The sequence below is a fragment of the Lontra canadensis genome, unplaced genomic scaffold (assembly GCF_010015895.1).
Source record: "Lontra canadensis isolate GAN:19392208 unplaced genomic scaffold, GSC_riverotter_1.0 scaffold96, whole genome shotgun sequence".
Lineage (NCBI taxonomy): Eukaryota > Metazoa > Chordata > Mammalia > Carnivora > Mustelidae > Lontra > Lontra canadensis.
Window position 1 is genome coordinate 7,723,141 of NW_022631090.1, and position 144,179 is coordinate 7,867,319.

A 144,179-nucleotide genomic window follows, 5' to 3' on the forward strand; every position below is an offset into this window, starting at 1 on the left:
AAGAAAGCAATAGATAATATGTTTACTGGACAATCCCAAAATAATAGTCTCTGGTCTTGAAAAGCAGTCTGTTATAGATGTCCAAACACATGCCTTCTAGTACAACCACTCATTCACCCTCTCCTGAACTCAGGTGGATGGGTCACTGCTGGGGCTGGGGAAGGTGAGGATGAGCAGACAAGCAGTTGAGTTAAATAGACTTCTCATAGGGAAAACCCAGAGTTATCTGTTATATCTCATTCCTGGGCGAACCTGCCAATAAGTGTAAAAAGGCCTGGAGCGGAGGCGCCTGGGTGGCTCAGTGGGTTAAATCCTCTGCCTTCGGCTCAGGTCATGATCCCAGGGTCCTGGGATCGAGCCCCACATCCGGCTCTCCGCTTGGTGGGGAGTCTGCTTCCCCTTCTCTCTCTCTGCCTGCCTCTCTGCCTACTTGTGATCTCTCTCTCTGTCAAATAAATAATAAAATCTTAAAAAAAAAAAAAAAGGCCTGGAGGGTTAGAGATGGAATAATTAGCCGCAATTCCCTCTGGGGACCAGAATAAGATCAGAATGAGAGTAAAGGGAGACACATTTCACACAAGATCATTCAGTGTGTGAACTTTCACAATGAGAATGTATTCCTGCATTACTTGTGTAATACACAAAACAATCAAAATGACCTTCATTTATTTATTTTACTATTTTATTTTTTTTAAGATTTTATTTATTTATTTGAGAGAGACAGAGAGAGCATGAGAGGAGAAAGGGAGAAGCAGACTCCCCACTGAGCAGAGAGCCTGAGAATCTGACATGGGGCTCGATCCCAGGACATGGGGATCATGACCTGAGCTGAAGGCAGACGCTTCATCATCAGAGCCACCCAGGCACCCCATCAAAATGATCTTCATTTAAAACAGGACAATTGTTGGGGTGCCTGGGTGGCTCAGTGGGTTAAAGCCTCTGCCAATGGCTCAGGTCATGATCTCAGGGTCCTGGGATCGAGCCCTGCATTGGGCTTTCTGCTCAGTGGGGAGCCTGCTTCACCCTTCCTCTCTCTCTGCCTGCCTCTCTGCCTGCTTGTGATCTCTGTCTGTCAAATCAATAAATAAAATCTTAAAAAACAAAGAACAGGACAATTGTTTATTAAATCTGAGAAGCTGAAAAGCTTTGAGTAGCATTTTGGCATCACCGTGATAAATGATGTCATGTCTTAAGGGGCTTGAGTTTTTTGCCTGGTGGACAACGTCCTCATCTCTCTTCAGGAGATCACCGGCCTCCCTGGGCTCATAGCCACAGAATCCAGAAAAGGGGTGTTTAAAAAGAAAGCAAAGAAGAAATAGGATGTTTCAGGGCGCCTGGGTGGCTCAGTCGGTTAAGTGTCTGTCTTTGGCTCAGGTCGTGATCTCGGGGTCCTGGAATCGAGCCCCACATCAGGCTCTCTGCTCAGTGGGGAGTCTGCTTCTCCCTTTCTCCTCTCAGCAGAAAGCCTGCTTCTCCCTCTCCCCTTTGCCTGCCGTTCAGCCTGCTTGTGTGCTCTCTCTCTCTCTGTCAAATAAGTAAGTAAAATCTTTAAGAAGAAGAAGAGGAAATGCAGTGTTTCAAGTGGATCATCCGGAAGGATAGCTGGTGGGCCCCAGACCCCAAAGGTTAGCCAAGCAGTGTGTCAGGCAGAAAACCAGAAGGGCCCCTTTTACCTCCTCCTACCAACTGACAAGCAAACAAGAGAAAATGGGGCTGGTGTGGGTCCACTGCAGAGGTGGGGAGTTCTTTCTCGCAGGAGTGACAATGCCCTGCTTCCCGGGATCTGGCACATTTCAGAAGAGCTGACGTGTTGATGCCTGCTGAAACATGATGTGGGATGAAGAATGAATGTGGGCAAGCTCGGCTAGCCACTCAGAGGGAAATGATCTCATTTCCCCTGCTGGGCAACCCCCAGTTGATGGTAAATGGAATAAGACAGGGTAGCATTTAAATTCCATCATTATGGCTTTTTTTTTTTCTTGAAAGCCACAACTTTACAGATGATGGCCTCTATTGTCTCTTGAGCTCTTTATCATAGCTGCAGCCAGAAAAGGAGAGAAATTCAGAAACACTGTGTTGGCCAGAATTTTATTCTCCTGCTTCTCTTTCAGGGATATTTCCACTCTCCCCACCCCAAGTGTACAGGGGCAGACTTTGGCACTTGTTATGGTCTTATGTCCTGGCTGGTTGGAAGTCGTGAATATTGGAGCCTTTAATCCATAATCTCTCCCAGTACAATTTGTCTATGAGATTCCTTTCCTGTCCTGCCAGAGGGTAGTAGAGTTATAATTCATGATCCTGTGATCTTCAACATGGCTTCTGGCATAGTGAGTAAGTTCTTTGTTCTTTGAGGACAGAACTGTCACTCATCACTAAACAGCCCTTCATTTTTTTCCTGAACACTGACTCATAGAATCATAGATTCTCAGGGATGGAAGGAAGCCGAGAGGTCGTCCAATCCAACCCCTTATTAGTTGACTCCAGGCGGTGCCTTGGCATGGTGAATTACTTCATGCCCCAAATAAGTAAGAGTTAGTGAAATAAAAAGGGTGATTTGTGAGGGTCAGAGACGGAACACCTCCAAAAGGTCTTTAAAGAGATGTGTGCTAAAAGGTAGGATGCAGGAAAAAGGCATATTTAATAACATCTTTGTTTCTGTGAGAATCAGATAGCAACCAAATTCAAAACTGAGCACCTCCTAATTACATAATAATAGTGATCACGAGGAGGAGGAGGATAATTAGAGTGATTAGGATCAGTCAAGATTTTTCTGAACACTTGCTCTGTGTCTTGCAAGGAGCTAACTTATTCATGTGAGTTACAGAATCACCCAATCACTCCAGTGGGCCTGATATTATCCTCCATTTCACAGATGAGGATGCCAGGGGTTTAGGAAGGTTGGAGTGGTTTACCCAAGGTCAAATACCTATCAAGTGGCAGATCTAATGCTGGAACCCCTATTACACTCCAAAGAAGACAGCAACTATAGAAAAGTAGTTCTTTCCTGCATGAGTCCCCAGCTACCTGGCTAGTGAGGGGATATGTTTCATAGTCATTTCCCCTAGACCCCTTGAGATCCTTCTCAATTTATAAGCCCTCATTTGAGCTGAAGCAGAAATAGTTTTTGCTTCTATCCTTTCACACAAAGGATGTTTTGGTTTCAGCCAAGAGCAAGAGAAAGGGATAATCATAGCCTATGGTCCTGGACAGCTGGTTTGAAGGGAATTAAAACCCTACTCTCATCCAAAGAATAAAGACCTTTCATACAAACTCTCCACGCAGCCAGTCAGAAACCATCAATCCGTCAAAGAGAGTGAAGTTTTTGTCTTAAAATGTCTCAAGGATAAATTTTTCTACTAAGGGCATCTTCCTTTGAATATTGCGTTTAAAAAAAACTGGGTTGCTGTGCTGTGAGCAAAAGAGGATGCCACAGAAATGACCAGAATCATGGGTGACAAAGAACCCAAGCCTTGGTCTCACATTCATACTTTACCAAATGCTCTCCCATGCTTTATTTTATTTGATCATCGCAATACCCTATGAAGTAGGCAAGACATATTTTAATTTCCTAATTTGGTGAGAAAGAAAGAACAGAGTTTATAAGGATCAAAGTGGTGAAATGATCCCCCCACCCCGAAAGACAGAACTAGGACCTGGGAATCTCTTTATCTTGTTCTAGCCACATAGTTCTATACTGATGGACACCATGTTTACAATTTCTTAATCATTATGAAATATCCTGAACAATTTTATTATTCCCCTTTGGCCTTAGAGGTCTTGGTATGAACAATGTCCTTGTTCTTTGATCTGCATAGGGAAATTAGTATATGTCAAAGCATTAGTATATTAAGTCTGTGCTGGAATTTCTTGAATCTAATATTTGAAAATCCAATATGTGGTCTTTGTCTTCACTGAAGGTTAGCACGCCATCATTTTTGTTGAGTTTGTAAATGGGATTGCTTGTACATTTGGAAAGAAGAGGGGAAAAGAACTAATTGAATATTGATTACATGCTGGTTATTTTACATTCATTATCTTGTTTAATGTTCTCAATACCAAAGCAGGAAAATGATACTATTGTCCCACTTCATACTTAAGAAAATTGACTTTTGGAGATGTTAAATAACAGGACCAAGAGCCCAAAGATATCGAATGATGAAACCAGGACACAAACCGCTAGAGTCGGACCCCAAAGTCCGAGTTTTTAACAACTGTGCAGACTTTCCAGTAGCTGAAGCTAAATTGATACCACTAGCTCATATTGAGAGTTTATTATCTGCCAACCAATGTGCTAATTACTTTGCTTTTCTTATCCCTTTAATTTTTAAAACCTATGAAGTGGGTACCAATATTAGCTCCAATTTCTAGATGAGGAAACTGAGACTAATAATGTCAAGTGATGGGGTCCCTGGGTGGCTCAGTCGGTTAAGCATCTGCCTTCGGCTCAGGTCATGATCCTGGAGTCCTGGGATCAAGCCCCGCATCAGACTCCCTGCTCAGCGGGGAGTTTGCTTCTCCCTCTGCCCATCCCCTTGCTCATGCTCTCTGTCTCAAATAAATAAATAAAATCTTTCAAAAAAACATAAAAAATAATGTTAAGGGACTTAAGTCACACAGCTAGCAAGGGAAGGAACCAAAATGATCACTATACATCTCTGATTTTCCGTGTGCTGTTTACACAATACAGCCTGTGAGTATGGAAAAGGGGTAAAGAATCATTTGAGCGCTGGATGTAATATGGAACAGATGAAGCACTAAATTCTACCCCAGGAACTAATACTACAGTTATGTGTTACCTAAACTGAATTTAAATAACAAATTTTAAAATAAGACTCCCTTTGCGGCAATAACTTGAGTTGGCATGTATATGCACAAAATCACATATCAAAAACTCAAGGCCCACGAGAAACATTACTCTTTTGTTCTCAATGTTGCTGACCAGTTGTGTGTGTGTGGGGGGGCATTTTTGATATGCTAAGAAGCCTCTAGTGAAGACGGAAGCCATTAAATAAATCAGTAAGGTTAAGAACCGAAGTGTCAGCTGGGGCACAGTTTATCAGTTTGTCGGCTGTGGTGATATTAGCCAGTGCATGAACTTGAGCCCTGACATATATAATCTCTTGCCTTGCTTTGGATTTGGAAATTCTATAGATGAAAAGATTAAAATGATGATGTGATAAATTGCTATGTAATGACACATGAGCTATGTTGTCAAAACACCCAAGAGATACGCCTGGGTGTCTCAGTCAGTTGGGTGTCTGCCTTCAGCTCAGGTCATGATCCCAGAGTCCTAGGATGGAGCCCCGCCTTAGGCTCCCTGCTCAGTGAGGGGCCTGCTTCTCCCTCTCCCTCTGCTTGCTGCTCCCCCTACTTGTGTTCTCTCTCTTTCTCTCTTCTCAAATAAATAAACAAAATGTCTAAAAAAAAATCCAAGAGATAGACGTATATACAGATGGACAGATATCAACTGGGATCCCAACTTCGCAACTTCGTAGCTGTGTAATCCTGGTCAAGGTTCTTGATTCTCTGAGCCTTTGTCTATTTGCCTTTAAAATGAGGCAACCAGGGGCGGTTGGCTGGCTTAGTCAGAGGAGCACGTGACTTTGATCTCAGGGTTGTGAGTTTGAGCCCCAGGTTAGGTGTAGAGATTACCAAAAATATATAAACAAAAAACAAACAAACAGACTTAAAAATAAATAGATAAATCAAGTGAGGCAATCCTACCTACACCCATAGCGTTGCTGTGGGTCTCCACTGGCTTTCAAATACACAAGAAACCGACTCCTATATTTGGCACATAGCAAGAACTCAGTATTTTATCAGTGTCCTTTGCCTTTCCCTTGAGAAGAATTATTTAAAATTCATCTCTGCACAGCCAGGACTTTTTCAAATCTGAAAAATCAACATGTTTACATGCATTTATTAGCAGTCGTAGGTTCCTATTATTTCACCATTTTTGCTTCATTAGGCAGCTGTGGCTACGCCAGATCCCAGGCAAATTTTTTTGCAAAAATTGACTCACACAAAATGGATTCGTTTGTGGCTGACTTAATAAGATTTGCACAGAATTATTGCTGCATTTTAATTTGTTGATTCTTTTTTTTTTTTTTCTTTTCATCCTGCTTGGCAGAACTGCCCAAATAGCACTTAGACAACCAGAAATACATGGGAAAGTAAGTTCTCCAAGCAGACGCTCAACAACTGGCAAACGAACTTTCACACACTCTGATAATACTGCCGAGTTAAAGAAGGGACTGTATGAGCCTCCACGCAGCTGACTCGGTTGCTACTGCCTGTTCCTAAAATAAAAATTACAAAAAAAAAAAAAAAACCCACACACTAATTGTCTTTTTCCTTCCAACAATCCAACTACTCAGCCCTTCTTCTGGAAGCCCATTTTCGTAAACACTATGTTGACCAAGAAGTGTCTGGAGATGGGAGGTTGGAGAAAGCTTGTATTGTTTATTGAATATCAGAGGACGTTTCCTTCAAGCGACCTCAGGCATGTGTGACTGCTATCATAAGAGCCACATTTTAAAGGGGTGAAGTCATCGCAAACGCAGTCTTAGAGGAGTGTGTTGGTGCCAAAGGCTATCCTCAACAGCATTTCCAGATTTGCCTTTTTAAAAATCCAGAGATTTTTTTTTTAACACATAAATCAAGACTGAACACAGCAAAGGTTCAGCAGTTCACTTTCATGCATTGCTACCCTTCATCTTGGAACTCAATTTCTTAGCCAGGTTGCCTTTTGGGGCTAAAAGAAGGGAAAACAGAGATGGCGGGGTGGGGGGAGAGGAGACAGACGGGGCCAAGAGTCCAATAAAGGGACAAGCTGCACAAAGGTATAATAACCAGTAATCCTAAGCAAGAGAAAGCAGAGGAGAAGGAAAGTTACTTAAAATCAGAGAAAGTGGAGGGGAAAAAAGTTACTTAAAATTGGTATACAGCAAAAAAGGGAAAAAAAAATCATAATTTCCATTTTACTGATGAATGCCTTGTCGTCGCGAATTAGAATTCTATAAAGTCAAACAAAGAGCCACAGTTAATTCCCTAGAAGACTCTAATTTCAACTTATGTCGGTTTTAACAATAAAAAGATATTGTGCAAATTTGGAAAGCAGCACACACAGAAATAAAAGAATGTAAAGGTCTCCCTAGGTGAGCAAGGTAGCCTTGCAGAAAGGGGAAATGAAAATCTTTTCATGCAAATGCTTTTCCCTTCGAATTCTATTAATCCTGACCTTTTATGTTTTGTAAAGCATCAAATGCAGATTAAATAAAAATCAAATAACCAGGCTTTGGGTTTTAGAGAAAAGAAAGGCGAGCCAGGAATACTTGTTATTCGCAAGAATTGTTCAGATGAATATGGTGCTTGGTAATTGTTCAAGCAAGAAAGTGGGCACAAGCTTTCTCTCCTACCATGAGGCCATGTGCGCACTTTGTTCTCTAGGGACAAAAAAATCTGTACATTATAAGAGAGCCATTTACCTTGGACTTTAATGGGAGTCTGGCCAATAGAGCTCTGGCCCTTTCTGGAAATATGAGCAATTCCCAGTGTAGAGAGTACATAAACAACCCACAGGCATCACCATCCCCTTGCTCTCTTTTTGTCTCCAAACCTAAGGGACTGGCCACACACCATTTTCCTTTCATAGCCCCCCGTTGGACACTCTGGCATTTCAGGTTTATCCTGGAAAAGCCCATATTTAATATTCTAGATGAAAATCAGAGGAAGTTAGAGCCTCTATGTATGAAATAGTTTTGCAGTATTTCAGGGCCTCAGAGAAGGAGGATGGCCTCCACAGATACACATGAAGAGCTCAGACAAGAATAAGTGTGGGTTTCTAAGAAAAGAAAAGGAAGTTTGTATAAATCCCCAGGCATGTGGGGGCTTGGGTTCTGAGGTTCACCAGGAATGGCTTTCTATTCTCAGCAATTCATTCATTACCTTGCGGGGTCAAGTGGGGGGAAAGTTGACTGCCTGGCATCACCCTTCATGAATAAGACACAATTATTACTGTCATTTCTGATCACCCCAAACCAATCTCTGGTTTCAATTGCAGGTAAGCTAAATTTGTCACAAGAGTATTACCAGCAGCTCCAGAATGCAGTGGAAGGTTCTAGGACCATGAACTGTCTATTTATATCCTTGAAAGAGGTAGTTCTCAGGCTATAGATGGTACTTTTTTAGAATTCAAGAATAGTTTATTTTTATTATAAAAATAATGTATGTTCCTATAGATGATCTGGAAACATATTTTAAAATGTGAGAAAGAAAACAAAAGTCCTACCTCCCAGAGATAATCACTATTTCTTTTTTTTTTTTTTAGAGACGGGGAGGGAGAGAGAGAGAGAATGAGAGGGAGAGCGAGAGCAAGAGCTGTGGAGGGGAGGGACAGAGGGAGAGAGAGAATCTTCTTTTTTTTTTTTTTTAAAGATTTTATTTATTTGGCAGACAGAGATCACAAGTAGACAGAGAGGCAGGCAGAGAGAGAGAGAGGAGGAAGCAGGCTCCCTGCTAAGCAGAGAGCCCGATGCGGGGCTCGATCCCAGGACCCTGGGATCATGACCTGAGCTGAAGGCAGAGGCTTTAACACACTGAGTCACCCAGGTGCCCCATGGAGAGAGAGAATCTTAAGCAGGTTCCACCTAGCATGGAGCCCAAAGTAGGACTCAATCTCATGAACCTGAGAAGGGACCTGAGCCAAAATCAAGAATCAGATGCTTAACCAACTGAGCCACCCAGATGCCCCAAGTATGAACATCTCAGTACACATCCTTCCATTTTTCCTATGGAGAGAGCCTGTAATACAGCAGGGTCAGTACAGTGTCAAAACCAAGATCTGAGCAACTGTCCTCTTGCCAAGGCTCTCATAAACAGTTCCTATAATTTCCCTGACTTGACATCCTTTCAGATCCCTGAGAAAGATTTCAAATGAAAGAGCTGAGCTTGGAACGATCAATCTGGGAGCCGTCAGTCCAAAATGGTAGCAGAGGCATTTGGAAGCAATACTGCCTGCCATTTATTGACAACTTACTATGTGTCAGGTGCTGTGTTAAAATAACATTAAATACCTTCTCTCTAATCCTCAGAAAAATCTTTTGAATCTGTATCATTTCCATTTGCGAATGAGGAAACTGAAATTCAGAAAAAAAAATGGTGATGTGTTAACCCTCTAATGCCACTAGTAAAAATCCCTATGCATTTAGTGGTCAAAAACATCACACGTGTATTGGCTCACAGTTCTATAGGTTGGAAGTCTGGGCACAGCATGGCTTACCTGGTTCTCTGCCCAAGAGTCCCACAGGACTGAAATCAAGGAGTTGGCTGGGTTGCATTCTCTGGAGGCCGCGGGCAGGAATCTGCTTCCAAGCTCATTGAGAATGTTGGCAGAATTCCCTTCCTTCCAATTGTAAGACCGAGGTTCCATTTTCTTTGCTGGCTGTCTGCTGAGGGCTGTTCACAATTTCTAGAGGCTGCCCTTCTTCCATCTTCAAAGGCAGCAGTAATGGGTGGGGTCTTTCTCACACTTCAGATCTCTCGGACCTCCCCTCTGCCTCCTCTTCTCTGCTTTTTTCTTCCTTCCAACCACTCAACAGAGGTATGATCGACATATAAAAGAAGGTACGTATCGAATGTATACAACTTGATGAGTTTGAGGATAAGGACACACCTGTGAAACCATCACCACCAGCAAGGCTGTAAACATACCCATCACCTCCCAAAGTTTCCTCCAGATTTCCCTATAGTAAGGTCCGCCGATTAGCAAATTTAGTTACAGTTGAAAAGTCCCTACACAGCTGTACTGAGACTAGCATTTTGTTCAATAACGAGGGGATGGGAATCTTGGGGAAGCATCTTTTTTTTTTTTAATTTTTATTTATTTTTTTATTTGACAGAGAGAGCACAAGCAGGTGGAGTAGCAGGCAGAGGGAGAGGGAAAGGCAAGCTCCCTGCTGAGTAAGGAGCCCGATGTGGGGCTCAATCCCAGGACTCTGGGATCATGACCTGAGCCGAAGGCAGTGGCTTAACCAACTGAGCTACCCAGGTTCCCCATTGGGGAAGCATCTTTAGAATTTTGCCAACCATAGGTGATTTTTGCCAAGGTCACATAGCTAATTAAGCGGTAGACCTGGGATTAGAATGTAGGTTTTCTGTATCCCAAAGAGTTTGTTCTGTGAGTCCTAATTCTTTTTTCAAAATTAATTAATAAAAAGGAAGCTGGATGACATTTCAAGAAAGACTATATAAAGAGCAAGGGCCAGGGCCAAGAAGTTGGCAGCAGCTGGCAGAAGACTGTGGAAAGTAAGTTCAAAAATATTTTATTCAGCTACACTGCACATACTGGGGCCACTCCCGTAGGTGATCATCCTTAAGTGTTTTGTTAAAACCAGGGTAGGTTTTGGAGTTAAAAAAAAAAAACCCAAAAAACTGAACTCATAGAGAATAGAATGATGGTTATGAGGGGTTGAGAGATGGAGCAATGGGAAACTGCTGGTCAAAGGATACAAACTTCTAAGTCAGAAGATGAATACATTCTGGGAATCCAATATACAGCATGGTGATTATAGTTAATAATACAAAAAGTTTCTAAGAGAGTAGGTATTCAGTGTTCTCACCGCAAAAAAGAAATGGTAATTATGTGACGTGATGAAGGTATTAGATAACGTCATGGTGGTAATTATTTTACGGGTATAAGAATAGCAAATCCACACATCGTACACCTTAAGTTTATGCAGTGTGATATGTCAACAAACCTCAGGGGAAAAAGAAAGAAAATCTGAATATTCTTGGGTATTTACACTTCCCAATAAAATTTAGAGTCTGTTTACCAGTTTAAAGAGAAAAACAGGATCGTTTTATTTATTTTTTATTTATTTTTAAGATTTATTTATTTGTCAGAGAGTGCGCGCATGAAACCAGAAGCAGGGGGGAGGGGCAGAGGCAGAAGGAGAAGCAGGCTCCCCTCTGAGCAGAGAGCCCGATGCGGGGCTCGATCCCGGGACCCTGAGACCATGACCTGAGGTGAAGGTAGATGTTTAACTCACTGAGCCACCCGGGTGCCCCCTAAAACCTGGATAGTTTAAAATCATGATTTAAATATGATAAGCATGATTTAAATATGTCATCGTCATGAACACTAGCTTTTTTTAAATTTAATTTTATTTTTTCAGTGTTCCAAGATTCATTGTTTATGCACCCCACCCAGTGCTCCATGCAATCCGTGCCCTCCTTAATACCCACCACCAGGCTCACCCACCCCCCAACCCCTTCCCCTCCAAAACCCTCAGTTTGCACTCCCCTATTCTTGCCAGATTATAACTGCACTTTGCTTTCTCACAAGACATAGGGCTATTCACCCCAACACATGTTCTCAGATAGAATCCACATTTGTTGTGTTTTATGGGCACTAAGGCATTTTAGCTGAAGCTCTTTTGTTTGATGCTCTTAATACCGTCCTATGAGCTTTGTGTAATATAAATAATATGAAGGAATAGTATCTATAGTGATCAATTTCCTACAGCCCTAATATTGATGGAATTATAAAGCCTTTCTTATTATGCATCATAAATAACTCAACATACAATGTCATGGGTGTTTACCATTTGTTTTTTTTTAAATATGATCTAAATATGATAAGCATGATTTAAATATGTCATCGGCATGAACACTAGCTTTTATAAGAAAATAATTCTGAATTATCTTTAATGCTTACAGCTCTGGTCGGCATGTTCCTGTCCTTGCAGTCTCCCAAGCAATAGCAAACGATTCTGTCAGCACCCGGGACAAGCACGGTGTCACTGCTGCCTCTTTGTCTGCCTTCTTCAGTGATGAGGGGCCCGCTCTGCCTCCATCTGGCTTTGGGGCAAAGCTAGTCACATTTGATCAAATTAAGATTTCATCAAGTGCCCAGGTATTTCTGGGAAATGCTTTAGGTTAGCCTCTTGACCTCTGATTTGGGATACATTGGAATCCGTAAATAGGTGAGCCAAGGGCAAGGTGGTCACAAGAAATACCACAGGAAAAAAGTGTCAGGAACTGGAGGTGGAAAATTAGTATAGGCTCATTGAAATTGCACGATTTTTCTCTTTGGAATAAAAATCAGTGACAACTCCTTGACTCAATTCGATCCTTTTCTTTGCCTCCTCTATCCCACCACCTTCCCAAACCGCCCCCCCCCACATTCACATGTATGCATATACAGACTTCATGCACACATACGTGCACAAAAGAATGCAGGAATAAGCTTGTTGAGAGTAAGAAAAAGGAGGAGTTCAGAATTTAAAGGTTGTCGAATACCCTTTGAAAGATCCCGAGATAAACCCTAAAAGCAGTCTGGTAGGCAATGGGATACTGACCAGTCCCTGTCATCTGGTAGAAATAACTGAGCACCACAGGTTACTATTTTAAAGCCAAAGACTTTGCATGCCCTTAACCTTGCTGTGCAATATTACCATTTACTCAGACCTATAAATCCTTTATTTCCCTTAGAAATTCCATCAGTTAAAAAGCCAAATACTTGGCCCTTATTAGATCCAGAGCTTCATTATTTTCTGGGACCTGTCTGCACTTTTGGGTTTAGTTTGCTAAGACCTGGTCTGACTTAAAATGGAAATGAATGGGATATAAATATAAGAAACAGTTCATTTATTCATTTTCTGCCTCTGTTTAGGGGGTAGATGGGGATAGCTACATAGCATAATTTTTCAAAGATTTTATTTATTTATTTATTTATTTATTTATTTATTTGAGAGAGAGAGAGAGAGAGCTCATGAGTAGGGTTGGGGCAGAAGGAGAGGGAGAAACAGGTTCCCTGCTGAGCAGGGAGCCCTATGCGGTACTCGATCCCAGGACCCTAACATCATGACCTCAGCTGAAGGCAACTGCTTGACTGACTGAGCCACCCAGGCGCCCCTACATAGCACAGTTTTTTAAAGCTGATGATTCTCTGAGGCAAGTGAATCAGAATTATGGCTCCCTTCCTTATGTCCAGAGAACTCATAGTACAAGACAATCCAGCTAGTGTTTATTGAGCACCTCATAGCGTCTCAAAAGGAGATGCTCAATTGTCATTTAAATCAACCTGCTATTAGCTAATTTTATCAGTTAAGAAGGCAGATGATCAGAAAATGTCTTCATCGGGGTGCCTGGGTGGCTCAGTCAGTTAAGCATCCAACTCTTGATTTTGGCTCAGGTCATGATCTCACGGTCACGAGATAGAGCCCTGGGTCAGGTTCCGTGTTGAGTGTGGAGCCTGCTTAAGAAGCCCTCTCTCCATCTCCTTCTGCCGTCCCCCAACTCCCCTTGCACTCTCTTCTCTCTCCGAAAGAAAGAAAGAAAGAAAGAAAGAAAGAAAGAAAGAAAGAAAGAAAGAAAGAAAAGAAAGAACGAACGAATTTCATCTCTCTGGCTGGCATCTGAAAGTTTTGGAAAGAATCAGGATTCATTCCTAGAAATGGTTACGTCTGCCAATCAGGATTCTGGACTGGGAAAAAAAAAAAGTTGCAGCTCAGACCAGATACATAGGTGAAGCTTATTTGACCTCCCTTGATTATTTAGTGTTAGTCTTAAGCTGCCCCCTCCCTTTAGTGCATAAGGAACAACATTAATACACTTACCTCTGCCAAAGCAATAGAAATAAAAATAAACTTTGAGAATTGAAACTTGGTAGAATTGATTCTTAATAGGTGAACCCGGTCTCCTTAGAAGGGATTTTCTTAGGGAGAAGTCCTAGAAATGTGTCATAGACAGAAAAGTGGTCACTAGAATCCTGTGAGGAAAGACTTGAGTCTTCTTCAAGGTCAGCAAAGAAACAAGAGTGACTGGAATGGGAGAGCGGTCAAAAAACCGTGATTTCTTCACCTACCTTGGAACTTGCCTGGCATGACATGAGGTCATGATGAAAAATATAAAAGGGGAATGGGAATTAAAAAAATGGAATGGACAAAGTGGGGGGAAATGGAAATTAAAATGTAGGAGGTTCTTGGCTGGCTCAGTGGGTGGAGCATGTGACTTTTGATCTTGGGGTTGTGAGTTCAAGCCCCATGCTGGGAATAGAGCTTACTTTAAAAAAAAAAAAGGAAATCCTAGGGGAAGGGAGGGGTAAAAATAAGATGAAATCAGAGAGGGAGACAAACCATAAGAGACTCTTAACTCTAGGAAACAAACAGGTGCTGGAAGGGAGGGGAGTGGGAGATGGGGTAACTGGGTGATAGACACTAAGAAGGGCACGTGATATGATAAGCACTGGGTGTTACATGCAACTGACGAACTACTGAACTCTACCTCTGAAACTGATAATACAGTATATGTCAATTGAATTTTAATTTTTAAAAAGGGAAGTCTGAGGAACAGACATTAGATAAAACTAAGGAAATCGGAACAATGCATGGACTTTAATAATGACATACCCATATTGATTCATGAATTATAACAAATGCATGACACTAACGTGAGATGTTAACAGGGACAATTAAGGGTAGGGTATATGGGAACTCTACACCATCTTCATAACTCTTCTATGAATCTAAAACGGTTCTAAAAAATAAAGTTTATCTAAAAAAGAAAAAAGGTGGAAATTAGAATATGGGAGTAATTTGCCAGTTTTCAGAGCAGAGTGGGCTCTGGCCCTCGCTATGAGTTACTGAGAGGAGTAGAGAAGTAGGTAGAGAAGTATAGTAGAGAAGTAGGTAGAGAAGTATAGTAGAGAAGGAGGTCCATCTAGCTATGTTTATTTGATGAAAATAAAACTATAGAACTCAAAACAACCTCCCCCGCTCCCTGCCCCATTCAAGTTCTGTGCTTTCCAAGCAATCTTCTCATCTATAATAGGTTCTCAGAGTGACATGCCAGAGGGGATGCCTGAGAGGACAAATGTGTCTTATCCTACTAGATCCAGCTGTAAATAAATAAATGACTCCTTCATCTAGATGTCCATCTTTTTCAAGCATAGTTAGTATAAAGCAGCCCCCCAGGACCTCACTGCCTTGGGTGCACCAAATCAACTGAGTTTCTCAATCGGCAAAGTTGAAGTCTGACCTTGAACCCATGAGGAACTTGCAGTCAGCCTGTCTGTTAAGCTTGGATAAAAGTGGCATAGCAAGGATTCTCATTGGTTTGGTTTGGTTGTTAAAGGTTGTATACATTTACTTGACAGAGCGAGAGAGCACAAGCAGTGGGACCAGCAGAGGGAGAGGGAGAGGGAGAAGCAGGGAGCCTGAGTGGGGCTCGATCCCAGGACCCTGGGATCATGACCTGAGCTGAAAGCAGACTCTTAGCCTACCAAGCCACCCAGATGCCCCAAACATTCTCATTGATATTCTGTAGCTCTTGCATGGCCTACAGGTCACACTTACTTCTGCTGGAAATAAATATGCAAAAAACCAAGAAAGTTTTTGGGGGTGGGGTGGTGGAGGTGGTGGGAAGGGGAGTGATATGGGGGTGGTGGGAGGGGAGTTGATGTAACAGAAAGAGAAAGGGCTTTAATGTCATAAGATCTGAATGTGGACAAGATACCCGTGCTCCTTCTGTTTTCTCATTTGAAAATGGGGTTAATAATCCCCATTTATTGTGAGATTAAATGAGAAAATATATAGATATATATATGGCAAATGGAGGGTGTTCCATAAGTTACAAGTTTTGTTACTCCCATCCCAGGCTGACTTTATATTTTAAACATACATTATCTTGAGGAGTCTTGGGGAGTCCTTTTGGACCCCAGCCAGGAAGTAAAGTGGAAAACAATTTGGGAGACCCAGTCCCCTCAGGATTTTTGGAAATCACATTCCAGTGGTGCCCCAAACTAGGTCTTCTCATCGTACACTAAACCCATTCAAGGAGGCTGAAGGAATTAGGGGACTACTGGTGGCATAGATTTTGGTAACAGTGTGCTTCGTAGAGATAGGGTACTCCCATCAAAGTGTCACAAGATACCTTCTACTTTCATCCAGGGAAAGTTTGCTGGAAGTAACGAAGATACTAACAGCTAACATTTGCTCAGTGCTACCTTCTGTTAACAGAGTTGCAAGCACAATCTCTTTCTAGAACTACTTTCTTATGTATTTGTTTATCTCCCTAAGAACATCCTGTGGATGATGATTTTAAGCTAATATGAACGGATGGGTTCCCACGAGCCAGGCAATAAACTGAAGTGCATGTACATGCTTTAGCTCATTCAATTCTGCTGACCTGATAAATTCATCCGATAAACTGATGAATGAGGTACTAGTGCTATACCTCTGTTACAGATGGAGGCCTCGGGGCTGAAAGGTTAGGTCACTTGCCTTAGGTCACACAGCTATAAACAGCGGACTATGGATTCAGTCCAAGTTGGTGATTCCAGAAACCACTCTAGTCCAAGCTTCTACCTCCAATTTGGCATTACCATTTATCCCAGGCAAGCTATTTAATGTTTTTTTTTTTTTAAGATTTATTTATTTGAGAGAGAGAAAGAGCATGTGAGCTGGAAGGGCGGGGCGGTGGGGAGTGAGAGACTGTCAAGCAGACTCCCTGCTGAGCATGGGGCTCAGTCCCAGGACCCTGAGATCATGACCGGAGCCTAAGTCAAGTGTCGGAGGATTAACTGGCTGAGCCACCCAGAAGCCCCTGAGCTATTTAATGTTTTTAAGGTCCATCTATAAAACTGAAATAACAGCTCCCACTCTTGCCCATTCAGAACATTGTGAATTTGTCATTTGACCCTGAGAATGATGAAGCCCAAAATAAAGACTTCTCCTTAGAGTACTCCTGGACTATCTAATTTTATAATTTCTCCTGGATTAAATAACAAATAAATGAAAATTTTCCTGCTTTATCCAATTCATAACTATTACTGATAAAAAATGATCACAAAATAAGCCTGGGAAAAAAAGATAATTGTATTTGATTAAAAATTATTATAGAGGAAAAACTAAGAACTGCATCTTTCCACTGAGAAAACTGCAAAAATTGACCTGATTAATTAGACTTGGTAGAAGCTATCAAGGCGAAGGAAACAAAATGGAAAAATGGATGAAAACACACTAGGAAAAATCTGTCATTAACTGAAAACTGAATAGGGAATCTTGCAAAATATAAAATATGAGCCAGGCAAATTGGACTGTGTAGATGGTCACAAAAGTAAAACTATATATACACACATGAATTTCACTATAACCTTTATAAAGATTAATTGGTTTTGACAAAAATAAGCAAATTAAAATGGAAACATTTTGCCTATTTCAACTTCAGTGCATAGAAAAATTGATAAAAGTAATAGAAGGGCTTTAATGGTGTTCTTTCCAGAAAATACTTGAATAAAGAAAATTCATTGATGTGGTTATAATTAAGAATCATGACAGCAAAATGTTTTAAGAAGTATGGGCTCTGGAACCAGACTACCTGGGTTCCAATTCCGGGTCTACTGCCTGACTGTAATCGTTAGCTGGTGGTTGAACCTCTCTATACCCCAATGACCTCATCTGTAACATGGGAATAAAAACAGTAAGCACCTCATTAGGCTCTTGTGAGGAGTAAATAAAATAGTATACAGAGGCACACCTGGGTGGCACAGTTGGTTAAGCATCTGACTCTTGGTTTTGGCTCAGGTCGTGATCTCTGGGTCATGAGATCAAGCCCCGGGTCAGGCTCTGCACTCAGCGCTGAGTCTGCTTGAGATTCCCTCTCCCTCTCGCTCTGCTCCTACCTGCACTCATTCTCTCTCTCTCAAATAAATAAATTCTTTAAAAAAATAGTATATAAAGCACTTAAAAGAGTGCCTAGCACATTGTAAGGGCTAGATAAGCATTAGCTACATATATAAATACACAATATTTATAATCATTGTACAACCATTGCATGATGAGGTGCTATAGGGTCACTATGATATGCCCATAGTTGAAAGAACTCGCATGTTATCAATGACCAAGTTGCTTCAATTGCCAGAACTTAAGATTGCAATGATTATAGGAAGGTAAATCAGGGGTTTCTCAAGAGTTTCCTTCATTGCTTAAAGGTACTATTTTGGTTTGTTTTCTCTTGTTGGAGAGGTGTGTGGATGGCGTCTGTGGATAGAAACTGGTCTTTGTAAAAACAGACAGTGTGATTTAGACACATATATTCAGGTTGTAAATTTGCCCTTTGATTCAAAGATGCTAAGTCTGGACACATTTCTACTAGGTATTTCTTCTGTATTCTGCTCATCTTGATCCTTTTGTTAAGTGTGTGTCTCCCTCAATAATGCATTCTGGTGTTTAATTATGTAACAATGTTTAAGGCCTGGGTGTGGCAACGGGGAAAATCCAAGGGGAAAATGGGCCAGAGAACATCTTCCCTTCGCCACCAGTTTTTTTCTATTCCCATAATGCAGATTTTCAGATTTTTCCATTTGCCCTTATCCTGGTAATTTTTTGACTCTTCACATGCCTGTCACCCTCTCCTAGGCCCTTCCCCTCCTTGCTGCCCACTTTTCAGGCTCAATTCATTTTCCATCTCTTCCTTCCTTTACTCATAGACACCCTCTCTTGTCTGAATTCCCATCCTGTTCCATTCCTGATCATGACCATGGAACTTCAGATCTCATTATTTGGTCTGTGTCCTATATTCTTTTATTTTTTATTTATTTTTTATTTATTTTTTAAAAAGATTTTATTTATTTATTTGACAGATCGCAAGCAAGCAGAGAGGCAGGCAGAGAGAGGAGGAAGCAGGCTCTCCGTGGAGCAGAGATCCCGATGCGGGGCTTGATCCCAGGACCCTGGGATCATGACCCGAGCCAAAGGCAGAGGCTTAACCCACTGAGCCACCCAGGCGCCCCTCCTATATTCTTTTAGTCTGGAATTCTCAACTGCAGCTGCTGACCTGGGGAGTGACCTGGGGAGCTTTGAAAATATGAACACCCCAGCAACACCCTAGATATTCACATTAAGTTGGGTTTAGATTGGGATTTTTAAAAGCTCCCCAGGAGATCTTAACATGCAGCCGGGGTTGAGAACCACAATTTTTGTCCCTTGTGAAGGTGAGCTCCTTTATAATAGAGAATGTTTTCCATTAGCAGCCCTTGAACTTGTTCTGATGCTGGTGTACCTGCAAGTTCTGGTGCTCTTTGAAGAACGCTGTAAAATATTGATGTATTTGATTGATTCATATAAATGAGGAACAATTTTAGCGGCAAAGAATCTACTGTGGTTTGGGTATAAAATACAAAGGCATAACCCTGAGTGCATTTAACCAAAACAGGCTTTTGAACTAATCATGATTGGCTGATTCCCAGTTTCCCCCCTAATATTCTTTGGCTGTTTCTTTCGTCATCAGTTAGCATTCGTTAACACTCTAGCAGGAACAGGTATTGAAGTATTAAACAAAAATTAGGAACCCCCCCCAAAAGTGATTGAATTCCATCATTTTCGCTTTCTTTTTCCTACAAAGTGAGGCAAGCTGACTGTGACTACACTTCTGGTCTTAGAATACTTCCGTTCAGGCTGCAGAACATCCAGTACATGAATACTTGCTGACGTTTATTAAACTCTTAGTTCATGGCAGATGCTCTGCTTTAAATCCATGCTTTATAACTTACATAGTTTATAGATTATAAAGGTATAGATTATTCTGTAAGGATAGTTTTTGTCAAAAGGGATGAAGGCTATGCAAAAAGTATTTTATTTAGAAATAACTTGTCCAAAGGAGGCCCCTTAGACCTCATTTGGAAAGCATTTTCTATTTATTAATAACAATGGCATGGACATGAATTTGTAAGTGGTACTAGTTTACAGGTAACTTAGTATGTATTTACATACAACCTTTGAAGCCCTGGAACTGACTCCACACTTGGTTAGTAATCGGAGGCCAACGGGTTGTAAACTAAATGTGGACCAGCAAATTTGGAGTCTGTGGTAGGCTGAATAATTGCCCCCCTGAATTATCCAGGTCCTAATCTCTGGAACCTGTGAATGTTACCTCACAGGGCATAAGAGACTGTGCAGGTGTGATTAAATTAAGGCCCTTGAGATGGGAAGATTAATGGGGATTATTCAAGTGGGCCCTCGATGAAATTACATATATCCTTATAGAAGGAAGCAAAAAGAGATTTGACACAGAAAAAAAAGGCAGTGTGATGGGGCGCCTGGGTGGTTCAGTCGGTTAAGTGTCTGCCTTGGTTCTGGTCATGATCTCGGGGTTCTGGGATCAAGCCCAGCGTTGGGCTCCCTGCTCGGTGGGGAGTCTGCTTCTCCCTTTCCCTCTGCTCCTCCCCGCTGCTCGTTCTCTCTCTCTCTCTCTCTAATAAATAAATAAAATCTTTAAAAAAAAAAAAAGAAAAGAAAAGGCAGTGTGACCATCTCAGCAGAGAATGGGGGGAGGGGGAGAGGAAAGAAAGAGAGAGAGGGAGGGTGGAAGGGAGACAGGGAGATGAAAATGCTATGCTACGGTCATTGTAGATGGAGGAAAGAAAGGGACACAAACCAGGGAATGCAGCTCTAGAAGCTGGAAAAAGCAAGAAAACATTCTTCCCCCCATCCCTGCCTTGAGTTTCCAGGGAACATGGCCCCACTGATGCCTTGATTTCAGCCCAGTGAAACTGATTTTGGATTTCTGGCTTTCGAAACTGTAGAAGAATAAATGTGCATTGTTTTAAGCCACCAAGTTTGTGATAATTTGTTACAGCTGCCATAGGAAATTAATACAGAGTTGTTCCCCGCTTAGATATTGTCAGCAAAACTGAAGGTCATGATTTTAGATATAGGCCATTACTGCACATATTAAAAAAAAAAAAGGAGGGATACTTCAAAACCAAGGAAATACTGACTGACCCTATTGCCTTTTTTTTTCCCCTAAGTTGATGTGGTATGCAATGGAAAACTGGGCTTATTGCTAATGTAGAAACTCCTTTAATTGAACAGTCTTTGAAGAAATTTCGCTCTATTTTTGGATTGTGTCCACTCAGCCTGCGATGTGCCAAACCAACCCCATCTGTGTGGTTTACATCAGGAAGTGTGTTTTTTAAAAGGATGTTTGGGGAAAAATTACTAAAATCCTTACATGGCAGTTAAATTTCAACTGGAAATTCTTTATAAAAGATTAGAAAGCAATACGTGAGATATGGATGATCAATTAAACAATGACGAGGCCATTAGACCAAGGTGGTTCTAATCCCTTCCAGGCTGATATAAGCACACCAGAACCTAAGCATGTGAATGACTCAAGATAAAGAAATCAAAACCTAAAGACAACCCGTTACAATCAGGCCCCTAGAGGTCTCCAACCAAGGCCCATGCTTAAGCTATCGCCAATCAAATCATTTCCTTCTTTGCTCCCACCTTTACTCTGTGGAAGTCTGGCTTCTGTCTCGGGGGCACTCCAAACCACTTTCAGCTTCACATTGCCTAATTTGAATCCATTTTTGCTTACATAAAACTCCTAAAGTTCTTTTTTTAAATGATTTTATTTATTTATTTGTCAGAGAGAGAGAGCGAATAGAAGCAGGGGAAGTGGCAAGCAGAGGGAGAAGCAGGCTCCCCGCTGAACAGGGAGCCTGATGGACTCAGTCCCAGGCCCCTGGGATCATGACCTGAGCCGAAGGCAGATGCTTACCCAACTGAGCCACCCAGGCATCCCCAAACTCCTAAAATTTTTAATATGTCTCAGTTTATCTTTGACTAGTTCTTTGCTTCTAAATGTCTTTATGGATCAGATAGTCTACTGATACTCAGTGACTCAGAAGGTCATCAGATTTACTGTTGCCTGAGGAATTTGTTGTTGTTTTTTCCCCCCACTAAAGGCGCTCTATAATCAAGCTACAAGAGCACACTCACATCTTGGTAGCAACAGGTTGACACGCTCCTCACATATTTGGCTCACTTAAATTTTCTGGAAAATAAACTCACTTTATCCAGAAGTCAACATGGATGTTGGAGGGTCATTAGTAATTAAAACAGGGGGAGTCCAAATGAAGAAGACAAAAATAAAACATCTCTTAATGAAACAGGTGTTCTCTTGGGAAGCGTTGTGGGGGTTGGGCTGGGGAGTGAAACGACTTTTCAAAAAGCTTGGATAATTTGAAAATGACTGACCCCACTAAGGGTCAGTTTAATGACCACTATAGAAGGCTAATAAAAATAAACAACTATCCCTACGAGTACCAAGCCATAAATTCTCAACCAGTGAGGCTATGTTTTGCAAAAAGAAGAAAAAGATATCTGTGGATTTTTGTTTGGGAAGTTTTTTGTTTTGGTTTTCTTCAACAACAATAATATGTGCCCTGGAGACTAATTCTTGGCCTTCCATTTCCTGGTCACATCTTGTAGCCTAGCTTCCTATCTTTTCACCATGAATACAGATACTAGAATAAGGACATGTAGCTCTTCCATAAGCAGGAAGGACGTAAAGCAATTTGTACATACATACCCGATGGTTCCGTCACGACAAGCGTCTTATGCTTATAAAAGCAAATTATTTGCCCTTTCTGCATCCGCTGAAACTCACTTTCACCAAAGTGGTCTTAGAGTAGCATAGTTACTGAATTAGATACTGCTGAATTAGTAAGTTTATACTCCCCCAAAGAGTATTTAGTAACTCAGCACATCTGCAATTTCTAAATTACTGCTCTCATAAACAAAGGCAGAGATAACTGGAGGCTACAGTCTAATAGCTCTCTAGGCCCTTGTCTATTCCCAGTTCATCCCTGGGTGGGTGATATTTTGTGTGGGGATTCTTTATATCATGAAACGTGATATAGGAACGAAAAGGTGACGGTGGAAGAAGGTAGTATAGTAACAAGGTCTCGGTTTCCCAAGAGAGGACCCCTGAACCACAGACGTAGCCTCAGAAAATCTGGATCGGTGTTGATAACCAGGAACCCTAGTCAAAGTAGTACCTGTCGGGCCTCTTAGGAGTGAGACCGAAGAGGACTTTTTGGCGGACAGTAGGTTCCTGGGCCACAGATAGTAAGACCCACAAAGAAAGGAATGGGGCATGCGTTGCTTCCACCTGAGGGAATGTAGTGAGTAGTGCTAAGAATGACCTGGGAACCCCAAAGGAGAATAGGGTTAAGGAGCCTTGTCACAGACATTGGTTTCGATTGGACTCTTTCCCAGTAAAACCCAGGTGGCTATCACTCAGATGCCTACGGAAGGGTCTGCGAGCTTTTTCCATAAATGGGCAGCTAGTAAATGCTGAACACTTTGGGTACCAAGAGGTCAAATTGAGGATATTGCGTAGGTGTTTATATAACAAAAGAGAACAAATTTCCACACATTTAATGTTCAGTAATAGCGATTAAGGGCAGATCTCCTCATTCAGAACAAAATCCAGTCCTGGATTTTGGGGAGCGCCAAAAAAATCTCTATAAAACTTTAGCACTGCTAAGCCAACAAACTTTAGCTGCATCCGGCAAATCAGGATATTCGATTTCTATTCTTTTTTTTTTTTTTTTAAGATTTTATTTATTTATTTGTCAGAAAGAGAGAGAGAGAGAGAACACGAGCAGGGTGAGCGGCAGGCAGAGAAGCAGGCTCCCCACTGAGCAGGGAGCCCGAAGTGGGCCTCGATCCCAGGACCCCCGGATCATGACCTGAGCTGAAGGCAAATGCTTAACCGACTGAGCCACCCACGTACCCCTCAGTTTCTATTCTTGAACTACAACTCATAGAGCCGTCAGTGGCTAAGTCCAGGAGAGCATACTAGTGGTTCAATAACACACGATGGACCCAATTATATTCTGCAAAGTACCTACTGATGAATAATGCGATGAATAAACCATAGACTGTAGACAGCTTACATTTTCACACGTTTTGTAAATTTGTTCCCCTAGTCCTTTTTCGGTTCCACACAGATTTTCACCATCAGTTGTAACACATCTTCCCATATTTCTACTTCAAGTGGTACTGAATGAGTGTTTTCTCAACGTTGAAAACACTCTTTCCCGTAACTATTCCACACAGACCATTCCTAAGGGCTAGGTCTTCGATCACTTCAAACTTAGCACTCCCTCCTCAAATAAACAATTAAGCAGCATTGATAACATCTGTCAACTCATTGGGACCCAAGGAAAAGCACTCACAATCATTCGCTTGTTTTTAATTGACCATTGATGTTGCTTTCACGAGCCTCAACTCTTCGAACAACTGTTCTCACCAAAAGGCTAATAGCTTGAAACAAATTTATTTTCTCTGGACACTTTTCTTTAACTGTTGCAATCAAACATGGTTTAATTAACCCACCATCAGTAAATGGCTTTCTTTCCTTGGCTAAGAAACGAGCCACTTGGAAACTTCCTTTGGTGACAGGCTTATTTTTATTGTTTAGTTTTCTGAAGAAATTCTGCTGTGATGAGATATTCCATTTTAAATGTTCCAATTTCTCTGACCATTGCTTTCGTGTGGGTTGGGATTACTGTGATGAGTGTTTAGTCTGGTAATGCTGACATATGTGGTATTCTTTTAACACAGCTATCGTGTCAGTGCATAATAGACACAGTATTTTGCTATCTGCTCTGGACTCTATCATGCTTCCCCCAAATTCATATGTTGTAGTTCTAAACCCTCATGTGATTGTATTTGGAGATAGGGCTTTTAGGAGGCACTGAAAGTTAAATAAGGTCATAAATGTGAGGTCCTAATTCTATAGGATTCTAAGATGGCCTTGTAAGGAGAGTGAGAGTTCTCTCTCTCCCCAACATGTACACACAGAGGAAAGGTCATCTACAACTCAAGGAGAGAACTCACACCAGAGATTGGCCCTGCCTGTGCCTTGATCTTGGACTTTCCAGCCCTCAGAACTGTGAAATTAATTTCTTTTGTTTAGGCCACGCAGCCTTTGGTTTTTTGTTACGGCAGCTCTAGCTAATACGCCATCTAGTTGGATAACTAAGTAATCCCCTCACTGGTGTGCCTTAAAAGTACAATCAAAATCCACTTCACTTTTCTTGTTTTAACATAATGGGTATGCCCTGGTAATTTAAAAAAAAAAAAAGAGGTGCAGTGTGGAGTTACACATGACACTTTAAATGCTGTGGAGTTATAAATATGTTGCTGTGATTTATAGTACACTAAGCAGTAGTACAAAGAGATGAGCAAGCCACATTTGGTCTCTGTTGCAAGTCCTCAGCTCTGCGGTTACCGCTCAAAAGCAACCACAGATGATGTATAAATGAATGTATTTGACTCTGTTCTAATAAAACTTTATTTATGGGCATTGTAATTTAAATCCATATGATTTTCACATGTCAGGAAATATTTTTCTTGCCTTGATTTTTTTCCCCGAATCATTTTAAAATATTAAAAATCTTACTCAGAGGAAACATAGGAGGAAATCTTCATGGTGTTAGAATTGACAATGATTTCTTGGATATGGCCCCAAAAGCATAGGCAACAAAAGAAAATATGGTACATGGGACTATATCAAACTAAACAATTTCTGTACATCAAAGGGCACAACCAACAAAGTGAAAAAGCAGTCTATGAAATGGGAAAAAAATTTCTAAATCACTATCTCTGTTAACGGGCCAATATCCAGAATAGGTAAAGAACTCCAATGAGGAAACGACGACAAAAACAAAATAACCTGATTTCAAAATTGGTAAAAGTCCTTGAGCAGACATTTCTCCCAAGTTGATGTACAAATGGCCACTAAGCATATAAAAAGATGCATAACCTTACTAACCATTAGATAAATGCAAATCAAAGTCACAGTGAGATGTCATCTCATACTTCTCAGGATGGGTACTATCAAAAAAGAAAAACTAGAAAATGACAAAAGTTGACAAGGATATGGAGAAACCAGAACCCTTGTGCACGGTTGATGAGACTATAAGATGGTACAACCACTCTGGAAAACAGTACGTGGTTCTGCCAAAATTTCAAAATATGATAGCTGTATACCCACATTCATAGCATTATTCATAACAGCCAAGACGTGGGAGCAGCCCAAACATCCATGGATGGATGAATGGATAATTAACACGTGGTGTATGCCTACAATGGAATATTTTTTACCGTATTATTTTTAATGACCAGCATTTATAATATGAGGGCCAGTGCTTTCTCCCCAACTCAAGTTTATACATTTTTGATTGGCTTATGAGGCCAATAGAGATACTTCTCTCGTCTGATTTGGTTTCTGGAAAGTCTTCATTCAAGTGCTCAATGGTCATCTGATCAAATGGAATTATGTTCTTCACCTTCTCCAGCTCTATTTCACATTCCTCAATCCTGGCCTTTGAGAGAGACAAAAACTCAGCACAGCTTTTCACATCTTCTTTTTCTTTGGCATCCACCTGAACAGTATATTTATCCTCTGGCACAGAAAATTTAAGGGCATTAAACTTCTTCTCAAAGTCCTCTACCAAGTCAGCCTTCGCTACATTGGCTTTGTAGTAAGCCCAGTTGGTAGGAGGTGGATTCTCAGGGAGAGTAGCCAACATGGAGGTAAGGGGTTCATTCTAGGATTTCGGGGAGTTAGCAATGGCTTTCTGGTTTGGGGCCTTATGATCGCCACAAAAGCTACCCAGTCAGTGACTTTTAGAGCAAGTTCTTAGGACATCTTGAGAGTTTCACTGACCCTGGTGGCCCACAGTCCCCGCAATGGAATATTATTGAACCTTTGAAAGGAAGAGAATCCTGTCACACACTACAACATGGGTAAACCTTGAAGGCGTTATGGCGGTTGAAAACAAATGAGTCACAAAAAGACAGTGTATGAGTCCATCTCAGGTACGTAAAGTAGTCAGATTCATCCAAATAGAAAGTAGAATGGTGGTTACCAGGAGATGAGGGAAAGGGGAAATGGAGAGTTGTTTTTAACGGGTATAGAGTTTAATTTTTCAAGATGAAAATGTTCTGGAGATCTGTAGCACAACAGCGTAAATATACTTACTACTACTGAACTGTACACTTAAAAATGGTTAGGATGGTAAGTTTTGTGTCACGTGTTTTTAACCACAAAAAAGAAAACATTTTTAGATCACATGCCATACAAAAACAGACAACAGGCCAGACTTGGTACACAAGTTATAGTTTGTCAACCCTTCCTCTGTGGCCCAGCCTCAGGAAAGTTCTCCCAGTTTCCATGCCCAAGGGAGCTCTAAACTGAAAGAACCACAGAGCTTTGGAGAACGTAGTGGAACATCTATAACACCAGTGGGCAAAAGACCCCTTTCTTCTTTGAGCACCTGACAGTGGATACAGTGGCGGGAAGACTAGCAGAGTTGGAATGGGAGCCATGAAGTGGAGACCAGATAGTGGCGGGAGGAGGGTGCATGAATGCTGAGGAATTTGAGGGCCTGCCTGGAGGAAGAAGACAGTGTGTGGCCATTGACAGTCCATTGCTCACCTTACCCCAGGATGGTGTAGTTCACTTGAGCAGGAGTTCAGCCATTCACTCCCTGTGTCAACCTAGGCAAGTCAGTGCTCCTTGCCTTCCCTTTGAAAGGGGGAGGGTTGGACAACATCTCTGGCACCCCTCCCAGCCTTAAAAACCATAAGACACTATCTGACCAAGCTGATACCATGCCAATGTCTTTATCCCTTCATTTGAACAGCTTTCAAGACCAGAGACCCTCCGTGTCTCCTACGGAGTTGACATTTTTTTGTTTACTCTAGTTAAGTAGGGGTAAAAAACTAATTAGAGTCTATGGAGTCCCAACTAACTCCATTTCCACAGCTGGGCCTTCTCTTGATACCTCAAGTTCCCTTTCCCTTGGGGACCTGAGGAAATCGCACAGACAAGGAAGGGAATTGGGGGCCATTGTTAATGTGTCTGTCAGTCCCACAGCAGCAACCTCCTCCCACTAAAAATCTCTGATGTTTCTTCCAGTTCTTTAACAAGAATGGTTGGGGACTGGGTTTTGTTTATAGGAAGAATTTAAGTCTTGGTGTTCACTTTGAAAAATTACCCTTTGGTGTGACAGCCTTGTCCAAAATGAGAGCCACATTGCTTTAGCTTTTTAAAGACTTCCTCTCCTCCCTCATCCGTGGCTGTGTAGGGAAAAGCAGGCGTTCAAAGGGACCCACAGAGCTTCCTCCTGCCAGTTGTTCACCAGGCACTGTGTTCCAGAAAGGAAGAGGCTGCCTTGCTCTTGGCCTCTAGGGCGTTCTGGGAGAGGGCTTTGGTGAACTGTAGTTCGGTAGCTGTCTCATTTGCTTTGCCGTTTGCAGCGGTCCCGTGGTGTGTTTATTTGAATCTTTCACTCAGAACTGGCTTGCCTTCGTTTCTGGCCTGAGGAAGCTCCAGTCAGAATGGAAAAGTTCAGCCACACTGCTCAAGTTCAACGCCCTGAAGTGGGAAATCACGAGCGATCGAGCGAGCGCGGAGACTGAGACTAGGTTAGGCTTTTCAAAGGAAATGCCTTTCCCTGTGGCGTGCTTTTATTTACTGCTGGGGCTGGCTGTCCTGTGAACCTCAGGTTTGCTCAGAAATGTTCCTGGGGTGATTTCATTGCCATGATGTTTTGTCCCAGAGAAAGGAAGCTAAAAACTCATTGACTCGCTTTGTGCGTTCATTAACATGTTACACTGGAGCCTTAATAATAAAAATAAAAATCTTAACAAGTCAGGAAATGCCAAATGTTGGAGAGGATAAGGAAAGAGGGGAACCCTCTCACACTGTTGGTGGGAAGGCAAGCTGGTGCAGCCACTCTGGAAAACAGTATGGAGGTTCCTCAAAAAGCTGAAAAGAGAGCTATCCTATGACTCAGCAATTGTGCTACTGGGTATTTACCACAAAGATACAAACGTAGTGATCCGAAGGGGCACCTGCCTCCCAACGTTTATAGCAGCAATGGCCACAATAGCCAAACTATGGAAAGAGCCCAGATGCCCATTGACAGATGAATTGATAAAGAAGATGTGGTGTACACACACACACACACACACACACACACACACACACACACTCCCAGGAATACTAGGCAGCCATCAAAAATGAAATCTTGCCATTTACAACAACATGGCTAGAACTAGAGGGCATTATGCTAAATGAATTAAATCAATTGAAGAAAAACAATTTCATGCATATGTGGATTCTAAGAAACAAAACAGAGGATTGTAGGGGAAGGGAAAGAAAAATAAGATGAAATCAGAGAGGGAGACAAACCATAAGAGACTCTTAACTCTAGGAAACAAACAGGGTTACTGGAGGGAAGTGGGGGATGGGGTAAATTTGTGATGAGCATTAAGGAGTGTGCTTGATGGAATGGGCATTGGGTGTGATATGCAATCAATGAATCACTGAACTCTACTTCTGAAACTAATAATACACCATATGTTAGTTAATTGAATTTTTAAAAAGATTTTATTTTTATTTATTTGACAGAGAGAGAGAGAGAGATCACAAGTAGGCAGAGAGGCAGGCAGAGAGAGAGGGAAGCAGGCTCCCCGCTAAGCAGAGAGCTCGATGCGGGCCTCGATCCCAGGACCTGAGATCATGACCTGAGCCGAAGGCAGAGGCTTAATCCACTGAGCCACCCAGGTGCCCCTGTTAATTAATTAAATTCAAATAAAATTTAAAAAAAAATAGAAATTATTAAGAATGACATATTAAGACTGCCGTGCAGGCCCAAGGTGTGATTGGTTCTACACTACTTGCACCTACGCGTTTCTGTTTCACCCAACAAGCAGAGTAAGAGTTTTCTCCCCACTTTACCAGTAGTGAAAATAAGGCCGAAAGAAGTTAAATAACTTGCCCAGGGTGGCGGTTAAGCTAAGACTTAAGACATGTCGCAGAATGTGGCGCTGCCTACCTTTTCTCAGAAAAGTAGAGACGTTGCCTACCACAGGGCTTACGGTTCAGCCTGGAAGCAGGAGTAGTCATTCAAAGGGCAAAATACTTATGCACTGGTTGTTACAGTGTGGCTGCCTTGAGCCCTTCCAGTGGTTGTCCAGATGGTCCCAGCAAGGGGGAGTCCCGCTGGGGTGTGGCTGCCCTGGTGCCAGCCAGCTCCCTCGTGCAGGCTCCCATCCGTATGCATCCAAGTGACCAGAGGAGACAAACATCGGATACAGGAGAACCGCCCCCCCCCCAGCAGGAATGCTGGCTCACTAGGGTGCACAATGGGTTAGGGTTAGAGAGGAAGTTCTCCATTATCTGCCAGCATGCCCCTTGAGTGCCCCCACTAAGCCACTGATGAGAAAGTCAGCCTCCCCAATACAGCATACCACTTCTGAAATATTATTTATCTATTTATTTGATATAGCGCGTGCAAGCAGGGTGAGAGACAGAGAGAGAAGCAGACTCTACGCTGAGCTCAGAGCCCAATAATGCGCCTCCATCCCAGGACCCTGGGATCATGACCTGAGCCGAAATCAAGAGTCAGACACTTAACCAACTGAGCCACCCTGGCGCCCCCTGAAATAGTTTTGATATCATTCAGATTTCTGATCCAGAGCCAACAGCAAAAATCTGAAGTAGATCCCTGTGTCTGAGAGCAGAGCACTCCCAAAGAGGTGTCCGGTTCCTCCCCTTTCCCTGCCCCTCCCCCATAGTCGGCTTCAGGTCACTACACTTCAGGGTCAACTGCGGGCTAGAGCTTCTCGGGCGTTTCCTCTCTTGCTTGTTCTTGCTTATGTCCTAACTCCCTACCTAAGCTGTCAGAGTCTGACTTTTGAAAGTGACTGGCGAGGGTTACCTATGATACTTAAAGACACCAGGTGTGGGAGGTGGGAGAAAAGTTAGTTTTCAAGAGTTGTTTTTTTCTGTCCTCAAGCCATGTCATGTAATAAACAAAGGGGCTTTTTGATTGTTCGGTGTTTCCAATGAACACTGAAACGTTCCTAAGATCCACTTTTAATGTGTGATTACCTCCTATTCCCCAGGAAAATAGAGAGTCATATTTAATACAAGAAATATGTTGGGGAGGAGGGCATTCCCTCCCCAGGCATAATTTTTAAAATGGAAATAAGATGCCGTATCATGTGGTTAAGAACACAGGCTTTCAATTTCTTTTTACAAGTGGCAAGGAAAAAAAAGAGAGAAAAGAACGCTACAGATGAAAAGAGACTTCAGAGACCTATTAACCAAATGCTATTATATGAGCTGGACCTTGTTTGAATCATGAAACTTGCTGTGAAAAAAAAAAAAAAGGAAAAAAATACAAGACAGTTGGGGAAATATGAACATGGACTGGATATTTGATGAGACTAAGAAATGATTATTATAGATGTTATGTGTTTTAAGAGAGTCTAAGTCTTTTGAAGACATATACTGAAATATTTACAAATGAAAATATGAAATTCTGTGTGTGTGTGTGTGTGTGTGTCTGTGTGTGTGTGTTGGGTGGTAGCTGGATGGGGTATGGATGAAACAAGACTGTCCATGATTTGTTAGTTGTTGAGGCAGGGTGATAGACACATGGGATTAATGCTACCTTATCTACTTTTGTTTATGTCTCAACACTGTAATAATAACAAAGACTTTTTAGATGAGAGCACGAGGAGGTTGACGTCAGGCCTCCATGAATGCAAACCTTGGCTCCACTTCCTAGCCATGTGATGTCCTTAGAGAAGTCCCCTCTCTGATCCTAACTGTCCTCATCGGGAAGGCAATGCGAACGTGAAGACTGGATGAAATAATATACGTCAAGAATTGAGCAGGAGCCTAGCACATAGTAAACAATCAATAAATAGTAGATCCTCTCATAGTTATTTTGTCTAGTTTTCTGAACCTATAATTGCAGGTCCTGAGAGAATTTACACCCTAAGAAGCTCTTGCCACTGAAGTAGAAGAATTTTGCAATACACGAGATGTCTACTGCTGTTTTCCAGATGGGGAGCGTGTCTGGGAAAGACAGGCTCTGGTAGCAGCCCAGAGGGAAATAATGGCAAAGAATCAGGCAATTGGTTCTAAGAAATAAGAATGTCTTGCATGGAAGCACTCAGCCCTTAAAAGCCTCTCTGAGAACACACAGCATTTGACATTTATTTCTACCTGTTTCCCCCTCTCCCTCCAGCCCATACTGCCCAGAGTTATGCCGAGTACAGATGAGAGAAAGCCTGGTTTGTCCCTGCAGCCGGCTAGGAGTCCATCCTGGGCACAGTCTTCATGTTTCATGTGGGACTGGGATACTCTGTAATAGTACGTTAATTCTTCTAACAAAAATGTACCAGATGCTTACTGTGTGTTGGGACACTGTGAGACACGTAACATGTAAGATCTCAATATCTGGCCCAACCCTATTTTATTTTATCTTATTTTATTTTATTTATTTCTTTTTTAAAGATTTTATTTATTTATTTGAGAGAGAGAGAGAGAGAGCATGAGATGGGGGAGGGTCAGAGGGAGAAGCAGACTCCCCGCTGAGCAGGGAGCCCAATGCAGGACTTGATCCTGGGACTCCAGGATCGTGACTTGAGCCGAAGGCAGCTGCTTAATCAACAGAGCCATTCAGGTGTCCCCGACCCCATCTTAGACATGAGGAGACAGAGGAATTGGAGAGAAGAAGTGGCTTGCCCAGAGTTCCACAGCTAGTAGGTGACAAAGCTGTTATTCTGTGTTTTTTTTTCAAGATTTTATTTATTTATTTGACAGGGACAGCACAAGCAGGGGGAGTAGCAAGCAGAGGGAGAGGGAGAAGAAGACTCCCTGCAGAGCAGGGAGTCTGATACAGGACTCGATTCCAGAACCCCGAGATCATGACCTGAGCCGAAGGCAGATGCTTAACAAACCGAGCCACCCAGGTGCCCCCAAAGCTGTTACTCAGATCACAGAGTTATTAGATGTGGAAACCATGTTCCCTTAATTAGCTTGACCTTAGTAATGCTTTCACTATTTATGTGTATCAACACATCATGTCACATACATGAAGTACATACAACTTGTATTAAAATAATAATACAGAAACTATGTCCTTGACTTCTAAGTCTTTAACTTCATATCCGTTATCTGAATAAGGAGTAGGCACAGAAGGTTCTAGGTGATATTTTTGTTTCTCTCTCTGAGCTTCATTAATATCTCAAAGATTCCTTCCCAACATGGTTTATTTATGTTGGGAAAGCCGCGATGCACAGAGGGAAAGGCACTTTCAGATGGGCAGGGTGCTGCGTTGATTTCCATTGGGTTTCCATGAACCTGAAAGAAGCACAGAACCAAAGCCTTCTTTTGCTGTCGGGTCATCCCTGCTTCCCAAGGCCACGTGGCCTACTTAAAGGAGAAAGTTGCAGAACAAAGAGGCCCTTCATGTGCAGGCTCCGCCCACAGCCCGAGCTGCACACGAGGGGGTCCAGGGTGAGGGAGCAACATGGAATCCATTGAGCTCAGCTGTGAGGGAGAGGTGGGCTGCCAGACAGGCCCCTTGCCAGCTCTGAGTCATCGCAGGCTTCTGAGCCCAGCCAATTTACCTGCTTTTCAATAAGATCTTTATTTGTCCTTCTATTCTCGTCAAAAGCTGTTGTCATTTCCTTTTCTGTCTGGAGACACTGGGAGCTGCCTTCGGGCGGTATGACCACGCTGGGGCCCCTTGTGCAACCCCCAACTCACCCAGATGAAACATCTCTTAGAATTTCCCGTTTGGCTTGTTCTTCCTTAGTGGGCAGAAAGCGTCCTATTTCTCGCATTTCCAGAGCTTTGGCTATGCAAGTTCTTTATCGGGTCAGCGAGCAGCTTGGGTGTTGGGGTCCATGCTGTCTTGTGGAGACCTATGGAGTCATAGAAAACTCTCATCTTGAGGGAGGGGATAGACGAACAAGTAAACAGAGGATCATAATACAGGATGGCCCATTCTGCGAAGGAGAGGCAATGTTAGTGGTTGAGAACGTACATTTTAAAATCAACAGTCCTGGTTGAAACCCCAGCCTTGCCACTTACTTCTTATGTTAAGTTACAAAATTGCGATGTTTCTTCTAGAGCATAAGGACAATGGATGTACATAAGTACAAGGCACCAGACCCGCATGGATGGTCAGCAGAACATCTGTATCTGACTACTGGGGTTCCAGCAAGCCAGGATGTTGGGATTAGCTAATAAGATAAAATTTTATCCTTCAAAGTATCCTATGGTGAAGGCAGGTAGCCAGCAGGTGGATGGTGAGGGTTGCCCCTTGTGACTAGAGGAGCTGGCCATGAGGGCTCTGGTTCAGGGTTCAAATTCCTAATCCATAAAGGGACCTGGAGAACAAAGGAGACCTCGGTCCCAGAGGATATCTGTGGCTGAGTTTGTGGAGGAAGGGTATTAAGGAGGACTTGAAGACAGGGATGGAGGTAAAAACAATATTCTAGATAGTAACTAGAATATGGGGGAAGACACAAAGCAGGATGGGAGCCCTGCTCACAGTAGTGGGGCTGGCAGGCATGGCAGCCATAAGAATGTACTTCTCAGATATCTCGCTGCTGGGAGAGTGACCAAGCTGCTGCTGTGTTCTGAGATCTTCACTGCCTTTGCACTGAGGCCACACTTCCTACAGGCTGCGCCTGGGCAGGGAATGGGCACAGCAGGGATATTAGACAGGTCTGTTCTTGGGAGACACTGGGCTCCTTTGACTGTTGACTTTGTCTCAAAGACACCATGATGAGACGCTATGTCTCAAAGACACTTACCTCTGACCTATCTCCCCCCCTCCCTCCCTTCTTTCCTTCCTTTATTCCTTCCTTCCTTCTTTCCTTCCCTCTCTCCTTCACTCAAGGTCAGACCTGCTTTGCATTGCAGTACATACTGGTAGTGCTCCCAGACTCTCCCCTGCTTCCATTTTCTTTCTTTCTTCCATTTTCTATCACGGAAGTTGCCCCTAATAAATTTCTTATGCTTATTTAAAAGATTTTATTTACTTATTTATTTAGAGAGAGAGAGAAATGGTACAAGTGAGGGGAGGGGCAGGAGGAGAGGGAGAGAGAGAATCCCAAGAAACTCTGTACTGAGCCTGGAGATCATGTCCTAAGCCGAAATCAAGAGTCAGTCGCTCAACCAACTGAGCTACCCAGGCACCCCAGATTTTTTAGGCTTTTAATCCTATCTTTTTGCCTGCTTCTTGAAGCTCCTGGACCAACATAGGTGTGGTTTACGGGACCTCAACTGAAAAGGAGAGTTTCAGTGACAAAGAGTTCATCGGACAGTTGGCCTAATGTTTTCACATTCCATTTCAGGAAGAACGTAGATTTATTGGGTAAGTCTCAGGGCTCAGGCACAGTGCTAGGCTCTAGGAAGACAGTAATGAACAAGATTAACAAACAAGATGCCCTTATGAAATTTATCTGGAAAGACAGCAGAGATTCAGTAAGTAATCAAGAGGATATTTTTGTTGCTTTTTAAAAAATAAATCTAGGGACGTAGCCCAAACCCTTTACCATGGCCTACAAGTTTTCATGATCTGGCTCCTACCCATCTCTCCACCCTCCTTTCTCACCAGGTCCATATTGCACTCTGCACCAGCTAGCATGAAATAATTGCATTTCCCAGAGCTCTCCATCTTCTTCCTATCTCTAGGCTTTTGCCCAAGATAACCCTCACCCACCAGCCTTCGACCACATCCATCCACCAAGCTTGGCACAGTCCTCCCTGAGTAACTGAAGGTATTCCTCCTCTGTACTCCTGTAGCACCCTGCACTCTTGTCATCGATTTCGTTCCAGGCAAGTAAGTAGAAGACGGCAGAAAAGGAAGATGCCAGGGACAAGAAATATGCATTCCTCCTTTCCAAATCAGTTGGCTCACATTTAAGAAATGGTATCTCCACTCTTTATGTTCAAGCCAAACTTGATTTCTGTTTTGTTGCCGAGACTGCTAACTGACTCCCCACTACCTGTTCTTCACTGCCTCTTTGCTATAATAATGAGCCTGGCTAAAAATATCTCTACTTTGTAGTCTCTTGCAGATAGAGGTGGACAGTGACACATGAGCAGAAGTCTCGGGGTGGGGTTTCTGGGAAGTCCTTTTTGCCTTTGATCCTCCTTTCTACCCACTGCCTGGTATTTGAATGTGATGCTTAAAGTTCCAGCAGACATCTTGGGACCATGAGGGAAAGGTCAAGAGAATTACAAACAGCCCTGACATTCTTGAGCTGCTAAACCAACACCAGCAACCGCCTACCTTTGGACTTCTCATTACATGAGACAAATAAACCCTCGTGTGCTTCAGCCACGGTGATCAAATTTTCTTTTTTCTTTCTTTCTTTCTTTCTTTCTTTCTTTCTTTCTTTTTTTTTAAACTCACGGATTAATGCAATTCTGAACCAATCTACCTCAACAAGTTCTGTTCCCTTCTCCCTAGCTGTACTCATGCCTGGAATGTCTCCCTTCCTACTATCCTTTCCCCTCAATCTCTGCCTACCAAATTTTTCTTTTTTTTTTTTTTTGAAGGTTGTATTTATTTACTTGAGAGAGAGATAGAGCACGAGCTGGGGGAGGGGTAGAGGGAGAGGCAGACTTCCTGTCAAGCAGGGAGCCCGGTGTAGGGCTCAAGCCCAGGACCTGAGCTGAAGGCAGATGCTTACCTGACTGAGTTACCTAGGCGTCCCTCTGCCTACCAAAGGTTCTCCATCACTGAAGACTCAGTTTAAACAACAGCTGCTTTATAGGATTTAATTTTATCCCCTCCCAACCTAGGTGTGCTATTTCCCTCTTTTTGACTCATTTTTATCTGGACCTCTTTTGTGAAATGAATATATGTATGTCTATATATATTCATTTAAAATTAGGGAAGTTTATGATATACTCATATCACATTCATATATATGAATGAATGAATGAATAATATATATATTCACATTCATATACATACATAATTCAGTCTGTGTAATAAGTATTAATGATCTTATTTGTGTTGTATATTTCTTTGCATTTTTCTGCAACAAATAGCACAGACACATAGTAGACATTTAGTAAATCTTTGTTGAATTAAATATAAACTTGCAATAAAAACATAACTTTTGGGGGCACCTGGGTGACTCAGGCGTTTAAGCATCTGCCTTCAGTTCAGGTCATGATTCCAGGGTCATGAGATGAAGTCCCACATTGGGCTCTTGCTCAGCGGCAAATCCACTTCTCCCTGTCCTCTCCCTCTGCAGTCTGTTTGCTCTCTTTCAGATAAATAAATAAAATCTTAAAAAAAGAAAACATAACTTCTCTGCGGCACCTGGGTGGCTCAGTCGGTTAAGTGTCCGACACTTGATTTCAGCTCAGGTCATGATTTTGGGGATGTGAGATCGAGACCCATGTCAAACTCTGCACTCAGCATAGAGTCTACTTGGGATTCTCTCTGCCCCTCCCCCTGGTTGTGTCTTCTCTCTCTAAATAAATAAATCTTTTAAAAAAAACCACTTCTTTTTAAATACACACATTTAACTGTTGACAACAGTATTTTTTGGAAGCAACTGCATAGATAAAATATGCCTTCAAATGATATATTCTTTCATTTATTTGGAATATGGAATTATTCACATGACAATGGAGGATATACTTCTATTTAATTATATATCAACATTCTTTCATTTCAACTCTTATTTATCGAATGTCTCCACTATAAAGCCACGGTGAGTGAGGGTTTGAGGGGGGAATATCATGATCAGAGCTGAAACCTGGAGATTATTAAAAGCCCAGGTGAATGTGGTGAGACCCCCCAACTAAGCGGGGTCAGGGAGAACAGAAAGAAGAAACAAGCCTGTACTCTTTGACCCAATCTCTCAGGCACAAAAGGGTTATTTGAAGGTCTGCCATTCATGCTCATACCAGATATTGGAATGTTCTTGAATATTGCATGCCGCAAAATGATGTAGATAAATCAGAAGAAAGAGCTGACCATATGTGTTTAAGGGGATATTCTGATGAAAGTTAAATATTTATTCCAAATTTTTCAAAAGTGACCATGAGACAAATAGCTGAGGAGAGCTCATTAGAGAAATCATCATCACACAAAAGAAACCTCCTTCCCTCTGTTCATGGCCCATTTGGCTCATGTTTATTACAGCCTTAGTCACATTGGATTGCAACCTTTTATTTACATTTCTTCCCTAATTTTAAGTCCAAGGGTTATGCATTAAACATCTTTGGATCCACCCAGCACCGTTGTCTGACGTATAGCAGATACTCAGTGATTACTGATCGTCACCTTACTTGATGTGTCTGCAACATTTAGAGTTATTGACCATGGCCTTCCTGAAACATACTCCCTCTTCGCTTTCCAGACACTGAATCCTCTTTGTTCTTCCTCCGTCCTCATAAGTCATTTTCAGTTTTCTTGGCTGATTCCTCTTCCTTTCAACAGCCCTTCCAGTTCTTCAAGACACTGAGATTTTTTTCCCATCTCGTTTCATTTTTATTAAATCTCAGAAAGTTATCACCACCTTATCTCCTTGAATAGATCATTCCTTTAACATTCTTTCTACGCTTGCCTTTTTAAACTTAGTTAAGATGTATTTCAGACATTTTGCCATCTTAAGCTCATTCAGGCTTTTTTTTTTTTCCCATATCTTTGCCTCCTCATGCTTTTGACTACGTAATATCATCTGACCTGTTTTCCAGTCCACAGATTCTCTTTGGCTCTGTTTAATCTGTCAAGGGAGGTTCTAGTTTTCTACTTAAATTATCATATTTTTTATTTCTCAAAGTTCTCTTTAGTTCATTTTTTTCAAACCTGTTACTCAGTTTTCATAGTTGATTTGTTTCTTTAAAAAACTTTTAATTTTAATTCCACTTAGTTAACATATAGCATCCTATTAGTTTCAGGTGTCAATAGTGCCATACATCACCTAGTACTCATCACAACCAGCACACGCTTAAATCCCCATCACCTATTTCCCCCCTCCCCCACCTCCTACCCCTCTGGGGACCATCAGTTTGTGCTCTATAGTTAAGAGTCTGTTTCTTGATTTGTCTCTCTCTCTCTGTTTTTTCCCCTTTGCTCATTTGTTCTGTTTCTTAAATTCCACGAGTTAAATCATATGGTATTTGTCTTTCTCTGATTGACTTGTTTTGCTTAGCATTAAGTTCTGTCTATGTCCTTGCAACCAGCAAGATCTCATTATTTTTTTATGGCTGAATAATATTCTAATATATATTAGAATAATATTAGAATATATAGAATATATTAGAATATTAGAATATTATATATATGCCACACACACACACACACACACACACACACACACGTATGCCACCTCTTCTTTATCCATTCATCAATTTCATCAATCAATGAATGCTTGGACTGCTTCCATATCTTGGCTATTGAAAATAATGCTGCTATAAACATAGAGATACACATATTCCTTTGAATTAGCGTTCCTGTATTCTTTGGGTAAGTACCTAGTACTGCAATTTCTGGGTCATAGGGTAGCTCTATTTTTAACTTCTTGAGGAACCTCCATACTGTTTTTACAGAGTGGCTGTACCAGTTTGCCTTCCCACCAACAGGACGTGAGGCTCCCCCTTTCTGCACATCCTTGCCAACACCTGTTGTTTCTTGTGTTGTTGATTTTAGCCATTCTGATAGGTGTGAGGTCATATCTCATTGTAGTATTGACTTGCATTTCCCTGAAGGTAAGTGAGGACGAACATCTTTTCATGTGTCTGTTGACCATTTCTATGTCTTCTTTGGAGAAATATCTATTTAAGTGTTCTGCCCACTTTTAAAAAGATTTGTTTATTTATTTTAGAGAGAAAGGGAGACTGTGAGTGTGAGGAGGGGCACAGGGAGAGAAGCAGACTCCCCACTGAGCACAGAGCCTGACATAGGGCTCAATCCCAGGACACTGAGACCATGACCTGAGCCAAAATCAAGAGTCAGACACTCAACTGACTGAGCCACCCAGGTGCCCCGTGTCCATTTTTTAATTGGGTTATTCATGTTGTGGGTATTGAGTTTTTAAGTTCTTTATATATTTTAGGTACTAACCCTTTATCAGATATGTCATTTGAAAATATCTTTTTCTAGCCTGTAGGTTGCCTTTTAAAAATTAACATATAATGTACTGTTTTCTTCAGGGGTACAGGTCTGTGAATCATCAGTCTTACACAATTCACAGCACTCATCATAGCACATACGCTCCCCAATGTCCATAATCCAGCCCCATAGGTCGCCTTTTAGTTTTGTTGATTGTTTCCTTTGCTGTGCAGAAGGTTTTCATTTTGATGAAGTCCCAGTAGCCCACTTTTTTTTTTTCTTTCCCTTGCTTCAGGAGACATACCTAGAAAAAAGTTGCTATGGCCAATGTCAAAGCAGTTAGTTACTGCCTGTGTTCTCTTCTAGGAATTTTTATGACCTCGGGCTCACATTTAGGTCTTCAATCCATTACTCTGAATTTATTTTGTATATAGTGAAAGAAAGTGGTCTAGTTTCTTTCTTTTGCGTCTTGCTGCCCAGTTTTCCCAACTCAACCATTTATTGAAGAAACTGTCTTTTTCCCATTGGATGTTCTTTCCTGATTTGTCAAAGATTAATTGACCATAGAGCTGTGGGTTCATTTCTGGGTTTGCTATTCTGTTGCATGGATTTCTGTGTCTATTTTTGTGCCAGCACCATGCTGTTTTGATCACTACAGCTTTGTAATCTAACTTGAAGTACAGAATTGTGATGCCTCCAGCTTTGCTTTTCTTTTTCAAGATTGATTTTGCTATTTGGGGTCTTTTGTAGTCCCATATGAATTTTAGAATTGTTTGTTACAGTTCTGTGAAAAATACTGTTGGTATTTTTTTTAAATTTCTTTTCAGCATAACAGTATTCATTGTTTTTGCACCACACCCAGTGCTACATGCAATACGTAACCTCCATAATACCCACCACCTGGTTCCCCCAACCTCCCACCCCCCGCCCCTTCAAAACCTTCAGGTTGTTTTTCAGAGTCCATAATCTCTCATGGTTCACCTCCCCTTCCAATTTCCCTCAACTCCGTTCTCCTCTCCATCTCCCCATGTCCTCCGTGTTATTTGTTATGCTCCACAAATAAGTGAAACCATATGATAATTGACTCTCTCTGCTTGACTTATTTCACTCAGCATAATCTCTTCCAGTCCCGTCCATGTTGCTACAAAAGTTGGGTATTCATCCTTTCTGATGGAGGCATAATACTCCATAGTGTATATGGACCACATCTTCCTTATCCATTCTTCCGTTGAAGGGCATCTTGGTTCTTTCCACAGTTTGGCGACCGTGGCCATTGCTGCTATAAACATTGGGGTACAGATGGCCCTTCTTTTCACTACATCTGTATCTTTGGGGTAAATACCCAGTAGTGCAATTGTAGGGTCATAGGGAAGCTCTATTTTTAATTTCTTGAGGAATCTCCACACTGTTCTCCAAAGTGGCTGCACCAACTTGCATTCCCACCAACAGTGTAAGGGGGTTCCCCTTTCTCCACATCCTCTCCAACACATGTTGTTTCCTGTCTTGCTAATTTTGGCCATTCTAACTGGTGTAAGGTGGTATCTCAATGTGGTTTTAATTTGAATCTCCCTGATAGCTAGTGATGATGAACATTTTTTTCATGTGTCTGATAGCCATTTGTATGTCTTCATTGGAGAAGTGTCTGTTCACATCTTCTGCCCATTTTTTGATATGATTGTCTGTTTTGTGTGTGTTGAGTTTGAGGAGTTCTTTATAGATCCTGGATATCAACCTTTTGTCTGTACTGTCATTTGCAAATATCTTCTCCCATTCTGTGGGTTGCCTCTTTGTTTTGTTGACTGTTTCCTTTGCTGTGCAGAAGCTTTTGAGTATTTTGATAAGGATTACATTAAATGTGTATATTGCTTTGGGTAATAGAAACACTTTAACAATATTTGTTTTTCCAGTCCATGAGCATGGAATGTCTTTCCATTTCTTTTTTTTTTTTTTAAAGATTTTATTCATTTATCTGACAGAGAGAGACAGAGAGAGCACAAGCAGTGGGGGTGGGAGAGGGAGAAGCAGGCTTCCCGCTGAGCAGGGAGCCCAATATGGGGCTCGATCCCATGACCTCGGGATCATGACCTGAGCCGAAGGCAGACGCTCAATGACTGAGCCACCCAGGTGCCCTATGTCTTTCCATTTCTTTGTGTCATCTTTGATCTCCTTCATCAGCGTTTTACAGTTTTCAGAGTACAGATATTTCACCTCTTTGGTTAGGTTTATTTCTAGGCATCCTACTATTTGGGGTGCAATTGTAAATGGAATTGTTTTCTTAATTTCACTTTCTGCTGCTTCATTATTCATTGGTGTATAGAAATGTTACAGATTTCTGTATGTTGATTTTGTATTCTGTGACTTCAGCAAATTTTTTTGATCAGTTCTAGCAGTTTTTAGGTAGCGTGTTTATGGTTTTCTATATAGTCATCACCTCACCTGCAAATAGTGAAAGGTTTACATCTTCCTTGATGATTCAGATGTCTTTTATATCTTTTCATTGTCTGATTGCTGAGGCTAGGACTTCCAGTACTATGTTCAATAACAGTGTTGAAAATGGACATCCTTGTCTTGTTCCTGACCTTCAGGGGAAAGCTCTCAGTTTTTCCCCATTGAGGCTGATGTTCTCTGTGGGTTTTTCATAGATGGCTTTCATTATGTTGAGGTATATTCCCTCTAAACCTATTTTGTTGAGGGTGTTTATCATGAGTGGATGTTGTACTTTCTCAGTTTCTGAATTCTTTCACTTAGCATATCAAATGTACTTATTTTGTATCCAATAGCTGATCATTTTTGGATCTGCAGTTTTTACAAGTCTGTTTCAGCAGACTCACACTCATCATGCCTTGCCTCTTTGTAGGTTTAATGACTTCTTTTCGTTGTGAGCTCATGCTCTTTGGAATTTTATCTGTGGGAATTCTTTGAGGCCATGTAAAACTCTTCCAGAGAAAATTTTCATTTACTATTGCAATGTGCCCAGAGGCATTATCAACCAAGGACCACTCTGAACTAATGTTTCTGTTTGGTGGTTTTGAAGACACAGACATAGTATTCTGCTCCCAAAAGTGCTTGAGTGCGAGCACGTGGTTAGGAATTCTCAGAGAAGAAAACTTTTCTCCAAACCCTGTGTCTGATCCCTAGGTAGGTAAATATCTTTATGTGGAGAGTGGGTATTTTCCAGGTCACTCACTGAAGGAGTCACCCCTATAGGATCTTAGCTTTATGGCAGGGTCTCCAGTCAGCCCAACCACCTTGCTTGGGTCTCACACTTTATCCCCTGTCTCTGGTCCTACCACATGGTCCCTTAGTATCAACTGTGGCCACCAAAGAGAAGCAGATTTGGCCCAGGGCAAATTTTAGCTTGATTACCTCTAGAAAATCAGGCCCTGTTGTTTTCTCAGTTTCCCGTGCTTCACTTCAGCTCAGCTTCACTTTAAAAACAACATGGAGGGGCCACCTGGGTGGCTCAGTCGGTGAAGCATCTGCCTTCAGCTCAGGTCCTGATCCTAGGGTCCTGGGGTGGAGCCCAGTGTTAGGCTCCCTGCTCAGTGAGGAGTCTGCTTCTCCCTCTTCCTCACCCCTGCTTGTGTTCTCACTCACTCTATGGCTCTCTCTCAAATGATAAAAATTTTTAAAAGTCTTAAATAAACATATAAATAAAAACAACATGGAACGTATATTTTTTAAGATTTTATTTATTTATTTGAGAGAGAGAGAGAGAGAGTGCGCGCACATGAGTGGGGGGAGCAGCAGAGGGAGAGGGAGAAGCAGACTCCCTGCTGAGCAAGGAGTCTAACACGGGGCTCCATCCCGGGACCCCGGGATCATGACCTGAGCTGAAGGCAGATGCTTAACGGACTGAGCCACCCAGGTGCCCCAACGTGGAAAGTATTTTATCTAGACTTTTAGGCACTCTTGTTTTCCCCCACATGGCGCTTGCCGTGTCAGGGTCTGTTATAAGTAGGCATTCTTTATTGAGAGAATGTTCTCCATACACTCATCCTATTGCCAGAAACAGAGATCATTTTCTTATTTAACAATATTTCCCCTGAGAAATCTCACTTCTGTTTAGACCATATCCTCTCCTGGGGTGACTCTTAAATCTACCTTCTTGCCTTTTCCCTGAGCTTCAGGTATGACCAACAACTGCCTGCTGTATGGCTTCCCACGAATCACCTAATTCATGGTCACCTCCCGCCTCCAAACTTACTCTGTTTTGTGTCCCCTGTCTCAGGGGCACAATAAGCTGCCTAGTCAGTCAGGCTAGAAATGTCGGCATTCCCTTCAAATCATCCTTTTCCCTCATAGTCAGTTACCAACTGCCTTGATTACTAGCTATTTCGGGTTAGCTGCTTCTACTCCATTGGCCATGAAAACACCCTGGTTCAGGTTTCGACCCAGCCCTCGTCTAGACAATATCTCTAGTCACACAATGGGTCTTTGGCCTCTAATCCATCTGATGCTCCTTCCATGACTGAAGGTGCCACTGAAACTCTCTTTCTAAATCACATATCTGGTCATCTCACTTATCCGTGCCCAAACCATTATGGACTTCAGAAAGAATAAAATCCTGACTTCTTGACTTGGCGCTCAAGCTACGTGACAATGGATGCCAATCTTTTTTTTAAAATATTTTATTTATTTTATTTAGAGAGAGGGGAGGGGGCAGATGGAGAGGGAGAGAGAAAAATACCAAGCAGACTCCCTGCTAAGCACGAACCAGCCCCCCTAACCCCGCCACCACATGGGACTCAATCTCACAACCCTAAGATCATGACCTGAGCCAAAATCAAGAGTCAGACACTTAACTGACTGAGCGACCCAGGCGTCCTGGAGTGCCAATCTTTATAGCCTTTTCACTGTGACCCTATATTCTGTGATACACACAATGTTCCCGTTCAATTGTACTTGTCATTCTGTGACTTAACTCCTTTACCTGAAATACTCTTTTCCTCACTTCCATCTAGCCAAATCCTACTTTTCACTTAAGGTCCAGCTCAATGACTGCTCCATCCAAAGAGTCTTCCCAGAAATTAATTGCTCCTGAGTCTGCAGTCCCACAGCAGTTGGCTTCATCTTTTGTAACTCTTCCCATATCGTGGCTTTTATGGCAGGTCACTGCGTGTATTTCTAACCAGACACCGCGTCTCTGAGGGCACTAGCTCACAGTGGTTATATACTCCGGCTTTGGAGTCAAAGAGACCAAGCTCAAACCTTGAGCCTATCACTTGCTGTGTGACTTGGGGCTTAACTCTCTGAGTCTCAACTCACCTATAAAAGAGAGTATAGTAGTTTTGTAAAGTGTAAAGTATCAAATCTGTGTAAAGCCATTAGCACAGCATCTGGCACAAATTAACTACTGACTCAATATTAGCTCTTACTATTAAAGGCAGAAGCTACTGCCCGTTCATCTCTGTATCTCTCCGGCATTTCCTGTAGTGTCTCCTCCTCCCCTCTCCCCCCTTCCTGCTCCAGGGCTTGGTACCTTGCACAGACTAAATATCCAGTAAATTCTTCTTGAGGGAATGCCGCAAACATCACACAGTTTTCAGAGAGATCATTTCATTCAGTCTGGGCAGAAACAGTTGACGTTTGTGTGAGACATCAACAGACTAATGCTTATGGGCTGTCCCAGCAAGACTGATCAATGGAACATCCTGTCTGGGCACAAAGAGCAGCCCCTTTCAATATTGTGTGAACAAGCCGGCCTTGCTAGGAATGGTGAAAGAGAAAGAGGAGGTTTCATATCTTAGGGAAGTGTTTGGAACTTAATGAAAAATGTGGGCTGAGAAAAGGACCCTGTTCTTTGAAAAGCAAATGCAGCTACTGAATCTGAGGCCTAGGCCATGTGTGAGCAACAAGGGGCCAGAGATTTGCACAATCTTTTTCCTGGCCTGTGGTGAATTTGGAATCAAACCCACTCAGCATTTTACTCTCTTTAGACACAGCACATTTTTTTTTCTCTAAATCTTCGCTCTCAGCATGCTCCCTGACCAACATTCCTGATAAAACCAATGAAACCAAACGGGGCTAGATACGAAGTTGGTCTGCTCCCCCTTCCTTGTTCCAGCACCAAAACCATTAGTGCAATGACTTTCCCTTTCTTAAAGCTGCCAGTATTCCAGAAGGTTCCCTATTCACTCAGATTCTGTACTTTTTTTTTTCCTGTTCTATGTCAAAGATGAACGTGCCATATTTTATGACATTACCTGTGGTAATGTTATCAGTAAGATTCCCATGAGGGTGAAACCTTTTGAAATCCAACTTTTGTTATTTAACTTCCTGAATTATGTCTTGCCCAGCTGCAAATCTATCCAAATGCCTAACTGACACAGTATGTGTTTCCAATTTTATTTGTCTTCTAAATTTGAGAAAGATTCAGCCTTTTGCTGCTTTAAGCTAACTATTTTAGGAATGTGGAGCTTTATCATTCAGAGATGATAAAAGTGGAATTTCTCTTTAATAGCCCAGAAAACTCCACGGTATTCCTGAGATCTGATTATTGCCCCTCGGGTAAAGAGGTATGGAACAGCTCAATGACATCATCCATTTAAGGAGACCCATTCCCCCTGCACACACACATGCAACTCAATGAAAAGACTTGGTTCTTGAAACCAAAGGTTGTACATGGCTGTCTGGTTGATCTTTATTTGTATATATAACCCTTCATTCCTAACCTGACGCTTCTGTTGGAAAACTCAATGGCCCAGGATTCAGTGAACATTTTTCAGTTTCATCCCCTAAATAGTTTTGCTTTCCTAGTATCTGCCCCCTTCCTCCCTAAGACCCATCTTGCTCTCAGCTAGCTGTCAAATCATCACAGGCAGGGTCTTGGCTGATAAGGTTTAAACAGGGCAGGGGGTGGGGGTGGTTTCCAACAGTTTTGTGCATGTATGTGTGTAAGTGAGTGTGAGAGAGAGACAGAAAGAGGCAGAGAGGGAATGGGGAAGGAGAGCAGGGGAAGGGAAGTGAGAACCTAGAAAGTGGAAAATGGTGGGGCTTGGCTGGGGCAAACATTTTAGAGACCTAGAAAATGAGGCTAGGATGTTGTTTTCTTGCTAGCAGTTTCTACTGTTAGATATTAGCTTTTTTGCTTAGGAAGAGCTTCTTTAATACTAACCAGTTTTCAATACTTGAAGGAATGTGTTTCTCAGGGCAGGATTTCGGGCACCTTGACAGCCTTTTAGGGAAGGTAGTATGGGGACAGCCTTATAAGGTAGAGTGACCGGGATGCCTGGATGGCTCAGTTGGGTAAGCAACTGCCTTCAGCTCAGGTCGTGATCCTGGAGTCCTGGGATTGAGTTCGGCATCATCGGGCTCCCTGCTCAGCAGGGAGTCTGCTTCTCCCTCTGACCCTCCCCGCTGCTTGGGCTCTCACTTAATCTCATAGTCTCTCTCTCTCTCAAATGAATACTAATAAGAAAAATCTTCAAGGCAGAGTGACCATCCCAGTGCTGTTATCGGCAAGGTGCTACACAGAATCCCTGGCGCCAGTCACTCCTCGGACCTTAGTGAATCAGAGAGGCTGAGAATGGGAAACTTTCTTGTGATATCTTATGATCCACACAAGTCCCTATGAACTCAGTTTGCTTCGAAGGTTGAATTTTTTGGAGCGGTCCTCCTTTCTCTTGTAGTACCAATGTACCCTAATGTTATTGAACAAGGAGAACTTGAGGGGAGAACAGACCTAGTTCTATATTCTTAAAGTTATTCCTAGGCCACCAAGGAATAATTGGCCATACAAATTCCTCTGGGAAAGCAGTTGGGTCTTTCAGATTACGTCTGTGGCCTGACCTCATGTCCAGGTCTCACCTTTTAATCATGCCTGTGACTTGGATGACGTTTTGGGTTTCTCCCCTCTTGTCTGCTCAACCCCCAGTGGCTAACTCTCTCGGGGCCTTGTTCTGACCCAACCCACTGTAAAAGCACCTTTACTTTTATTTTTTATTGACGTATAATTAACATAGCATGTTATATCCACTTCAGGCATCTGCCATATTGTTCTGAACATTCTGTACGTTATTCAGTGCTCCCCCTAAGTGTAGTTGCCATCTGTCGCCATACAGCAATGTTATTACAGTATTATTGACTGTAATCTCTATGCTGTACTTTTCACCTCTGTGACTTACTACAAGTCACATTACAAGTCACAAGTATAATTACAAGTTTATATCTCTTAACCCTCTTTATTGGTTTCATCCCTCTTCCCACCCCACTCTCCTCTGGCAACCAACAGTTTTTCTGTATTTAAGACTCTGCTGCTTGTTTTGTTTTTTAGATTTCATGTAGAAAAGAGATCAGATGATATTTACCTTTCTCTGATTTATTTCAACTTAGGATAATATCCCCTGAGTCCATCGTGTTGTCACAAATGGCACACAATTGCCTTCTTTTCCATGGCCCAGTAATATTTCAGAGTGTGTGTGTGCGTGTGTGTGTGACAATTTCTTTATCCATTCATTACTGGATGGACACTGGGGTGGCTTCCCCATCTCAGCTGTTGTAAATAACACTGCAATACACACAGGGGTTAACATTACCTCTGCTTTGATATCAGACCTGTTCACGGTAACATTTTATGGTTGACAATGTTTTCCCTTGTGTAGTCTTTCATCTTCTGGGTCAGACCCAAATAAAAAGGTTGGGTGAGCCTTTCCAAACAGTTGAAGTGGGGCCTCCTGAAGGCAGAAAATCCTTCTAAAACTTAATAGTTACTGTTTTCTGCTCCTGCCTGCCTTTGCTAATGTATCTCCAGAGGAAGATTGTCGATCCTCCATAGTTCCATTTTAAGGTTGTCTGCGTGGCTTAGTTGGTTGAGGGTCTGCCTTTGGCTCAGGTCGTGATTCTGGGGTCCTAGGATCGAGCCCCGAGTTGGGCTCCCTGCTCAGCGGGGAGTCTGCTTCTCCCTCTGTTCCCCCTCCCATCCCCCGCTTGTACACTCTTGCTCTCTCTCTCTCGTAAATAGAAAATCTTTAAAAAATAGTACTGTTTGGATAATGCAACATTTGTTGGGGATGGAGGAGCAGCAGAGACCTTCTTAGGATCCTTCAGTCATACAACATAAGTAGCTAACAACATCATCTCCTCACAAGCCATGCGCATAGTGGAGAAGAAGGAAGCTTCATCGCCGCCACAATGATTCTCACCCTGCCTGTATATCTTGACAGTTGGAGGTACTTTAAAAGCACTGCTGCCCGAGTTCCACCTCAAGAGATTCTAATTGAATTGGTCTTGTGTGCAGCCTGGGCAGCCAGACTTTTTGGAAGTCCTCCCTCCCAGGTGATTTTATACGCAGTTAGAATTGACACCTACCCGGTTACAGCGCAAAATCCTTTGCTTGCTGCCAGATGGCATCCTGTGAGAGATCCCACCAACAACCTATTTTTGTAATATCAGGGTTTGACTAGATTTTCCTCTTTCAAAAGTCATCTTTGCCGAAAACAGGTGAGGGCCAAAAATGACGATCAATGTTCCTCGAGCTGAATTCTGATACAAAACCTTCTTCTGATTGAACCTCAAGAAATAGCAGTAATGTCAGCTTTTGATCTCTAGTGTTAGTTATTAATCTCTGGATATATCTAGGGCAACCAATACTGCTATTACCTGGGACTAAAGGGATTCCCAGGAAGTGTGATTTCAGTTTGAAATCAGAACAGTTGTAGAAAAACTGGGATAAGCAGGTCACCTGAAATACATATGAGAAGAAGGTATGAACCATAAAATTATTTGCACTCATACCCTGGGGGAAACAAATTGGGAGAATGTTCAACATGGAGGCCAGGCATTTTGCAAAAATTGACTCCTTTCTAGGAAGAATTGAAGTTATTCTACTTCCCCCCACACCGTGGTACAGTCACCCAAAGGAGAAGTTCACTGTTACCATTTGTACAAAAGTAGCAAAAACTCAAAAGTCACAAAAACAAAACAAAACAAAACAAGAAAACCCACCAAAGCTCCATAGTCACTGAGGACTTTTTAACCTATATTTGTGTACTTCGGTTGGAGTTTGGGTCCTGCCTCATGATTGTCGAGAGGCACTTGGGTAGTTTGCATGATGGATGGTGTTGGTGTAGAAGTCCAATTGTAATTCAAAGCCCAGAAAGAATCCATCTCATCATGGCGACATTGGATAGAATTTGAGAATGGATCTGCCATTGACCATCCCATGGAAATGTTTCAATTGGAAGACCTCCTTGAGTGGTAAATCATGTCATATTGGCATGTCGCATCTGATGTGCCTGACTCAAGTCTGTTTTCTATAGGAAAACGCTGCTGTGATATTCTCAGATGGAAAAGGTTTAGAGTTGAGGGATGGGTCCTAGGTAAGCTTAGGAGAAATGCAGATTTCAGTGTAGTAACCAACATATTTTTAGGAAAGATTATTCACAAGGGATATTTGGGTTTTATGGTAGTCTGTATGTCTTGAATACGACATGGCAATGCATTTAGCAGTTTAAAATTTGACTTTGGAATCAGGCAGCTAGGATTCAAAATCTGGTTCTTCTTTAGACCTTGGGTTGTGACCTTGAGCAAGTTATTTAAGCTCCCCAATTTTCCATTGAATTATAGTAGAGAGATTTATACTTACCATTTTGTGTCATCCTTGCAACAGTACAGCAAGGAAGGTATAGTTCTTTCTAATGTCAGTGGGTTTCTCCACCTTGGGACTGTTGACATTTTGGGTGGCATATTGCTTTTTTGTGGGAGACTGTCTTGTGCATTGTAGGATTATGTAACAGCCTCCAGGACCTCTACCCATGACTACCCCTTCAAATTGTGACCATCCGAAATATCCTCTGACAATACCAGAAGTCCCCAGGGTTGGCGGGGGGGGGGGTTGGTCATGGTCATAGTGGGAATAGATGCCCTGGTTGAGAATCACGGAGTGTAAAGTGACGAGTGTCAGACCTAGAATATAGTAGGTACTCATGAAGTGGGAACTATTATAACTGTTGGTACTATATCAAATAAAAGTTCTTTTTTTATTAAAAGTTTTAAAAGATTTACTTATTTATTTTGAAAGTGAGTGAGAGTGAGGGAAGGGGCAGAGGGAGAGAAGCTTCAAACAGACTCCCTGCTGAGTGCAGAAACCAACGTGGGGTTTAATTCCAGGACCCTAAGATCATGACCTGAGCCAAAACCAAGAGCCGAACGCTTAAAAAAAAACCCGACTGAGCCACCCAGGCACCCCAGACATATTCTTTTAGACTGTGTTAACCAGGCTTATTCTACTAAGAAGAATATCAGAAAATATTACTTTCTGCCTCGTATCTCCTGCACCTTCTGGTCCTGAAAATCTAAGATGTTTTAGATTTCCTGACGTTTTAGGCAACCACTAAAATATCCATAAATATTACTTAAAAGTAGCTAACTTATAAGTGAATATTTGTCAGGAATGGTGAAATTTGCAACTTTAAGCCACTTAAGGCACAACCTTTTCTTCCATCTGATTTATTTTCCATCTCCTGACACGTGTGCATTGTGGAAACTTCGAATCTTACTTCACTAGTAAGTCTTGGCCATCCAGTGTGAGATTCCTTTGCTACCAACAGCCCAGCTCCTTTCTCCATACTCATTCTCCTATCATTCTTCTCCTTACTAAAGGAAGAAGAGTCTCCTCGGTGAGTCTTTGTTCCTCAGCTACCCTATTTCTGGAAAGACCTTGCTGTAGTATTTATCCCTTCCTTAGCCACATCTGCACTGTTTTCCCCTGCATTGGCTTTCCCCCCGCTCTGTCATCCAGGGAGATAGGCTTCCTCCATTAGAAAAGCCCTATGGTACTGACTTCTGAAATTGCCACCTTATTTCTTTGCTGAGCCACACACACACTTCCTTCCCAGGTTTTTTGTTGACTCCTCATTTTTTGCCCAACCCTTACATGTTTGTATGGCTCAGTGTTCTGTCCTCAGACATCTCATCTTCTCATTCAACACCAACCTACTCTACCCCCACCCAGGGATATCATTTTCTCTCAAGCATTCAAATACCAACCATTTGCCATTGTCTCCCAAATCCCAACTCTGAATTAAATCTCTCTCCTGAACTTGAGATGCGGTTAGCCAACTGCCTACCATATAACCAGCCCTAGGATGGCCAGTGGGTATCTTCAAGTCAACATGTTCAAAACTGAACTCATCCTATTGTATTCTCAAAACTGCTCAGCCAGTGGCTCCTGTATCAGCATCCATTCTGTCAAAAATATTGGCATCATTCTAGGCTCCTCTGTCTCCCCAAATCTCCCACACTAATGTGTTACCAAGCACTGTCAGTGCTCCCTTCTACATATTTATTGAGTCCACCCACTCCTCTCCATTTCTACTAACTCCATCATCTCTCCCCACAACTGCTGAAATTCTCTCATCATTGGTCAACCTGACTTGGATCAAGTGCTCAAGCAGTCAGAGGGATCTTTCTGAAGCAAATTCGATTAAATCGTTCTCCTGTTTCAACCCTTCCACAGTTTCCGAATACCAATCTGGATTAAATTCAAAGTCTTTGATATGGCTTGATATTCTTCATCAGCGGCCCCCTGATGACCTCTTTAACAATCTCTCTACAAAATCACTCGCACAGATGACTCTTTCTTGCAGTTGTTTGAGTGGTCATATTTCCTTTTCTCTCTGGATCACCACATCGGGTATTTCCTGCTTTTGTCACCCCTTGCCTTTCCTTTAGCTAATTTCAACTCATCCCATAGGTCCTGGTTTAAACATGACTTCCTCTGAAAGACTTCCAGATTCTTGCAGTCTGGGATAGAAGGCCCTTCTTAGGTGCTACATTAGGACCCTATGTCTCCCCGTGTTAAACTTAACAGATTATCTTGTAATTGACAGTTTACTTATCTTTTTTTCTGGACTGTATTCTCCATGAGGGTGTTTTTAGGCTTCTGATGCTAAGTATACAGGAGATGTGCAAGAAGTATTTGTGAGATGGAATTGAATTCAGTGTCACCAAGGATCCTTACCAAAAGCAAAGCCTTTATGCTTAGTTTTAATCTTTCTGAACACTCAAATTATTTGATCCTTCCCTGTATTCTTTATTCTTTGTTTTCAGAGACAGCATCGTATGTAAATTCCCTTTCTAATTTTTCACAAAGATTTTTAATTTATTTATTTGAGAGAGAGACAGAGAGAGCAAGCATGAACGGGGAAGGGACTGAGGGAGAGGGTGAAGCAGACTCCCTGCTGAGCAGGGACCGCCCCCCATGTGGGGTGCAATCCAAAGACCCTGGGATCATGACCTGAGCTATAGTCAGATGCCCAACCGACTGAGCCACTCAGGCGCCCCCTCCTTTCTACATTTTTGACAATTTCTAGTCCTTCTTGTTTGTTGACCCCTTTCCTGTCCCTTAACTTTGGACTTTTGCCCAATACTCCACTCTTCACCCTTCTACCTTTCTTCTTCACATTCGTTGTCTGGAACATAAAAGACATTCAAAAAAATTTGTTTCCTTCCTTCCCTCATTCCTCAGAAACTCATTTACTCTCATGGCTTCAAATATCTCCCAGATCCATGTTTTAGTCAGAGGAATCCAAAGGAGTACTGGTCGCCTGACACTTTAAATAAACTATAAATGAACACCATAGCACCCAACCACCCCAACTCAGTGAGTTCCTGCAATATAATTTCTGTGTTTGTCAGTTGAAACTGAGAGTCTCCTAATCACTGGGGTTCTATACATCAGGCATCTCCCACTCCCTCATCTACTTCATAGCATGCATGCAATTAGCCAGCAAGTCTTAACACAATTCCCTTTGAAATGTGGCTCATGTATTGATTCCTTTCTCTCCTTTTCCCTCCCACTCTTCTGCTCTTATCTCTTTACCCTTAGATTACTATAATAGACATCTTCCTGGTTGACCTTCCTGACCTCAGTATCATCCTCTTTCAGATCTGTTCTCTATACTGTTGCCAGGCTAATTACTCATACACAATCCTTCATGGCCGGGGGCTTTTCATAGAGGAGATTCAATAAATATAAGAATGCCAATTCACTCCCCCTCAAGAACTTACAGTGACTACGAATCATCTGCTAAGTCCAAATTCCTCTTTCTGACTTTTTTCTTTTTTTCAACTTTTTCAGCTTTCACCCAACTCTCTACTGTTCCTCTGTGCATCCTACTTGCTAAGCTTCTTGCCTTTCCCCAAACACATCCTACTTCGTTCCATCATACTTGTTGGTTCCCCTACCTTGGCTAAAATCTGATATTGTTAGTATTGAAAGAAAAGGTCACTTTTTCCTCTTACCGTGATAGACTTAATGCTTAATTCTGTCCCCTCATCTGTTCCTTGTTTGTACTTAAAACATTCATGACTTTCTTCCAGGTGTCAGTAATATGCATGTCTGCCCTGTAAACTCCATGAGATCGGGGATTCTCGTTCATCTTTATCACCCCTGAAAGCACCTGAACCAATGTCAAGAATGCACTTGTTAATTATTCTTTGAATGGGATCAGCCCCATCTGCAAGTTCTTCATCCACCCTCTTCCCTACATCCCCACGCTTGGGTTCTGACTTCTTTAACAGTCAGGCGGCTGTCTTTGAGTAAAATTCAGATGGACACACCCGGCTCTGATGAGACTCTCCCAGTTTGAGTAGGAGCAGCTTCTGGATGTCTGCCTAATTTCCAAGGCTCATCATAATCTGGCTCTCCAATTTCTAGAGCCTTGCTTCTCTTTTGTTCCTGAGACTGTCCTTCATTCCACATTATGCTCAGTCTTTCAGCTCTGTTGTCCGTTCATACCATTGCCCATTCCAGAAATACTCTTCCCTTACTCTGATCAAATCCTCCCTGAACTTCAGACCCAGCTTAAATCTTATTTTATCCACAATGTCATCTTTAACTGTTTGAGCCCACGTTTATCTCTCCTGTGTCTGAATTCCTTTGGCAGAGATAATATATTATGGTGTTCTCAAACTTTGTGATGCATGTGTTGTGCTATTTTCAGCAAGAGTATTGGCTCTCCTGGGCAACAATCATATCTTAATCTCCTTTTGTAATAGTGCTGCTGATTATTAAATTGATAAGTCAACAGAGCTATATTCATCCTTATTACTAATTTCTTCTAATTTGAAAAAAAAAAAAAACGAGATCCCCATAGCCTACTTTGACCTCCAGAAGAACCATAGAACCAGGTTTGTGAGAAGGCCTAAAGATCAGTCAATATTACTCAAAGTGATAGATTTTTTAAAAGATTTTATTTATTTACTTGACAGAGAGAGAAAGTACAGTCAGGGGGAGGGGCAGAGGGAGAGGGAGAAGCAGACTCCCTGCTGAGCAGGGATCCTGATGTGGGACTCAATCCCAGGAACCTGGGATCATGACCTGAGACAAAGCAGACGCTTAACCAACTGAGCCACTCAGGCACCCAAAGTGATAAATTTTTGAGAATCAATTTTTTTGGGCAACTAAATCTGAGTTTGTTCAGAGTCTAGCTGGCTGTCTTGCGAGAGGTTAAGGCAGCTACGAAAAGAGTGAATTGTAAATGGTTGATTTTTGGGGTGCCTGGGTGGCTCAGTCAGTTAAGCATCTGCTTTGTCTCAGGTCGTGATGCCAGGGTCCTGGGATCGAGCCCTACATCAGGCTCCCTGCTCAGCTGGGAGTCTGCTTCTCCCTCTCCCATTGACCCTCCACCCTGCCCCTCCTCCTCCTCTCTCTCTCTCTCAAATGAATAAATACAACTTTAAAAAATGGTTCATTTTTGTGGCTACTAGAGAAACATGGTTGAATAAGATCTCAATAAATTAAACTCATGATCATATTTTTAGTTATAGGAGAGATAACAAAGCCTAAGTTTTTAATGATTAGGCTATTCTAGGCCTAAACTCTTCATGGATAATATTGGGACACCCACCGTAGATTTAGAAACAAAAGATACAGTACAGCTTAGGCGTTATGTGAGTTGCTCTCTCCTTGCGTGATGTGCCGGCAGGGTGGGGGAATAACACCGTTTCCCCCCTTCTTTCTGTATTTTGAGTTTCATTTCTTATTCTAATGAATCTGTTTCCTCTCGGGCATTTTGATATTTTTCTAACACAATGAACTGGTTAGGTTAACTGCACCTGAATTTTCCTCTTCTTTCCTTAAAATTAGTATAATAAAAAAAAAAAAACTAGTGTAATAAACTATCCTCTTGACCATGTCAGAAGGCAGATGAGATGGATGTCTGGTTTGCTTCTTCCAGTCCTTCAGTTTTATATGTTTTCTATTAATAAGGATAAAAAGTCGCATTCTTTTTTTGGTCTCTGTTTGGTCTTTCCTAGCTGCCACAGAATGTGGAACTAGTCTATCATCATAGTTCCTCTGAAAGCCTTTAACCCTTACCAGTCGCTGGCCACCACTCTGTCATCATTTTGTGTGGACCGCCAATGAATACCTACAAAAAGTATTCAATTAGAAATGTTCCCTCGGGGTGCCTGGCTGGTTCAGTCATTAAGTGTTCTGCCTTCGGCTCAGGTCATGATCCCAGGGCCCTGGGATTGATCCCCACGTCCGGCTTCTGGCTCAGTGGGAGACCTGCTTTCTTTTTTTTTTCCTCTCCCACTCCCCCTGCTTGTGTCACCTCTCATGCTGTCTCTCTGTCAAAAAAATTTTAAAAATCCTTAAAAAAATAGAAATGTTCCCTCAATTTAATAAAGCTTTATAGTTTTTTTAAAAGCACTTAGCAAGCATGTCCATGCAGAAACTTGAATATGAATATTTATAGCAGCACGATGCCTAATAGTCAAGAAACGGAGACAACCCAAGTGTCCATCAACTGAAGAATGGATAAACAAAATGTGTTATAGCCACCCAACCAACATTACTTGGCCCTGAGAAGAATGAAGTACTGAGGGGCGCCTGGGTGTCTCAGTGGGTTAAGCCTCTGCCTTTGGCTCAGGTCATGATCTCAGGGTCCTGGGATCGAGCCCCAAATTGGGCTCTCTGCTCAGCGGGGAGCCTGCTTTTCTCCCTACCTCTGCCTGCCTCTCTGCCTACTTGTGATCTCTGTCTGTCAAATAAATAAATAAAATCTTTATTTAAAAAAAATGAAATACTGATAGATGTTTCTAGTCAGATGAACCTTGAAAACACTAAGTGAAAGAAGCCTGACAGAAAGAACACATTATTATATGATCCCATTTATACGAAATGTCTGGAATAGGCAAATCTCTGGAGGCAGAAAGTAGAGGAGTGTTTGCCAGGACCTGGGGGGAAGGGGTGAATAAACAGTGATACTAATAGGTATGGGTATTCTTTTGGGGTGATGAAGGTATTCAAATTAGATTGTGATGATGGTTGCCCAACTCTGTAAATATACTAAAAAACTTGGAATCGTACATTTTAAATGGGTGAATTTGAACAGTATGTAAATTAGATCTCAATCTAAGAAAAATTTAAAAACCCCACTTGAGGACAGGACAAGATCCCAATTTCAAATATGGGTTTTGCATCACAATCTCCTGCGTAGAAAATCTGAAATCTATATTCTCTTTCTTTCTTTCTGAGAGGGAGAGAGAGGAGGAGGTAGGGACGAAGGGAGAGAGAATTATAAGCAGGCTCTACCCTTGGCATGGAGACCAACACAGGGCTCAGTCTCACGACTCAGATCATGACCTGAATCAAAACCAAGAGTCAGATGTTTAACCAACAGAGCCATCCAGGTGCCCATGAAATCTACATTATGACAAATTTCTGGGTGATTATTATGTACACTAAATTAGGATCACTAAATTAGAAGATACAAACCTTCACTGTCTTCATGGGCTACAACTGCAAGTGTCTGCACTCAGGGACAGGTTAGAGCCACCTCAAGTGAATAATACTCACCTTCTTTGTTTTTTCTGTTGTTGTTACTGCCTTAGTTTAAGTATACGTTTTGGTGGATCTTTCTTGGTGTATTTTTTTTTTTCAATTTTCAAATCGTTTCTCTTATTCTTGTGAAAGAAATGGTAAAAACACAGAAACCACTAATACTCTGTTCCCTACTAAAGTCAAACTTTTCCTTCTGAAGGCATTAGTAGAAAAATAATTCAAGTTTTTTCCTCCTTCCACAGTTAAGGAGAGAGAACCAAGATTCACATTGTACAGCAAGTTAGAACTCAATGAAGTTAGAACTTAGGATTCTCTGTCTCGAGTGGCTTTTGCTCAGCTGTCATCAAGGTTTTTTTAAATTGTCCATCTGTCTGTGGTAATGATTTCCTAAAAGATATGTAATGATAACCATATACCACATTCTAGCTCTATAAAGTCTCTTCTTCCTATGCCATTTTAGAAATTGACGTTCTCCCTCATAGTACGCTTATTCAAAAAATGAATTCTGTATAATATTCTAAGCAGTGGATCAATAAATATTATTGGAATGTAAGGACTGAATGAATCCTCCGAATATCATTATGGAAAAAATCCTTTTCCTGTCAGCAATTCCGGCTGATCTTGGTGATCTTATTATCAGAAGTAATTCAACAAACTGAAATGACATTTAATGGGTGGCTGACAGTGTATTAATTTTAATGATCAGACAGGAACCAGCTTAGGGAAGGGAAACCAAGGGTAAATCTAGCACGAGTCTACAAATCCTATATATGTTTCACATTGATGGAGTTCCTGTGCCCTTAACTACATAATAATTCACGTGGTAAAAATGTTAGGACACTTCTTGATCCTAATTGTTTTTCAAGTAAAAAATGATATCCGCAGAGTATAGTTTAGGAAGTTTTAGTCATATGTGAGAAAACCATTTCTTATTTCCTGAAAATCTAAACTAAACCTATGAAACTTAAACGAACACAGGATAGGGTTTAATGACGTATAATTACTTGAAATCCGATTTTCACCTGTGAATGATTAGTAGTTAATGTTCATAAAGTCAATAAAATTCAATACACATTCATTGATCTCCCTGGTGATGCCAGAAAGTGCACAGTGTAGACATTGTGCTATGAGATGAATAAGAGATGGTCCTTGACCTTGAGGAATCCAACAGAGGAAGGAGCTGGTCTTTCTGATTCATAAATTATATCCATAATAACAGACTATGGTTCTAGGTACTGAAAAGAAAATTCCTGGGAATGAAATATTTGGCTAGGTATTTGGACTTGGCAAAAACTAAAAATCTTCCCTTTCATAAAAGTCACAATGATATGTGGGCCATGATAATAGCATGAAATTCCAAATGCTAGGCAGTAAATAATGTTGTTTTTTGGATAAACTATTTCTTATCATTTTAATAGTTGGACATACAGATTGTATATGTCCTGTCACTCTCAGAGTTCTGCACATTCCCTGCCCTTTCATGAGTTTCAGTTTATAGTCTTCGCACTTTGTTATTACAGTGCTTGACATTTGATTTCTGAAGCTTGAAAAAAGAAAAAAATAAGAAGAACACCAGCAAATGTTAAAAGTCCTCAATAATGTTTAGATTTCAGTAATTTGAGGAGTATCTGCTTTAAAAAAAAAAAGGATCAGCTGGGAGATTTTTTTAATATAGCCTTGAATCTATTTTTGGTCTATTGGAAATAACTTGGATCTACAAGATCATACTGCTTTTTGCTTTGTGAATGGGATTTTGGATATAGCAGATAGTCATAACTACCCTTGCCAGGAAGTCTAGCAGATTGAAGACTGAAGTTTCTCTCACTAGTACTCTTTTCTTTCCTTCCTGTGTCACGGAATTTTCTAGATCTTGATATTGGATTTAAGTGAATTTATGATTGCTCTCATGTACATGGCAAAACCAGTTCACTAGAAGCTTTCTTTCAGCTCTCCACTGCTGGTAATAAGGGAGGAAAATTCCAAGTAAGTTTTCCTGAATATCCTTGGAACCTCAGTTTCAGAAACCTATCATGGAACCAGGCTCCAAGCTGGAGAAAACATACATTTGAGAGTGCCACAACTGCAGTTGGAAATTGCTCTTAATTAAGGTGGCTGATGGAAATGATGTCTTTTTTAACAAAAACTACACGGAAAGAAAAAGTCAATTTAGGAAAATATGTCTCATGACAAATTTGTCAGTTTGAAGCATAAGGTAATCCTTACATTATGAATCCGGTTTCCTCCAAAATATCAGAATAAAGACAACCTGACCATTCTTTGAAAGCCAAAATTTTATCTCCAGCTACTCATCTACCTTTTAAAAGACAGACCATTGTGAAGAGTATCTTGGGGTTCACAGCAAAATGAAATAGAAAGTACAGAGAGTTCCCATATACCCCTTGCCCGCATGCACGCATGGCCTCCCCCACTACCAACATCCTGTGCCATTTGTTGTAGTTGATGAACTTACACAAACTTACCTTAATCACCCAAAGTCCATAGATTCACTGTTGAGGGCGCCTGGGTGTCTCAATCGGTTAAGCAGCTGACTCTTGATTTCAACTCAGATCATGATCTCAGGGGTCATAAGATCGAGCCCTGCAAAGGGTTCTGTGTCCAGCAGAAAGCCTGCTTGAGGATTCTTTCTCTCCTTCTCCCCCTGCCCCTCCCCCCCTTTGCAGGTGCACTCTTTCTCTCAAAAAATAAATCTTAAAAAAAAAATTCAGTGTTGATACTGCACATTCTATGGGCTTCAACAAATGTATCATGGTGTGTAGCCACCATTAGTGTGTCCTGCAAAACAGTTTCACTCCCCTAAAAGTCCTCTGTGCCTTACTTATTTGTTCTTCCTTATCCACTTTTAAAGAGCCATTGTTCCATATCTCTTATCAGTCTAATCTGGGGTTTCTCAACCTTGGACTTTTCACATTTTGGACCAGATACTTCATTTTTCAAGGGGACATATTACAAATTGTAGGATGTTTGGTGACATTCCTGTGGCATCTATTGGGTGAAGGCCACTCTCTGCTGTGACCGCCCAAAATGTCTCCAGACATTGCCAAATGCCCCCTGGGACTGGATAGCAAAGTCATCCCCTGTTAAGGACCACTGGGATAATCTAAGGCATCCTCCACTTTCGAGACTCTTGCAACTTGTACAGTCAGTCATTAAACGCCAGTCAACAAATACTTATTCTGTCTACTATGTGCTTGGCCATAACCAAGAGTTATCAAATTTTTTATACATTGGAAGTGTTAGGGCAGGGGACGAGCGGTTACAATAAATGTGAGCATTGCCTAGCTATGCATGGGAGCTATGTTGAACCTTGAGGCATGACAATCAAATCGGTTTGGCCATCTTCAGCATCTTCTGACTGTTTACAGCAGCATGAACCCAGAGGGAAAATGCATTGCTAGATCTTGAAGATTGCTTAACTGATTGGACCTGCTCTGCTGTGGTCCGGCTCAGCAATCACACACAAGATACGGACGATGCCCCTACAGGGAAATAGTTCTGAATAATTAGCCAGGGGAGCTCGGTTCTACACAAATCTCCACTCCCACTCCACCACCACGTTCCTGTGATAGCACAGGATTTTTGCCCGATTTCTATAGACTGTTGCCAGCAAGCACCACAGTTCTCCTCTTCTTTAGCCTCTGAGCGTAGAGACAGAAGTGGCGATAAGCAATCCTTTCTCATTTGCTCAGTACCTATAACATTCTGGTTGCCAAATTGGAATGTAAATGAACAAGTACCATGGGAGATTTGACTTGGAGATTCTTCTTGTAAAGATTTAGGCATTAAAGGAGTTAGTTTGCGAGATGACTGATAAGAAATGAAAAAGGGCACCGAAGTGATAGGCTATGGCATACCTTAGCAAAACTTCTCCTACTTGCATATGACTTCAAATTATGGTTTTCCTCCATTTCCTCCTCCTTTGTGGGGAGGGATTTATTTAGTCATTTTGATTTCTCCTTACTTTTATTTATTTGGCTTTTAGGAAAGAAATGGTGGATTGAGGCGTCAGGGTGGCTCTGTTGGTTAAGCATCTGCCTTGGGTTCAGGTCATGATCTCAGGGTCCTGGGATCGAGCCCTGCATCAGGCTCCCTGCTCAGTGGGAAGCCTGCTTCTCCCTCTCCCTCTGCCCTTCCCCACCCTACTCGTGGGCGCTCACTCTCACTCTCTCACAAATAAGAAATAAAATCTTTTTTAAAAAATTTAATTTATTGGGGTGCCTGGGTGGCTCAGTGGTTTAAAGTCTCTGCTTTCGGCTCAGGTCATGATCCCAGGGTCCTGGGATCGAGCCCCGCATCAGGCTCTCTGCTCAGTGGGGATCCTGCTTCCTCCTCTCTCTCTGCCTGCTTCTCTGCCTACTTGTGATCTCTGTCTGTCAAATAAATAAATAAAATATTTTAAAAATTTTAATTTATTTATTTGACAGAGAAATATCATGAGTAGGCAGGGTGGAGGGGGGGGAAGCAGGCTGTCTGCTGAGCAGAGAGCCCAATGTGGGGCTCGACCCCAGGACCCTGAGATCATGACCTGAGCTGAAGGCAGAGGCTTAACCCACTGAACCACCCAGGTCCCCCAAATAAAATCTTTTTTAAAAATGATGGATCAAAAATAAATTCAGAATTGACTCACTAAAGACAATTTACCATATTAATTTAGCTTTTATTTCCAAGGCATTCCCTGGAAGATGTGGGGCAACTTCTTCCTTAGTTCTTAGACTGAATTGATATGTATATTCCCCTTTCATGTCTGAGAATGGGTCTTCTCATCTGTAAGTAAATTGTAAGATTCCTTCCAGGTCTGACTGTCTATGATCTGTTGGCTATTATAATTAATACAGACTGTACCATGATGCATGCTGGGACCTTAGCAAAAGGAAGAAGGGGGAAGGTATAGGAAAGAATCTTGGAAAGGGCCTGATTGAAATTCTGTGGGCTAACTCAGTTGTAGGACTATACTTTTAAGACTGTGGGTAGCACATGAAATCAGAGTTTGAAGGATGCGGCAAATCTGAGCCATATTCAAAGGACGATCAGGTCCTGGTGTTGGGGCAAGGGACAGCAGCAGGACTAAACATTTGAGGAAAAGACCTGGTATCAGATGGTCTCCTGGGATTAGAGCGAGATGCTAGCTAGAAGAGGAAGCCATATAGAGCAGAATCCGGCTCCTGGGGACCAGGACAGTAGAAAGGATTTCTTGGAGAATCAGAGCACCCGCCCATCAGGCTGGAACTCAGAGGAAGATCCTGCCTCAAGGTGAGAATTATAGCCCTAATCAGAAAACCAAGGTGAAAAGCCAATCAGAGAAGTTAGCCCAACACTGTCATGTCAGAGAAGAGGACACAGTTCCGCGAACACACACCAGACATAGAGGAACGTGGACAGTCATGTCTATTCTGTGTCTCATTCTAGCGAGATGGAATGCCTAATATCCTGCTTTTGCAGGCAGTGTTTGGCTCACTAGATGCAGGAGGTAGAATCCTCCTAGCCTCTGTCAGAGCAGGGCAAGGAAAGGCAGAGACTAGTAGAAGGCTATCTTGTGTACTTTGTTTCATCCAACTGCATTTGACAATGATTCAGTAGTCACAAACACATCATTTTTGTTGATTGCTAACCTCTCTCTCCGCTACTTCCATCAGAATTGAATGCAACCTCTTAGGGAATTAAAGATGATTGGGTCCTAATGATTGAGCTATGAGATTTCTGTGTATCAGTGGAGTTCAGACACTAAACCAGAGTTGGCAACTTTTTCTGCAAAGGTCCAGATAATAAATATTTGAAGCTTTGCAGGCCATGTAGAATCTGTCATAAGTACTCAGCTCTGTCCTTGTAACATGAAAGCAGCCATAGAGAATATATAAACAGATGGGTGTGGCTCTGTTCCAATAAATCTTTATTTATGGACCTTGGAATTTGAATTTCATAAATGTTCATGTGTCATGAAAATATTATTCTTCTTTTGGTTTGTTTCGGCTTAAAAACGTCAAAATTTTTCCTAGCTTGTGAATCATGCAAAAACAGGCAGTGGGCCATAGTTTGCAACTCTTGATTTAGTGAGCAGTGATTCAACTAATTTTGGTCTCCAATACCATGAGTAGGGCCACGGGTATCCTACTGATAGGATTAACCTTGCTCCAGGCTCCTGTGAAAATCAGGCCATAGACGGAACACTGTAATATACTCTACCTATGATCCACTCATAAAATCAGTCTGTTTGATGGATCTGGTAATAGGGCTCTGATACAGTTGTAATTGATAAAACCACTTGAGTTGCACACCAGTTCCGATAAATACACTTTCTTGTATGTCTGAGTTTGGCTTGGCACCCAGTTCCTATAGAACTAGAGTCTCACCATGACTCCCAACCCAAAATGCTCCTGGAGATGGGAGAGTTGTGGTTTTGTTCATTCGTTTGTTTGTTCATTTGTTTGTTTGTTTTAAAGATTTTATTTATTTATTTGACAGAGAGACACAGAAAGAGAGGGAACACAGCAGGGGGAGTGAGAGAGGGAGAAGCAGGCTTCCCACTGAGCAGGAAGCCAGATGTGGGGCTTGATCCCAGGATCCTGGGATCATGACCTGAGCCAAAGGGAGACACTTAACAACTGAGCCAACCAGGCACCCTGAGAGTTGTGTTTTCTTTTAAACGTTTGACATTAAAAAATTGATATATAGCTGATATGTAACATTATATTAGTCTCAGATGTACAGCGTGATTCGCTATTTGTATATGTTGTGAAATGATCACGGCAGTGAGTCTAGTTTACATCCATCACCACACATAGTTGCAAAATTTTTTCTTGCGATGAAAGCTTTTAAGACCTACTCTCTTAGCCACTTTCAAATACGCAATACAGGATTATTAATCATAGTCACCTCACTGTATATTACAACCCCTGACTTATTTATTTTATTATTGGAAGTTTATGTCTTTTGACCCCCTTCACTCATTTTGCCCACCTTCCAACCTCTGACTCTGGTGACCTCCAGTCTACTCTCTGTATCTATGAGGTTTTTTTAAGATTCCACATGTAAGTGAGAACATACATTATCTGTCTTTGTCTGAGTTATTTCATTGAGCATAATGCCCTCAAGGTCCAGCCATTTTGTTGCAGTTGGTGGGATTTCCTACTTTTTAATGACTAATAGTATTCCAGGTTGTATCTGTGTGTGTGTTTGTGTCACACATTTTCTTTATCCATTCATCCATCCATAAGCACTTAAGTCAATGCGAGTGTTGTATATTGACTTCAGTGCCTGTGGCCAATGGCCAGGTTCCTGGGATATCCCTGATGTCAAATCTCTAGCGGCCTGAATCATCCACTTGTGGTTGGTCCAGTTCTAGGTCTAGCTGACCTGACCAATCTCACCAAGCTCAAATGAGGCATTTAGCATCATATGAGCAGAGAGACATGTAAGAAAAGAAATTATATAATAATAATAATATACATACAAAGGCTGTCTTTCAATAACTTTTGTTATAACCAAAAACCAAATGGAACAATCTCTTTGTCTTACTCTATCCTTTAAAAAACACAAGTACTGGGGTGCCTGGGTGGTTCAGTTGGTTGAGCATCTGACTCTTGGTTTCAGCACACGTCATGATCTCATGATCTCTGGGCCATGAGATGGAGCCCTGAATCAGGCTCTGTGCTCAGCGCACAGTCTGCCTGTCCCTCTCTCTGCCCCTCTACTTGCGCTCGCTCTCTCTCTCTCTCTCTCTCTCTCTCCCCTTCCAATAAATACATAAAATCCTTTAAAAAGAAGAAGAAGAAGAAGAAGAAGAAGAAGAAGCAGCAGCACAAGCATTGAGAACCAAATTCTTTTTCCTGCCACAATGGCTGCTCAACAATGAGGTAAAAATTATATATACTCAGTAAAACTCTCAGTAACTACATCAAGGCACAATAAAAAGTATTTACTTTTGGTCTTTGTAGTCCTGTCAAGTCTCTGAGTTCATTTTTCATGGTTTCAGCTCATTATTGATTAAGTCTGTTCCAAAATTTTATGGAATATGGAAAGTGATTCAGTCATGTAATTTACTATTTTTAATAATTCTTTCTCGTATGTCTTGAATTCTATGCTATCATAGATCAATTTCTCCAGCTGCCAATGTATAAACTACTTCTTCAAGATGAAACTCTATGTTATAACATAGGGGATGCATTTCAACTTTTTGTTAACATATTGTTCATCCTTGGCAAAGGCAATAGGAAAAAACTGGTTTGACAACTCCCATTTTGAGGTCTTGTATTTTCTGGGATGAAGTCTGGGAGTGTGTATTTCCAACCTAAGTATTATACCTGGGCATTCATCAACAGGAAAATAAGTCATCTGCTCTGTGCCAGGATTTTCAAATGTGGTCAGTTACAAAAAATATGCATTGCCTGGAATTCAGTGATACTTGAGGATGGAGATAGCATGACCTAAAGATTTAGAGTGTCTCTTATTAAGGATCTAATTTGGATATAATCCCAAAAACCAAATATCTAAACACAGCCCATACTTTTGATTTCCAAGTAGAAGTACAGATTTACAGATAACTGTTAGTCTTCACAACCAGGACAGGCCTATATGCTGCCATCAAATTGACTCTCTTTGACTACTTTGGTTATGTTTATTCCACTCTCTTACTTGGCACAGACTAACAGATTGATACTTTGGGAACGATTCTAGATTTTTGTTGTTCAAATATGTCTTCTGAGCAAAATGCAAAAATGTCTTTGTGAATATTTTTGTCACATGGGAAAATGGGTCTAATTATTTTACAGTACTATGACCCATGCGATTATTTTTAAAATTTAATTTAATTGTAAATTCCAGTAGAATTAACATAGAGTGTTATATTAGTTTTCAGGCATACAATATAGTGATGCAACAATTCCATACATCACCCTGTACTCATCACAAGTGCCCTCCTTAATCTCCAACACCTATTTCACCCAACCCCCATTCCCCCTCCCCTCTGGTAATCATCAGTTTGTTCTCTACAGTTAAGAGTCTGTTTCTTGATTTCTCTCTCCTTCTCTCTCTTTCTTTGGGTCGTTTTTGTTGTTGTTGTTGTTGTTTTGGGGTTTCTAAAAATGATTTTATTTATTTATTTGACACAGAGAGAGAGAAATCACAAGTAGGCAGAGAGGCAGGCAGAAAGAGAGGGGGAAGCAGGCTCCCCACTGAGCAGAGAGCCTGATGTAGGGCTTGATCCCAGGACCCTGAGATCATGACCTGAGCCGAAGGCAGAGGCTTAACCCACTGAGCCACGCAGGCACCCCTCATTTTTTGTTTCTTAAATTCCACATATGAATGAAATCAGATGGTATTTGTCTTTCTCTGTCTGGCTTATATTGCTTAGTATTATACTCTCTAGCTGCATCCATGTCATTGCAAATGGCAAGATTTCATTCCCTCTTATGGTTGAATAATATTCTATTGTGTATATATACCGCATCTTTATCCATTCAGCAGTCGATGGATACTTGGTCTATTTCCATAGCTTAGCTATTGTAGATAATGCTTCAGTAAACATGGGGGTGCATCTATCCCTTTGAACTAGAAGTTTTGTATTCTTTGGGTAAATAGTAGTGTGTGTTTCCTAGTAGTGTGATTGCTAGATCATAGGATAGCTCTATTTTTAACTTGTTGAGGAAAGTCCATACTGTTTTCCATAGTGGTTGCACTAATTTGCATTCCCATCAACAGTGGAAGAGGGTTTCTTTTTCTCCACATCCTCACCAACACTTGTTGTTTCTTGTGCTGCTGATTGTAGCCATTCTGACAGGTGTGAGATGATATCTCATTATAGTTTTGATTTGCATTCCCCTGATGATGAGTTTTGTTGAGTGTCTTTTCATGTGTCTGCTGGCCATCTGTATATCTTTTTCTTTTCTTTTAAGATTTTACTCATTTATTAGAGAGAGTGAGAGAGAGAGCATGAACAGGGGGGAGCTGCAGAGGGAGAAGGAGAAGCAGACTCCTGGCTGAGCAGGGAGCCCGATGTGGAACTCGATTCCAGTACCTTGGGATCCTGACTTGAGCTGAAGGCAGACATTCAACCCACTGAGCCACCCAGGCACCCCATCTGTATGTCTTCTTTGGCAAAATGTCTGTTCATGTCTTCTGCCCATTTTTAAATTGGGTTATTTATTTTTTAAGTATTGAGTTGTATCAGTTCTTTACATATTTTAGCTACTAACCTGTTATGGGATATGTAGTTTGCAAATATCTTCTCCCATTCAGTGAGGCGCCTTTTAATTTTGTTGATTGTTTCCTTCACTGTGAAGATGCTTTTTTATTTTTATAAAATCCCAATAGTTCATTTTTGCTTTTGTTTCCTTTGCCTCAGGAGACATACCTAGAAAAATGTTGCCTTGGCTAATGTCAGAGAAATTACTGCCTTCTAGGATTTTTATGGTTTCAGGTCGCACATTGAGGTCTTTAATCCATTTTGAATTTATTTTTTTAAAAGATTTTATTTATTTATTTATTTGACAGAGAGAGATCTCTCACCTCTTCAGTTAAGTTTATTCCTAGATATGTTATTATTTTTGATGCAACTGTAAATGGAATTGTTTTCTTAATTTCTCTTTCTCCAGTTTCATTATTAGTGCATAGAAATGCAACACTTATGTATACTGATTTTGTGTCCTGTGACTTTACTGAATTCATTTATCAGTTCTAGTACTTTGCTGGTGGAGTCTTTGGGGTTTTCTACATAGAGTATCATGTCATCTGCAAATAGTGAAAGTTTTACTTTTTCCTTACCCACTTTGATGCCTTTTATTTCCTTTTGTGTGATTGCTGAGGCTAGGACTTCCAGTACTATGTTGAATAAAAGTGGTGACAGTAGACATCCTTGTCTTGTTCCTGACCTTTGGGGGAAATCTCTCAGGTTTTCCCCATTGAGGATGATGTTTGCTGTGAATCACACAATTCTTAATCACAGGCAAGAGAAAGATACCTTGGGCAGCAAAAGAAACATGGGAAAAATACAGAAGAAATGAAGGATGGTGCTAATCTGAGCAGTTTCACCTTACACCTTTGACACTGCTTTGATTGGTTTCAAACCATACTCATGATTCTCTGTTCACTGGAGCTTGGAACTATAACAAAGCAATGGGAAGTCTTTGTTTTATTTGGTTCTTCAGTTGGAATAATAAGAATTCTTAGTCTAATATTCAAACTCTGGACTACAAGGTTTTTGCTTATCTTCATCTATCTTTGATTTATCTTTTTTTAAAAAAGATTTTATTTATTTATTTGACAGAGAGAGAGAGATCACAAGTAGGCAGAGAGGCGGGCAGAGAAAGCGGGGAAAGCAGGCTCCCCTCTGAGCAAAGAGCCTGATGCGGGGCTCGATTCCAGGACCCTGAGATCATGACCTGAGCCGAAGGCAGAGCTTTTAACCCACTGAGCCACCCAGGCGCCCCTATGTTTGATTTATCTTACATCTGTAACTTCTTTCTCCCGTAAGGAACAATACAGTGGTATGGAGGGTCCCAGCAGTGTTTATTAAAGATATGAGAAACTGGACTTGAAGTGATGATGGGAATGAATCAGAAGATCACAGGAAATTGAGAAGAGAAGAGAAAAAGGGATAATAGTAGAAGATTTCTTTTTTTAAAAGATTTTATTTATTTATTTATTTGACAGAGATCACAAGTAGGCAGAGAGGCAGGCAGAGAGAGAGGAAGCAGGCTCCCTACTGAGCAGACAGCCGGATGCAGTGCTTGATCCCAGGACCCTGAGATCATGACCTGAGCCGAAGGCACTGAGCCACCCAGGCGCCCCAGAAGATTTCTGATAAAGTGGGAATAGGGTCACTTCACCTGTGATCTCACGAGGCAACAAGCAGGATATGGGGAGAGGAATCATGCAATGGCTTTATCGTGTAGATAGCTCCCTTCCCTGAATTCTGTGGGAACGTAAGTTTTTCCATATTTTGGTCTTGTCACGGCCATTTAGGCTTAGGAGGGAATGTCATATGTTGATTGTCTGCTGTGCATGGCATAGGCAGATTGAGGAATAGAACTGGCACCAATCCTAGGCCAATGTTCTTCCCACACACCATATTGTTGTGGTTGAATCCAATGTCATTTCAAAAAATTACTCTCATTATTTTTTGATTGCTGCTTAAGAATTTTCTCTGCATTTCAGTACATTCTGTCTAACCGTTTGATTTGGAGCCGGTTCTGCATATGAAATTAATCTGAGGGACAGGATCGTCCCTGCTTAGGTGTCTAGAGGAGCCCCCTTTCTCCCACTGCCTCCTCATGTCTCTTTCAGCACCAATAACTCATAGGAAAATAGGGATGAAACTGGTAATGTTAATATAACCAGCTTCAACTCACAATGTTTTTTTAAAAAAGATTTTGTTTATTTACTTGAGAGAGAGATAGAGCACAAGCAGGGGGAGGGGCATGGGGAGAAAGAGAAGCAGGCTCCCCGCTGAGCAGGGAGCCTGATGCCGATGCTGGGGCTCGATCCCAGGACTCTGGGATCATAACCTGAGCCCAAATCAAAGAGTTGGATGCTTAACTGACTCAGTCACGGAGGTGCCCCTTCACCTCCCAACTTGGGGCCCATTGGGGTCCCATTTTGATGGGACCATTGGCTTAAAATAATTTCTGCAGTTTTTTGTTCGCTACTTAGAACTATGACTAAAGAACAGGCAGCTTTTCCTTTATCATACACATTTCTATTTATAAATTTCCCATCAGCAAAGTCAATTACAAGCCCATAGGGACGATTTATAAATTCCTTATGAAGTCAGTACTCTCCAGTATTCACTTTCATCCTTCGTTTTATTTACCACTTTCCAAGAATGTGAGTTACCCATTCAGGTGCTCAATTCTTTCATCCCTCAAATTGTGATTTTTTTTTTTTTTTTTTTGGTTCTTGACCCTCATAACTTCATTCTGTTTTAATAGGACCCCGTAAATTCTTTATGGCCATTAACTTGCTCTGCATTTTTTTCTCCCATAATATTGGCTGAAGGGCTCTTGTGTGACATTTTCTGAGCCTGTGATGCTACATGGACTGGTGGGTTGGAAGCTAGCCTCTAGTCATTATCCTCTACTTAAAATTAAAGTGCTAAAACTCAAAAGTCTCAAATAATTCTGTATTGATGATGCCCAACTTTTTTTCTGTGGCAGTCTGCCTTCTGACTGTAATTTCTGAGGGTCACACCAAAGGTCACCACTGACAGGCCTGACACTGTAAAAGGGAGCCATGCAGTGAACAGAGAACTGATACCAGAACTTTCTTGATCTGTCTTATAAGTTCTTTTTTTTTAAAAGATTTTATTTTTATTTATTTGTCAGAGAAAGAGAGAGAGAGAGAGCGCGCACAGGCAGGCAGAGTAGCAGACAGAAGCAGAGGAAGAAGCAGGCTCCCTGCCGAGCAAGATGCCTAATGTGGGACTCAATGCCAGGACACTGGGATCATGACCTGAGCCAAAGGCAGCCACTTAACAAACTGAGCCACCCAGGTGTCCCAGTCTTATAAGTTCTTAATGAAAAACTCTCCAGGGAGTGCCTGGGTGGCTCAGTATTTTTTGAAAACAACGAAATAGGTAAAGTATGCCTTCAAATGATTTATTCTTTCATTGATTTGGAAAATGGAATTATTCACATGACAGTGGAGGATATACTTCTGTTTAATTTTATATCAAACATTCTTTCTTTTCAACTCTTATTTGTCAAACCTCTCCACTCAACTCAAAAGCCACAGTGAGTGAGGGTTTGAGGGGGAAATATCATGATCAAAGCTGAAATCTGGAGATTATTAAAAGCTCAGGTGAGGGGCGCCTGGGTGGCTCAGTGAGTTAAAGCCTCTGCCTTTGGCTTAGGTCATGATCCCAGGGTCCTGGGTTCGAGCACCACGTCAGGCTCCCTGCTCAGCGGGGAGCCTGCTTCCTCCTCTCTCTGCCTGCCTCTCTGCCTACCTGTGATCTCTGTCTGTCAAATAAATAGATAAAATCTTAAAAAAAAAAAAACTCAGGTGAATGTGGTGAGACCCCCCCCAACTAAGCGGGGTCAGGGAGAACAGAAAGAAGAAACAAGCCTGTACTCTTTGACCCAATCTCTCAGGCACGGAAAGGTTATTCAAAGGTCTGCCATTCATGCTCATACCAGATATTGGAATGTTCTTGAATATTGCATGCCGCAAAATGATGTAGATAAATTGGAAGAAAGAGCTGACCATATGTGTTTAAGGGGATATTCTGATGAAAGTGAAATATTTATTCCAAATTCTTAAAAAGTGACTGCGAGATAAACAGCTAAGGAGACTTCGTTAGAAAGATTATCACACAGGGGTGCCTGGGTGGCTCAGTCGGTTCAATGTCTGCCTTCAGCTCAGGTCATGATCCCAGGGTCCTGAGATCGAGTCCCATATCAGGATCTATGCTTAGCGGGGGCATCTGCTTGTCCTTCTCCCTGCTCGTGCACTCTCTCTCTCTCTCTCTCTCTCGTGCATGCACACATGTGTACACTCTCTTTCAAATAAATAAATAAAATCTTAAAAAAAGAAAAAACTCTCCAAACTCCAGATGGTCCTCTAATTTTCTGATGTCCTTGTTCTCACAAACCACTTTTTAACATCATTTTTGGCATCATCTCCCCCCAGAAACAACAGTCAAGAACTCTGACTCGCTCTTTTTCCACTTTCTCATCTTGCACGGGGAGACTTCTTATTCGACCACCATGTTTACAGCCTTATGCTGTTTCACCAATGTTGGCTCCCTCCTGTTAATCCTATTCTTTATATGCTTTGAGCCCACGTTGCCTTTCTTTTGTTGCTCTTGCCAATCCTCTATCACGTAACAGCTGTGCCTGGTGTGACTGGCCATGGCTGGACATGATCCAAGGAGACCCCAGTGAGGATCAAAATGAAAACTGCCAGACCCTGGAGTACAGGCACAGCAATTTAGAGACTGCTCCAGCATTGGCCCAGCAAGAAGTCCAAGGCTTCAGCAGAGAAATTGGTCGTGGGTTACAGGACTACCTGAATAGGGGAATTATCGCTGGCTCTCACAGTATGAGCTGCCTCTGGGTGCTGAATATGGGGGCAGAAAGGATATAAAATATAGCAAGCCCAAAGTTCACACCTCCCCAGACCTGATGGGTATTTCCTTCTGTGTGGGATGACGAGTCTGCACAACTTATAGCATGTCTCTGAGAGATGAATGGGAGGCTGTGGGCAGCCAAGTTGACCCTGGTGTCTTTATCTCATTTGGATCCTTTGGGCTGCTGATCTCCTTTGAGAGTAAGCCAAGGGAAAATGACCCCTAGTGTGGGCCAGATTCCTTGATTTGGCCTCATGTAACTGGAAATCCATTTTGTATTTTGGAAATTCCTTTTTGTATTTCCACCATTCTGTAGACCTTAACAGCAGGTCTGTAGGATAACCCAGGAAGGAAGGAACTCTGTGGGTCTGAGACTTTGCCTCACTCCTCCCTTCACGTTTAGTTCCTTTCCCTACCCTCTTGATTCTAATTTCTCTGGCCAAGTGATCTAATTTCCTTTCATGGGACTACACTCATTGAATAAAATCGGTTATTATTTCAGGAAATTTTTTTTGAGGGGAACCTGAGGGAGAGGAAAAGAGAATCTGAAGCAGACTCCACACTGAGCATGGAGCCTGATGCAGGGCTCGATCCCATGACCCTGAGATCATGACCTGAGCAGCAATCAAGAGTCGGATGCTTAACTGACTGAGCCACACAGAAGCAAGAAACAAGCCTGCCACTCCCACTGGAATGGCTATAACAAGTGTCAATAAAGATGTGGAAAAATTGGAACCTTCCTACACTGTTAGTGGGAATGTAAAATGCTATGACTGTTGTGGAAAAAGTTTGGTGGTTCCCGAAAAAGATAATTACCATATGACTTAGCCACTCTATTTCTAGGTTTAGATCCCAAAGAATTGAAAACAGATATTCAAACAAAACAGATATTCAAACAAAAACCTGTACATGAATGTTGAAAGCATTACTATTCACAATAACCAAAAGTGGAAACATGCCCAGTTTCTACCAACAGATAAATTAAATGTGGTATATTCATACAATGGAATATTATTCAGCCTTGAAGAGAAATGAAGTCATGATACATGAAACATAGATGAACCCCAAAAACAACATGCTAAATAAAAGCAGCCAGACACCAAATGCCACGTGTTGTATGATTAAGTTGATATGAAATGTCCAGAATGGGCATATCCATAGAGACAGGAAGCAGACTGGTTATCTGGGCCTTAGGGTGAGAAAGCAGATTAACTGTAAATGAACATGAACGATTGTATTGGAATAATGAAAGGGTTCTAAAACTGGAAATATGGTGACAGTTATACAACTCTATAAATTTACTAAAAAGTCAATGGACTCTGAATTTAAAATAAATTTCATGGCATGTAAATTACATCTCAATGAAGCTGGGTTTTTTTGTTGTTGTTGTTTTTTCTTTTTTTTAAAATAAAGATTTTACCTATTTATTTTAGAGCAAGAGAGAGAGAGCACAAGCAGGGGAAGGAGCAAAAGGAGAGAGAGAAGCATACTCCGCACTGATGCAGGGCTTGATCCCATGGTCTGAGGTCATGGCCTGAGCGGAAATCAAGAGTCGCACACCCAGTTGTCCCCCACTCCTTTTTTTAAGAGGCAGGCCTGGCTGACTGGCATTCTCAAGCTTTATTAGATTAGGAAAACTCAGGACAAGATACAAGTGAAGGGTACACTTTCCAGGGAAAAAAGTAGAATATTCTAATCACTATATTGTATACTTGAAATTAATATTAGGCTGTATGTTAACTAACTGGAATTAAATAAAAACTCTAAAAAAAAAGTGAACCATTCTGAGAGATGAAAGAGAGAAAGAAGGAAAAATGAGAGGCTAGATAGCAGTTTTTCTCCCTCCTCCATCCATCCCACCATCATAAGGATGACACCTGAGGGGTTATGAAGGTTTGACAAACATTTTACAACCAAGTGTTGGGGGGAGGATTGAAAACAGGGTGGAATTTTGCCCAATTTGGTCTATGGAGCTCTGAGGCATCACCTTCCTGAATTCCCCCTCACTAACAAGGGGTGATCATAACAGAAGAGAGATGGATACCAGGTATATCTAGGCAGAGAGAGGCGGCCATGACTTCCTCAGCTCCTACTTGGCATAGACTAATCTAGAAGTTTCCACATGTTGCCAGTGGAAGACATGGAAAATAGCTGAATGGAGAACCAACAGACATGCCATGGGGCCACGACTGAGGAGCAAAGTGACCCCATGGCAGAGACTGGAGGAGGATAGCCTCATCCAGGGGCTAGATGGAGAATGTGGCTGACATCCAGAAGATTGAGAGGCAGGTAGGGGTCGAGGTGAGGTCATGACAGCAAAGTGGTGAACAACTCTGGGTTTAAATGGACTGATAGCATAGATGCTATTTTTCACAAGCCCTGGATTTCTGATTTACAGGGTGCCCAGTGTTGAAGGAGTGGGAGCATTACTGAGTATGTTCGTGTGGAGGCCAATGACGAACCACACAGAGATGCCCATGCCAAATGGCTCCTCCTTCTCTGTCATATCTTGAGGAGGAAGGACCTAGTGGTGCTAGGGCTGAAACTCTGAAACACTGCGAATTATCCTGAAGCACTGATTAACCCAGAAGATACTATTGTTAGTGGAAGGAGACTAACTTTCCTTCATAGTTTAGTATAGTAATAAAACACTTTGACTTTGTTCCCAGCTGACCACAGTAGACCAAGGCCTACACTTGGCTGCACATTCCCAGATTGGGCTCTGCAGGGTTCTGTGTGAGACACCAATGTCTTTGGCATAGGGGATTTGAGCACTATTTCCAAAATGAAGTTAAAAGCAGGAAGATCTAAGGCCAGATTATACAGTTCTTTAAAAACATCAAACTTTGATTCTATTAGCCACTATAATCAATTTAAGAACAAAGTATAAATGCCAGATGCCTGAGACCACTTTGTACATGGAGACCAGATTCCCTCCAAGACAGGGATGTAGAAATCTTGGGTCTATGGATGGACTATAAATAGCACATGAGTACCTTTAACATCAAGTGCGAAATTGAGAGGATATACATATATGTGTGTATTTTTGGATAGAGGTTTTGTAACTTTCATGAGTTTTCTAAATGGAGAGGAAATAAAGTTAGCCTTTCATAGAGGGCTCAGATGAAGCTTGGGAAATGACTGAGCCCCATCCAGAGAAAGTGGGGACAGAAGAAGTTCCCATGAGGGACACTAGGAAATCCATCAACTCTAAGGTGTAGACGTCTTTACAAAATGATGCTCAAATCCTTGTCCCATGAATTGCAGAGAGTGTGATGGAATTTCATGATGTGGAGGTCATTATTATCGACTAATGACTGACCTGGGCTTAAGGATGTACTTAATGTTGTATAAGAACACTTTGAAATGGTAAGTGACATTTCCTGTGGATGTGTACCCACCAAATTTCTGCTGAGAAGAGCTATAGTTTCCATGGAATCTTAGAGAAAGAACTTGACCCCCAAAAGTTATAAACCATTCACTTAAACTTCTGGCAATGATAGTGATTCAGGTTCTTTCCTATGTCTACTCCCATTTTCCCATATTCATATAATCTTTTCTCTCTCTTTCCCTCTCTCTCCTTCACTTCTCTCCCTCTTTGTCTATCTCTGTCTCTCCCTTTGACAAAGAACTGTGGAAGAATGCCATCCAACAGGTGATTCTGCAGAGATTAATAACCCTTCTGAAATAAGGTCTTCCAAGTCTTCTGTGCACTTGACTCCTGACCTGCCATGCAGGAAGAAGATTGCTTAAATAGAAAGACCATGGACAGAAAAGCTTGAACTGACCACAAAATTAATATCAAGTTCATATACCCAATGAGGTATTTCCTCTTTGATTGTAGAAGACATTGTAAATGAGGAAGGCCATTGCCAGGAGAAACATTTCATGGGGTATTTATCATTGTAAATCAGCCAGAAGAAACTGACTGAGCTGGTGGGGTAATCAGAATTCTAAGCAGTGACCTCATCCCATGATAATTTGGTGAACAAGATTTAGATAGTACCTGTCTTCATTAGCAATATAAATATTTCTTCAAGATGATATCTTGGAATTAAATACAAAATAAGATTAAGTTTCTTCACTTGCCAAATTATGAAGGATTGAATTTTACCTGGTTGTGCGGATGACACTTAGCCTTCATGGTTCCCAAGAACCATTCATGAGGCCCGAGTCACCATGTAATAACTCTCACCTTGCCTGGGCTTCTCTCTTAAAGGAAACTGTTCTTGACATTAGTGGGAAGTCTCCATGAGCAGACTGACTCTCAGATAGGAGTGCTTCAGAGTAATCTGATGCATATTTAGCACTATACTAAATAGTTTTGGGGCCACCTGGGTGGCTCAGTCAGTTAAGCGTCTGCCTTCAGCTCAGGTCATGATCTCGGGGTCCTGGGATCAATCCCTTTGTGTTGGGCTCCCTGCTCAGCAGGGCACCTACTTCTCCCTCTCCCTCCGCCCCTCCCCGCCCCTGCTTGTGTTCTATCATTTGCTCTCTCTCTCTCAAATAAATAAATAAGATCTTTTAAAAATAAATAAATAAATACTTTTCATTCATTTGATTCTCATAAAACATTTCTGATGTAGGTATTATTATCATATACATTTTATCAGGTGATGAAACAGTCTTAGATATGATAAACAAGTGGCCCAATAAACATAGAATGAAATACGCTGATGGTGGGAATCAATGAAATACACCAGTGGTAGGATTCTAAATTCGTGCAGCAATTAACTGGGGCAGCCACTATGAAAAACAGTATGAAGATTCCTCAAAAATTAAAGATAGAACTACCATACAATCCAGTAATTCCCAGTCTGAGTATTTATCCAAAAGAAATAAAACCACTATCTCAAAAAAATGATCTTTACTCCCGTGTCCACTGTAACAACCTAAATGTCCACCAACGGACAAGCAGATAAAGAAAATGTGTGTGTGTGTGTGCGTGTGTGTGTGTGTAAAATGGGATATTATTCAGCCCTTAAAAGGGAGAAAATCCTGCCATTTGTGACAACATGGATGAATCTGGAGGACGTTATGCTAAGAGAAATAAGCCATACACAGAAAGACTAACTTATATGTGGAATCTAGGCGGGGGGAGTCAAACTCATTGCAAAAGAGAGTAGAATGGAGGTTACCAGAAGCTTGGGGGAGGGAATGTTGGGGAGCCGTTGTTTAATGCATATGGATTTCAGTTTTGCAAGATGAAAAGAGTTCTAGAGATAGACGGTGGTGTGGTTGCAGTTTTGCAAGATGAAAAGAGTTCTAGAGATGGATGGTGGTGTGGTTACACACAATATGAATGTATGTAATATGACTGATGGTACACTTATAAATGATTAAAATAGTAAATTTTATGTCATGAGTATTTCACTAGAATAAAAAGTTGGGGGAAAACCTGAAAAGAGAAAAATAAACAAACGACCCATTGTCCTAAATCTATTTAAGAGGTAAAATCAGTAACTGAAGTCAGGTATGCCTGATACAAACTCCATGTTCTTTACGCAAAAAGCATACAATATTACAATCAAATAATGTAACTTAATTGATTTATACACATAACAATCCTTCAAAGAAGGAACCTTGACCAACTCTATTATACTCATTTCGAAACTTTGTGGGACTTGTCTTCAAGAATTACCTCACAGGGGCACCTGGGTGGCTCAGTGGGTTAAAGCCTCTGCCTTCGGCTCTGGTCATGATCTCGGGGTCCTGGGATCGAGCCCTGCATCAGGGCTCTCTGCTCAGCAGGGAGCCTGCTTCCTCCTCTCTCTCTGCCTGCCTCTCTGCCTACTTGTGATCTCTGTCAAATAAATAAACAAAATCTTTAAAAGAAAAAAAGAATATCCTCACAGTCTAAACGTCATTAGCTTGAGTCTTCTCAATGATGGTAAATTTTAGTTCTTTGAGGGAAAACTAGTGCAATCTTTTTATTGATTTAAATGTGATTAAACTGGGGGTGCCTGGGTGGCGCAGTGGTTTAAGCATCTGACTCCTGATTTTGGCTCAGGTCGTGATCTCAGGGTTGTGGGATGAAGATCTGCATCCCGCTCCGTGCTGAGCATGGAGTCAGCTTAAGATTCTCTCCCTCTGCCCCCTACCCCAGCTCACACATATTCTATCTCTCTCTCTCTCTATCTCTCTCTCTTTCTCTCTCAAAACAAACAAAACAAAAACAAAAACAAAAACAAAAACAAAAAAACCCCAAACCAATACAAGTAAATGTGATTAAACTGAGTAATACAATTTGAGCAGAAGTAAGTTATGTTTATAACATAACAAGTTTATTCCATTCCTGATTTATACACTGGCTCAGCACCTAAAGATTTCATGAATTAAGGAGTAGATGGGTAAACAGATATTCCAAGAGAATCACACGTTGACATTGAAGGTCAACACTCCTTAAAAAATATGGGTTCAGAAATACCTGTTTTGTTCAAATTGTCAAGTTATTTAGTCACATTATGTACCCTCTGGCAAGGGTTCACAAAAATCAGTGGGATTAATTCAAAAGTAGCAGAGGTGGGGGCACCTGGGTGGCTCAGTGGGTTAAGCCTCTGCCTTCGGCTCAGGTTATGGTCTCAGGGTCCTGGGATCGAGCCCCACATTGGGCTCTCCATCCAGTGGGGAGCCTGCTTTCCCCTCTCTCTCTCTCTCTGCCTGCCTCTCTGCCTACTTGTAATCTCTGTCTATCAAATTAAAAAAAAAAGTAGCAGAGGTGGTCCTCTTAAGAGTAAAGTTCAATTTTTTATCATAATTCAGTCTCAATCTGGCATCCTTTCGAGAGATTAAATGTTTTTTTTAAAGAGACTAGCCATCAACCAGAAAGATTCATGACAGTAATATGCAGAATGAGTGCATAAGAATAAACACAACTTAGGAGGAGTTCTTCATTTTAACTAAAGAAGATGAAGACTTCTGAATCTTTGCCCATTTTTACAAACCAATCTCTTCTTGTAAAACTTTTGGATGCATTTGTTGGGCAATACATTTTTTTTTTTGGTCATTTTTCAACGAAATCGACCTATAGACATATTAATTTTTGCTAATTTTAGAATTATCTGATTTTTAGGGAAGTGAGAAATCTGTAATTAAACTATAAAAGATTCAGTACAGATGCTATTGTATGCAGCATTATGTACAGAATGAGATAGAGAAGAGCCTAGCTACTATAAAACAGGTATTTGTAATATTTGAGTATAGGTTTATGGAAAGAATCCAACTGAATCATACATTTGATTACAACTGAGTGTTGGTTCTATTCACAGCATGTGTTTCTTTCTCAATGTACATTTCTTTGTATTCTCCACCTCTAACCATGTAAATATATGCCAACGTTACCCAGGCATCCTTCTTCCCAAATATCAAGCTTATATCCAGTTGTCTTTTGGACACTTCTACCTGGATTCCAGAGATGAGACTATTGTATATGGTTGTGCCGACTGTGTACTATACAACTCCAAAGTGAGGGTAGCCATTTTTAGAGACGACCATATAAATATTACCTCTTGGAGTCGTGCAACACAGCTACCTTGTCCACAGACAAAAAACATCCAAAATTGAACTCAGTCTTTTTTCCCAGAGAAATAAAAATTTACATTCACAAAAAAAAACATGTGCTAATAGTTATAGCAGCTTTCTTTGTGATAGCTAAACACTGGCAACCATCCAGATCCATTTCAGTAGGCGAATAGTTAAACCAACTGTGGTGTATCCATACCATGAAATGACACTCAACAATAAAAAACAATGAACCACTGGGGTGCCTGGGTGGCACAGTTGGTTAACGGTCCAACTCTTGATTTCCGCTCAGGTCATGATATCAGGGTCATGGGATCAAGCCCCACATGGGGCTCCATGCTGAGCATGGAGCCTGCTTAAGATTCTCTTTCCCTCTCCCTCCACCTTTCCCCACTCTTTCCCTCTAAAAGAGGAAGGGAGGGAGGAAGAGAAGGAGGAAAGAATTATTGTTATAAGCAACAGCCTTCATGAGTCTCTAGGGAATCATGCCAAGTGAAAAATGTCAATCCAAAAGGTCACATACTGTATGATCCCATTTAAATGATGTTACTGAGGTAACAAAATTAGAAATGAGGATCAGATTAGTGATTGGTAGGAGTGAAGGGTGTGGATATGGCTATAAGTGGTATCATGAGGGGCTCTGGGAACAATTCTCTATCTTGACTGTGGTGGTGATCACGCAGATCTACACGTCATGTAGTTGCATAGAGCTACACACACACACACGCACACACACATACACATGCACACACGCATACACACACATAACTGCATGGGAAACTGGTGAAATCTGAGTAATCTCTGTGACCTTTACACAATTTTCTAGTTTGATATTGTACTACAGTTCTACACAATGATACCATTGGGGGAGACTGGGTAAAGTGTACAGAAGACCTCTTTGGACAAGCTTTTTTTTTTTTTAAAGATTTTATTTATTTATTTATTTATTTATCAGAGAGAAAGAGAGCACAAGCAGGAAGAGAGGTTGGCAGAGGCAGAGAATCAGGCCCCCTGCTGAGCAAGGGATCATGACCTGAGCCAAAGGCAGAGGCTTAACCCACTGAGCCACCCAGGCATCCCTGGACATGCTTTTTAAAAAAAAAACTTCTTGTCAAAGTATAATTATTATACTATATAAGTATATTATACTATATAAGTATAATTATTCTAAAATGAAAACTTTTAAAAATACTAAAATAGAGATTTTTAAGCAAAAACATCCTGACTTGTTGACATTCCTCAGTGTTTAACATAAAAGTTGGATCCTGCCTCGTGTGAGAAAAATTTAACTGAGAAGGTGATTTAATACCGCTTCTCTGATTAATGTGCAGGTAGAGTTTCTTCAATGATGGAAAGGTCAGAGGTTGAAAGGGGAGCTCAGGGAGCAGTAGAAATTCAGCTGGTCAAGTAAATCAGAAGTCATGGTCATCCCTGAGAGGATGCTGATAAGTTTGATCATACTCAGAGTTAAAAGAAAGAAGTAAATACGGGACTAAAGAGGTAAGTACAAATTATTAAGGCTTAATACAGAAGGTAGTAAATAATACATTGATGTTGGCATTTCATTAAAATTCTGCCTTTGAAGGCAGCCTAACCAAGGTTTGAGTACCATCTTCCCATCATTCTTTGGATAATGTATTAAAATTGAACCTCTCTGAGGCTCTATTTCCTCATGGGTAAAATGGAGATTAATATTATATATTTCTTAAAGTGCCTGTGAGAATAAAAGGGAGCAATGCATTTAAGTACATAGCATAGTTCCTGGAGCATAAGTACACAAAAAGATATTATTACCCTTTCTGCTTTCTCTAAAAAGAAAGGAAGGAAGAAAAGAAAGAAGAAAGAAAAAAAAGAAAAAAATCTTTAGCAAACCAGAAATAGAAGGAAAAATTTTTGACCTGTTAAAAGTTATATGTTTTTTAAAGCCAGTATTACAACTATTGGAGAATTATTTTTTAAATTTTTTTTCTGAAAGATTTTATTAAGTTATGTCCACACCCAGCATGAGGTTCAAACTCACAACCCTGAGATCAAGGATCACATGCTCCCCTGACTGAACCAGTCAGGTCTCCCAATGGAGAAACTTTAGATTCATTCTCTTTAAGAGCAGACAAAAGATCATAACTCTCCCATCTATCATTAACATTTTATTGTCAGCTGTGATCAGTGGTATAAAGAAAAAATAAGTTAAGGAAAAATGGAAGGATTGGAAAGGAGATAAAACTGCTATTATTTGGGGGCACCTGGCTGGCTCAGTGGGTTAAAGCCTCTGCCTTCAGCTCAGGTCATGATCCCAGCATCCTGGGATCAAGCCCCGCATTGGGCTCTCTGCTCAGCATACCTGGCCGTAGTTTAAAAAAACTTGTAAAGGAATGATGTCCACTCAATTCAGGACAGTGGCTACCTCTAAGGAGGGTTGGAAAGGAATTCGATCTGGAGGAGATCGACAAAGAGATCTTCAACTGGATATATAATGTTTTATTCCTTTAAATAGAAATATGAAGTGGGGTACCTGGCTGGCTCAGTCGGTAAAGGATGCAAGTCTTGATCTTGGAGTTGTAGGTTCAAGCCCCATGTTGGGTGCAGAGATTAAGAATTTTTTTTTAATCTTTAAAAATAAATTTAAAAAGTGAAGCAACTTTGGCAAAATGCTGAGGATTGATCTGTTTTCTTATTCTCTGTATGTTTCACAAAAATGAATACGTGGAAAAGTATTCATATAAAATGTCCTACACCATCTCAAATCAACTTCCATAGCATCAGTGCTTCATGGGCCACACTTTGGAAAACAATACTTTAGAAGCTTAAAGTACAGACCACAGAACTTCGTTGCCTCTACCATGTACAAACTGTGTAGTCTTAGGAAAGTTGCTTAATATTTTTAAGCTGCAGTTCCCTCTTGGGTTGATTTCATTAATATTTGTCTCATAATGTAGTTGTGAGAATAAGACAATGACTTAAGGAGAGTCACGAAGGATAATGACTTCAAAGCAGTACATTTTCTGGGGGTGCCTGTGTGGCTCAGTTGGTTAAGCATCTGACTCTTGATTTCGGCTCAGGTTGCGATCTCGGGCTTGTGAGATGGAGCCCTGCATAAGGCTCCATGCTGGACGTGGAGCCTGCTTAAGATTCTCTCTTCCTCTCCCTCTGCCCTCCCCCTAGGCTCCCCCCAAAACAGGACATTTTCTGGCTAACAGGAAGTACTAAAAAATGGGAGTTGTTATATCATTTATTATCTAGGTGGAGAGGTCAAGAAAGACATTCTAGGAGATGTGACACTTGATTTGAATCTCAGAGGCCTTTGAAGAATTGATCAGTTGTGCAAGGGAATCAAGGCATGTTTTTGTACAAAAGGAACAGAATGGCATACAGCAGAAGCCTGGATCGAACTTGGGGAGCATCCATAAACAAAGCCAAGAGTTTCATTTTTGTAGCCCTAGTCTCTGATAATATTTCACCTCCAACCCTGAGTGTATCCTTTCCATAAGCCAGATAAATCAAAACACACTTTGGAGATGATGATGAATTGCTTTGAGATGAATGGAAGGAATGATGGCCTGTAGACTTGAACGGACTGTAGTCAAATACTAAAAACAGACCTAGAGGGAAACATGGTGAACACATCTGAAGATGATCCCCCTTTTCCCTAGGTTTATTTCTCTGTTTTCCATAGCATCTCCATTTTCCAGACACACTTTCCAGATGCACTCTGGAAAACTAGTCTGTTAAAAGAGCATTACACAAATTATAAAGCTTTAAACAAGATTGCTATAACTGAAGAAATGAGCTTTCTGTTGGGGTTCAGTGGCTGAGCAATAGACTGGATCACTGCCTGCCTGGTTGGCTGGTTGAATTACGTTAATAACCGGACTGGGAACCTGAAGGTCTGGCTATTATGTTGTCTTAAGGAGCAGAACATCTTGGAATGATTCATATCAGTGCTTTAAATCTTAGACTTCATGACAGTCAAAAATGAAAATTGAACACAAAATGGCTGATGTGGCACTGCCATAGGGCTACAGTCTGACTGTAACTTTTTTCCTTACAAATAAAAAAAAAAAATGGACCCAAGTGGGAAAAGTAATAAAATAGCAAAAGAGCCTGTGGAAGAAATTAAAATTCTGTGGCCACACCGCCACAACATTATACCCCAACTGTCTGGCCAATCATATCATATTAGCAACCGTATATCAGAAGGGTAAGACCAGTGAGCTAGAGCCAACTCTCTTTTCAATACCTATGTCCTCAGGAGAAAAAGGAGAAGCAGGACTCTCCAATCACATGTTCAGTGCTCTGAAAGGGATGGATATGGGAGCCAAGGCATTTTCCCCTTTGTTCCAAAACTCTGAAAACGATAATTGTTCAAAGATGTCAGAAATCAACAGAGAGCAAGAAGAGCAATGGTTATTCAACTAGTACTGAAGAGAGCTTACCAGAACAGTTGTAATCAAGTCAGGCATCCTGGCATCCCAAATGACACAGGATGCAATTTCATGGTTTGGCTTGTCCCTTTTCCTGAATGCTGCCATAAATTCATCTCTTAAGTCTATTTGTTTGACAACCCCTGAAAGTATTCATAGAGCTGTCCTTTCAGGAAGCGTGAAATGCAGATTGCTAGTTTTCAATGAGTGAAAAGTTTCACGAAACAATTTTTTTTAAAGGTTGAGAGGCTGATTTTACTAAAATACGTTAAATTTTTTAACTTTATAAATTAACTTTTATTTCATTCAAGCCTTAAAATGTGCCTCCCTCCTGAAGGAAGAAGTTTCCCATTTTAGATGAAAGGGACTAGCATGGAGTCCCCTTGAGTAGCTGAGGTCACGCAACCAGGATCTGAGGTCTGAGATGATGAGATGGCCTGTGTCCAGGGTCAGTGTTGGCCCACAGTGAGGCCCTAACATCCAGATGTCCACTGTCCTCTCCATCAGGTCCAGGGAACAAGAGCCCTTCAAGCAGTCACCCCTCAGTCCTGGTGTCATTTTCCATGGCTTCAGTCACCTGCCATCAGCTGTAATCTGGAAGCAGATGCTCCTTCCATTGTAGCATCAGAAGGTCACACTAGTAGCCTAATGCTACGTCATCACACCTATGTTCTTCTCACCTCTTCATCGCATCAGGTAGGCATTTTATCATCTCACATCATCCCCAGAAGAGTGAGTACAGTCCAGTAAGATATTTTGAGAGACGGGCTACATTTGCATATCTTTTACCACAGTATGTTAATTGTTCCATTTATGGTTCTTAATCTCTTCTGTGCCTAATTTATAAATTAAGAGAATATAAATTAAGAAAATTGTGAGAATAAAACAATGACTTAAGGAGAATCATGAAAGATAATGACTTCAGGATAAGTATGTATGAGAAAAAACAAAGGATATATAGGGTTAGGTATATCCTGGGTTTCAGGTATCCACTGGGGGACGTGGAATGTATTCCCCTGAAGACAAGGGGGAGGCTACTGTACTTTAAGATGTGAATGTTGTGGAAGGATGCATCCTGCCTGGAAGCTCCTGCTCAAGCGGTGTGGAGATGAGGGTCACCACAGAGCAGTATCCACATCCTGGACTGGGAGCAGAGGCGGTGGTTCCGTCAAGGAAGTCCCTGCCCCCTGCAGATGCCTCAGGATGTCCCCAATCACTACCCACCCCCCACTCCCAGAGGTCTAGCAGATGATGATGGGCACCTCAGCTGCTGGGAAGTGCAGGACCTGAATCCCAGGTTTAGGCCTTTTCTCAGAGGCCCCTAGCAGTAGAAGCTCTTCCCGACCTTATTCGCATGGATGATGGTCTTCCCCACAGGGGAGGACCCTTTCTTCCAGGAAGTGGACGTTGTGGGTCTAGACGATGGCCTTGAGGACAGAGTGTGTGGCCATGTGGGATGATAGCAGCAGAAAACCTCCACAAGGATGTCCCCACAGATGACCACCTGGATGACCCCTTCTGAGGTGGTCGTAAAAGAATGACAGATCCTTTGGCACAGTCTGCAAGAGGGAAAGGGAAGCACCAACCATTGCTGGTGTTTCCCCACCCCCATGCTGTGAATTTTTCGTTCTTACTATTGAATGTAAAGGCAAGCCATTTTGGGGTGCCCGGGTGCCACATTCCATTGTCTGTCTTGGTTTGCTCTTGGTTTCGGATGAGGTCGTGATCTCAGGGTCGTGAGATCCAGCCCTATGTCGGGCTCTGCACTTGGCACAGAGCCTGCTTAAGACTCCCTCTCCCTCTCCTTCTGCCCCTCCCCGATGCACGTGCTCTCTCTAAAATCAATCAATTGATCAATCTTTAAAGGCAAGCTATTTCAGTATTAACTAGAACCCCAGAACCCTCAAGATGAGATGCAAAACAATGGGCACAAATGTAATATTAGAACCCTTTAGGGCGCCTGGGTGGCTCCGTGGGTTAAAACCTCTGCCTTTGGCTCAGGTCAGGATCCCAGCGTCCTTGGATCCAGCCCCGCATCAGGCTCTCTGCTCAGCAGGGAGCTGCTTCCCTCTCTCTCTCTGCCTGCCTCTCTGCCTACTTGTGATCTGTCTCTCTGTCAAATAAATAAAATCTTAAAAAAAGAAAAAGAACCCTTTACACTTCGTTGCCCGCATCTTTAATGACTTCTCAAGCACTTCGCATATATATTCGTTAATTTTCATATCTGATTCTAAGGTAGCCAGAGAAGAAAACAGAAACTGAAACAAGTAATAGACTTTCTCACTCTCACATTGTGGGCTCCACAACAGGAAAAAGAGAGAAGTTAGGCGAGCCTATTTCTCTGGGTGATTAGGAGAAGCAGATGGAAAAATCCTTGAAGCCTAGACACTGGGAATCAAAGAATGTGGGAAAGAATTTGAGAAAGAAAATTCTTCATACTTTTAATTAAACAAACCATATAAATCAAAAGTGCACACAGAGCTGCCAAAAGGAGAATGTGCAGTCTTGGGAGAGGAAGCTGCTTGTTTTTACTTTACTGCCTTACGAAAGGCAGAGGGGCAGGGGGCGGGCGGGGGGAGGCTGGTTTGACAGAAGTGTTAAAAGTTCAGTGTTTTGAGTTGAAACATTTTTTTCTACAACCACTCCCAACAGGAGTTTTTATACATAAAATGTTGTCTCACATTCTTCGGCGTTTTCGGCATATTTAAACAACGCAAGTGGAAATAAGTTCATTTTGGAAGCATCGTCCTATTTGTCTCTTGCCATAAACCCTTTGCATGCTGGGTACATTAAAGCTGAAGTAATTCCAAGGGGTAATCATGGCCCTTCTGGTTGCAGAAAGAGAACAGGGACCATGTGCGGTGTGCTCCAAGATGTCACCTGCCACCGACTTTATCTCCCAGGAAAGAAGCCTGTAAGAAGGCTGTAAACAGCTCTTAGAACCACAATAGGAGCATTTTGGCAATCGAGAACTAAAGCAAATACTCATGTGAAATCCAAGACCACCAACTGAAAGGATCTGACTGTTCCGTCCTGAAGTCTTGCCTTACTAGTGTTTAAAGCTTGAAGGTGCCTTCTAGAATGCAATCCATCTTTTGGTCTGCTACCACCCTTCCAGTTCTGGGGGCTCTCGGACCCCTTTCTTCACGGATAGCCATGTGACGTATCCACTCAATCATTCAACAGCTCAGTTCTGAAGCTGTGGAAGGCAACATCTCATACTTCACTCAACCCAAAAGGAACAGAAGTTCCTGTCCCCAAACCAGAAGTTTGGAGCCTTAGAGACCACAAACCTTTAGTGGACTAATTTAAATATTTTGTTTATTTTTCATATATTTAGACTGAGTAATAAAACATTATGTTCTTGTGGTAAAAAGGAGTTCAAATACAAAAAGTATTCATTTAGAAAACAATAAAGAATACTTTCCTCCCTCAATACTGTTCCCCAAGAAAACTTAATGGCTGGGGAATAGCTTTGGAGAGCCTCTTCAGTGTTTATAAGGATATCTCTGCCTTGTCCAGATTTCTCTGTATTTTAAAAAAAACAAATGGGATTGTAGTGTTCTGAAATTTACTTTTTAAAGTCTCATGTCATGAGCCTTTTCCGCATCAGTATACTTAGATGTATTTCATTTTTCAGCTTTTATGACGTCTCACTGTATGAACATACCATAATTCTTTAGCTAGTCCTCAACTGATTAATATATAAGTTGTTTGCCCAATGTTGGCTATTATAAACACAGCAGAAATGATATATGTAAATTTTTGTTTAAAAATTACTTTTTATCTGATTATGAGAGTAGGATATGTTTACTATAGAAGACTTGCAGAACACGGGTCTTCAGTGACTTACAATGGGGTTATGTTCCAACAATCTCATCATAAGATGAAACTATCAGAAATCAAAACCACATTTAATGTAATGTAATGTATCGAAAACACATTTAATGCACCTAACCTACCCAACATTATAGCTGAGCCACACCTACCTTGTATGTGCTCAGAACACTTCCATCAGCCTATAGTCAGGCAAAATCATCTAATGTAAAGCCTATTATATAATAATGTTGACTATTTCATGTAAATCGTTGAATACTGTACCAAAAGTGAAAAGCAGGGTGGTTGTACAGAATGGGTGTAAGGGTATCAGATGTTTACTCTTGAGATCAATGACTGACTGGGAGCTACCACTGCCCCACATCACAAGAGAGGATTGTACCACATTATTGCTAGACAAGATTAAAAGTCAAAACTCCAAATATGGTTTCTACTGAATGTTTAATGCTTTTGCACCATCATAAAGTAGAGAAACCATAAGTCAAGCCATTGCAAGTCAAACTGTACAGAAACTTGTAAATAAGATTAAGAACACATGGAATCCTACCACTAAAATATGAACATTGTTAACATTTTGGTATATAGTGCTGCGGTCTTTAATCTGGGCAAGAGAATAAAAGGATAGCTGTTTGTGTTATATATTTTTTTTAAACTATAGTAGCACCAGATATAAGAAATCCTATTAGTAGTCTAATATGCATTCTCTCCCTCTTTCATACTGAAGAAATCCAATTCCACCCAGTATAGCAATGTTCTTAGCTAAAAACTAGTGTTTTCCAGTGTTCTTTGAAGTTAGGAGTAATCGTGTGTCACAGTTCTAAATGAATGAGATGTAAGGGAGAGTTTACTGGAGGTTTCTGGCAACATTTGACTTGCTTCAGCATCAGTTTCCCCTTGCTATTTCTTTTCTTTCTTTTTTTTTTTTTTTCCTCCTGACCTGGAGCAAGCATGTGGGGCTGGATGTGGAGCAGCCATCTTGTGACCTTGAGGTGACAAGCATAAGGACAAAAGCCACAGGCCAAGGATGGTAAATGTAAAGACAGAAGGAGCCTGGGACATTGATGATGTTGTGGAGACAAGGCACAAGCTCTGGACATTCTATCTCCACATTTTTTTATTAGATGAGAAAAAATAAAACCCTATTTAAATAACCTACTCTAGTCAGGGTTCTACTAGAGACAACTAAACATAATTTCTGAGATTCTGTATACGCAGGTCTCCTCCTCCTACTTCAGTCACTTGGCATTACACCATGAGCACTCTCTTCTGTGCCATTAAACGTTTCTTAAAAGCGTGACTTCTAATCCTGTATGATATGTCTTTTTATGGGTGTATCGTTATTTATTGCCATTCAATTGTTGAGCTTTTAGGTTACCTCTAATTCCTAATTTAAACTTAAAAACATAATTTATGTAGATAAATATTAATTTTGGTTACATATTTGTTTTCTTAAGATAAACTTTAGAATTGGGATTATGATGTCAAAGAGACAATTTCCAACATTTTAAGAAATATTGTTTCCTGGAATACTTTTTTCAAGTTAACTCTCTAAACTGCAGCCAAGTATTAGAATAGCATTCCTTTTTTTTTTTTAAAGATTTATTTACTTATTTATTTTATTTTTTAAAAAGATTTTATTTATTTATTTTTGAGAGAGAGTGCATGGGGCAGGGGGGAGGAGCAGACTGAGAGGGAAAGAGTAATTCAAGCAGACTCTGTGCTGAATGTAGAGCCCGTTGTGGAGCTCAATCTCACGACCCATGAGATCACGACCTGAGCCGAAACCAAGTTGCCCAATTGACCGTGTAAGCCACGCACCCCTAGGATATCATTTCAAAACATATTCAACAACTCTTAAACATGTTTTTGGTTATTGATGGTAGAGGAATCATGGTATTTTATTATTGCTTTCAGTTTAATTTTTTAAATTTTTTAATTTTTTTTATTGCTTTCATTTTTAGTTTTCAGTTGCTAGTTATAATAGTATTTATGTCCCTTCCATCATTTTACTCTCTTAACACACTATGAAAGAGAAGCATTTTCAAACACATTATAATCATATATTATTAAAAACAAAGTCTCCAAGTCACATTACAGCTTTCAGACACACTGCTATTAAAATTATTACAGCATCTAATGAACCCATGATTTCCCTGGATGTTTAACAAGTGAGTAAGTGATTACCCCAGTTCCGCGGTGATTACAGACTCTGTTCTGATGTCCTTCAATCTTCACATGCACACTTATCTTCTCCAGATGCATCACTGGGATATTATTCTGAAGTAATGGTAATTTCATAATAACAAATAATATAAATGCCCACAATGAGGCAAATGTTATCCTCAGTGCTTTTATATGTATTAATTCATTCAAACTTCCTAACAAGCCATGAAGCAGGTGCTATTATTATTCTCACCTTACAGATGAGGACCCTGAGGCACAGAGAGGAAAAGTAACAAGGCCCAATTTCATAGTTTCTAAGTGGTGACACTAGCTTAGGAACTCCGTGGTCAGGGTCTAGAACCCATGTGGACCATTGTTATATGGTGTTGTTTTATCAGCCACTGCTGTGGTTTTATTAGAATCATCAAAGAGCGGGAGAGTCTTTTGCAATGTATTTGAATGTGATCACAACTCTGCCCTTAACAGGGTTCTCAGGGGTGGCTTTTAATCACATTCATGAACTTGCTGTTTGAACCTAGACCAGCCCTTTAACTTTCCTGAGTCTTGGTTTCTGAGCTGCATTTCTTTCAGTACAACATGTCTGCCTGTTTTGGTGGTCTTATGCCTGAAAATTATTTACTTTGTTGTGGCCTAATCAGCAGTTCTGTAATCAGTATCAATGATAATTAGAAAACCCCAAATCCATCCGAAAATGATTGATTCTGTAGCTCATGTCGACATGGCCCTTAGTCGCACGGCAGACTTCAGGGAGAGCTGGTTGCTCCCTAGAGCTGTGGACCTGCCAGGAGGGAGCAATAGGAAGGGGAAGCTTGAGGAGAGCCCAGAGGGAGGACAGCCCAGCTGCTGAGGTTGGCAAGCAAAGACAGCTTCCAGAAAGCTCTTCTATGCTGAGAAGGAAAAGTTAAGGAGTGCCTGGATGATTCAGTCAATGAGCATCTGCCTTAAGCTCAGGTCATGATCTCAGGGTCTTGGGATAGAGCCCCGCATCGGGCTCCTTGCTCAGCGGACAGTCTGCTTCCTTTCTTCCTCTGCCCCTCCCCCTCTGTTTGTGCTCTCTCTCTCTCTTTCTCTCTCTCAAATACTTAAGTATTTTTTAAATTGTTTTTATTATGTTAGTCACCATACAGTTTTGTTTTGTTTTGTTTTGTTTTAAAAGAAGTCAAAACGCACAAGAGCATCTCTTTGTTCAGCACCGTGGCCACACCTGAGAACAGTGGGAGGCTTTTAAGGACTTGGCTTTTATGAAAGTCACCATATCACTGTTCTTTCCATACCCCAAACCAAAGTGTGCCAAGTCCTGGGAAAATTTCACAGAAAAACGATTTATTGGTTGTAATGAATAAGGTGAACAGGTATTTTGAGACTTCAAATCTCCTTTGTCAGTATATTTGCCCCTTCCTCTTCCCTCCATCCAAGCAGATGGCTGGCTCTGTTCTCATCACCTAAAGGGAAAAAGGGAGGGCACCTTAGCAAAAAACAGAAGGAGCTTGCAAGTTCAGGGATTCAAAAAGTCTAAGCTCATAGAGGAAGAAACCCCACAGGGATAGAAGTCCTTTAAAACAGAGAAAGGGAAAAGGCTTTTCTTCATACTAGAAATGGATTCTTCCAAGCTGGGGGAGAGGAATGAAGTCGAAACATAAGAAATTCTTCAAGACAACCAAGGATCTTTTACTTCACTTCATAGCACTTGTAGCAAGGAAGCATCCAGACCCTAGAAAAAAATGGCTGTGAGCTGTTCTCTCCACACAGGTCTACATATGAAGATGACAAAGTTTTCTGGGCCCCAAGGGCAGTAGGAAGGAAGCCAAAGACCTCTGACTCAAAGAAACCATGTGGGCCAGGAGAGTGGACATCTTAGCAGTAACCTATATCGACCTCTGATGGATAACTACATGCCCGTCCTTTCATCTCATCACTGCTATCTCCCCGATTACCCTCCCCCAACACCTTGGCACCATTTAAGAGGTTGACGGTGTGATATTGACAACCTTGAGAAGATACATTTTTTTTTTTTAAAGAGAGAGAGATCACAAGTAGGCAGAGAGGCAGGCAGAGAGAGGAGGAAGCAGGCTCACTGCTGAGCAGAGAGCCGGATGCAGGGCTCGATCCCAGGACCCTGAGATCATGACTGGAGCTGAAGGCAGGGGCTTAACCCACTGAGCCACCCAGGCGCCCCCAACCTTGAGAAGATCCTAAGAAGGATTGAAGTTAGTGGGGGTTTTTTTCCCCAAAAGCCGCCTATCATTGAGCCCTTGATGCTCAACGTCTGAAACACAGATGTGAGGGAAAGTAGTTATATATTTTTTTTTAAATTTTTTATTTCTTTTCAACATAACAGTATTCATTGTTTTTGCACCACACCCAGTGCTCCCTGCAATCCGTGCCCTCTCTAATACCCACCACCTGGTTCCCCCAACTTCCCAACCCCTGCCCCTTCAAAACCCTCAGATTGTTTTTCAGAGTCCATAGTCTCTCATGGTTCACCTCCCCTTCCAATTTGCACAACAGTATTTTGATTGAGGTCTGAGAGTCATATAGGCTATAGCCATTTTATGGGTCAATTCTCCCAGCCCCACCTTTTTTTTTTTTTAAATCATGCAATGATTCACTGTAGTGTTTTTTGCTCTGCCCAAGAGAAAGAGAGAAAAAAAAGAAAATTCCAACAGAAGGGAATTTATCCCATATCTGATGAAAAGGCTTAAATAACTGTATCTTAAGATTTGGGCAGTAACTTCTACCCCTAACTCATATGCACATTCAGGGCTACACAAAGCTATACCCAAACAAAAATCAATTTTGGAATGTCGAACTTAGTATGAGCTGGCTTCTCCACGATTTGAACTTATGATGCCAGGAAGTTCAGCTATTTCAAATCTGAAAAGAATATCACCAAGCCACACCTTTCAAAAAATGTTATTAACATATGATTCTTTCCTAAACAAGGGAAGATGGGAAATCTAGTTGCATTCACAAAGAATGTATGAAGACTGCCAAGAAAGCAAATAATTTTTGGAAGTCACCCTTATTTGGAAATATTCTAGTCATAGAACCATGGTTGTTTAAACAAAAGCATCCACCATATCTCCCTTTGAAAATATGTACTTCCAAAATATATGAGAAGAACTAAATACTGTGTTACTGAGTTCTCCTTTGATTTACTTGAAAATAGCTTGGATTTAAAAAAAAAAAAAAGATAAAGCCCGCCAAGAACTACAAGTAGCTTCCTGTAGGCAATTGTGATGTAGTGGAAAAGGCAAAACCTCTGTAGTCACACAGACCTGTTTTGGAAGCTTGGCTGCACTCTTAACTAGCTGGGTGACCTTGGGCAAGTAACTTTATCTTCCCTATGATTCATCTGCGAATATAATTAAATTTTATTAAATGAGAAAACAGATGTGAAAGTGCTCATTGAAGGATAGTTCCCCCTAGGCCCCAGTGGAAAAACAGAGTAGTTATACATGGTTATTATAATATAAAGTAATAAACAAATACATGTCTTAGTACGTGTGCCAAACTATTTACATGAGTTCGAAAAGGCTTGACAATGGAACGTGATGTTTGGCCAAGTGCAAAATTATACACTGGAGTGAGATGCATTGAAATGAATTCTATTTATTTGACTTTAAATTGCTCCTATAAAAATCTTTTTTAGGGTCAATGGGTGCTTTATGAAATGTCTCTCGGCAAGACATCTAGAAATTCTAATTATAAAAATGTCGGGTCTCGTTATTTCTAAGGGAATTATGAGAACAAGATCAATGAAAAGAAATATCCACAGTTTCTACTGTTTTAGCCTCCAGCCTAAAAGGAGCAGATGAGGTGACTCTGAGTAGATCAATGGCAAAATTATAAAGTAGCCACCTGACCTCAAGGCATTCTCTTAGTTGTCCAATAAATTCATGATGTCCCTAGCTGTGCTGAAATAATTGTGCCAAGGAACCTATGCTCTACTCTAATTAAGCCTTATCATCTAGGGGTCAACAAACTATGGAACAGGGGCCAAACTCAGACCACTTTGTTTTTGTAAATAAAGTTTTATTGGAACACAGCCATGCCCATTCAGCTATGTGTTATGACTGCTTTCATACCACAGCAAACAGTATTAAGTAGTTGTAGCGGAGACCATCTGGCCCACAAAGACTGAAATATTTACTATCTGGATTGTTACAGAAAAATTGTGCTAATCTCAGCTGTAACCCCTAACAACCCGCTTGCTCCCTAAAATCAAAGACAATATATTTAAACTATCCAGGGGATATTTTCATTTTAAGATGACCATATTAACTCCATCTGTAGATTGCCTGGGAGAACATTTCTGAGCAGAGAGAGAGAAAGAGTTCTCTTTGTGCACCTGGCTCATGCTTATTCCCTTTCCAAAATGATAAAAGTCAGTGGTGTGACACCGTATGTTGCAAAGTTTGCCAAATTTTGACTTCAGGGTGACTGTAGACTTTGCATTATAGCAAAGGCATGTGGAGGCTAATCTTCAGTTAGCTGACTTTATTTTACTTAAATAAACCTTATTATAGCCAAAGTCAGCTTTGGGGAGTGGTGGGGGGCATCCACCAGTCTCTAAAGAGACCTGCTCTGAAATAACATGGCTGAAATGTATTAGCTGTCCAACATTCTTTGTCAGATTTTGAAAACCTTGAGAATCAGAGCAATGATATTTCTTGGAATACTGAACAATGAGCTAGAGCCCTGTTGAGTCTCATAAACCTTCCTCCCAAATCAGAACTGACAATCAGTCGGATTCAACCCATAGTTCATCCTCCCAAATAATGTGGTTTGAATGATAAGAAATCCAAATGAAGTAAAACAGTGACTGAAAAAAATGGAGGAAGACGAGTCAGGGATCGGGGCAAAATCTCCATTCTGAGTGTTCAAGATGGACCATCGCTGCTATAAGCATGGAAAAGCTTTCACTTACTTGTGTCAGAGGGTCTTTAATACAAAAAGCTGGAGGAGAGAAAGTCAAGATTAGTCTGGCTTTCTTTCCTCCTCGTGGACACATTCCAAGGTAAAGTTCAAGCTAATGCTAGTCTTGGTTATTTAGTTATCTAATGCCTGCAACAAAAGTAAAGCCCTCTCCATATTTTTCCCGAGGAGTTGCAGGTTTTAAATATATTTTCAAATAAAAGCAGTAGGGGGAAGCTTCTTTTTAAAAATAGGATCTAAGGGGCACCTGGCTGGCTCAGTCGGTAGAACATGTGACTTTTGATCTTGGGGTTGTGAGTTCAAGCCCCACACTAGGTGTAGAGTTTACTTAAAAAACGATAAGCAAAAATAGGATCTGAATAAATGTCAGCAAAGTTGAGAGTCTCGGCACCGAGGAAGGGGAAATTTTAAATGGTAAATTAGTATATCTTTAGCCACAAAGCCACATATAATGACATAGATTCATACCTTTCACAAATAGCTCTTTCTCAATTCTAAATCTGGTTCGACCATTTGGTTGGTAAGAAACTTCATTTCTCGGTTTTTCTCTGAGACAGGGAAAAAAAGAAAAACCAGAATGAAAGCTATTCCTGGAACAATGTGGCAATTTTAGGACTCTAGGTTCTAAGTTATGTTATAAGCCTATCCAGGTATGTGCTTATCCTTTTGGAGGAAAAGAAAAAGGGGCTTTTGCCGCAATCACTGGGGGAATTTTGACACCAGACATGTCAGAGCAAGGCAATAGGACAAGTCTCCGAGCATCAGGAACGTCACCACTGATTGGGTCAGTAATTCTTTTGGAGAGCCCAAGTAATGAAATGCCACCAGGTTTTAACAATGATGTAGGGACAATAGCCATCCATCCGACAGGCTTAGGGACAAGAACCACCGGAGTTGCACAAGGGGTATGTGTCCTTAAAGCTGAGTAGGGCCCTTTCAGGCAGCTGTGGATGAGGGGACTTGGACCATGTCTCCCAGGAAGGAAGACACAAAGAGAACAACACTATAGGCAGAGAACTGGAATCGTACTGAGTTCTCCCAGTGTCTGCACTTAAGGCCAAGTTCACCTTGTCTAAAATAAGACAGCTTGGGATTTTCAGGAGGCCATGTCAACTGGTCATCAGGAATCAGGGGGGACAGTTTTAACTTATACACAGATGGAGCAAGCAGAGGGCTTTTTAGACTGTGAATCGCATCATGTGAAACTTTTTCAATGGGTTCCAATCTCTTCAGAACCAAATCCAAAATCTGAATCATGGGCCAATATGTTTGTTATCCTGGCTACTTCTCAGACCTCATGTCTCACTTCTTTGAACATCCTGCTCTGGGCATGCTCTTGTCCTTGTCAGAACATGCCAAACGTATTCTTGCCTCCGGAACTTCATATTTGCTGCTCTCATGATCTGGAATGTTCTTGACTTGGACCTTTGCAAAGTTTGCCTTTTCACTACATTGATGTCTCTCGTCACACATCACCAGCTAAGAGAGGCTGCCCCTGACTTGACATAAAATTCGCTTTATCCCCTCATCCCGCCTTAATTTTCCTTCTAGGGGTGCCTGGGTGGCTCAGTGGGTTAAGCCTCTGCCTTGGGCTCAGGTCACGGTCTCAGGGTCCTGGGATCGAGCCCCACGTCGGGCTCTCTGCTCAGCAGGGAGCCTGCTTCCCTTCCTCTCTCTCTCTGCCTGCCTCTCTGCCTACTTGTGATCTCTGTCTGTCAAATGAATAAATAAAATCTTTAAAAAAAATGTCCTTCTAGTAATTATCACCATGTGATGATAGGATACCTATGTGTTGACTAATTTATTACCTGTGCCTCGCCAGACCACAAGTTCCATGAGGGCAGGAGACTTGGTTTTGCTCATGCCTTACCCCGAGACTTAGAATAGGGCCTGGCACATAGTGGGTATTCAGCTAATATTTGTTGACTGAATAAATGAATTAAAGCAGATATTCAAATGAATCAACTTTTGTAGAAATTTCGTTTCTAAACCGGGCGAGCCTTGAAATAGCAAAAACAGTTACACATAGGAAAATCAAAAGTTGTTTTTTTCTTTTTAAGAAGGTTACAGGCCCAGCACGGAGCCCAGCATGGGGCTTGAACTCACCACCCCAAGATCAAGACCTGAGCTGAGCTCAAGAGTCAGCTGCTTAACCGACTGAGCCACCCAGGGGCCCCCAAAATAAAAATTTTGACACTTCTGAAAAAGTAAATGCCGTAAATGATCTTTGCCATTTCACAATTGAACCCACATTTCCACTTCACCCTCCATGTGGTCATTTAAGCTTGGTCCCTCTTCAGTAGCAAGACATAGGGTTGGGGGGCACCTGGGTGACTCAGTTGTTAAGCATCTGCCTTCAGCTCAGGTCATGAACTTGGGGTCCTGGGATCGAGCCCCACATCGGGCTCCCTGCTCCGTGGGAAGACTGCTTCCCCCTCTCCCACTCTCCCTGCTTGTGTTCCCTCTATCACTGTGTCTCTCTCTGTCAAATAAGTAAATAAAATCTTAAAAAAAAAAAGACATAGGTGGATAGAATGTCTGTTACTGGTGTCAGAATCTCTAAACACCCTCACTTTGGCAAGGCTGGAGAGAGAGCTATTGAAATGTCTCTTGTTCCAAAGAATCCCAGAAATACCAGACAGGATCACTCTTTTGGAAAATTAGACCCACGGAGATTGTTGGTCTATTTAAACAGACTCAAGCCCCAACTTACTACATTAGCACTTAGTACTCTTCAACTGCACACGCTTGTATCTGAAGTAGCTTGTGCCCCTTAATCGGTAGGAGAGCCTCATTTGTTTATGGAAACGCTGTGATGCCCTGAACGAATCCAAGGGCTTCCTCTGGAGCACCTTGGAGAGAAAGCTGGCAGGTTCCGGCTGCTCTGTGGGCCTGTGGAGCAAAGACTTTTATCTCTATCAATAAAACTCACCAGCTCAGCCAAGTATGGACAGTGACACCATAATTAGCTCTGCTGTGCACCCAAGTGAACAAACGCTTCCTGAAGTATCTTACGTTACTCTCTTTGGGCATCCCATGTTCTACTTTGATCGAATTGGACCACTTCCGGGGCACCTGGGTGGCTCAGTCGGTTAAGCGTCTGTGGTTAAGCTCTGGTCGTGATCCCAGGTACCTGGGATCGAGCCCCACGTTGAGCTCTCTGCTCAGTGGGGAGCCTGCCTCTCTCTCTGCCTGCTGCTCCCCTGCTTGTGCTCTCTCTCCTTTGTCAAATAAGTAAATAAAATACTTTTTTGAAAATTGGACTACTCCCCTTTACTGACCATTCCCTGTGTTTTCCTGCCTTAATACATTTGGTCCTATTGCTCCCTCCCTTGTATATAAGTTTTTTTTTTCCATATATCTATCATAGTAAACTACATACAGTAAACTATAAGTCCATTCATTCCCTCAATCACAACCTCACATCAAAGAGGAAAAAAAGTAAGTAAATGAGTCCAAAGATCTGGTCAGAAATTTCATTGCTAAAACATGTAGCACACAAAAGTGTCAGTTTTACTCTATGATAACTTTAAAAATAAAATAACAATATACCATCAACGAAGTATACAGGACTCAAAGACATATTCTATTTTTCCCACAATGTCTATCTTGATGCCTTATATAAAATAATGAGGACCAAATTCTCCCACCAACCTCCAAAAAGTTGGTGCCCCAGGTTTGCAAGCATGTGCTTAGACTGTCTATTGGGTAAACCAGCACTGTGTAAGGAGAGAGCCACACTGTTCCCTCCGATTTTAGAATCCTAAAGACAATTATTTCTTTTCTTTTTTTAAAAAAGATTTTATTTATGTATTTGTCAGAGAGAGCACAAGCAGAAGGAACAGCAGGCAGAGGGAGAAGCAGTCTCCCCACTGAGCAAGGAGCCCCATGCGAGGCTGGACTCCAGGACCCTGGGATCATGACCTGAGCCAAAGGCAGAGGCTTAACCCACTAAGCCACCCAGGCACCCCTATGATTATTTCTTTAGTGCAATACAGGGCTGAGGAACGTCCAGAAGTAAGGTTGTCTTGAGTAGAAGTATGAAGGATATTGCTCTTATGCCGATGTCCAGAGAAGATAGCTGTTGCCACAGTGTGACTTGAGGGCCACCGCAGAAGTCTGACCCTACTGACCTGTACTTCTCACCGTATACTCAATCTTTATGGCACTTCAAAAGAAGAAATGAGCAGCTTACCTGGATTGATGCATCCTGCTATGTCAGAAACATAACATCTGTAGGAATTTGTTTACTTAACTAAAATACACTCTTTGAGTAAAGCCAGACTTAAGCTTACTTTAAGCTTACTTCCTAAAGCCAGACATAAGGCCGGTCAACCGTGATGGAGCAGGGAGGTCGGCAGGAGGAGGGAAAAGCTGAAACGTGGTTCATATGAGTTCTGTTTAAATGTGTTGTTCAAGTGATGCTAAGGAGTAACTGAGTTATATAATATCAAACTATTTTTAAGGGAGAGTTTAGATCAGAAAAAAAATACTCTCGCATGTGTCAGATCGCTTGCACAGGACCAAATGCACAGACGGCAAATTACAGATGGAAAATTTCGGGAAAGCAAAAGCAGAGGTTGAAAAGCTCCCTATTCAGGGAAGGGCTGGTCAGCAGGGAGGCAGAGGAAGGAAAGGAGTGGTTTATGCTGTGGGGATGGATTAATTTTTCTATTGCGGAGGCTTGGGGGGATGAGACAGATTTGTCCTTGGCTTGCAGATAAAAAAAGACGATTCTGGGAAAGACAGCCAAGTGCCACAAGATGCTTAAAGCAGTCACAGTCCTTTCTCTAGGGTAGCTAAGCTCATCGTGTGGAATGGAGGGAGATAGGCAGGGGTTTTGCCGCTTGATTGAACTGCTAAAAGTCTAACTCAACAGCTGGAAAGGTAGAAACAGCCCCCAAAACTCATCAATAGATGAATGAATAAGCGAAGTATGGTGTACACTTGCTGCGAAATCTGATTCGGCCACACAAAAGGAATAAAATACGGAGATATACATGCTACAACATGGATGAACTTGATAACATTGTTCAGTGAAACAGCCAGACACAAAAGGTCACAGGTTGCTGGATTCCGCTTCTGTGAAATGTCTAGAATAGGCAAATCCAAACAAACAGAAACCAGATTAGCAGTTGCCGGGGGGAGGGGATGGGAATTTGGGAGCAACTATTTAATGGGGATGGGGTTTCCATTTGTGCTGATGAGACATTTTGGAACTACATAATGCCAGTGGGTATACAGTATTGTAAACCACTTAATTGTTTACTCTCAAATGGTTAATTTTAAGTGAATTTCCTCTCCGTATAAAAACTATTTAAGCTTTCCTCAAATTACAGGGGGCTCTGACTCTAACATTCAATATTGAAGGTTAGATAATTCTTTTTAAGCTGGCCTTACATCAAAATCAGAAAATAATATTGAAGGGTTAATGAGAACCATAGCTAATTGTTTTTATTTATTTAAAAAAAACTTTAAATCCAGTATAGTGAACATACAATGTTATATTAGTTTTAGGTATACAATATAGTGATTCAACAATTCCATACATGTCTCAGTGCTAATTATGGTAAGTGTACTCTTAATCCCTTTCACGTGTTTCACCCATTCCCCCACCCACCTCCCCTCTGGTCACCACCAGTTTGTTCTCTGTAGTTAAGAGTCTGTTTTTTGGTCTGTCTCTTTTTTTTCCCCTCTGCTCATTCATTGTTTCAAAAATTCTACTTGTAAGGGAAATCATACGGTATTCGTCTTTCTCTGACTGATTCACTTCACTTATCATTATGCTCTCTAACTGCATCCACGTTGCTGCAAATGGCAAGATTTCATTCTTTCTTATGGCTGAGTAATATTCTATTGCACATATATAGATGTGCAATAGAATATTATATATATAATGTATGATATATATGTGTATATACATATATACATGTATATATATATATATATATCACATCTTCCTTATCCATTCACCTATCAATGGACACTTGGGCTGCTTCCATGTCTTGACTATTGTAAATAATGCTGCAATCAACATAGGGGAACATAGATATATTTGTGAGTTAGTGTTTTCATATTCATTGGGTGAATACCCAGTAGTAGAATTACTGGATCATATGGTAATTCTATTCTTCATTTTTTTGAGGAACCCGCATGCTGTTTCCCACAGTGACTGCACCAGTTTGCATTCCTATCAACAGGGCACAAGGGTTCTTTTTTCTCCACATCCTCGTCAACACTTCTTGTTTCTTGTGTTATTTTCACCATTCTGACAGGTGTGAGATGATATCTCATTGTGTCGTGTGTGTGTGTGTGTGTGTGTTTCGACCAGACTAAGTGGCCTTACTGGGGGAAAGCCAGGACTACAATAGATTTTAGAATTGGCACTGGGGCCTTTCTTCTCGCCAAAGGTGGGCAACAACATTGACAAAGCGCCGGTTGTACACATCCACCGCCTGGCTCGGCCTATCTCCTTCTGTTTGTCCTGTTTGGCCACCTTGGGAGTCTGCCCTCTTACTCTCCTGGCATGGGCTGGGGAACCATGGACTTCACCTCCAAGCATGTGGCCGGCTACTGCTGGGGTGATCAGAGCCTCCACTCCACACCCACCCAGGGTAGCCTTATCCTCTAAGGGTGTGCCTGCCAAGAGCACAACTTGAGCTTCTGGAGCGATGCCCTCCGGTGAGGCTACAGGAGCCTTGATCTGGGTGACCATCTCCTGGCCGGTCACCTTGAGAGTATGTAGCTCCTGGGCGTGGACAAGGAGCTGCATGTCAGCTACCCACCTGTGGCCACCACAGCCCCTGCCACCTCACTGGGGCTTTGATCTGCATTTCCCTGTTGAGGAGGGATGAGGAGGGATGTTGAACATCTTTTCATGTGTCTGCTTGCCATCTGGATGTCTTCATTGCAGAGATGTCTGTTCATGTTTTCCGTGCATTTTTAAATGGGTTATTTGCGTGTTCGGTGTTGAGTTGTATTAAGTTCTTTATACATTTTGGATGCTAACCGTTTACATGTCATTTGCAAATATCTTCTCCCATTCGGTAGGCTGTCTTTTAGTTTTGTTGTTTCCTTTGCAGTGCAGGGACTTTTTATCTTAATGCAGTCCTAATGTTTATTTTTGCTTTCGTTTCCCTTGCCTCAGGGGACATATTTAGGAAAATGTTGTTATGGACGATGTCAGAGAAATTACTGCCTGTGCTCTCTTCTAGGATTTTTATGATTTCAGGTCTCACATTTAAGTCTTTAATCCATTTTTATTTCATTTTTGTGTATGATGTAAGAAAATGGTGCGGTTTCATTCTTTTGTATGTAGCAGTCCAGGTTTCCCAACACCATTTGTTGAAGAGACTGTCTTTTTCCCATCACATATTCTTGCCTCCTTTGTGTACGTTTAATTGGCCATAAAATAGGGGGCTTAGTTCTGGGCTCTCTATTCTGTTCTATTGATATATGTGTCTATTTTTGTGCCGGTAGCATACCTGTTTTGATTACTACAACTTTGTAGTATATCTTGAAATCTGGGATTATGATACCACCCATTTTGTTCTTTTTCTAGATTGCTTTGACTGTTTGGGGTCTTTTCGGTTTCATGCAAATTTTAGGATAATTTGCTCTAGTTCTGCGGAAAATGCTGTTGGTGTTTTGATAGGGATTGCATTAAATCTTTAGAGTGATTTGAATGTATGGACATTTAAATAATTTTTTTTTCTTCCAGTCCATGGGCGTGGAATATCTTTCCATTGGTTTGTGTCATCTTCAATTTCTTTTGTGACAGTTTCATAGTTTTCAGAGTACAGGTCTTTGCCTCCTTGGTTAAATTTATTCTTAGCTATTGATTTTGATACAACTATAAATGGGATTGTTTTCTTAATTTTTTTCTCTGCTGCTTCATTATTAGTGTATAGAAATGCAATGGATTTCTGTATATTGATTTTATATCCTGTGACCTTACTGAATTAATTTATCCATTCTAGCTAATTATTTTTAAACTTCTCTACTTCTATAAACTTTGATTTACTTTTCTACTTTAGTGAAAAAACCCATTTTACTTGGGGCGCCTGGGTGGCTCAGTGGCCTTCGGCTCAGGTCATGATCCCAGGGTCCTGGGATGGAGCCCTGCATCAGGATCTCTGCTCAGCAGGGAGCCTGCTTCCCCCTCTCTCTCTGCCTGCCTCTCTGCCTACTTGTGATCTCTGTCTGCCAAATAAACAAATAAATAAATCTTTAAAAAAACAAAAAACCATTTTACTTAATACAGAATATGTATAATCAGTAGTAATACTCAAAATATTTAATAACTTGTACAGCATAGACACTGACTGATCAGATATGATGCCAGCTATCAACCACCAGTGGACGAATGTCTTTACTTGCTATATCTCTAATAACCAAATGTGATGGTTAATTTGATATGTCAACCCGATAGGGTCACGGGGTGCCCATCTATCTGGGTCAGCGTTGTTCCTGGGTGTGTCTGTGAGAGTATTTCCAGATGAGATTAGCATTTGAATTGGAATCCTGAGTAAAGTTGATCGCCCTCCCTAATCATTCAATCTGTTAAAGGCCTGAATGGAACAAATGGCAGAGGAAAGGAGAGTTTGCCTCTTGTGTACCTGATTGCATGAGCTCAGATACACTTCTTCTACCTTCAGACTAGGAATTAAACCATTAGCTCCACTGGTTCTCAAGCCTTCAGACTTGGGCTGACCTATGCCAGTGGCTTTCCTGGGTGTTTGGTGAGCACAGGGCAGATCATGGGACTTCCCAGCCTCCATAATTGTGTGAACCAATCTCTCTCTATAGATAGAGGATAGATAGATAGATAGATAGATAGATATAGGTAGATAGTTATCTCCTATTGGTTCTGTTTCTTGGGAGAATTCTAACTAATACACTAAGTAATAGGAAGCTTAGCTGAGCAAACAACGAAGACATAACGAAGGCTCTGTCACGTCCCCTGTGACTGCATCTGATTTACGCACCTACTACACAGGGGAAAATAAATAGCTTCATGGGCACTGGTTTTAAAAGCCAATCATGATGGCTTAACAATATGAATGTACTTAAATCCATTAGCTGTACGCTTAAAATGATTAGAATAAATTCCAGGTTATGTGTTTTTCCCACAATTAAAAATGTTGTAGTAACAACTGCAAATGCTGGGGCACCCGGCTAGCTCAGTTGGGGGAACATGTGACTTGGATCTCGAGGTTGTGAGTTCGAGGCCCCCGTTGAGTGTAGAGATTACTTAAAAATCTCTAAAAATACATAAATAAATAAATTAAAACTACAAATGTTTTTTAAAAGCCAGTCATATATGTTTGCAAAGTGTTACAGACTAAATGTTTGTGTCCCCTCAAAATTTATATATATTGAAGCCTTGATCCCCACTGTAATGATATGTAGAGATGGGGCCATTGGGAGGTAATTAGGGTTCAATGAGGTCATAAGGTAGGGGCCTGGTCTGAGGGGATTAGTACCTTACTAGAGGTGACACCTGAGAGTGCGCTCTCCCTTCCCCCACCCCACTCTAACACAAAGAAGACCTGTGAGGACAGGGCTAGACAGTAACCATCTGCAGACCAAGAGAAATGACCTCAGAACAAAACCTATCTTGTCAGTACCTTGATGGCGGACTTAGAGAACCGTGAGAAATAAATTCCTGTGGCTTAAACCAAGTCTATGGTATTTTGTTATGGAAGCTTGAACTAAGATATAAAGATTCCAGTTTTTAGGGGGGCCTGGGTGGCTCAATCAGTTAAGCTTCCCTCTCCTGACTTCACCTCAGGTCATGATCTCAGGATGGCGAGATCGAGCCCCGCTCAGTGTGGGGCCTGCTTGAGATTCTCACTCTCTCTCTTTGTCCCTTTCCTTCTCCCCGTTCTTCTCTCAAAAAAAAAAAAAATTCCAGTTTTTAAACTTTTCTCATTTATATAAAGATACATATTCCTTATGTTTAAGGAAGTCAGAGAAGGATTTATACCCCCATCCTGAGGGCATTCTGTGTATGGGCCCTTTTTCTACAGTACTTTCTTGGTTATTTGGAATACCGAATATGCTTATGTGGTAAAAACACAACAGACCCTTTAGTGTTTATCCAAAGAATGATAGGAAGATAAAGTGATCTTCTCTTTCCATGTTTTGGAACACTAAGTGAACATGTTAATATTTATTACTGATAAGTTGTAGATAACATTGGGGTTTGTTTTGTCGTTCCTAAAGTTAGTTAGGAACATTGAGGTCTTTATTTTTCTAGTACATTGCTTTGAAGAAGTTGATTTGACCTTTCTAACGTATTAGTGAGTAGTTTATTGCTTGGCTTAAACACTCTAGTGCTTTCTTTTGCATTGTCTGTAACAGAAACAATCATGAAGCTATACATCTTGCCCCAGTTTCTATCATGAAATTCAGGCACCAAATGCCAGGCAAGGGCCTCCACAGACCCTTATCTGAAGTCAAACTATGTAGACATGTCACATAGGGCTGAAGTGATAAATTTGGAAGCCCTTCTTTTTTTTATCATCTTTTCTTCTGCTGTTGTACTTGTCTCAGACAAAACACATTTATGCTCTGATTCCTATGGTTGAGATGCGGATCAGGGTGACCTGATTTGCAGCAATCTGACCAGGAACATAAAATTCCATCTCATCTGTAGAGCTTAGAATCATTTGCCCTACAAAAATAAAAGAATGATTTGTCTCCTACATCTTCAAGACCCAATTTCCCTTCTGTAAGGAGGAAAGCAAAAGTTTGGCCAAAATCTGTAGAAGGTAGACTTGCTACACGTAGAACAATGTTACTTTTGTATAGATTTCTGAAATCAGCTTTCATCTGGAGTGCATTAGGGGCCCCTGGGTGGCTCATTTGGTTAAGTGTCTGCCTTCCCTTCAGGTCGTGATGCTGGGGTTCTGGGATCGAGCCCCATGTCAGGCTCCCTGTTCAGCAGGAGTCTGCTTCTCCCTCTGCCACTCCACTGACTAATGCTCTCTCTCTCTCATATAAATAAAATCTTTAAAAAATAAAATGCTTTAAAATGATGGTGAACTTTTCTATTCATATTTTTGGTATCATTCATTTTTTAATTTTAAAATATTATTCACATGGCATAATGTAGTAGTCAATGTAATCCAAAGGCTGACTCTTTGACCATATTAGTAAACTTCAACAGTTAGGAAAAACAAGCTGGGGGTCACGAGTGATGTGCTGAGTTGGGAGAAGAGAGCGTGAGGTTCTCTGTGCTGTGTATTGCCTAGCCCACCCCAGAGCAGCAGCCAATGCTATGTTAATATCTGAGGAGAAGGCCACATAGAAAATAAAATTAAATTAAAGGCTCCACGCAGATGAGATAAATGTGGGAAAAGAAGCATGTACACAAACAGAAGTAAAATACTAGTGGGTTTTGATGCTCAAAGAAATGCATTAATTCAGATGAACATTTTTCACTCGTATTTGGAGTTCCCATTCATCTTTCAAATTTTTGCGTGGATTTTAATCAACATACTTAGCTTCTGGACACACCTGCAAACATACTGTTCTAGTTTGTAATTGTAAATTATAATTTAGAAATGTTTTAATCAATATGGATTCAAATAATAACTTTCTTAAAAGAATACCTTTTTTAAGATTTTATTTATTTATTTGTCAGAGAGAGTGAGCACAGGCAGACAGAGTGGCAGGCAGAGGCAGAGGGAGAAGCAGGCTCCCCCTGAGCAGGGGGTCCAGTGTGGGACTCGATCCCAAGATGCTGGGATCATGAGCTGAGCCGAAGGCAGCCGCCTAACCAACTGAGCCACCCAGGCATCCCAAGAATACTTTTATATGAAGTCTCTCCATCAGCTGGGAGGTGGTTTGATAAGGTGCAAGGGGGACTGGCTTTGAAATCAAGGAGACCCTGGGCTGGCTCTGTCTGTAGATCATGTGACTCTTGAACTCCAGGTTGTGAGTTTGATCTCTGGGTTGTGAGTTTGAGCCCCACCCTGGGTGTAGAGATGACTTTAAAAAAATAAAATCTCTTAAAAAAAAAAAAAAAGTCAGGGAGACAACTTGTAGGGCTCAGGTAAGTGATTTAACTTTTCCATTCCTCTGTTTCTTCATCTGTAAAATGGAGATAATAATGGTAGACCTCAAGACTGTAATATAAATGAATACAGATAAAATGCTTGGCATGTACCAAGCACTGAATAAATATTCTTCTCAAATCCCTTAGAATAAAAGTATTCTATCAGAAGTACCATTGGAGAATCTCTGTAATGTTCCCACATTTTTTTTTACTGTATTTGCCAAATCTATTATTCTTCTCTCTGTGCCCTCCCCTTTATTTTTCTTGCTTTCCTCTTAGTTATTTTTTTTAAAGATTTATTTATTTATTTTAGAGAGAGAGAGAGAGTGTGAGCTGGGAGAGGGGCAGAGGGAGAGTAACTCAAGCAGATTCCCCACCAAGTGCAGAGCCCGACCTGGGGCTCCATCCCAGGACCCTGAGATCATGACCTGAGCAGAAACCAAGAGTCAGATGCCTAACTGACTGAGCCACCCAGGAGCCCCAATCCTCTTACTTCTTTTTAATTTATTATTTATTTACTAGTTTAATTTACCAATGTCGTGTTTATTCTTCAAGGGTGCTGCTTCCTTTCTATTTCAGCTTTTTCTTCATCCGCTCTCCTCCTGTCTCTGGCCTTTCATCTGCTTTTACTCAAACCTTGACTCCTCTAGGAGCTGTAGACTCTGAGGCGTGTTTAGTGTTTGATAAATTCTTGTTCAGCAGCTTAAGCCCTTCAGAGGAAAGGTAACATATAAATGAGGTGAGACTAGTACATTACTTTAGTAATGTGACTGGATTTTTTTATTTTAAACACACTTGCCAAAACTTATTTTTGAAGTAAGTGTTGTTATAGTCAAAGTAGTCGCTGCGGGATTTCATCTGTTTGTCTGAAATGGTGTAATTTTTATTAATAACATGAGGCTCAGGCAGTAAGTATAATGTGCTCTAGCAAGTACGTTGTGTACCCCCATTCAGGGACGCCTTTTCAGCCTTCACAGTCCATCAACCAACTGCTTTAGGGTACCACTTCCCAGATTCCCCATTACAGGGACCAGTCATTGTAATCATTTCCGCACATTCAAGCTGAACTAGCTTAACGCTTGCTTTGTCTTACACACTTGGAAAAGCACCAACTTCGGTTAAATCTTTCTGCCCATTACTCCCTTGCACCTCTGCTGCTGGATGTAGATGGCAGGAAAAAACCACAACCACCCACTTCAAATAGATCCTCAATGCTGTTCCAGAATCTGACTACATTTCCTAGTGCGTTCACTCTCCGTCTCTCCTAAGTATTTCCCACTTATATTTTCTTCAGACCATCAACATTTTTTCCTGCTGCCCTTATTCTCACCTGAGAGAAACTAGAAAAGAACCCACACAATCACCACCACAGCATGGGCACAGCTACATGCTGTGGAACTGTACATGTGCGCCCATGTCCTTATCTAATGCCGGCCCTTCCACAAGATCCCACCCCCACTCACCCACTCCAGGACATCACCCCAGCCATTTGGCCCTCTCTCTCCTGTACCTTTCATTTTCTACTTTCTACTGAATCACTGCCATCAGTATTTTAAAAATCTGTTCTTTCTCCCATCTGAAAAAAAATGCTTTATTCCGCATCTCCCTCTGGCAATCCCTCCTCTCATTTTTGTTCTCTACCCCGTAGCAAAATTCCTCAAAAATACAAACTGTCTATAGTCCTATTCTCTTTTGAGAAGCCACTGCATTCATGCTTCTGCCACCACCATTCCACAAAAACTATTCTTTTCAAGATCATCAGTGGCCTTCACATTGACAAATCCTATGCTCGAGTCTCAGTTTCAACCTTACTTGCAGTATGAGTAACGATTGTTACAGTTGATCACTTTCTCTTGATTGGCTTCCAGGACCCCACAGTCCCCTGCTTCATTGACTGCTCATTTTCTCCCTTGCTGGGTCCTCTTATTAACTCAACTTTCTAGAGCACCTAGAGCTCAATCCTTGGTCCTAGTCTCCTCTTTATCTATTGAACCCCAGGGCACTCTTTAGTAATCTCACCCATTCTTTAAATACTATCTGTATGCTGATGATTTCCAAATATATAAATCAGAAGTCTCTCCTGAACTCCAGACTCCGAGCTGTTTACCTACCCTCTCTATTTGGATGTCTAATAGGCTTCCAAAACTTCACAGACACAAAATCAAATTCCTGATAATTCCCCTCAAACCTGTTCTTCCCACACTTTTTCCTTACCTTAGTAAAGAGCAACTCTATCTTTCCAGTTGTCCAAGCTAAAAAAAAGAAATCTGCCACCCTTGTTCTTCCCTTTTTCCACTACCCACGTCTTATCCATCTATGAGTCCCACCAACAGTAACTTTCTTTAAAAAAAAAAAAAAGATTTTATTTATTTATTTGACAGAGAGAGCGAGAGAGCATAAGTAGGCAGAGGGGGAGGGGGAAGCAGGCTCCCCATTGAGCAGAGAGCCCGATGCGGGGCTCGATCCCAGGACTCTGGGATCATGACCTGAGCCGAAGGCAGAGGCTTAACCCACTGAGCCACCCAGGCACCCCAACAGTAACTTTCAAAACATATCTAGAAGGCAACCTCTTCTCACCACCGCCACTGCCACTTTCTTAGTGCAAACTATTATTTTATTTTTGGTCTGGATTACTACAGTAGCCTCCTGACTGGTCTCCTTGCTTCCACCTTTGCTCCTTACCCCACAGAGCCTACTCTCAACACAGCAGCCAGAGAGATTCTGTTAAACATAAGTTAGACCACATAACTCATCTTCTCAAAAACCAAATTTATCAGAGTAGAATCCAGAGCTGTTATGATGACCCATAGGGCCCTAGCAGATCTGTTTCCTCTCTGGATTCATCTCCTGCCATGCACCCCCTTGCTCACTTCAGCTCATCCATGCCAGCCTCTTATTTCTAAAACCCTCCAGTCATTTTCCTTTACCAGAACCTCTCCCCTTGTTCTCTGTACTTGTAATATTCTTCCCGCAGGCATCCACATGACTCACTCCCTCACTTCTTTCAAGTCTTTCAGTGTGACTTTCTCTGACTCTCCTCTGACTACACTATCTAAATAGGATAGCCACTCTTTCAACCACACTTCTGCCGAATTATTTTGTCTTCATCACCATCGAACGTATATTTTACTTATTTATGTTGTTTAATGTCTACCCCACCAATTACACTCTAAGTCGATGAGGGCAGAAATTTTGCCCGATTTGTTCATTGTATCTGCAGGACGTAGGACAGAGCCCAGCACATAGTAGGTGCTCAGAACATTTTGTTGGCGAAGTGATTTCTGCCTTGACGACCTCCAGTGGACAACCCCTCTTGTTCTGAGACATGGCATACTTATCTGAGATTCTAGGAAGGGCAATGCTAATTTTAAAACAACAAACAAACAAAACCTTAGAAGTAAGGTAAAAGAAATAGCAGAATGGGATCCCAAGTAGAACGAGACTGCAGGGATGAGAAGCTGAGGAACAGGGAAAGAAGAATAGGCAGTGAGGCATGAATAGCATGAACCCTTTGAAAGGGCTGCAATCAGTCATCAGACCCCTAAGTCCATGGTGTGTTTTGTTAATGTCCACTTGCACTGGAATGAGCGTGGTCCAGTTTGACGGCTGGGTGGGACGATAAATACACTGATTAAGTTAGAAATGTCTGCGAACGTATCCCAGGACCCACTTGGATATGAGGATTTCCTACTCTCAATTGTGAGTTCTTGGTTGGTGGAGCCACTGAAAGAGTTGCCGAGGATAGAGAGGGTCTCTCATGATTGCATTGTAAGTGAGTGGAGAAACCACACCACCTTGGATTTTTCTTTGAATTCAGAGCTTTAGAAGCCCATTAAAAGCTCCATTTTCAGGAAACATAATAGTTAGAGGAACCCATGAAGTGTCTCCAAGGGCAGATTTGATGGTAGAAGAGGTGGTATTTGATTGGTAGATGTACAAATAATAAGCAATAATCTCAGGGCACCTGGGTGGCTCAGTCAGTTAAGCGTCTGCCTTCAGCTCAGGTCATGATCGTGGGATCCTGGGATCGAGTCCCCCGTCAGGCTCTCTGCTCAGCAAGGAGTCTGTTTCTCCCTCTCCCTCTGCGTTCTCTCTCTCTCGCTTGCTCACTCTCTCTCAAATAAATAATCTTTTTTAAAAAACAATAATCTTCCTCTTCTGCCACAAGAATGGTGAGTATAGCCAGCTCGTTTTTTATGACTCAATTTTGGCCCCACACTACCAGATTCCTACAGTGCCTCACACTTTATCTCTTGTCTCTGGGTGAATGGTAACAGTCCTCAAGAATCTTGGATTCTGGGCAAAAGGTCCCAACTCATTGCAGTGGAGAGTAGGGAGATAGGGGGCCAAAGGCCCTGTTCTCAGCTGATGAGTCTAATAAACTCATTCAAGCTGGGTGCTGTGGATATACAGCAACGAATAAGATAAAACCCCTGTACTTTAAGAGTTCAAACTTTAGCTGGAATCGGGGTGGGAAAATATAGTCATGTAAATAGACCTTAATAATACAATGTGTTAAGAGCAATGACAAAATACAGGATGTTATAAAAGAACATCAAGGAGGGAAACCTAGATGGAGTAGGATCAAATAAATCTTTCAGGGGGTGATGCCTGAACTGAGGCCCAAAGAATAAGCTGGAAAACAGTATAGGAGAAGAAGGGGTGTTTTAGGGAGAGAAGGCTAGGAGCAAAGGAATGGACGTGATGAATGGCGTGGTGCATTCCAAGGAACTACATAGCATTCGTGGTTGCTGGATGAAGTCTGAGTCAGGGAGGGATGAGGCATGAGGTTGGAGAAGTAAGGGGGAGCCAGATCAAGGAAGCCCTGTGTCCCAACTTAAAAAATTTATCCTGTAGGTGTGCCTGGGTGTCTCAGTCCATTAAGCGTTTGACTTCTGCTCAGGTCTTGCTCTCAGGTCCTAGGATTGAGCCCCCACATCAGGCTCTGCACTCAGCAGGGAGTCTGCTTGAGGTTCTTTCTTTCCTCTCCCTCTGTTCTTCCCCCTGCTCATCCTCTCTCTCTCTCTCATATAAATAAACAAAATCTTTAAAAAAAAAAAAGATTTTCTCTTGTAAATAATGGCTTTGGGGTAAGGGTTTTGAGCATGGAAGTAACATGGTCAGCACTATTGAAAATTTCCTCTCACTGCAAAAGGTAGGTTGCATTGAAAATGCTAAGACTGGAGACAGGAAAAACAGTAAGGAAGTCATTGTAACTCAAGAGAGATGAAGGTTATTTAAAGTAGGATGATAATAGACCCAGAGGGTATTATGTGAAGTGAAATAAGTCAGACCGAGAAAGACAAATACCATATGATCTCACTCGTATGTAAAATCTAAAAAAAACAAATGAATAAACAAACAAAAAGGAGAATCAGACCCATAAGTACAGAGAAAAAACTGATGGTTGCCAGAGGGGAAGGGAAGCATGGGGGGATGGGCAAAATAAGTGAAGGGGAGTGGGAGATACAGGCTTCCAGTTATGATATGAATAAGTCATGGGAACAAAAAGCACAGCATTGGGAATATAGTCAATGGTATATTATAATAGTGATTATTATCTTATTTATTTAATTTTTTAAATATTTTTATTTATTTTTGTGGGGGAGGGCGGGGCAGGAGAAGCAGGCCCCTCATGGAGCAGGGAGCCTCACCTGGGACTCAATCCCAGGACCCTGGGATCATGACCTGCGCCGAAAACAGACACTTAATTGACTGAGCCACCCAGGCACCCCTAAATAAATAAGTCTTTAAAAAAACAAAGATGAGTGGTTGCCAGGTGTTCAGGGGGAGGTGAATAGGTAAAACACAGGTGAATTTTAAGGTAGGGAAACTATTCTGTATGATGCTGTAATGGTGGATACATAATATCATGCATTTGTCAAAACCCATAGAACTGAACACTAGGAGTGAATCTTCATGTAAACTATGAATTTTAATAGTGATGTATCAGTATCAACTCATTAATTGTAATGAATGTACCTCATTAATCTAAGATTCTAATAATAGGAGGAATTGTGTAGGTGCGTGAAGGCATACGTGGGAATTTTCTGTATTCTCGGCCCAACATTTCTGATCCACACATGCTAGGATGGCTATAATTAAAAAGATATAATAACAGGTGATGGTGAAGATGTGAAAAAACTGGATCCCTCATAGACTGATGGTGGGAAGTTAAAATGGTGCAGCCACATTGGAAAAGCTTGGTATTTCCTCATAATGTTAAACACAGATACAATATAACCCAGTAATCCACTCCTATAGATATATTCAAAAGAACTAGAAATATAACAACTAAAAACCTTGGCCACAAATGCTCCCAGCAGCATTATGCACAACAGCCAAAAGTAAAAAACAACCCAAATATCCATCACCTACTGATGGACGGACCATAGAAATACACTGAATGAAAGAAGCCAGTCACAAAGACTATATTGTTTGATTCCATGTACTTTATCAAAAGCATGATCAAATGGAACAATTAAATGGAACTATTCTGGCTTGAAACATCTTCTCCCTTTCCCCATTACTCTTCTTTCCACTCTTTGGCGGCTTCTTTTTCTCCTCCCATGCAGGACTATAGCTACCCCCCTGAGGGTTCAGTCCTTACTCTCTGTGATGGATGTGAATTTGTAGGGGAAGGGGCAAAGGGAAGACTGTAAGGTGCCAAATAATGGTCTCCTCAAAAGATATGTCCTCAACCTAATCCCCAGTAACTATGACTATTGCCTAGTATGGCAAATGAGTGGATAATAATATTACAGGCCAAAAGATTCCATTAAATGAAGGATCTTGAGAGGAAGAGTTCATCCTGTATTATTTGGCTGGTCCCTAAAAGCAATCACACTTATCTTGAGAAGATGGAGGCAGACAGAGTTTAGGGACAGAAGAGGTCGTGTAAACACAGAGAGGCAGAGGAGGCAGAGACTGGCGTGATGTGGTCATAAGCCAATGAGCTTCTAGAGCCACCAGAAGTTGGAAGAAGCAAGGACGGGATCCTCCTTTGGAAACTTTAGAGAGAGTAACACTGTGAACCCCTTGATTTTGGACTTTCGCCATCCAGAACTGTGAGATAATAAATTCTTGCTGCTTCAAGCAACCCAGTTTGTGGTAATTTGTCACAACAGCTGCAGAAAACTAATACACTGCCTTTTTGATTTCTGTGAACTCATTCTCTTGCTCAATAAGTCATAGCCTGTGGGCTCTAAATCTCCAGGAGCTAGCAGAATTATTGCAAGGACGTCAGATCCTTGTATGAAACAGGCCCAGTATTAGGTCATATACATTTATCTTGCATACACATCTAGTGTTTTTTTCCAACACGTCCATATATGGTGTTTAACAGAATGTTAACTCAAAATATATTAGTAAAGTCATAGTAGCTTTCTGCCATTATATAATGTCTCAAATAATGATTATTGGAAGCAATACCATTATGTAAGCTTATAAATATATTTTTATTTAAGTTTTATTGTAAAATAAACATAACATAGGGGCGCCTGGGTGGCTCAGTCCATTAAGTGTCTGCCTTCTGCTCAGGTCATGATCCTAGGGTCCAGGGATCCAGGCCTGTGTCGGGCTCCCTGCTCAGTGGGGAGTCTCCTTCTCCTTCTCTTTCTACCATTCCCTCCTGCTCATGCTCTCTCTCTCTCCCTCTCTCTCTCTATCAAATTTTTAAAAATCTTAAAAAAATAAAATGAATATAACATAAAATTTACCTTTCAAACCATGTAAAAATGTACACTTCAGTGGCATTAAGTACCTTCACAATATGGTACAATCATCCGCCATCTAGTTCCAGAACCTTTTCATCGCCCCAAAAAGAAACTGCTCACCCATTACGCAGTCATTCCACAATACCTCCTCTTTGCTGTACCTAGCAACCACTAATCTGTGTTCTAGCTCTATGAATTTGCTTATTCCAGATATTTCATTTCAGTGGAATTATACAACATATGTCCTTTTTTGTCTGGCTTCATTCACTTAGCATGTTTTCAAGATTCATCCCTGTTGCATCAGCACTTATTCCTTTCCATGGCTCAGTATAGTCCATTGTATGGTGAGGGGAGGAAGAAACTGTCCTCTCTCCAAGGTTCCTCTAGGTGGACTAAGAGTTAAATTGATGTGAGACAGATTAACAGAAGAAACAATCCAGCTTCATTTCTTGCACATGAAGGCCTAATAATGAAATTGAGACTTAAAGAAATGACTAAGGCAGGAAGTTTTTATACTTTTTCAAGTAAGGCATTCTAAACAGAATTTGAACTGGACTAGTAAATTAGTAAAAAGTAACAGGATCTGTCTATACAGCCTTCTTGGCTCTACATTCCCTGTCTCTGGTAATAACGATGTCTCACCTCCTGGCACAGGGAAGGCACCTTTCACACAGATTTATTTCCTTTCTTCAGGGGGACAGAGGAGGTTCTGAGTGTTCTTGCACAGGCTGTTTTTTAAGTAGCTTTAACTTATAATAATCAAAATGTCATCATAGTACATTCGGGGGTGACCTGCCCTTGGCCCCTACAATGGATATACTCATTTTGTTTACCCATTCTTCCCCAGATGAATGTTTGTGTTGTGTCCATGTTTTGACAATTGTGAATAGTGCTCCTATGAACATGGGTGTACCTGTTTTTGTTTGAACACCTGCTCAATTCTTTTGGGAATTTATCTAGAGGTAGAATTATGGATTATATAGGAATTCTTTGTTCAATTTGTTGAGAAACTTCACACTGCTTTTTATGGTAGCTGCACCATTTTACATTCCCACAGTGATGTACCACCATCCCAGTTACTCCACATCCTCTCCACATCCTTGTCCACGCTTATTATTTTCTGGGCTTTTTAAATATTAGCCATTCTAATGGGAGTGAGGCAATATTTTATTCTGTTTTGATTTGCATTTCCCTAATGATTAGTGATGTTAAGTGTCTCTTCGCATGCTTGTTGAACATTTGTATATCTTCTTTGGAGAAATATGTGTTCAAGACTCATGCCCATATTTTCATTAGGTTGTTCTTTTTGTTGTTAAATTATAGGAGGTCTTTGTATATTCTGGACCCTCTTCTAATGAGATATATGATTGCAAATATTTTTTTTTTCCATTCTCTGGCTTGCCTTTTCAGTCTCTTGATCCTGCTCTTTATTGCAGAACAAGATTTTCGTTTTTAATGATGAAGTCCATTTTATTTATTTTTTCTTTTGTTGACTGTGCATCTGGTGTCATATTGAAGAAATCTGCCAAATCCAAGGCCATGAAGTTTTACACCTGTGTTTCGTTCTAAAAGCTGTATAATTTTAGCTCTTCTGTTTAGACCTTCGATCCATTTCAAGTTAATTTTAGCATCCAGCATGAGGTAGAGTTACAATATCAATCTTTTGCAAGTAGATTTCCAGTTGTTCCATTTTTTTATGTTTGATATTAGAAAGGGATCCTTAAGGAAATGTTGTATTCAGTGATATTCACAGCAATATTCTTTATCGTAGTAAAAAAAACTAGAAATACCATACATACTCAACAATAGATTAGTAAAATAAGTTGTGATACACTCTTATAATAAAGTATTATACAGAAATAAAAAGAGTACTCTGCATAAATATTTATTGTAATGGGAAGTTGTTCATAAAAATATTGTAAGTGAAAAATTGGAAGTGATTAAAATATAGTAAATGCATATAAACATACAATTCCATATGCATTGAGAAAGATTTCTTGGGATGAGACCCTAGGAGCCAATTGTGGCAGTCTCTGGTGGTGATGTGTGTATTTTTTATTTTCTCAAATTTCTAGATAATGAACAATTACTTTTTCTAATTTTTCGGAAAGTTATTGTCTTATGAGTAATGAGTACTCCTCGTTCTCTAAAGGGTCAGAAATGATTGCTCTAGTCTGTTCAAGCCTCCAGTGCCAACCTGTTCTATCCTGTGTTAGCTGACTTCCCTGTCCCTGGCGTCTCACCTATCTGATCTCTAATTTCTCTCTGATACTTCTCGTTAAAGCAGGCTGCACTGTCAAGTTTTTCTACCACACAGCTCTTGTTTGTGGAATGCGTCTAGTGAGAGGAGGTATGGGGTGGGGACACAACAGTCGCTGTGACCATCATCCAGCTTAGGTTAGCCCTCATTTCTATTCCAAGTCTGTGGTTAAGGTGGTCAGAAGATCAGTCTTTTTTCAGAGCACACCTTCATGGACTGTGGAATTGTGACCAGGGACTAGTAGAGGTGTGTGTGGCAGAAACTTGCAGAAGCTGAAAGGCAAGAACAGAAGTAGAGGATAAATGTCCCACCAAGGTCTTTGTTTCTGGTTAAGACTGACATATGAGATCCAACATATGTAGTAGCAACAGTTGCCCTCTAACCTAGCAAACTTCTGTTCTTGCTATTTTTATGAATGCTGATTATGGAATTTTATTGCTGGATCTGCTTGCTCTTAAACAGTTCTAGTGAAATCTTTGGATATAGCATGCTGATCTGCAACAACATTTAGATATTTTTCTCCTTTGTGTCTAATGGATTCCAGGAGGCCTGATCTCTTGCCAATGTTTTCTTTGTGATTCCGTCCAGTGACTATCAGGCAGACACAGTCAATTTCTCAGAATCTCTCTCTCTCTTTCTATCTCTCTCTCTCCTTCCCTTTCTCCCCCAACCCTCATTCTCTCTCAAAAAGATTATATTGATAGCATGGGCTTAGAAGTTCAACAATGTGTAATTTTTATTTGTTAGGAGAGATTTGTTTTTCTGAAAAGATATCTCTACAATTTGAATTCATAGTTCAGTCAGAGTACATTAATCAGCAGTTCGTATCTATTTGGCCCCTTTTCCATTTCTTTTTTTCCCTCTGAATTGCCACAGGGTGCTTCTTCCTGGTATTCACATCTGTCAGAATCTTAGTCACAGCATTTCTAGAAAGTTCCTTTTTAACTTAAGCATTTTTCGGGCAACATCCAGTTAACTCATTTGAAGTAAGCAAGATCATCTTTGCTATCCAATCCTAATTGGACTCAACCTTTGTATACAGCTTATACTCTTCATTGAAAGAGTTTCATATTCCCAGAAATCCACAAACTTTAGGGAGTTTTAGCTCAAGAACAATTTTTCTGTGTTTTCTACTCTTGGAGCTTTCTCCTGTGCTTGCTTGAAAATACTGACATAATATCTGTATCCCTGTGGATATTTTCCCCTGAAGTTGTAGTTCTTTCTCATTTAGAAGAGAATCTAATTCTTTTTGTTGAGTTCCAGTGTGTTTGGCACATGTGGGTGCTAATAAATCATAAATAGGAAGCCTAATGCTCCTGTCTAAGACAGGAAAATAGTTTGTCATATGCCTGTGGAAAAATACCCAGGGCATTTCTCCATAAGCTTTATTAGATTTGAGAGGAGAATAATTTTTCTCCATATTGCCCCAGTTCTGTAGAACTTGCCTGTGTATTTATGCCTGTAGTTAAGCTGCAAGTATAAGGGCTCAAGTGGTTCCTGGTCAGAGAAAATCTTGCATGTGGCACCTTTTCAGTCTTCCTCATAGAAGATCATAGCGTCCTTGAAGAAGTCTCCGTGGGGCACCTGGGCTGGCCCAGTCAGAAGAACGCATGACTCTTGATCTCAGGGTCATGAGTTCAAGCCCCATGTTTGGTGTAGAGATTACTTAAATAAAAAAAACTTTGGGGAAAAAAAAAGAGAGAGGGAGACAGTCTTCCCTTCATTTCATCCTCAATTTTACCCTCTTTCAGTTTTCTTCCTTTTATCTGGTCACTCCTCTGGCATCTTTGTGGGTTCCTTCATTGTATTTGTATTGTTGATTCTTCCATTTTTTTAAAAGATTTTATTTTATTTTATTTTATTTTATTTTATTTTATTTTATTGAGATAGCGCAAGTGAGAGAGAGAGAGAACCAGTAAGGGGGGGGCAAAAAAGAGGAAGAGGGAGAAGCAGACTCCCCGCTGAGCAGAGAACCCGACTCAGGGCTCGATCCCAGGACTTTGGGATCATGACCCGAGTTGAAGGCAGACGCTTAACTTACTGAGCCACCCAGGTGCCCCAGATTCTTCCATTTTTTTATCAAACTTTAACTGTTGGCATTCCTCAGGGAATAACTTTCTCCTTAGATGATTCCATTCATTCCCAGGATTTCAGTTACTTGCCAGGGACACTAGCCTACATTTTCATACTGAGCTTAAAAACTGCTTACCCCAGGGATCTGAGAGGCACCCAAAATTCAACAGGACAACAAACATCCTCAGAACATATACCGGCTTCCCCCAATTCCTGTTCTTTTTGGTTAAAGGCACCACCATCCACCCAATTACTCAAGTCAGAAAACCAGGAGTCAGCTTCAACATTACAGTCCCTCTTCTGCCTTTGAGTAATCACTAAATTCTCTTTATTCTACCTCAATTCTACCTTTATTCTACCTCAAATCTGCCCACTTCTCTACATCTTCGTTACTAGGATTCAAGTGAGCCAACAAGTATCATTGCCTCTAGCTCTACTCCTGCCCAGCCCTCCAATTCATTTTACACACTGCGTATCTAACAGCCTTTTTTTGGGGGGGGGAAGATTCATTGATTGATTAGAGACAGAGAATGTGTGCGCATGCGCATGCACTTGTGCACGCAAAGGAGAGGGGCAGAGGGAGAGAAGCAGACTCCCCACTGAGCACGGAGCCTAACCCGGCCCATGCAGGGCTCAGTTTCAAGACTAGATCATGACCTGAGTGAGAACCAGGAGTCAGAGGCTTAACTGACTGAGCCACCCAGGTGCCCCTTTAATAACCATTTTAAGATGTGAATCAGATCAATACACACTTTTTTAAAAGGTTTTGTTTATTCATTTGTCAGAAAGAGAGAGCACAAGCAGGCAGAGCGGCAGGCAGAGACAGAGAGAGAGAAGCAGGCTCCCCACTGAGCAAGGAGCCCGATGCGGAACTCGATTCCAGGATCCTGGGATCATGATCTGAGCCTAAGGCAGGCGCTTAACCCACTGAGCCACCCAGGCATCCCTTGATACACTCTTGAACAAGAAAACCTTTCAGTGGTTTCCTATGACTCTTAGGGTAAAGCCCAAATTCTCACTCTTGCTCACTATCCTTGAAATAAGCCTGGCCTTTTTTTTTTTTTTTAAGATTTATTTGTTGGAGAGAGAGAGAGAGAGAGAGAGGGAGGCAGAGACAGAGAGAGAGCACAAGCAGAGGGATTAGCCGGCAGAAGGAGTCCCATCTAACACAGACACTTAACCCACTGAGCCACCCAGGCATCCCTAGCCGGGCCTTCTTTTCCATTCTCCAACATGCCAAGTTCCTTACCAGCTCAGATCCCATGCTTATGCTCTTCTATTTGAAATATTCTTCCATACCTTCTCCCCCCACTCCCAGTTTAATTTTCAAATGAAGGAAGGAAGGAATGCCTCTAGAACTGAAACTACATGAACTATAGATGGTTCACCTAATAGCAAACACACCACACAGAAAAATATAGAAGTCCTATAGGAAGCCCTTTCTGTTAAGGCCTGCCTCTTGGTATGAATTAACATAATCAAAATTTGTTGTTCTTGTTGGTATGGCAAGGATCTCCTCTATACAGAGAAATGAATAACTGAGAAAAAGATGTTTCTGCCGTGTCCACACGGCTGCGGCTAAAATGTTGCATGAAAAAAATGGAAATTTTACTCTGTCATCATGTTGACATAAATCCAGATTTTTGACTGAGTGTTTCCATTTTTACCTAAATATTTGTTGTTGTTTGTATGCATTACTTCTTTCATTAAGCTATCCACTTATTTTCAGGAATCTTTAAAATATGGTACTTATGTTCTCAAACTAGACTCCTGTGGATCCTAAGTCAACTGCGAGGCCAAAGATGAAAGAATTGTTTTAATAACATCTGGATGATAAGGTTTCTCAAAAATGTTATTTGATGGCAAGACAGGACATCACAAAAGGACAACAGTGAGATGGCAATTGAGTTGGAAGGTGAGTAACTCACTAATTTTCTTTTTTTTTCTTTCATTATTTACAATTCATACATGTATTTTAAAAGATTGTCTTTGCTTTGTGTTTAGCTATATTTATATATATTTCTTTGTCCAGTAATACAGAAAGGATGTGGCCAATAGGAAATGTTAGAACAATACCCCATCTTATCTAAATTTATCCCTAGATTTCTCAGAGTTTAAAATAAATAAGAGGCAAATTGTCCCAGGCATGTAACCGGATACTGTCCAAGGCCTGTCTCCTACTGTAACAGGTGTGCTTTCAATGGCCTTTTATTGCTCTTTTTATCCCCCTCTTGTTCTGTTGTCCCCTAGAGTCAACAGCTGTGACTGCTGCTTCATCTCCATAGCACCCAGATTCCTTTCTTCTGTAGAGTTTCATCAATCTCATTTTCCTAATGCCTTTGTTTTGCTATTGATTATGCCGTAGGGTAGACGGCCGTGGTTCTTCGACACTGAAGCTCTATTTAAATCTCCCGAAGTTTGTGTAAATTACACCAAGTTATCTCTTTCCAGGCAGAGCCCAGACACATTCTGGCTCACACTCTATAGCCTTGTGGCCTGTTAGTTCGGAATGACTCAGGACACCAAATAAAGCAGTTCCCCTAAGCCTGCCTTAGGCCAGGCATACATTCCCCCCTACTAAGCATTCATTCCTTACTCATTCAAAAGCTATTCATTGAGCAACTACTTTGGGTAAGGCATTGTACTATGCAATAGAGATAAGAGATGATTAAGATATAGTCCCTGTCCTTAAGGCTTGAGTCTTGGGGCACCTGGGTGGCTCTTTCCATTAAGCACCCAGCTCAAGTCATCATCTCAGGGTCATGTCAGGCTGGGCATGGAGCCTGCTTAAGATTCTCTCTCCCTCTCCGTCTGCCCCTCTCCCTGCTCATGATCTCTCTCAAATAAAATTTTGACTTTTTAAAAAGATTTTATTTATTTATTTTAAAGAGAGTGAGCAGGGGGAGAGGGAGAGGGACAGAAATCCTCAAGTAGACTGCCCGCTGACCACAGCACCCAATGTGAGGCTCGATCCCAGTACCCTGAGATCATAAGTTGAGCTGAAATCAAGAGTTGGATGCTTAACCTATTGGACCAGGTGTCCCAAGACTTGAATCTTATGGTGGTAGAGACTAGACAGTTATAAAATATGCTAAGTAAGGATGGAAGAGAACTATAGGATCACAAAAGGAAAATACTCCAGTATCAAAAAAGCTTCCTAAAGGAAGTGAAATCTAAGTGGGATTCCAAAGGATCTACAAGAATTAACTTCACTACATAGAATGGCTATCTCAAGTAGGGGAGGCAGCATTTACAAAGGCACAAAACCTTGAGATAACACGGCTTATTGGGTGAAGTATCAGTAATTCCTCATGGCTGGGGCAGAATTTTCAACGGAAGGGTAAGGAGCAGAGTAAAAGAAGCTAAGGAAGAAATCAGGGACAACTTAGCTCGTCCAAGAGTCCTGGGCTTTATCATTTAGGGCAGTGGGAATCCACAAAATATTGTAAGCAGGGGCATAATGCCGTCAGAATAGCACCTTAAGTGTGGTAGCAGTATGGAGAAATAGGAAAAAAAAGTCACAGTTGGATGCTGTTGCAATAATCCACGTGAGAGATGAGGGTACACTGAACACATCAGTAGAGAGAATGGAGAAGAGAAGGCAGATTCAAGTAATATTTAGAACATTGAGTTGCCACTACATGTAATGATACAGCTATGAGACAACATGGGAAACTCTATAATAACAGTAAATACAAATTACTACCTAAAAGAGGGATACCTGAGTGGCTCAGTCAGTTAAGCAGCTGCTTTCAGCTCAGGTCATGATCTCAGGGTCCTGGGATCGAGTCCCACATCAGGCTCCTTGCTCGGTGGGGAGTCTGCTTCTCCCTCTCCCTCTGCTCTACTCTCTCCCCCAGGCTCATGCTCTCTCTCTTTCTCTTTCAAATAAATAAATAAAATCTTTTTTAAAAAGAGAGAGAGAGAGAGAGATAGCAGGGATTTCTGGGTGGCTCAGTCAGTTAAGCGTCTGCCTTCAGCTCAGGTCATGATCCCAGCCTGGGTCCTGGGATCAGGGCCCACATTGGGCTCCCTGCTCAGTGGGGAGCCTGCTTCTCCCTCTCCTCCCTGCTTGTGTTCTCTCTCTCACTATCTCTGTCTGTCTCTCTCAAATAAATTTTTAAAATCTTAAAAAATATATAAAATAAAATAGCAAACACTTTCTGGAAAGGTTAGATGACACTCTAATGAGAAGATGAGCTCTCATGTTCTCAGGCAGAAGAAACAACATGTGCAAGGACACAAATGAGTCAAAGTGTGTGTTCAATGAATGGCTTGACTGGTACACATGTATGCACGTGTGTATGTGTGTGTGTGTGTGTGTGTTCAGCAAAAGAGCACTTTTTGCCAACTAAATCTTTCTCTAAAGCTTAATGTTTAAAACAGACGTGATGACTTGATACCTCAGGCAGTTTAAATATTTTGACAAAATATGTCATAGTTTGCAAGAACTCTGAAGCATGCTGACCTATCTATCAATCCTTACAGAACCCAGTTAAAAACTTGCTGGGGCAGAACTTAGTCTATGGAAGCCCAGATCACTGAATAAGGCTTAATGTGGATCATTAGACCACATAAAGAAGAATGACAGGAGCTGCGTGATATAGGCCTGTTGTTCTCTGAATCCAAGTTCTGCGCCAGGTACCAACCACCTAAAGCACTTCAAAGAGATGTATCTAAGCCTTCGGTTATGAAGAATCTGGGAAACCATGGAAATGGCTAACTTCAATTATGGTACTCATCCTCTCTTTACTGAGTTCCTTGGTACGAAGGGTCACTTGCATTTCTGCAGTCCTCCCCTACCTCTGTACCAGTCCTCCCCTACCTCTGTACCAGTCCTCTACACGTTAGTCTGAATATAAGTAAATGAACCCCTTGTCCCAAGGATACGAGTAATGTATGCAGATTGAGTTCAGCCTGAGTATGAGTTTTGGGGTTCCATATCACAATGACTCAACACTGACTCTTTTTTTAAAAAGATGTATTTGTTTATTTGAGAGAGAGAGGTGGGAAGGGACAGAGAGAGAAACTTTAGCAGATTCCACGCTCAGCATGGAGCCCAAAGTAGGGCTCGATCTCACCACCCTGAGATCATGGCCTGAGCTGAAACCAAGAGTTGGATGCCTAACCAACTGAGCCACCCAGGCACCCCTCAACACTGACTCTTTTATTTTTTTTTTGAAGATTTTATTTATGTATTTGACAGAGCGAGCACAAGCAGGGGGAGCAGCAGAGGGAGAGGGAGAAGCAGACTGACTTCCCACTGAGCAGTGAGCCTGATGTGGGGCTCAATCCCAGGACCCCAGGATCATGACCTGAGCGAAAGGCAGTTGCTTAACCGACTGAGCCACCCAGGTGCCCCAACACTGACTCTTTTAAAAGTGTATATTATAGTGTCTGGATGGAGTCAGTAGGGATAATGCCTTTCTTCTTATTCCAGTCCCCTGCTTTTCATATTATTCTGTTTTATGGGTCAAAGTTGTTCAAACAGCACATACTTCTAGGATACATGCGGACGTTGAAGAGACACATAGGCAGGTTTTGTCTGTGTGTTTATTTTTAACCAATTACCAGATTTGTAACTTCTACTTGTGCTCTTTCCTAAACTTGATCTCCATGAGAACATACCTGATGGTTCGACTTTCCCTCCCTCTCTTGTCCCACTTTACAAAAGAAAGGCATGTCTCTAATTTATCTCAAGGCTTACCTTGGTACCCAAGGTGAAAAAACCTCCCAGAGACCAGACAAAGGCACCGTTGGAAATATTGGTGTAGACACTGAGAAATGCATCACTTTGATGATGAGATAAAAAAAATACTTTTATAAAGTCTAGTAGTTTTTAATGCCTTGCTATCAACAGAATCAGAGGAGGGCTTAACCAAGTTGTCATTTCATAGATCATTACATAGAATTTTGATGATACATCAGTAAGTAATTTTTTAAGATATTATTCAAAAAGTGCTCAATTGAATGATATTATTTTAAGCAAATTCCATTCTTTGCCATCTAATTAGGTTAAAAAAAAGATTTCTCAACACTTTTCTCTGTTAAAAATGCTGAACCTGGAGGACACCTGGGCGGCTCAGTCAGTTGAACATCCGACTCAGGTCATGACCAGCAGGGTCATGGGTCATGCCCAGCATGAAGTCTGCTTGAGAATTTTTCCCCCTACTTCGCCTTCCCCTTCTGGTCATAAACCCCCCACCCCCACTTACACACTCTCTCTCAAATAAATAAATAAGTAAAATGTTTATTTTAAAAATGCTGAACTGGGTCTCATCCTAAAAATAAGCAACATTCATCCACAGATAAATGAACTACATTTTTTAAAAAATCCTCTTCTACCACTTAAGTGATATATTCCCAATAATACTCTATTTTATGTTTATTAATTATAAAGTTTTTTATATTTGTGTTATCTTAATCAGTCGTGTACTACTGGTTATAATGAAAACAGTCCCAAAGACTCAAAAGCCTGACAGTCACAGGAAATGAGCATTTTTTACAATGTGAGTTTATACATGCTTTCATGGCAGAAAGTAGGTCGTGATGATCAAAGACTCCCAAGAACAAAAACATATTGCATTAGGATACAATTCTGTGGGGGCAGAATGAAAAGAGTTCAAGAGAAAAAAGGTAGGATATAAAATTTCTGACTGTTCAAAAGGAGTTCGTTCATGTATCTTGTAAGTCGTTCATAGAGGATATCAAACGCTATGGTATTTGGTTCCACTTAATACATTTCAAAGAGGGATGTGACAGTTTTATTTTTTTAATGTCAATGTTTGCAATATGCCAGAAATTACATCATTCACAATATTTGAACTTTCATAAATCCCTCCATAAAAAGTTGTTAGGTGTAAACGTTAGGTTACAGAGCATATAGTTTTTCCAAGATTCCTGTAGAGGCTACGCAAGTGAAGACGTTCGAAGGCCACTGTCAAAAATGGAGAATTAACGAGGGGCTGCTCAAACCCACCTGCAGCTTGGAGGGGTTCTTGGCCCCCAAATTTGCCGAGGATGAAGCAAACTGGAACCATTGTGTCACCAATTTAGTCCCTTTGCAAGCCAGAAACAGGAACTCCACCCAGGCCAGCCACAGGACCGTCTTTCCCACCCATTTCGCCAGTGTCTCTGCCTTAACCCTTCACTCCCACGGAGCCCTGCTCCAGCTACACCTGCCTCCCCTCTCCCAATTCATACTCCCAATTCATACTTCCAACAGAGCCTTCTCTCCTCCCTTTGCCTGAATACAAATACTCCTACAGTCAAGGAGAGGATAAATCCAAAAGAGCTCTAAGTTGCTGTGTTCAGAAGTCGAGAGAGAGAGGCTTACGTTGTTGTCTCTGGAAACATTTACAAGCAGCTGCTGTGAGTGTTGGGGTGCTGAGGGCTCACAGCTGCCTCTGTTCTCTGAAGAATTGCCTGGGGCTGATAGGAGCTGCTCACCAAGAAGGTGACACCCCTTCCCCCAAACCCAGCGGCGTTTGGAACTGGACCCTAGCTAGAGATTGGTAAGACCTTCAAACGGCTTTTCCCTTGCCTCTACAGCAAACAACACTGCTGTGTGGTTTATGCTCCAGAACCTTCTGCCAAAGGCCAAGTCAGTGTGGGTCTGTCCTTCTCAGCTCAGAAACCAAACACACATGTCTCCTGTTGTTGATATGTTCTATCAGGCATCTTTTCCCTAAACAGGCCAGTTTTGAATACACTGAAAATCCGTTAAGATAAATACCTTCTCCCAACACCAAACCCCTGTGATTGCAAGAACTCTAGCAACTGCGTTAGCCCTTCACGGCCTGATCGCACTTTCCTGTGTAAATTTGAAGTCCTCAGGGGCGCCTGGGTGGCTCAGTCACTTAAGCATCTGACTCTTGGCTTCGGCTTAGGTCATGATCTCAGGGTCATGAGATCAAGCCCCTCATGCCCAGCGTGGAGCCTGCTTAAAGTTCTCTCTCTTCCTTTCCTCCTTCCCCCTCTCTCTTTCTTCCTGTCAAAAAAACAAAAAACACAAAAATACAGTATAGTACTATAAATGTATTTTCTCTTATGATTCCCTTAATAGCATTGTCTTTTCTCTAGTTTACTTTATCATAAGAATACCATATATAGGGGCGCCTGGGTGGCTCAGTGGGTTAAAGCCTCTGCCTTCAACTCAGGTCATGTTCCCAGGGTTCTGGGATCAAGCCCCACATTGGGCTCTCTGCTCAGCAGGGAGCCTGCTTCCTCCTCTCTCTCTCTGCCTGGCTCTCTGCCTACTTGTGATCTCTGTCAAATAAATAAATAAAGTCTTAAAAAAAAAGAATACCATACATATTACATACACAAAATACATGTTAATGAACTGTTTGTGTTATTGGTAAGGCTTGTGGTCAACATTAGGTTATTAGTAGTTTTGGGGAAGTGCAAAATTATGAGCAAATTTTCAACTGCTGGGGGCGGGGGTTGACACCTAAGCCCTGGGTTCAAGGGTCAACTGTACTTAGTGTGTGTAGTAGACTGTTCTGAACTCCTTAGGATAGACACACCAGTGGACAAAGTAAAGATCCTTGCCCTCATGGAGCTTACATCCTAGCAGCAGGGAACAGACAATAAACATTATAAGTAGGTATATGATATATTGTAAGGAAATATGGGCTATAGGAAAAGAAAAGATAAAGCAGGGTAAGAGAAATTGGGAGCGCCAGGGCAGAAGGTACGAGATGGGGGCTGTAGTGTTAAAATAGGGTCAGCAGATTGAATCAATGCAAAAAAAATTTTTTTTTTCATCTACACCATTTTTACCGTGTTTAGGTTTTGAGGGTCTCAACAAACTTCTAAACTAGCCTTCTCCTCAATTACTATTACACCAATAGGCATATGACACAAACGCTGGGCCCTTAGTCCCTTGTTCACAAGATTTCCATTTCCTCAATTAATTTGCAGCTCCTTGGGGCACCTGGGAAGCTCAGTCATTCAAGCATCTGACTCTTGGTTTCAGCTCAGGTCATGATCTCAGGGTCATAGGATTGAGCCCCTTCCCCCCATCCTGTCAGGCTCCATGGTCAGTTGGGAGTCTGCTAGAGGACCCCTCTGTCTCTTCCTACCCGCAACCCTCCCCCATGCTCTGGCTTGCTCTGTCTCTCAAAGAAATAATCTCTTTAAAAAATTGTAGGTCCTCTCACTGATTTTTATGGATCACAAAAGCACAGAACATCTTCCATCTTCCATAACTTGCTCTTTATCATTCATAGTTGTTTCTATCACAGAAGTCATCCAATCACATACTGGTCATTTCTCACTGATTTGAAAATTTTTATTCTCTTTTTCCTTTAATTTATTTAATTTTTAATTTTTGTCTTTGTAGTTAACAATGTTATATTAGTTTCAGGTGTATAGTATTGTGATTCCTCAATGCTGATAAATCTAGTCACTGTTGGTCACCATACAACATTAAAATATTATTGACTATATTCCCTATACTGTACTTTTCATCTCTGTGACTTATTGATTTCATAACTGGAAGTGTGTATCTCTTAATCTCCTTCACCTATTTTATTCATCCACCCACCTACCCACCTCCCCTGATGACCACCCAGTTTGATCTCTGTATTTATGAGTCTGTTTGGTTTTTTGTTTGTTTTGTTTTGTTTTGTTTTTTAGATTCCACATATAAGTGAAATTGTATGGTATTTGTCTTTCCCAACTGATTTATCTCACTTAACATAATACCATCTAGATCCATCCATGTTGTCACAAATGGTAAGATCTCATTCTTTTTTATGACCGAGTAATATTCCATTGCATATATACACCACTTCTTTATCCATTCGTTTATTGATGGACACTTGGGCTACTTCCATATCTTGGCTACTATAAATAATACTGCAATAAACCTAGAGGCACATGTATCTTCAAATTAGTTTCTTTCATTTTCTTTGTGCACATACGCAGTAGAGGAATCACAGGATCATAAGCTGTCTCTATTTTTAATTTTTTGAGGAACCTGCATACTGTTTCCCACAGTGGTTGCACCGATTTGCCTTCCCACCAACAGTGCATGAGGCTTCCCTTTTCTCCACATCCTCTCCAGCACCTGTGATTTGTTGTTGTTTTAATCTTGGCCATTCTGGCAGGGGGTAGGGTGATATCTCATTGTGGTTTTGATCTGCATTTCTCTGATGATTAGTGATGTTGAGCATCACTTCATGTGTCTTTTGGTCATCTGTATGTCTATTCAAAAGTCTTTTCAAAAGAAAAATGTCTATTCAAAGTCTTTTTAAAAGATTTTGTTTACTTATTTGACAGAGTGAGAGAGAGTGAGAGAGGGAACACAAGCAGGAGGAGTGGGAGAGGAAGAAGCAGGCTTCCTGCTGAGCAGGGAACCCCCCCCCCCCGCCGATGCAGGGCTCGATCCCAGGACCCTGGGATCATGACCTGAGCCAAAGGCAGACACTTAACCAACTGAGCCACCCAGGTGCCCTCTATTCAAGTCTTCTGTCCATTTTTAGATTAGATCGTTTTTTTGCTTTTGGGGGTGTTGAGTTGTAAAAGTTCTTTATATATTCTGGATATTAACCCTTTATCAGATATGTCATCTGGAAATCTCTTATCCCATTCAGGAGGTTGCTTTTCATTTTGTTGATGGCATTCATTACTTTCATTTTTATCATGAGTCCACCAATCTTCACACTTACAACACTTTTCTACATTTCTACTTATAACAGTAGGATTCGTTTTGCTAGATTTAGCAAATAGTTTTACATTTAAATGGGAATTTCATATAAACAATAATTTTTGTATAAGTATGTCCCTTGCAATATTAGGGACATATTTATATATACTTTGTATTTACATTACACTTATATTACATATAAATATATACAATAGTTCTATTTATACTATAAATAATTTGTTATTTATATGAAATTCAAGTTTAACTGGGCATCCTATATTTTATTTGGCAGTCCTGTGCAGGATTTAATTAAATTCATCAAGGTAGATCGAATGTTCATTATAAGACATTATTCTGCATAGAGCAGGGCTTCACAAAGCGTGATCTTGACACCACCAACATCCATATTACCTGGGAGCTTAATACAAATTCAAATTATTGGGTTCACATCAGGCAAGCCAAATGAAGCAGAAACCCCAAGTTTGGAGCCCAGCAGTCTCTGATTTAATATGCCCACGGAGTGATCTGATAGATATTAAAGTTTGAAAACAACCATTGCAGACAGCCCCATTAGCACCCCTGCCAGAGCTCACCATGGTGTCCTATTGCAACTGCTGAAGAGTTGGCCGCCTCTCACGGCCCCTTTCTCTGCGCAACTGCCCTCTGATTGTCAAGAAGAGTTGCCTCTTCCAGGATGTGATGTCCCACATGGCGGGCGGGGGTGTCCCATCCCTTCTGACCCACTCTGACTTCTTCTGCAGTGTGCTCTATACTCCAGAGCCCTAACCTCGTCAATCAGACCAAGGCTGGACTTCTCTAAGACCACATCTTTTTCTAGTTCTTTTCCCTTCTCTGTCCTGCTTTTCTCACTCTCTTCCAGGTGTTTCCTAAAGAGCATTCCCTCGACATCATCTACAACTGAATCCCTGCTTCTGCAGAATCTGACACAAGGCAGAAGGAGCTAATAATGTTTCTAAAATCTCATAAATTTATGCCTAAACGTGGGCAAACTCAGCAAGCCGACTAAATAACAAGACTAAAATGATCACATGTAACCACTGATGCTCTTTGAAGACAAGCAAAGGCTATTACAATATCTTAAACATCAGGTTTTAGAAGCCGGGATTTACACAGTGGAAAGTGAAGAAGATGACTCTAACACATTTATTTTAAAAAAAACAACAACACTACATTGGCAATATTATAATTTATTGTTTTCTATGTGCCTTCATGTAAATCAGGCAACCGTACAACTCAGAATCTGGGTGTAGAAAAAAAATAGTAATCTGAGTATAGAACCCCTGGAGAGCTGGTACCCAGCCCTAGCACTGTGCACAATACTTGGCTCATGGTAGATGCTCCATCAGTGCCCGTGTAAGGGAGGAAAGAGGTGTGTCTAAGATGACACCAAGATTTCAAGGTAGGAAATACAGATGAATACCATCAAGAGGAAGAGAAAGCTAGGAAGAGGCTGACTTTATTTTTAAATAAAGGGTTCAAGGAGACTCAAATGTGAGAAACTCAAATAAAGACAGCTATAGGCAGCTGAAAACATTGACCTGGCCAAAAGGTGAAAGGTCAGGGCCAAATATGGATTTTAGAGAGTGGGATTCAACGATTACATTGTCATTCACAGAAACTCAGTCTTCATAATCTGGCACGAAGCCTAGGCATCTGATCACAGTTTCAAAAATCTAAAAAGAAAACTGCTAAACGCAAATGTCTAGCTGCTTTTTCTCTGAATGGTCTTTTAGAAATTTTAGTTAAAGGAAACTTTTTGGTAAAGTAGTTTCAGCTTAACAAAAGATGCTTCAGTGCAGCAAGCCATTGTGAAAGAGAGTCATTCTCACCGGGCAACAACTTTGACAAGTGTGGAACCTTCCAGATACAATGACATTGGTATTTAACTTTTCCCTTGGGATTACAGTATGTCTCAATTAGCCTGTGTTCTCACATACTTTTTTTCTATCAAGTTAGGTTCCCCTGAAATAATTTAAACCAATACTTTATGACCCCGCCATACAGGAATCTTTGCACTGAAAAAATAAGATTTTCAATTCACTCCTTGAGATTTTTAATTTTTTTTAAGATTTTATTTATTTATTTGACAGAGAGAGAGAGAGAGATCACAAGCAGGCAGAGAGGAAGGCAGAGAGAGGGGGAAGCAGGCTCCCCGCCGAGCAGAGAGCCCGATGTGGGACTCAATCCCAGGACCCCAAGATCATGACACGAGCTGAAGGCAGAGGCTTTAACCCACTGAGCCACCCAGGTGCCCAAGATTTTTAATTTTTTTAATTTTTGAAAATTTTTGTAGTTATCTATTTTTTGCTTGACATTTTTTTTAAGTGCTGGGTTTTTTTTTTTAAAGATATTACTTATTTATTAGAGAGTGAGAAATCACAAGCAGGTGGAAAGGGCAGAGGGAAAAGCAGACACCCTGCCAAGCAGGGAGCCCAATGCAGGACTCGATCCCGGACCCTGGGATCACGACCTGAGCTGAAGGTAGACATGTAACTGACTGAGCCACCTAGGTGCTCTTAAAGTGTTGATTTTAAGGCTAGGTTTAAAAACAGACATTCCCCAGAGCACCTGGGTGGCTCAATCAGTTAACCATCTGCCCTTGGCTCAGGTCCTGATCCGGGATTGAGCCCCATGTAGGGCTTCTTGCTCAGCGGGGAGCTGCTTCTCTCTCTGCCCTTCCCCCTGCCTGTGCTTTCTCTTTCTCTCTTTCTCAAATAAATAAATAAAATCTTAAAAAAAAAAGCCATACATTCCCTATAACACCCCTTCTGTCTTCCTGGGGCTTTGATGCACACGAAATGGTCCGAGACCTCAGAGGTTTGTTTCTTTGATATTATGCACCAAGGACATTAGGCACTGATGTGATGACTAGTGCCTCCCAAGAACCATCTGTATTGTCTATGGAGCTCCATTTTATCCAAAGAAAAGCAATTTTTGTATGTTGGAGAAAACGCAAGCAATATGGCTGCTGGTTCATGGGCAGTAATATGCAAATGTGCAAACAACATAGAATTTAAGAGGATTCTGAGTCAAGTGTAAACCGTGAGAAGACAAGAAGACAAAGGACTGACATAATAAGAACAGGCCAGAGAAAAAGCAAGATGGCCAACCTGGGCAATCAACTCCAATAGCTCATGTAACCTAACCCAGGTCAAATGTTCAGGCTAAGGTTTTATTCAGGGTGTTTGGAGGAGACCAGTCCAGCTGGGCTGTCAGGACAGCTGCTATGCTCAAACTGGTGTAGAATCTTAGGCTTATGCCTGAAGTCCTATCACAAAGACCTGTTTTTCTATGCTCGCCAGGGGCTTCACAGTTGCCTGGTTGGCTTGAGGGAGAAGGAGGTTGAAACTAAGACGACAAGGGGGCACCTGGGTGGCTCAGTTGGTTAATCATTTGACTCTTAGTTTCAGCTTAGTTAGGTCATGGTGTCAGGGGCTGCGAGATGGGACCCTGCCCTGCCCTCCCTGCTCAGTGAGGAGTCTACTTGAGATTCTCTTTCCCTCTCTCTCTGCCCCTCCCCGCACTCAGAAAGAAAGAGAGAGAGAGAAAAGAAAGAAACTAAGAAAACAACTTAGGCTTACCTCTGGATTTATCTAGACAACAATCATTTGTTTCCCTGGCTATGGTTTGGAACCTGAGATTTTTCACAGTGTGGCTTTCCATGCGTCCTTCATGGTGAGGCAGAAAAGTCAATCCTGAGGAGATGTACTAACAGCCAGAAGGAGCAAATCTTCAGCCTCTGAGAAATGGTAATGAGAAACGATGACAAAAAAGGGGGAATATTCTATTACTTGTGTAGTCCTGGCATTTTGGCCAAGGAAAGTGTGTTAAAAGAAAAGTCTCAGACACCGTTCTAGTTAACATCTCCAACACTCTGCTCTTTAAAACTGTGAAGATCTCAAGTTTTGTGAAGGGATTTGAAAAAGAATGATTAAAATAAGTTTTCTCAAAAAAATAAATAAAATAAGTTTTCTCTTCAAAGAACATTTTCTTGAAGTAATTGAAAGTGCACCCTTAAGAGCACCAATTCTCTTTTCTTTCTCATATTAGCAGCTAAGGGTAAACAATACATCATTTGGTGTCAACTGATGCTTTTAAATGAACCTCAGAGAGATAAGGAAGTACAGCTAATTACTGTAAACAAGCCCGAGGGGACCAGACGACTGTTGCTATAGTGCATTCTCTTTAAAAGATTTTATTTATTTGACAGAGGATCCTCAGCCAAACACTTGTTTTCATCAGCTCATTGGTGTACTCGAATCCATATGCTAGAGGGTATGTTTTATACTGTCCAGTTGTCATATAATCGTGTTTTCTATTAGCAAGATGATTCATAGGGGGAGGCAGTAGACCCAAACTTTGAAATCCAGGATGCCAATTCGGTTTCTGTCACCTCCTGGTTGTGTGACCCTGGTCAAGTCTCTGAATGTCTCCAAGCCTCCATCTTCACATAGCGCGCAGGACATAGGGTTATAGGGTTATAGGGAGAGGAGAGTAAGGCCATGCCGGTAAAGGAATTAGCAGAGTGCCTGGTGCATAGTAAGTGCCCCCAGACGGCCGGTGCTGGGATACTGCTCTTAGTTTAGTCTTCTCACTACGTGACAGAATCAGATGAAAAAATGCCATTTGTCCAAGTCCCACAGAGAGCAACATGACTCCCAAGTCCTCCTGACACTTGAGCAAGTTTGAGAACGACTAGCATCTTCAGAAAGGAAAGCCACATGAGGAAAGATACTGCTGAGAGAAAAAAATCCACATCCCAAGGTCAGAGGGTTATGAAATACAGACTCTTCTGGGAGAGTAAATACTACTGTTCTGCACCGGGGTTTCCATGATCACACGAGCTTTGCAGAAAAGGGAAAATCACAAGTGAATGGTTTTCTGGCTCCAATCCCATGCACTCTCTAGGAACTTTGCTCCCATTCCATACCCACACATTCCTGTATGTCCTCTGGCCTGCGCTTCCACACACACACACACACACACACACACACACAAACACACACACACTCACACACACAAAAGGCCCTCTGGTAAACCAGAAAGACATCTCACAAGCTTTCTGGTATCTGGTACTCACAGTCACCACATAGCTCCCATTCTCTTCTTTTCTTCTATAGTCTGCCTTGCTATATATGCTGTCATGGCCAACGGCAAGTAGGACTCTTCCTGGTGCTGGCAAGGGTATGACGGGTGGCCAGCAGGGTCCACACACACACTGTCAGTGGCCAGTAAAAACGATGCCATCTTCCAATGCCACAGAAGCCAGTGGTGGATCACCTCAGGGGCTGCCCAAACTGTTGGCACAGAGGTCACTGACACACTACAGTAGAGTTCTTTTCATTTTTGCTTGTTCTTTTATTAGAGATCCTCTGCTGTAGGATTCGGGCATGGGTTCCTGGGGCCTGGTCCGATGATATCTGTGGCAGGCACCATGGGGAAGGGGGCTTAGAATCTAGCATGATTGCCCCTAACACTGGCCATCAAGTTACAGGGCGCCCTTTTCACTTTGGATGACTTATTTCTTTGGAGACCTCTTAAGGTTTAATGCCTTATCAAACCTCCTGCTGTGCCTGGCCCAGAGGAGCCTGACTTTTAGAGTCAAGACCATTCAGGTTCAAGATGGCACCCTGTGTTATGATGGGATGGTCAGAAGACAGGAATAGGGACAGGGAGGTGGAATTCATTGAGCAGTTCAGTTTATCAGGCCTTACTGAATGCACACCAGGTGCTTAACGGCAAGCTTGCCAGGCTGCCATTATTAATACTCATTTTACTGGTATTATATTTCATTTTGCTAACTCTCAGTTAAAGTAACAGGACCAAGGTCACACAAGGCAGTGAATGACAGAATCTGAAACAAGGTCTTCCTGATTTAATTATGCCACATGCAGTAATATTCTGTGCGTTTATCTTATCACTAGGAGTGATTATGATTGGCCTTAGGGGATTAGAGATAAATGCATAAGAAGGTACAAGCATGCACATTAGATTCTACAGCTTTATTCACAGAGTGTGGGCACTCTCTTATCTGGGGGTCAGCAAACTATGGCCTAAAGGCCCACAACCAAGTTTGGGGTTTTTTTTTTTTTTTAGATTTTATTTATTTATTTGAGAGAGAGACATAGAACACTAGTGGGGTGGGGGGCAGGGCAAAGGGAGAAAGACAAGCTGATTCCCCACTGATCAGGGAGCCCGACCAACACAGGGCTGGATCCCAGGACCCATAGATCATGACCTGAGCAGAAGACAAACGTTTAATGGACTGAGCCACCCAGACATCCCGGCCCACAACCAAGTTTTATAAAGTTTTATTGGAACCTAGCCAGGCTCATTCATTCACTTACATATGGTCTACAACTGCCAAGATGAGTAGTTCTCATATACAAGACCATATACAAGCAAACCTAATTTATTTTCTAGTCCCTTAAGAAAAAGTTTATTGACCACTGCTAACCCATTAAAACATCCCATTGGGTTGAGGAGATGCCTTCATTAGCAAATGACATTCCCTGATCTCTAGTCCTATGTTTGAGGAGAAATCATCAATCCAAGGTACCTGCATAGCTAGAAATACCACCCCAGTGCAGGATGTTTTTTTTTTTTTTAATTTATTTATTTGACAGATAGAGATCACAAGTAGGCAGAGAGGCAGGCAGAGAGAGAGAGGAGGAGGCAGGTTCCCTGCTGAGCAGAGAGCCCGATGTGGGGCTCTATCCCAGGACACTGGGACCATGACCTGAGCCGAAGGCAGAGGCTTTAACCCACTGAGCCACCCAGGCGCCCCTGCAGGATGTTCTTAAACTGGGGCTGGAACTCATTCGTATAAGTTTATTTTTTCCGGGACTAGGTTTATAGCTTTTATCATGTCAGAAAAATAGTTGGGAATCACGAATTGAATTATTGTCAGACGGTCGTGAGTTTAAGTCTAGCCTCAGGCACTGACCAGCTGTGTGATTTGGGCCCATTAATTAAACTCTTGGAACTTCTCTTTTCTCATTTGTAAAATTTCTTATTTCTTATAGACCGTTTCCTAGGATCAGGTCATCCCCTGAATGTGTGCATCTACTGGCGATTTGAGATTGCTGAGAGGGTCCTAGCTTCTATTTTCTTCCTGTTCCCCTAAACCAAATGTAACCACTCTTCATATTCTTAGACTGCATTTGTGCCAAGACCACAGGTCAAATAAACCGATACATCCATACAATGAAATTCTAACCAGCAACAAGAAGGAACTGTTTATCCATGCAACAATATTGTGATGAGATCTCAAGGGTCTTATGCAGAGTAAGAAAAAGCCAGACTCAAAAGACTACAGTATATACTGTATGATTCTATTTATATGACATTTAAAACAACAGGGACAGAAATCATATCAGAGGTTGCCAAAAGCTGGAATGGAACTAAGGGGTTGATACAGAAGTTGGGAGAAACCAAATTTTGGCCCCCATAACCTTCAACCCTGGTTTGACACCCACGAATGGCAAGAAGGACTTTGCAGATGTAATTAAGGTTACTATCCAATTAACCTTGAAATAACAAGATATATCTGGATTATCTAGGTAGGCCTAATGTATCACATGAGCTTTTAAAAGCAGAAGAGGAAGAGAGATTCAAAGCACAAGAGGGATTCAACTCTCTGTTGCTGCCTTGAAGGTGGAGGGGGTCAAATGCCAAAAAAACGAGGATGTCAGCCCTAGAGCCACATGGGAAGGAATCATGCCAGTCACCTGAATGTGCTTGAAAGACGTTTTTACTCAGACCAAAAAGGAACTTAACCTGGACAACACTTTGACATCAGCCTTGTGAGACCCCAAGCAAAGAGCCTCCAACACCATGCCAGACTTCTGACACCGAAGTGTGAGAAAATAAGCAGGTATTGTTTTAACCACTAAGTTTGTGGCAATTTCTTTTGGCAACAATAGAGAACTAATACAAAAGGGCATGAAGGAACTCTTTTGGGTAGAGAAAATACTCTTTAGACACTTTTTTTCTGGCTTATTGAAATATAATTAACATATAACATTGTATATATTTAAGGTGTACAATGTGATGATTTGATGTAAGAGCAGACAGTGAAATGACGATCACAAAGACGTCAACTGATACACCCATCATTTCACAGTTACCTTTTTTTGCCTGGTGAGAACTTTGAAGATGTGCTCTCTTAACAACTTTTGAATACTCTAGATCTTGATTCTGGGGGTGGTTCTATGACTGAGTAAATTAGTCAAAATTTATAGGACTGTGTACCTCCAAAGGCTAAAATTTAATGTATGTGAATTATACCTCAGTAAATCTATACAAATAAAATAAAAACTAAATTGTATTTAAATGGGTTTTACTATATAGAAACTATACCTGTTCAAGGGTCATCTATTAGAGAAATTTTCCCCTATTTTTCATCTTCCTCCACTTTATTTTTTTAAGGATTTTTAAAAAGATTTTATTTAGAAATTTGAGAGAGAGAAAGCATGAGCATGGGGGGGGGGGTGCATGCCAGAGAGAGAGAGAGGGAGAAGTAGACTCCATGCTGTGCAGGGAGCCCGATGTGGGGCTCCATCCCAGGACCCTGGGATCATGAATTGAGCTGAAGGCAAATGCCCAACCGACTAAGCCACCCAAGTGCCCCTAAAGATTTTATTTTTTAAGTAATCTCTACACCCAGCATGGGCTCAAACCTGCAACCCAGAGACCAAGAGTCGCACACTCCACTGATTGAGCGAGCTGGACGCTCCCCATCTTATCCCAGTTTAGATAATTAACCATGCTTTCCCCCACACACACACTGCAATTGTACTTTATTATTCATTTCTACTTTCCTTCTAAATACTATATTGTCATTTTGAGTTTTATCTGTATTACTAGTAGACAGAGTACAGGGACAGTATCTCCAACTCTGGATTATGAATCCCCAGAATATAGTGGATGTTTTATCATTTTTATTTGATTCCCACTACTGTACATGAACATATCTAAAACTTCAAATACCTCTTTCAGAAATTTTCTGGCTAGATCTCTTCCTGGGAATAATAAATTCCATATATTTATTACTGGGTAAAGCTTTTCAATTTCTTAATAACTTCAAAACCACTTCTTTAAATTTCAAGGGAATATTCCCCAATTTCTGGTATTCTTGAAGATAGTGAGATAGTCTATGTGTATCTCATTTGTTGTACTTTGTAGAGTTTGCTAACGTTCCCTCTTAGATAGGGTTTTTCTAGAAAATAATTCAGTCAAAAATGCCCTTTCAGGGGTGCCTGGGCGGCTCAGTGGGTTAAGCCTCTGCCTTCGGCTCAGGTCATGATCTCAGGGTCCTGGGATCGAACCCCACATCGGGCTCTCTGCTCAGCAGGGAGCCTGCTTCCCCCTCTCTCTCTGCCTGCCTCTCTGCCTACTTGTGATCTCTCTCTCTGTGTCAAATAAATAAATAAAATCTTTTAAAAATGCCCTTTCAATAATACCTATGTCCATCGTAGTCGAGTTGCCAGAAAAATACATAATTAGAATTTCAGATAAACAAAAAAATTGTACATGAACAAAAGTAAGAGATTGCCACTGAGGAAAACTTATTCAGGTGGTTAGGACTTGGGGAAGAAATATTTCATGAGGCACCAGAAAGATTCCATGGGAAAGTAAAAGTTCGAAAGTTGGGGGAGTGGCTGCAGAGAGAGCGGTTTTAATTCATTTCAAAAATAAATCCCGAGCACCTTGTATGTGCCATATACTGTTCAAGAGAAAAAGCCCCTATCTTCATGGAGTTGCAATTTCAGTAGGTGAAATAGATACACACGAAATAGAAAGAAATGAGGAGAACATGTAGCATGGCATTCAATGGTTAGCACTATGGAGAAAAATTCAACAAGGAAGGAAGATGCGGGGCGCCTGGGTGGCTCAGTCGGTTAAGCTTCTGCCTTCAGCTCAGGTCATGATCCTGGGGTCCTGGAATCGAGCCCCACATGAGACTCCATGCTCAGGAGGAGTCAGCTTCTCCCTCTCCCTTCCCCCCTCCCCCTGATTGCACACATACCACTCTCTCAAATAAATAAAATCTTTATTTTAAAAAAAGGAAGATAAGAATTGAGGACAGGAGAAACTCAGACAATGCCTCAGTGAGAAAGTGCCATTTGAGCAGGACCTTAAATAGGCAAGGAAGAAAATCATGCTTATGTCTGGTATCACGTATTCCAGCAAAGGGAACATCCATGCATAAGTCCAGTTGTGTCTAGGAAAAGCAAGGTCAATGTGACTGAAGCTCAGTGGAATTAGCAGGAGAGAATGTCATAGGGAGGGAGATGCAGAGCCTTCCTACGAGGCCTTACAGAATAGGGTCAGGAGTTTGCCCTTTTGGTGGCGGGGAAGGGGGTGGCGGTGGGGGGGGGGAATGAGAGGGAGAGAATCAGGGAGAGGGGCAGAGGGAGAGAGAGAATCTTAAGCAGGCCCCACGCCCAGCATGGAGCCCGACACGGGGCTCGATCTCACAACCCTGAGATTACTACCTGAGCCAAAATCAAGAGTTGAATGCTTAACCAACTGGGCCATCCAGGCACCCAGGCATCCAGGACTTTGTCTTCTCCTGTGAGTGTCAGCCACTGGAGATTTTTAAGCAAAAGAGTGGCTTTTGTACAAGAGTCACTCTGGCGGTCATGTAGAGTGAGCTCAGTAAAGGGACAAGTCTACACCTTGTACAACACCATCCGTTTTAAGACTTAATGAGGGAGAGATTGAAGCTCCTTCTTGGAATTATGGCTAAAGGTGATAAAAATCAGTTTCCATTAAACAGTAAAACGAGGGGTGCCTGGCTGGCTCAGTCAGTAGACCACGTGATTCTTGATCTGGGGTTTTAAGTTTGAGCTCCATGTGGAGTGTTGAGATTATTCAAAATAAAATCTAAAAAAATAAACAATAAAATGACACCGAGATGCCATTCATTTATTTAAGCAAGAAATAATTTTGTATAGCCGAGTTCTAATAAACACTGGCTCAGCCAGATGCTTTATCACAAGGGCATTGCCAGCTAATAGTCTATGAATTACAGAACTCATCTAGGCCCACATTTTATACCAGTTTCTGCCTATCCCAAGCCTCAGACCCCTTCAGGACAGGCTGGAAGCCTCTAGTCCTTCCAGAGCCAATTTCTGTCACATCTATGCCATTTTCCTCACCCCGAAAAATCGTCACTGCTTGCAATACATTTTATCTGTTGAGCCTGAAAACAACCTCAAAATCCCTCTCAACACCATGTTTTGTTTTGTTTTTTTTAAGACAGCCACTGTCGGTTCATTAGCACTGGCACAAAAATCAACTTGTTTAGCTTCACTAGTCTCGCAGGTGCTCTGTTATTCACAGCACCAGGGCACCTGCGGGAGAGAATGAAATGGGAAATGGGGCTGATGGCCAACACCCCGCTCTGTTCTTCATGGGCTGGGTCTGTGTTCTGAGGGTGTCTTTTCCTAAATTACACCAAGGCACGGAATTGACTAGCAGCAGCAGCTCTTTCTGGTTGAGGGGAATAAGCAGGAGAGGTGGGAATCACTGGTTGTAATGGTTGCAAATAGGAAGAGAAAATATTGAGACAGGGTGGGGAGAGATGAATGGAAGCGTGACAGGCTAAGATCTCATTTTTTTTTCTTTCTATTGTATGTAGGCAGTGATTTGTACGATGACAAGGTTAGTGTGAAAAGGGTCTAACTAAGCGACATGTTGGAAATAAAGACTACGGAAGCAGGATTGTAAACAATGGGGTTGGCCTTGCCTAATGGAGATGCTTACGTAAGCGGTTATTTGCCTCTGCCTCTTGGCAACCAACTAAAGCCAACCTTGGCCTCTGAGCCTGTTCCACGTCGGGATGCCTCTCTGTGCGAGAAATTTAAATTAATGTAAAACCAAGAGCACTTTTCTATTTACCGATGCATTTTTGTTGTTTGTTCGATCGTTTTCTGTTTTAAGGAAGCACACATAGGCCATTCTGATTTTACACAATAGATAAATTAAGTGCTAAATGATTCATAGCGCCGCCGTTCCCCCGGGCGGTTTCTGACGTATGTAACTCGATTGAAACACATGGAGCCTGCAAAGTCAGTCAACTGTCCTGGAGGGGGAACCAAACCAGTACCTTGATGAACCATAATGAGCTCTCCGGCTCATTAAATAAGACGGTTCACCTGCCCCTTACCGGTTCGCAAAGACATCCTGACGTTCCCCCATCCTGTAATGAGAAACTCCTGCTAAGGGAGGCTCCGGACGTTTCAGCTGAACAACACAGAGGAAAATGGAAGAACAAAACTTCAGCCCCAAGGCTGAGGCCACTTGAGGGAGAAACCGTAGCATGCATGCTCTGGCCAGGTGCCAGTCACAAAGACCGCCAGCCACATGGCTCTCGGATGGCACTTCCCCTAGCCAGTTTCATGAAGAAAACTTGTCATTTTATGTGTGATGTCTCCCCACCCCCGCCTTGCTTTCTCTAATCCCTATCATTATTTGAGTTGCCTTTCTCTGCATCTTCCCAACCCTATTATTCCTGTCTTACACACAGCCCTGAGCTACCAAAACAACCTCCAAGATGAACAAATTAGTGGGATGACTGCTTACTGGGGTTTCTTTCTCCTGCTATTTTACTTAATGATGTTCAACATTTTCTGGACTATTTTAGTCAAAGCAACACTTGGGCAGCTCTCCTCAGGAAACAGTCTCTGAAGACTTTTTTTAAAGATTTTATTTATATTTGACAGAGAGATCACAAGTACGCAGAGAGGCAGGCAGAGAGAGAGGAGGAGGCAGGCTCCCCACTGAGCAGAGAGCCTGATGCGGGGCCCAATCCCAGGACCCTGGGATCATGACCTGAGCCGAAGGCAGAGGCTTAACCCACTGAGCCACTCAGGCGCTGCACTAAGGACTTTTGACCCCCCTTTCCTTGGATGTGATGTGACAGCTCAGAACTTCTCATTTTAAAACCTGCTTGGGGGCACCCAGGTGGCTCAGTCATTAAGCGTCTGCCTTTAACTCAGGTCATAATCTCAGGGTCCTGGGATTGAGCCCCGCATCGGGCTCTCTGCTCAGCTGGGAGTCTGCTTCTCTCATTCTCTCAAATAAATAAAATCTTTAAAAAAAACATGCTTGAAAAGATGGAGAAGGGAGGAAATTAGAGAACTATGGTATGGCTTGGACAACCAATTGGAACAGACACAACTTGTCGGGAACATTCCTTTAGGTGACTATTTCGAGAAAACACTTCATACTTGCACAATGCTGTATGGTGAAAAAGGGTATTCCTCAAATTTTTGTGCTCAGACCTCACAGCAACTCTGATCAGAAAAGTTAGAGGCTTTTTGCAATACTACTTAGTAATTGTGCCAAGAAGCTCGCATTCGGACTGAAGTCTGGCTCCTTATTTCACGGTAGACTGCTTTATTATTACTTAGGATCCCCTGGACCAACCACCTTGACCTCCCAAAACGAATTGTATACTGTACATTTTAGAAAAGTTTTTATTTGGAAGAAAAATATCTAAATGTTTGTAATATTTTAAAGAAATATATTAGACTGAGGGTAACCAATGGAGTAGGCATGATAGAATGCCGACCTCCCTCCAATGTGAAGAAAGTATAGGGTTCTTTTTGTGACTGCCCCACTTGTAGATTTAATCATGTTTCAGGCTTTAAAACCTTAGTGGCCAAACATCCTGTGAGGGATCCCAGGGGATTTTTATTTAAGAAAACTGTCAAAAGCAGATGGAGGACTTCTATGATTCTACTTCATCTGTGATGAAAGATATTTTCATTTTGGCCTGGGAGCTGTTCTTTCTCCATCACTCAGATTACTTTATGAGCCATTTGCTTTGGAAGTAGGTATTTTTACTCTT

At 41.4% G+C, this 144,179-nt stretch overlaps 1 protein-coding gene and 1 pseudogene across 1 annotated transcript; both read right to left on the bottom strand.

Moving 5' to 3' along the window:
* Nucleotides 1-26,027: 26,027 nt before the first annotated feature.
* Nucleotides 26,028-97,394, bottom strand: LOC116854907 (annotated as a pseudogene).
* Nucleotides 97,395-97,516: 122 nt separating this feature from the next.
* Nucleotides 97,517-102,306, bottom strand: LOC116854908 (ubiquitin-like protein FUBI). Its single transcript, XM_032837147.1, has 2 exons — nucleotides 101,878-102,306; nucleotides 97,517-97,531 (listed from the first exon to the last, which is right to left on the bottom strand). Exons 1-2 carry the CDS (start codon nucleotides 102,301-102,303, stop codon nucleotides 97,517-97,519), a joined length of 441 nt encoding a protein of 146 aa, XP_032693038.1. The 5' UTR covers nucleotides 102,304-102,306.
* Nucleotides 102,307-144,179: the final 41,873 nt, after the last annotated feature.

Excerpts from the sequence above, each read along its gene's own strand:
- LOC116854908 (XM_032837147.1), bottom strand. The coding sequence starts at position 102,303 with ATGCAGCTCCTTGTCCACGCCCAGGAGCTACATACTCTCAAGGTGACC.